This window comes from Malus sylvestris, chromosome 14 (genome assembly GCF_916048215.2).
Source record: "Malus sylvestris chromosome 14, drMalSylv7.2, whole genome shotgun sequence".
NCBI classification, from domain to species: Eukaryota; Viridiplantae; Streptophyta; class Magnoliopsida; order Rosales; family Rosaceae; genus Malus; species Malus sylvestris.
Genome location: NC_062273.1, coordinates 24,652,905 through 24,797,083, shown reverse-complemented (window position 1 = coordinate 24,797,083; position 144,179 = coordinate 24,652,905). Strand labels below are relative to the sequence as shown.

Sequence of the window (144,179 nt, the reverse complement as noted above, 5' to 3'; positions counted from 1 at the left end):
AACATGCACCATAGATGGTGGTAATTGAGACAAATTCGTGTTGATTATCGGATTGTCGGAATATCATTGTATCAATATCTAAAGTTAATCACGTAATATCATGTATTATAACTTTTCAAATAGCATGTTTGAGTAATTTAAAATACCGACTTGTTTCACCCAAGTTTTTCTCACCAAATTTTTTTTAGAGTTTATAGCAAAGCTGCCGAAGTTGGAGTCCCCGACGTGCATGTTTTTTATGGCAACTCTTACCCTAAGTGCTTGTTAGTATGGGGCACTACATGGGGGCTGCTTTTTGGGCTTCTGCGAAGTGCAGAAAAGACTAAAGTGCGCCATGGGCTGTCTGAGATCTGTAAAACTTTTGGCCGCCCAAGTTGTAAATTAACTTTTCATGGCCTTTCATTTTAGTCCCCATATCGGGATTGTCTGGATCTTACCACCCTCTGGGACCCACAAAAAATCTAACCCATCTGATTAAGGTCTGACGTTAGATGGATACACTAATCATTGATCTGCTGCTGCTGATCTACCTCCTTGGCTCCTTGCAATTTTAGAGAATCTCATTGCTGTGTGACAGACTTTAAATTTTAGGACATTATGTTTATAATCATTGTTTCTACTCTTTTGTCGGTTTTACGAGGAGAGATTTTACCGTATAATCGTTGAAGTATTTTCTGTTTTTATGTATCTCGTGACAGTGATAGATAATCATTCTATAGAGGGGATATTACAACAATTACGCTCAAGATTTTGCTTTTTGTAACTTTCATTATGTTTTTTTCACCCTTTTGACATGGAAAAAGGTGAATTTTAGAAAAAATTTGAAGACTTTCCAGTGATCCCACATCAAAATGCCAGCTTTGTAGTTTGTAGTAATTTTATTTTGTAACCAAGAGTTTACATGTTACTTTGTTTTTAACTTTTGGTGAATGCAGTGGTGACCCAACAATGTACGAAAATTACTGGCAGCAGATGGGTGGAAGAACCACGGTTGTGATCCCTGGGTGGCAGTCAATGAGCTATTTTTCAGATGTCAAAAACCCTTGCTGGTTTTTGGAGCCAGAGTTTGCCAAACAAATTGTGAGACTACACAATGTGGTTGGCAACGCCGCCACTGACGGCCGCCAAATCGTGGTCGGGACGGGTTCATCCCAGCTGTTTTTAGCTGCGCTCTATGCCCTAGCTCCAAAAGATGGATCCGAGCCAATAAGTGTGGTTTCTGCAGCCCCATACTACTCGGTGAGCTTGTTTGTTACTTTGTGTTTAACCGCGTTTTGCTTTGTTTAGTGCCTTAAACTTTTAGATTTTCGAATTTTTTAAGGTCACTAAGAACTTGTTCACTTGCTGGCAAATCAAGGCAAAGTCAAATGCATCAGTGATGAAACCACATTGTTTATTCTCCTAATTTTTTGTTTGTTTATATAATCACTTTTGTTTGTGGACATGCTTTTTTTTCAATGGCGTCCACTTTAATTAGAAAATTAATTACCGTAAGTCAGATATTTAGTGTGAAAGCGATGGCGTCATCTTGCTTAATCTCTCGGCTTCTCATGCATAATAAAGAGCATCTGTAAGAAGCCTGTAACTTAGTTACGAGCATTCACCCCTGGAAGTCGTGAGTTAGTTCACCTGAGTGACATTAATAATGGGGTGTGCTATCCACACACCCCATTTTATTCTTTGATCTTCTTCAATTCATCCGATCCGAAGGCCAAAAATTAAAAATGTGCGTAAGAAGTAAAATAGGGTGTGTGGATATCACACCCCTTAATAATGTGGTATTTAATTTGCCTGCCTTGCTTCTGAAGCTTTTGATTTTTGTGATCTTAAATATTTTTCTAATTTCAGTGTAAACATTTCAGATATATATTTTTTGGAATCTTAAGCTTTCATATAAATATATATATATATATATATATATATTTTAATTTACATCACATTTCACAGTCTGCTATCAACTCAAATCCGTAACATTTCAGCGTGTCTGGTTTTAGCAAAAGATCACGCTTCATTTTTTCCTTGGAAACTAGAAAGATATAGTTCATCGCGTGTTGGCGATAATTTGAAATTGCATTCTTTGCTGCTCGTTTGTAAATGTTTCTAAGATGTAAGGTGGCTGTTGATGGTTTCTTTGCAGTCTTACCCCTCTATGACAGACTGCTTGAAGTCTGGCTTGTACAAATGGGCCGGTGATGCCCGAAGCTTCAACAAAGAGGTGCCTTATATAGAGCTAGTGACCTCCCCAAACAACCCTGATGGATTCGTCAGGCATTCCATGGTCAATCGAACAGGGGGTATATTGGTTCATGACTTGGCTTACTACTGGCCACAATATACCCCGATTTCTTCTCCCTCGGACCATGATCTGACCCTGTTCACAGTCTCCAAAGCTACTGGCCATGCGGGAACACGCATTGGGTAAGCTCAATGCTGTAATCAGAGAGTCTTAGTTCTTGTGTCCTGGTTGTGTTGCTCTGCGAACACTAGTTTTCGCATTACGAAAAATGATCTCTACTTGAATTTCTCTTCCAGGTGGGCTCTTGTTAAAGATCTGGAAGTTGCAAAAAAGATGATCAAATTCATAGAGCTCAACACCATTGGCGTGTCCAGGGATTCGCAGCTCCGAGCTGCCAAGATTTTAGAGGTGATGACCAACACCTCTGAAAACCTTGGCAGCTTTGATTCCCACGAATCCTTCTTCAAGATTAGCTACCACCTCATGGCAGAGAGGTGGCAGCTACTTAGAGCGGCAGTGAACAGGGGCAGAGCGTTTAGTCTGCCCGATTTTACACCAGGGTTCTGCCACTTCCTCAACCAGGACTCCCAGCCTCAACCTGGTAAGTGAAAAATCATGAAACGATTAATTAGGAGTGTGTAAGACTAAACTTATCATAAATATAAGTTAAAAGATTAAGCTCATGAACCACAAATTTATACAAGTATTAAAATCATAATTTGATAAACACAATGACAAACTAACCCGTAAAAACAGTAGAAGAAGAAGCCAAAGCAGACTTCTAAACAGTGCACCTTCTCCTCTCTTGCAAAATCAAAAGTACTCAAACTAACAATAGGTCTTAGTTCAATATTGAACGTATGTTTTATGAGAGCAATTACCATTTTTTATAATAGATTAATCCTAATAATTCTCCTATTAGAACCACCATAGGATACTAACTATGAATCCAAACATATTATGAGTGCATCAGCATAATAAACTTTCAGTCTCACAAGGACTATGATAATCTGAATTAAATCCTACAAGAATTAGGATAGTTTTAAGCTTTCTAGCAAGACTTTTCTATGTCAATTGAAACATTACGACCGACCATAATATTCAGTTTCATACTCATATTCTAACATTCTCCTACTTGAGTATGAAAAATATTAATCACACAGTCTTTCATATTCATAGAAGTGATCACCAACTCTTTTGAATAACAAAAGCTTAACCTCACATACAACTTATCTATGCATTTTAAAGTATTGAACGCAAGAATATTTTCTGTTACATCACAGAATTAACTCGAAAGTCACAACATACTTAATTTGCACTTTATAATTATATGAACCAATATAGCAAAACCAAACCAATTTGCTCCCACTCATCTAGGCCATACTTAACACAACCAAGTTAAGTACAAGTTAATAGCAACTGTATTAACTAAAAATCATTCCAATACAATGAATGACTAATCAGAATTCATATGGAAACCAAATTTGTTTTATTTTGAATGCTAACTGACATAATAGGATCATTCTCAATACTTAAACAAATTAAGTAACACAAATAATTTAACCAATTGCTTCAATAAAACCATAAATTGGTTGACAAGGATCCAAATGAATTATAATGGCTGGCCTAAATACTATTAGCCTTATGCTTACATTCGAACATATAATTCTCCCACTTAAGCATAAGCAGAATGTACTGCACAACCAATAAAGAAACCAGAGATATGAACCAATTGGTTCCTGACTCCTCACCAATTGCATAATCTTAGTTTAGTCATATACACCTAAACCATTATGCAAACAGTCTATGTATCAAAACATAGTCACAATCCATTCGAAAAAACTTATCTCACATAAACCCAAATCACCAGTTTCAACAATGATCAAAATCAGAGCACAATATTTTTGCATTCAATTTGATTCGAACTAGTTCAATACCCATCGAGCAAGATCAACCAAAATTTGATAATGTCTGGATATAAAAGCACAAGTCATCTTGATTAAAACGAGATAATCAAGATCTCAACTTTTTAACTATAAGATTTACTTATAATGATTCTTTAACAAGATTGACATGTATCATAATTGATACTTCAAAATCTTAAACAATTCCACTCGATAGCAAACCCATAATTTGTCAAAATTTCAAAAGTAGTATTGTTGATGCACAAAACCGGAGGGGTCTTGGAACAACGTAAATCCGACCGTGAATCTGCAAGAAAATAAATAACACAAAATGTATCGTGGTTCACCCCAATGTTTGGGCTATGTCCACACTGATATTGTATTTCTCTGAGATGTTGAAGATGGAAAGAGAGAGAGCTTATGAGGGTGAGAGAGCTCTTCTCAATCTGAGAGGTTTGAAGGGATAAGGAGGCTTAAGAATTGGCCTCCCTCAATGAGGAGAGTGAGGAGTCCTTTTATAGAATAAGGGCTCCTCACTTATTACATATTTGCCCTTTCATTTGTTACATAATTACATTTGAGTCCCCCGAGTATTTATACGAGGTCTAAATATGGCGGCCCTAAGTATGGTACAAACAGTAGTCCCCCAAGTCCTCAATCAAGAGAGTCTTTTGGTCGGAGACTTGAAATTCAGTCCATGTGTGGGCCGAAGTAACTAGATATCGTCTAAAACTGATACTTGATATGAGGCGGTGCTCAAAGTGAAATGATGCTCAACTAGAAGTAGCACATGTTGGGAGGTTGCTCGGCTTGTGGCTTACGTTGCCTTGGTTGGCTTGGATTGTGGCGTTGAAGGTGAGGGAGTCATTTTTATAGAATAAGGGCTCGCTCCTCAATACATGAACGATGAGCTAGAGTTGATGCTCTCTAATGATGGTGAATGAATCATTTTTATAAAATAAGAAATCGCTCCTCAATACATAAGTGATAGGTTAGGAGTGATGCTCGCGGCGATGCGGTTGCTCAGCTGGCGGCGATGCTCTCTAATGAAGGTGAGGGAGTCTATTTTATAAAATAAGGGCTCGCTCCTCAATACATAAATAATGGGCTAAGTTCCCCAAGTATTTTTCACGAGGCCAATTGAGGCCCAATATATGGTACATAATGTAGTCCCCAAGTCTTCGATCAATGGAGTCTGTTGGCTCGAGATTTCAAATTGAATCCATGTATGGGCCGAAGTGGCGGTTGTTCGAATGCGCTATTTGTATACCCTGCACTGAAGCTTTATAGGTGAAGCTTTATAGGTGAAGCTTTGCAAGTGAAGCTTTTAAAGCTAGAGCTTTGTAAATGAAGTTTTCGAAGTTGATTGACATGAGTGATTCTCATGAATGTTGACATGAGTGATGCTCATGAATGTTTATGTATGATTGACATGAGTGATGCTTATGAATGTTTATGTATGATTGACATGAGTGATGCTCATGAATAATTTTAGAGTACTGGACGTACTTTTGATCACCTAGTCGGTGATAATAACGGCAGACTGCCAAATAATTTTGAAGTACTGGACGTACTTTTGATCACTTGATTGGTGATAATAGCGGCAGGTTGCCGAATAATTTTGGAGTACTGTGCGTACTTTTGATCACCTGGTTGATGATTTAGTGGCAGGGCGCTGAATAAATTTGAGGCCATAGGGCCCGACTCTTTTAGGCATATGGGCATTCGCCCTCCACATAACATTCCAGCCCATTATTTTGGGTTTGCCATTTTTTTAACTACCCTCTGATGGGGTTATACAGATGTCTCCGAAAGATAAGAAAAATAAATCATATCATTCAAAACAAAGGTTTCGACAGTTGCAGATCGTTGGTGCGTACTGCACCTACTGCGTACTGGGTTGTTACAGATCTTTTTTCATGTGCGTATTCCAGTGGCTTCTTCAGAAAAGTGGGAACATGCATGATGAAAATTTTCTTTTTAAAAAGTTGATGACATCTTCTGCTTGCCTTTACTGCACCCGTTTTTTTTCGGGAAGTTCATCCACAAACATGTGCAGCTTGGTCATGATTTCTCTTTATCCTTCTCCTTTTTCTTTTTCTTCCTTTTGCTTTTTTTTCTTTTCACTTTCTGCTTTGCTTTTACTGTCTTTTAGAAAATGGCAGACACTAATAACATAGTTAATAATAGAAAATCCTTGTAGATCTTCCCAAGAGCAAAAGCAGAGTCCTCCCAGCAAAGACAATAATGAAAGTGGCAACGAATTCAGCTAAAGTGGCTCTGATGGAGTTAGAGTGGGTGGCCTCGTCGGTAGTAGGCCCAGCTGCTAAGAAGAGGGCTGTTGTTGTGGTGACTGTTCATGCTTGAGGATGAGGTGAGGACTTCGTCTTGCTCTTCTACGCCGGTTTGCTTCTCCCTTCAGAAGCGCCGAAAACGAGGAGTAGCACCCCAAAACCAACACTAAACAACCCTTTATGCATCACTGCAACAGAGTTTGAAAGACCCTTAGGAGAACCATTATCAACTGGCAACAGAACTGGACTTGTAACCTTGTAATAGCTCCATTCAATTTGGCTCTCAGCTTTGTATGAAATGGGATTATCACTGCAATAGGCAAGCTTTGTAGTAGAAACATATAAAACTCCCATGACTGAACCAGCTGATGTGGACAAGTAACATGCAAATGAATTTTGAAGTTGCTCATTGTGAGTTGTCTCAAAGGTTGATCGAAAGATCTTCTCGTAACCACCTTCTGCTAGAACCTGTGTTCCTTGTGCAATTCTTCCCATGGCAGCATCAGCAAAACTGGGGCTTGTTTTTAAGTGCTGCCACATGTTTCCGGCGAGATCCTTCACCTTCTTCGTAGCTTCCCCCACCGACTTCCTCCACCTCCCAAACACATTCTGCACAGTCTCCACCGAATCTTTGAATTAGAGAGATTGTGAGAGCGTAGGGGAGGGAGCCACGTAGGTATTGGATCCCTTATGGGAAGAATGATCTGACGCGGCAGCGTGCGACTCGAACACCAATTCCGGCCTCCAATGAACCAATTTCTTCGACCCAGAACCCATGAGAGTGGAGATTGCCTCCGTCAGAGTCGGCTGAGCCTGAGCCTGCGAGCCCATCACGAAGCTCGCCTAGTTCGCATCACCATTTAGGGCTTCGGCTGCAGACTTTGGGTTTGGATCCTGGATGGTGGCCTTGGGCGAGTCCATCGTTCGGTTTAGAAGATTCCGGTGCTGACGCGAAATTGAATTGGCGCGTGGTGATCTGGTTTCTACGAAGCAAATTTTCTTGGATTTTCTTTTGCATTTCTAACTGGAAATCAACGTTGCAGAGGAGAAACCAGAGAGATTCATATCCTTCTTGTTGCTGATGAAGGAGGTGGATGACGGAGAAGCGGTGGAGCAAGCCATGGGTGTCAGAATGCAAGTTTATGCGGCGTAACTCTGATGTCTGTTTAAATCCTTGTCGTTCTGTTCCATCCAGAACCAGTAGGGAAGAAGACCCTTCAACCCTAGGGAAGACACATTTTTTGAACCAACAATTGTTTTCTCCTCATCCGACGAAAAGTCCAAGTCCACCGAGTCAAAGTAGTAGTCAAGCATTTTGTAATCCTTCAAAAATATTTCCTTTGGTGCAGCCACTTTGGATTCGTCAACTTGATCTGGCAAGCTTTCTGTGGCAACTGAACAGATTAGCCTCATGCTCCCTTGTTTGTCCCTCTTGTGTGATTTTGCAGATTCATTGTGGAGTGTGGTGAGGTTTTCATGGTGGTGAGATGAAAAATTGAGAAAGAACCGACATAACTTTTTGTGTCGTTTCCCACAGACGGCCAAATGTTGATACACAAAACCGAAGGGGTCTTGATACACAAAACTGAAGGGGTCTTGGAACAACGTAAATTCGACCGTGAATCTGCAAGAAAGTAAATAACACAAGGTGGTTCACCCCAATATTTGGGCTACGTCCACACTGATATTGTATTTCTCTGAGATGTTGAAGAGGGAGACAGAACTTCTGAGAGGGTGAGAGAGCTCTTCTCAATCTGAGAGGTTTGAAGGGATGAGGAGGCTTAAGAATTGGTCTCCCCCAATGAGGAGAGTGAGGAGTCCTTTTATAGAATAAGGACTCCTCACTTATTACATATTTGCCCCTTCATTTACTATATAATTACATTTGAGTCCTCCGAGTATTTATACGAGGTCTAAATACGGAGGCCCTAAGTATGGTACAAACAAGTATCTTATGAATTTTTAAAATCGCATCAGATGTGAATTAAAGGATACAGAGCAGCATAAGCAAATGAGAAACAAAAATTCCAGACCAAATCTTGCCAATCATTATCAAGTGAGAGAGAAGTAGGAACCCAGTACAAGAAAACCCCAAATTTCAATTCCAATGCTCAAATAATAAAAAAATGAGATCAATCTATTGTTTAGTTAGACTAATAGGGTGTGCAATTCTTTCTGGTTCCTCATTCGATACCTGATAGCTTCCATAGATATACAATCATATTTTGTTTTGTTTAAGGAACTTAAGATAATCATCCAACAAAATTTAGATTACTTATAGATTTAATACATAAAATCAAATCTCTTACACTTACAATATATCACGTGAGATGAGTTCCACTATCACAGCGAAATAGAATGCATTCATCATGCCGATACTAATGTGCATTCATATGTTTTATATGATCACACAAAACAAAATATGATTGTATATCTAATTCATGCTTGCCACATATTTGCATTCTTGTCGACAAGGCTTCACCAAACAATTTATATCATTTCATACAAGGTATAAATATAAGAGCCTTCACATGTTTTCAGTTATACATTGCACAGATTGGCATTAATGAACCCAAAGATTCTAAACTCCATCATTCACATATACGGCAACACCCCTAAAACCTATTATATGTAGTCTAACCAAAATTGGGATATGAATTATACTCATAATTTTAAAGTCATCATCATGGATACTTGTATAATCCAATTTTGCTTTTCCAGAATAATTCAAACCATTCAGACCCACATAAAAACCATAGGTATTTGGCAGCATCAATAAGTCAAATTATGAACGTTAATAAATCAAATTCTATTATCATAATTCAAAATTGAAAATCATGATGCAAGCTTCCAAGTTTCAAGCAAGTCAATGAGAAATCTTACATTTGCTTGAGACAACAAAATAGAAGCAAAACATTATTTTCCACCCAATCTAATTACACAGGCTCTAACTCAAAAGTAGAAGAGCATATGTGTTCACCAAATATCAGTCTAGTGAATCTTTATGCAAAAAAAAGATAATTTCATACATATCATATTAATCACAAGATTACCAGTTTCTTAAAATGATGAAAAACATAACTGCAAATACACAATTTGCATTCAATTTGATTTTCACTGGTGTTATCTATCGAAAGTCATTCAATGATGCCAAATAAAATTTTATAATTCTATATCTCAATTAAAATTGGCCGATCAAGATTTCAAAGAGACAATATTGACCGACTGAATTATTCGGCCCTTATAGCAACCCTATATGTATATCCCGGTATATAACCAATCTTAATACTGAATAACAAAAGGACCATGTGACAATTTACTCTTGACTTATATTTTTACAAACTTCTATATGAGTTTTACTTTTAATATAAAATTCCTACGAGTAAAAACATCGTCACTTTTATTTCTTTAAAACCCTAGAAATTTCTTTGCACTCCAAGGTCAATTATGGCTAACCCATCACGCCTATTATTGCTTTAATTTTAATACTATCAATTTGAATTCAAGAGCAAAGATCTTAGGCTCTGATACCACATGTAAGACTAAACTTATCATAAATATAAGTTAAGAGATTAAGTTCATGAACCACAAATTTATACAAGTATTAAAATCGCAATTTGATAAACATAATGACAAACTAACCCGTGAAAACAGTAGAAGAAGAAGCCAAAGCAGACTTCTAAACAGTACAGTTTTTAAGGGTTAGTTTGTCATTGTGTTTATCAAATTGTGATTTTAATATTTGTATAAATTTGTGGTTCATGAGCTTAATCTCTTAACTTATATTTATGATAAATTTAGTCTTCCAGTGTGACCATACATAACATTGTAAACATTTCTGAAGCGTTTAAAGTGAACTTTACTGTTTACCTCTTTTGCAGCTTTTGCATGGCTAAAATGTGAGGACGATCACGTGGAAGATTGCGAGAGCTTCCTAAGAGGCTACAAGATATTAACAAGAGGAGGAAGGCATTTTGGAGTTGGTCCAAAGTACGTCCGCATAAGCATGTTGGATCGGGACAACAACTTCAACTTATTTGTTAAGCGACTGTCCACGATCCAGTCATGACAGAGCCGAACGCTATGTTCTTCCTTATGATGTTCTATCTTTCGGCGCAAAGGTGGATGTGGACCTGTTGCAGAGGAAGGTGAGGGGAGTGTCGCATATTGATGTGGACCTGTTGCAGAGGAAGCAGAGGGGAGTGTCACATATTCGTTCATATGTTGAGTAGCAACGGAAAGTAATACAATCTGTATTCATCTATTTAAACGATATGATTTTTCAATGAAATTAACGAAGAGTCCAAATTCACCGGTCCTTCGAGAATGAAGTTTTCGGACAAAGTTTGCAGAAACAATCGACCAAGAAGTCCATGAATATATCTTCCAGCCATGGAGGAGGTTGTAGCTCCTTAGATGCCACCATCAAAGCTGCATTCCCACTTCTCCCATGCCACTCATTTCTACAATCCTAATTTCAACTCTCTTAAGTTTGCCACTTTCTTTTAGTTTTCCTCTCTCTTTTAGGAGGAGGTTGTAGCTCCTTAGATGCCCGCCCTCATTGTTTGTTCAAAAAATAAAAATAAAATAAAAGATCACATTCCAATAAAAAAGAGGAAAACCATATAGAAGAAAATTTGGGAGAAAAAAAGGTCAAAAAACTAATAACTTGGCTTAAAGCTTGGCAATAAATTCAAGGATGTGCTATCCACACATCCCAGATTATTTCTCACACATCCTTATTAATTTTTATCCGTTGATCTTCTTCAATTCATCTGATCTGACAGCCAAAAATTAGAAGGGTATGTGAGAAGTAAAATGAGATGTGTGGATATCACGTCCCTAAATTCATTAAGATATTAAAGTTGGGTGACCAAATTGATGATGGAATCAAATTTGTCCCCACTGCAGACAAAAAATTCACTGTTTCACGTGAACTTGGAAAACGCAAACATGAAATTGTAGAGACGTTATGAAAATAATTACAATAATTAAAAGCTGATTGAAACAGTTATCACACGTGTATTACTTGTCATCTCATTTCACGTGAACTATCATTTTGAATATTTTTTTAAGGAAAATCTCGGCTACACGAGATGAAATTTTTATTGAATAAAAAAAAAAATTAACGAAAAGTTCGCGGTACTGTTCATTTTAACGAAAAATTATATTTTTACACTAAAAAGTCAATCCTAGTACTATTCACTTTACCTTTTATTTTGTCCTTATAGTTAAAACTCAAAGTTTTCAATCCATTTTCATTAGTTTTCCTTAAAAAGAAAGCTACACCTAATCACGAAGTATAAACCTTACTCCTAATAAAGAGAATATGAAAAAATAAAATAAAAATTACAAGTAAAAAAATGAGGGACATAAACATGATCCTCTTAGAAGCATAAACCTTACTCTTCCTAATTATGAGAAGATGAAAACTTGATCTCTCTTGAAAACAAAAAGAAAAATACAAGAAAAAAAGGGGTTATAGTACCTAACCCGTCTAAAACAAGTAATCTTTACCTTAATAATAAATAAATTATTGAATTTATAGCTGGATTGGATTTAACTTGACTTGAATCTAGATATAATTCTTAAATTTGGAATGAATCTAAATTAAGGAAGGTTTGAATCCACTCAGAAACTCTTTCATGTCGACTCCATTTATGCTCACCATATCAATGTGGTTGAATTACAACTTCCTTTTGTTCTCTATATTTTAAAACACTTGTAGAAAGTGAGAACTGGGATCTGATGGATCTTATATAAACGGTTTTTTTTTTTTTTTTTTTTTATATATCAAAGTTGTGTAAAATGCTTTGGGGATAAATTCTCTAAATGAAATCAATTACTACACATGTGGAGACGAATATTTCAGCAATTTTAATTTCATGTTGCTTAAACAAATATCAAACCCAAATGAGATACCAAAAAAAAAATAAAAAATCAATAATCATTTTTTTGACGTCCTACGTCTCCCTCCTCTATGTCTGACATTATCCACCCGCTATAATCATTGTCTATCCCTAATCTGTCGCCTGAAGCATGCACTTAATGGATGAGTGATGCATGCCGCTTGTATCTTGGTTATTGGATATCATATTGCTTGGCCTTTCTCCAGTTATTCATATTCATCATCAACAATAACAGCAAGATGCTTCATACAATTCAAGCCCTGGCAGCTACTACAGATTGAAAATCACCTTCCCAGGCTTCACGATTGTCTAAAGCAAAACTCTTTTAGCATTTACCACAAGTCTGCTTATCCTCTTACCCCAATTTAGAAGAATTCAATTTAGAAAAGTAAATTCATGAGCACACATCACCAGCTTGGGCTGCTTCATGTGCCTGCTGCCCGTCTGGAGTTTCTTCCACGATCCACTTGTTAGCAGCTTCTAGTCATAAGAATCATGCACTTTCCTGTTGGAAGTTGCATGATCGAAAATCTGCATGCATTGACAGAGCCACCGCCGTTAACATAATCAGGCGATCGAAGAGCAAAGAATAATGTGCCTCAACGGTTTGCCACTTCAGTACTTCCACCAACTGAATCATGGTTCACGAATTCTGCCGGGGAATGAAAACTGCCATGGCAAACTTGGTAAAATTTCTCCCATGCCACTCATTTCTATAGTGAAAGTACGTTTCCATTACTTTTCTCAAATATCTCTCATTCTCAACTATTCTCACCTCTCTCCCTCTCCTTCTCCCTCAAAAACCTAGACACCTACTCTCCAAGTTGACGACCAAGATAAAATGAAAAGACTAGTTGTGAACAGTATACTTACCACATTCATAAAGAAAGTTGAGAGGTACTTATAGAAAACTGGACGATGAAACCTATATGGGGTCAAAACTCGTTTAGCTATAAGCTAATTAATTCTTTTTACATGTTTCACGTGAACATACTGAGAAGGCAAACGATGGTTACAAAGCGTAAAAGCTAATCGAGACAGTTTATGATATGTATTAATTTTCTTGTCAGTTCATGTGATGTTGGTTATAAAATTGATTTACTCACAAACAAACACATTCACCAGTTTCACGTGAAATGACAGAGGAGGTCATGCATGGGTATAACAGTTACAAAATTTAAATAGCATTCACTTGTTTCACGTGAACATACTGAGAAGTCTGGCAATAGTGTCAGAAAGTAAAAGCTAATCGACACAATTTTTTACACACGTATTAATTTTCTTGTCAGTTCATGTGATGTTGATAATAAAATTAGTTTGGTGACAAAAGAAGCATCAACAATTTCACGTGAAATGATAAAGGAAGTGACACATGCATATAACAGTTACAAATTTTAAATATTATTCACTCTCTTCACGTGAAGATAAATAGAAGGCAGGCAGTAGTTACATAAAGTAAAAGTTAAACGAAATAGTTTATGACACACTTATTACTTTTCTTGCTAGTTCACGTGATATTGATAATAAAGTTTGTTTGACGACAAAAGAAGCGTTAACAATTTCACGTGAACTAACAGAGGAGGTGACACACGCATCTAACAGTTAGAAAATTTAAATATCATTAACTTGTTTCACGTGTACATACATAGAAGGCATGCAATAGTTATATAAAGTAAAAGTTAACCGAAACAGTTTATGATATATGTATTAATTTTCTTATCAATTCACTTGATGTTGATGATAAAGTTAATTTAGCTACAAAATAAACGTAAGTAGCTTCACATAAAGTGACATAAGAGATTACACATGTATATAACAGTTACAAAATTCCAATATGATAATTAATTGAAATGAATTATGGCAATTGATAATAAAATTTATTTTTATGTCACTGTCACATCCCGCCCTGGGCCCCTACCACATCTCGGGCTCGACTCCACTGTAGCACAATATTGTCCGCTTTGAGCCCCGACCATGCCCTCACGGTTTTGTTTCTGGGAACTCACACAAGAACTTCCCAGTGGGTCACCCATCATGGGATTACTCTCACCCAAACTCGCTTAACTTCGGAGTTCCGATGGAACTCGAAGCCAGTGAGCTCCCAAAATGTCTCGTGCTATGTAGAGATGGGAATATACATATAAGACTTATAGTATCCACTCCCCTGAGCGATGTGGGATGTTACAATCCACTCCCCTTAGGGCCCCGACGTCCTCGTCGGCACACTTCCGGCCAGGGATTGGTTCTGATACCAAATTGTCACATCCCGCCCTAGGCCCCCACCACATCTCGGGCTCGACTCCACCGTAGCACAATATTGTCCTCTTTGGGCCCCGACCACGCCCTTACGGTTTTGTTTCTGGAAACTCACACGAGAACTTCCTAGTAGGTCACCCATCATGGGATTACTTTCGCGCAAACTCGCTTAACTTCGAAGTTCTGATAGAACCTGAAGCCAGTGAGTTCCTAAAAAGCCTTGTGCTAGGTAGAGATGAGAATATACATATAAGGCTTACAGTATCCACTCTCTTGGACAATGTGGGATGTTACATCACTTTTCACGTGATGGAATCCTCCAAGTAAAAGTTGTTGAAAAACACCTTTAGAACATGAAAATTATATTTTATACTAAGGCAAGTGATACATGCTCATCCTTAACTTGTTGACTTTCATTTGATTTCTTTTTAAATTTATTATTCTTTTATTGATGAATATTGACGTATAATGAAAATTTATAATCAAATTTATTTTACATGTGATGGAGTCTTATTGGGTGTTGGGTCCCATATATGTTTTAGGAGGCAACCTATAAATTTCAGGTAGAAGAGAGTCCACAAAGTGGGACGAATTTTAAGTTTCAGAGAGTACAATAGTAATTTTTGAATTATAAAACATAAAGTGAGATTAAAATGAAATTCTAAATATAGTAGCTAAAGATAAGCAATGTAAATTCAATAAAGATAAATCCAAATCCACAAATATTTTCTGTCAACTAAAAGAGTTGGGGTTTGTAGGCCCAAATCCTGGGCCGGTTGTACGCCCAAATCCTGGGCCGGTTGAACGCCCAAATCCTTCTCGTGGGTCAACAAACTGCACAATTAACTTGAATTTTAAATCCATTCCGATCTTGGATTAAATCTAAATTCAATTAAAAAAAAAAAAATACCCAAATCCAAAACCCTAGGGTTTTCAAATCCTCTTTTCTTCCACTCCGTCTCCAAAACCCCGAGAAGCCCTGAGCGCGGAGGACGGCAGAGGCCACCACCCGCCGCCACAATGTCGATGTCAAAGAGCTCCAAGATGCTGCAATTCATAAACTATCGGATGCGAGTGACGATCCAAGACGGGAGGCAGCTCGTCGGCAAGTTCATGGCCTTCGATCGCCACATGAACCTCGTCCTCGGCGACTGCGAGGAGTTCCGGAAGTTGCCGCCACTGAAAGGCAAGAAGACCAACGAGGAGCGCGACGACCGCCGGACACTAGGCCTCGTACTCCTCCGCGGCGAAGAGGTCGTGTCAATGACCGTCGAGGGCCCGCCTCCTCAGGAAGAGTCTCGAGCTAAGGCAGCCAGCGCCGCCGCTTTGGCTGGTCCAGGATTGGGCCGCTCCGCCGGACGAGGTATCCCCACTGCTCCTCTCGCCCAGGCCCAGCCCGGTCTCTCTGGCCCGGTTCGCGGCGTCGGTGGACCCGCCCCAGGTATGATGCAGCCCCAGATCTCGCGCCCGCCAGTTCCGAACCTCTCCGCGCCGCCTATGTCGTACCCGGCCGCTCCAGTGATTCGTCCACCCGGGCAGATGCCTGGATATCCCGGGCAACCTCCGATGGGTCGTGGTCCACCTCCTGGTGTTCCGCCCCCTCAGTTTGCTAGGCCTCCTGGTGGGGGTCCACCTCAGCAATTCCCTGGCCCGCCACAGATGCAGTTTGGGCAGAGGCCGATGGGACCTCCGCCCCCTGGGCAGATGATGAGGGGTCCACCGCCTCCACCTCGCCCCGGAATGCAAGCTCCCCCACCCCGTCCCGGAATGCCGCCTCCACCTGGCGGTGGAATGCATCTGTTTGGACCGCCTCGTCCTGGAATGCCACCTCCACCCAACCCTCAGAACCAGCAGCAAAATCAGCAGCAACAGTGACTGGTACTTCCTCACTTCATTTGTTTTGATTCAATTCTGAACCGTTGGATTTGGCATCTGTTTCTGAATGATGATATACATAATCTCCTGTTACGGTGTTGGATGTTTGGCATATGCGATGTGTGTCATTGCTAGTCTTTAAAGTTAATGGTTTCTATAGCAATTTCTTTTATTGAATGGAACCTTATGACATTGCGACGAGAGATACCTTTGAGAACTACCAAGAGTATTCTTGTTTTAGTTCTGCTGCCGAAATCTATGTTGTTTGTTGAAGGAGATTTCTTTCTCCTCTATAACACCAAATCTCAAGACCTGCAAGCCTATTCTTTGCGTTGTGAATGCCATAATGTATTGTTATGAAATAGTATGATGTTATATTCTGCTTCACATAATTCATCTGGAACTCGATCTTTCGTCCTATATCACTGTTCTAGTCTGAATACTCACCAGTCGACAACCTTTGATGTCCACTAATGGGAAAATTGCACTTATATGCCTAACATATATAAAGGATTTGTCATATTATAGTCTAGAAATGGAGCATTATCGCATGATATTGGTCCTATTGCTGTTGCGAAAAATTGTGTCATTGTCCAACATCAATGTGTAGTAGTCTTGGTATTTATTTTACTCTCCCTCTAGTTGTCACTATAAAGTTTAGTTGCTAATTTTACTCTCCATTTTTGTAGAACCAGTTAGTACATCCTGTTTTTAAGTCTTGGGCTTGTTCATCTTAACTTTTAAGTGTGTTGATGCACAAAACCGGATGGTCTTGGTACAACGTAAATCCGACCGTGAATCTGCAAGTAATGTAAATGACACAAGAGTTATCGTGGTTCACCCAAATGTTTGGGCTACGTCCACACTGATTATGTATTTATTTGAGGGAATAGAGAGGGAGAGGGTGAGAGCTTCTGAGAGTTTCTGAGGGTGAGAGAGGGGATCTCAGGCCTATGAATTGGCCTCCGAGAGTGAGAGTGAGGCCTCTCCAATTGTGAGGGTGAGGGGTCCTTTTATAGAATAAGGACTCCTCACCTATTACATATTTGCCCCTTCCTTTATCCCATAATTACATTTAAGTCCCCTGAGTATTTGTACGAGATCTAAATACGAGGCCCTAAATATGGTATAAACAGTAGTCCCCCAAGTCTTCAGTCAAGAGTGTCTTTTGGCTGGAGACTTGAAATTCAGTCCATGTGTGGGCCGAAGTAACTGATGCTCGATATGAGGCGGTGCCCAATCTGAAATGATGCTCAACTAGAAGTAGCACATGTTGTGAGGCCGCTTTGCTTGTAGCTTATGTTGCCTTGGTTGGCTTGGCTTGTGGCGTTTGAAGGTGAGGGAGTCCCTTTTATAGAATAAGGGTTCACTCCTCAGTACATGAATAATGGGCTAGAGTCCCCCAAGTATTTTTCATGAGTGCTCTCTAAAAGTGAAGGAGTCCCTTTTATAGAATAAGGGCTCGCTCCTCAATACATAAGTGATGGGCTAGAGTCCCCCAAGTATTTTTCATGAGGCCCAGTTGAGGCCCAATATATGGTACATAATGTAGTCCCCCAAGTCTTCGGTCAATATAGTTTGTTGGCTGGAGACTTCAAATTGAATCCATGTATGGGCCGAAGTGGCGGTTGTTCGGAGGTGGTATTTGTATACCCTGCACTGAAGCTTTGTAGGTGAAGCTTTGCAAGTGAAGCTTTGAAACTAGAGCTCTGTAAATGAAGCTTTTAAAGCTAGAGCTTTTGTAAATGAAGCTTTTGAAGCTAGAGCTCTGTAAATGAAGTCTTTGAAGTTAGAGCTCTTGTAAATGAAGCTTTTGAAGCTAGAGCTCTGTAAATGAAGCTTTTGAAGCTAGAGCTCTTGTGAATGAAGCCTTTGAAGCTGATTTGACATGAGTGATGCTCATGCATGTTTATGTTGATTGACATGAGTGATGCTCATGAATGTTTATGTATGATTGGATGAGTGATGCTCATGAATGTTTATGTATGATTGACATGAGTAATGCTCATGTATGACTTGAAGTACTGGGCGTACTTTTGATCACCTGGTTGGTGGTAATAGCGGCGCTGCCGAATAATTGTGGAGTACTGGGTGTACTTTTGATGACCTGGTTGGTGCTATTTTGGGCTTATGGGTCTTCGCCTTCCACAACATGTCAGCCCATTTGTTTTGGGCTTTTCCTTTTTTTTTTTTTTTTTTTTTTTTTTTTTTTTTTTTTTTTTTTTTTTTACCCTCTGATGGGTTTTATACATATTACCCTCTGATGGGGTTTATACAGATGTTTCCGAAAGATACGGAAAATAGGTTACATCATTCAAAAATAAGGAAAGTAAACCACATGACTCTGGTGGGGTGTTTATTCCTTGCTTTTGCAGTACGGGTCCTTGCGTTTGCTTGTGTTTTTCTACAGCATTCTCTCTGTTTCTGTCTTTGCGTTGCCAGAGATCTGGCTTCCACTTGGTGACGCTGTTCCTTTCCGCTTTGGAAAGTAGACAGCTCCTGTTTGTAAAAGCAAGAAGATACCGTTTGTAAAAGCATCTTTTCCTTTTGCTTTTTTCTTTCACTTTGTTTCCCACTACTTTTCTTTCTCCTCTTTCAGATGGCAGACAACGCCAAAGTGGAATAATAATGGTATTGTTGTAAGACAACTTATCTGTATCTCTATTTTCATCATTGGCAGCGGACGGTGATCTCATCTTTTGCTTTTCTTGGTATCTCCATCAGCATCTGCTGAAGGTTTGGAGGAGGAAGTCCGGCCTTGGGTAGGCCATTTCTTAAGCTCCGCCATCACCCACAGCACCATCCACGCCCACGTCGGGTACTCCTCCTTACACAGCTCCGCTAGGTGTCGCTCAATCGCCACCCCGAGCCGAACCGACAGCAGCTGCACCAACAGCCTCATCACCGTCGCCCACATCAGCAGCCACAGCAGCGAGTTCCTAGCTATCGCCCCCGCCTGAAGATCACCCTCCAAATTCCCCAGGTCCAGAAACACGATACTCATCAAGAACCCGGGTCCGGTTAACAGTCACAGATTCTTCCATGAAAACGTCGGCGTTTGGCAATTATCGTCTCCGGCCTCATTGATCCCCACCACGTGGACCTTATCGGCCTCGTCGTAGGCCGCCTCGGGAAGGTCTCGGTCCGAGTCGAGTAAGAGTGGCTTCGAGTGGTCGTGAGTCGAAACCATCGCGTTGTGCGGTGTATGAATTCCCTGCGGGCGTTTGTACGAGTGTCTCCGTGCGCTCGCGGGAAGGTCTCTGTGCTGCTCTGTTTATCTCTTCAACTCAGAAACGAAGCTCTCTGAAAAGTGCCAGTTTGACAAGAGCTGTTTGTTTTCTCCACCTCCAGTTTTCAGATAGGACCACTCATCGGCAAGTTCACGGCTTTGAAAGGGGAAGACGAAGGTGTTCCAGCCTCTCTTGATGGCGGCCGTCATGACCTGCCTGCTCTCCGTCCACACCCACACCTTTTTCGACTCGCCGTACGTCCCCGAAGACGACGTCGTGGAAGACCCGATAGCAGCGGCGGAGGAAAAGTTCTGGGAAAGCATTGAGTGTCTGTGCCATGAAATCAATCTGCAAATGTTCCATTTATCTGTGGTGGGGCAAAAATATTGCTGTTTTAGTCGACGTCCTGCACAGCCAGTGAGTCAACAGTGGATCGGCTTTTGAGGGATATTTCTGGGTTGAATTGAGAGATAGAGAGAGTAATTAAAAAAGAGAAAGTGATCTGTAGAGAGAGAAAGGGAGTTCGAAATTTGAGGATTTCTTTTTGTTTTGGTTTGTGTGCGACTGACTGAGAGAGGAAGTAGCTCCATGGGTTTTCTGGGAAACATTGGTTTGTTTGGGTTTTTGCAGATTCACGGTGGAGGTGAAAAAATGAAAGAGAACCGACACAACTTTTAGTATCGTTTCCCACAGACGGCGCCAAATGTTGATGCACAAAACCGGATGGTCTTGGTACAACGTAAATCCGACCGTGAATCTGCAAGTAATGTAAATGACACAAGAGTTATCGTGGTTCACCCCAATGTTTGGGCTACGTCCACACTGATTATGTATTTATTTGAGGGAATAGAGAGGGAGAGGGTGAGAGCTTCTGAGAGTTTCTGAGGGTGAGAGAGGGGATCTCAGGCCTATGAATTGGCCTCCGAGAGTGAGAGTGAGGCCTCTCCAATTGTGAGGGTGAGGGGTCCTTTTATAGAATAAGGACTCCTCACCTATTACATATTTGCCCCTTCCTTTATCCCATAATTACATTTAAGTCCCCTGAGTATTTGTACGAGATCTAAATACGAGGCCCTAAATATGGTATAAACAAAGTGATTGGAAGATAGAATAGCTGTTGGATGTCATGTTTAGCGAACGTTGCTGTACAATTGTCCCTCTAATTGCTGTAAGAATGTCCAGTCTTGGTAAAATGGGGGTGGGGGTGAAACACCCGAACAAACAAAAATAAATCATGATACAAATATCCTGATCCTTAGTAACCCCCAATATGTCATCGTTCAAGAGTCGAAACACACCACCCTCACAACTTCTTATCCTTTTTAACTCAAGATTCGGGCACTAAAATTGCAGTTGTAATAGTCATAACAAACTTCAGCATTTAGATTTTAGGTTTATATAAAATTCTTGTGAATCTCTATTTTTACATAGGAGTTGAAGTTAGGACGTACTGCTTTTTTTTTTTTTATTTGGTCAAACGATAAATTTTGTTAGATTAGACGTTTTGCATCTTTTTGCTTTACAATTTTTTTTTTCCAAACAATCTCTTTTAATTGGAGAAATCAGTTGTAAAGAAGCGCGATTTTATAACTTAAATTACCATTACAATCATGATTTTGTAAGATCATTTCATTATTTCTACTATCTATTTAAAGAATTGCTGCTGTTGCCACTTTCATTTGTGAAAATTACATTTTGTTTGTCGGATTGATCTTTCATTCTCTTCTTGCTTGGAAGGTGACTTGATCCCGTTGTTCGTTTTGTTTCGTGTTGCAGGTTTATTAGATGTGATTTTGAGGTTTTGGAATGCTGCTGCCTTGCATATTGTTTCAGTTTTTGTAATGGGTTTGAGCCTGTGCAGACCTTCCTCATCCTGTAGCTTTGGAGTGCTATGACATGTAGCTAAACTACCGACCCTAAAAAATATTTGTAGGTTTGCCAATTAATATTGAAATGCAACTCTCTCTCTCTCTGCAATTTTTCGATGTATCCATAACACGGCTTTGTGGGGTTACTATTCCGCTGAAAACACGTGGAATAGCATATCATGTAGCTTGTATTCCAAGTAAGCATAACCAAAAAACAGTTTCACATGAAAGTAAATAAGAGCTTTTGATTTATAATTCAAGCATGACAAAAATAAAATTACTGAGTCAAAAACACAAGTCTTCGCCACGACGTATAACCTTCTGTATGAAAGCAAGTTTCGGGTCCGAAACAAAATCTCCTGCTACCGATTGTAACAAAAATGATGGACAAAACACAAATTGATTGAAGAAACTAATAACATCGATGCTGTGTATTTTTTGGAAGAAAGATCACCGGATACGGGACTGTACTGGTAACAGCAGAAGTATCGAAAGAAAACTCTCCACGCAGTGTATTCTATTTACGCGATTGAACGCAGCAAGATATGTAAGTTGCGTTTACATTAGTCTCAGTTCGTACTCGCCAGCCATTGTTATGTACCTCACCCATGGAAGAGCTTGGTAGCCACTTTTCTCGATGATCTTTAGGTATCGGACCTAAAAGATTCAAACGGGGGATAGGCACATTTAGTTTGAACCAATCACACCATGGAACCCATTCGAGACAGTAATGAAACTCATATCGTACCTGAATTCCCGAGACAGTAAAGTACGGTATCTCAAACTTCACTCGAATAGGAGCTCTTCTTTCGGGAACCGCTTCTTCAGCAGTTATACTAGGGAGCATAAACTCAGCTCTCAACATGTATTCCTAAGCAATTTAATACAGAAACAAGGTCAAAATTATCTTTGCGAGTGTTTTTGCAATCAATAATATACTTAAGGGGAGGTGAAAGCATATGGAGGTTTAGACGAACTGTTACCTTATTACCGGGAAAAGACTTAACTTTCCAGACCAAAGCATCTCTTTCAGGAGCATATGCAGCAGATCCCATTGATGTCCGGACATTAGGATTTGTAGCATCTGCGGGCACAGGCAACTCAATTTCGACATTTGTAGCCGTGCTGCACAAAGCAACCGTAGCTTACAGTGAGAATTCGGATAATGGCACTCGAGAATGTTAGAGCAGCAATGCTTTTTACCTGCGCTCCTTATACTGGCTCCTTGCTTTTACCGTGAATTCAATACGACTCCTAGAATGATTTTCAACTTGTGCTTCCACCCAGATAAGAGGCTTCACCTGAAATCATTGAAGGACAAATGGTCGTTTCTGCTTCATATTTTGAGCAAATGTAAACGTACATGTAAATAGGGGTTGGATCTCCGCCAATTGATTAACTTATGCTCCCTTTAGTTACCAAAAAAATTAACAAGAATTTATAAGCATGGGGAAATAAGTATATCATTAGCGGTGAATAAAATATGAAATGTACCTGAGTACTGAGTCTGTACGTCATCAGATCAAATGCTCCATCAGGGGGTATGAAGGATATAGTCCGGTCATTCTCAAATCGAGCCAAACGCACACACCTAATATGGTGGGAAAAGGTAAAGTAAATAAAAAAGGTTGTAAGCATTGTAACGTGGTTTATAAATGAAGCGACAGATACATGAAACAGCAATACAAAGCAAGTTAGGCAACATACTGATGGAACTTAATATCATCCAGATCAATTGATTTTCCTTTCGTTGTTCGACCTTGCGCCTCTAGCAGCACTCTATCATTCAATCCAAGCTTACACTCGGGCATACCACTAAAAAAATGGAGAAAGTTTAACCAGTCAGTTTCCAACATGAAGTTAGCAAACATTACACTATCCCAGGGCAAAATCCAATAATCTTTACAAATTTTTAGGTTACTTTTAAACAATTACTCATTTTCCAGGCTCAAGTTAGCATCACTAGCCTTATAACTAGGTGCGATCTAGGTCAATCAAGTGACGAACTCAAGAAGGAACATGCTAATCATTATGCTGGAGCTGCAATCTCCAAATCCTAATCATTTGAGAAGGGTTGGTCCAAGCACATTTCATTTGGTGGGCTTTGTAGCAAATGCAGTTGCTGCTATAATTTGTCCATATAATTTATACTAAATTCAAGAAGAAAAGAAGTACCGCACCTCAAATATGTTCTCATCTTTAGGGCTCCTACGACATCTGATCGTATAATTTGTCCGTTGCTGTTGACAAGTATGTTCACGCTTTCCACCACATCCAAAAAGACCTGATAGAAAATGAATGGAGATTCATGACACTGCAGTTGAAATTTAATAAATCAACGGTAAATATGAACAGAGGATCAACCTACTTCGTTCTTCTTGAACTGTATCCCTTCACTGCGCCAAGACACTGCATTTGTAACGGCCATGGGAGGACGTTGTGTCACCTCCATCCTGTAAGCATCGGTCTTGATAAACTCACTAAGAATCTTCGCTTCAGTGAATTGCGGGAAACCAAAGTCCATAATCTCGTCGAGTAACTCATACTGTCAACAGACAAGGGTATTATTAGAAATTTCGCATACCACCATCAAAATTCTATGCATCATTCTACCTATAAACACCTTACAAGTCAATTACCACAACGACAAAGTTGTCTCTTAGCGATTCTTCTTCAAGCGCTTCAAAATAGTGCTTAAACACCTGAAAACATGAACAAACATATCGAAACACATGAAAACCTCCACAGGGGAAATAATCTACGACGAATGGCGGCGACATTACACCAAATACAGCTAAAAAAATCTAGCAAGAGAGAGTTTGAAGAGTGCTTACATCGATTACGCGGTGCAGAAACAGCAGCAAGCTAGCAGCATTGCAGTTCTGCCTCGATGCAATCATCAAGTAGATATTGTTGTGCTGTACAAACATGTAGCTGACTCCATTGTCGTACACCACTGGATCTTGCGACTGCGGATCGCCCTGAAAAAATACAAATTTTCCAGTAAAAGCAAACGATTCAGCTACTTTTTGCCAAAGTTTGAAACTTTTTATTCCGATTGAGAAATTGATGCCAACCCAATTGCAATTGCAGCTGAATATATGCGTGTGTGCATATATATATATATATATATATATGTGTGTGTGTGTGTGTATACACATATAAAAGATTACCTCTTTTTCGATGAACTTGGTGAAGAAGCGTTCAGCCTGAGCAGCAGAGACATCGCCACGGTAGTCGCGCCAAATCAAAACTCGTCCTTTGATGTCCAACAGAAAAAGCGCCGAGGCGGCGCCGGCCATCGGATTTAAGATCGAGAGATTTGGATCCGACCCAGTACTCACCACCCCCAAAAGATCATTCAAACCAACCTATCTTGTTCTCTGGTTCTGACTTCTATGGCATAACACCATACATATCAAGAGCAATGAAATTTTGGATATGAATTTTTGAAGCTTGAATTAATCAAGAGCGATGTAATTAATTAATATAAAAGTCGGGCAAATTTGAGCTGTTGGTGACGAAATTCAATGGATCCTGCCGCTAGTCATACTTTTCATATTTCAGTCTTCCGAATAGCCATACGAAGAAAAGCCCAATGAAACTGGTTTCTCCTCTGCCCAACTTAGCAAATTATGTGGGCTCTTATGGTGGGTTTATGCAAAAGTTTTGTGTTTACTTTTTTACATGGAAAAATAAATTACTAGATAGTGTCACGGAGATCACATTTACTTTCAAAACAACCAAACAAGAAAGCTTTTCTTGCTATGGAAGGTAAAGTCATATCCCAAACATGGAAATTACTAAAATTAAAAGCAATACTAGTGACTGAATTCGTAAAAAAATTTGTCTCCCTGTAAACGTAGTTCCATGAAATGGAGTCAAAAGCGATCCCCAACCACTTGATGTCTTCAACAATGTTTTTTCAATCGGAAAAGGGTTGAGCAGAAGCCTTTAATCAATGACTAGTTTAGAGTCACCTTCCCCACAAACGTTCCTGAAGCCCTTTACTTTAGCCAACCAACCTCAAAGCTAAAGCCTCAGCTACAGAGATGCTGTTCTCTCCCAGATTTCTAGCTCCAGCAACAATGGTCAAACCATCTTTATTTTTAACCATTTGAGTTATAAATTTATGGCGAAATTCTGTGTTCTTTTCATTTTTTATTTGAGATCCAGACACCATTTTTTTTTGTTTAATGGACTTGGTGTTATTTCTAATTTGAAGTTTTCATTTCTGGATGCTAATAAGAACACTGCTCGGCTCATTCTCTAGAACGAGTTGTTTTCTCTTCCAACAAATCACTGTTTTGGCACTTATGCAAAAATTATTCATAAAAAATAAAATTTTATGCATAAATGTCAAATTGTGATTGACATATAAGTAAGAGACAAGTATTACATTTTTGTTAAACTGGACGTGATATTAGTATTTCAGTTTTCCTTGGACCGCTGAAAAAAAGAACGATACTTTCAACATATCAATTGAAGATTTTGGCATGTTTGAACATGAACGACCTTTAGACACTTGTACACCTCCTTTGCTCAAATAGTCAATTTTTACTTGACCTTCAAGTATTATCTTCCACTCATGAGTAAGCCACTGAAGACCTGGCTCTTCCCTCCAAGCAATGCTTCCCATTCAATTGAGGACGTCAATATTTGGGAGAGTGTTTGCACAATGTCTTTCATCTCTGGTCTATTTACTGGATCTTCACTCGCACACCTTAACGCTATTTCCGCCATCTGACATATACAATAAACGTATCATAAACTTGGAGTCCGTTTGTTAACTATTATGTTATAAGTTTTTAGTTTTCTTTTTTCTGTTGCACAAACCTTGTAGACTTCTTCCATAGGGTAACTTCCTTTCATGTTACCATCTATTTGAGCTTCCAAAGCAGCTTCTGGATCTTTTTCTTTGAAAACTGCGTATATCTGCATAAAAAGCAGAAAAATGTTGCTAATTCCGAGTCACTTGGAACGAAGATTGGTTATTTGATTAAGAATTTAATTCGCTGACTTACAACGGAGATGAGTGACTTCATCCTTTTCGGTTCTCGGTTGTCACAAAAAATTGCACGCTGACCGGTTATTAGCTCTGCTACGACCACTCCGAATGCATAAACATCAGTTTTTGATGTCATTTGCAGCTCACGCACAGATCTTGCAGAGAAAAAAAGTAGTGGATTTAGGGTAGTTCATAAATTTAATTACCACTAATTGAAGTTTTATTTTCCTTGACAAGTACATAATTAAAATTACAACCCTAATGTCTGCATTACTTACTCTGGAGGAATGTAACCGGGTGTCCCAACCAAGCGTGTTGCTAAAATATCTTCTTCATTCGACCGTTCTACTAACCTTGCCAGGCCAAAATCTGCTACCTTTGCTCTGAGTCCCTGATCAAGTAAAATGTTGCTCGTTTTTATGTCACGGTGAACATAGCGCTTCTTCGTGTGATCATGAATGTACTCAATTCCTCTTGCAGTATCCAGTGCTATCTGTGCTCTTGCTGTCCATGAAAGCGGTTGGTTTCCTTTCAGCAATGGATCATGGAGATGATCATTGAGGGATCGATTCTGAAGAAACTCATATACCAAACACTGATGCTCACTTCCACTAGCATATCCCAGCAGTTCTACCTAAGAATAAAGATTCGGTTACTTTTCCATTTACAAAATTTTTTGAAATGGTTAATAGCGTTTCCGACTATGTTTGGTAGAAAAACTTAAAAGTGCTTCGGAGTTAGAACCACTTTTGGAGAAGCCCCTAGGAAGCACTTCTACTCACAATCATTTTTTTTTTCTTTCCAAAAGTGCATCCTACGGAAGTAGTCCCAAATGGGACCAAAATCTTTTACTTACTTTTTTCTTTTTCTTACCACATTGTTATGATGGATCTTGCATAAAACCTTGAGCTCAGCAAAGAACTCCTTTGTTCTGCTAGATCTCATCTTCTTAATTGCTACCTCCAGTTCTCCTAATACACCGAAATAAACACTGCCATATCCGCCCTCTCCAATCTTCCTGGTGTTGTCAAAGTTACTCGTAGCCTGCTCGATTTCCTCCATCGTATATATAACTGGCCCTTCATTCTCAAAAGTTTCTGTAGCAAGCACAAATATTGTGTCACATTCTGATGCTAATATATTAATCTACAAATTGATATGAGTGAACCCAATAAAATTGTTTTCTGATGGAGTTGAGATAATTGTCTTACCTTCCATTTGCCTTTTGAACAACTGTTGCTTCATTGAAAAGCTCTTTTTGGCATTTGGGTTCACATCTTCTTCTTGTTCTTGTTGTTCTTCTTCTTCTGTGTTCTTACCTTTTCTGTATCTTATGAGAAGAAATATGAAGAATGTGGCCGCCAAAAGAAACCCAGCAGCTGACACTATGCCTATAATTGCGGCCAAACTGAGTGTCTTCCCTGGTTCGACGGAGAAAATTGGTCAATTTATCGTACTTCATTTAAAGAAATGAGCATTTATGACAAGAAGTTGTAATTGACACTTCAAAATAGTCATCATGCACTTCCCCCTAACAGAAATATCGAAGAACAAAGAGTGCAGTATGACTATTTTGGTGTGTCAATAGCAATTTCGTTACGATTTTGAAGCAAAAAAAGAGGCACTACCTTGCTGCTGGACTTTAAGTCCATTGAGCTCCATTGGCACAAACAAAACCCACCCAACATCTATAAAATTAGGGGATTGAGTGAAGTTTTTGTTCAAATTCTGAATCTCACTCTCATATGCAGATAGAAGTTTTTCAATATCTGATAAAGTGTCATGATCTTGAACTGTGTATGTCACAACCTCCTGTGATTTTTTCTCTACACACCCACAAACAAGGTGAAAAGTAGTCATGTTTCCCACAGTAAATAGCTGCTCCTCTCCCCCAATTTTCACTGCTTGCCCACTGTAAAACTCACTTACCACATTTCCAACAGTGTCTCCTTCTTTAACTAGGTAATTTGTATCATAGAGGTAAATTTGGGTGCCCTTTATATCCTTGCAAGTGCAAGGAACAGAAACAAGATAGTCTTGTGGGTGTTGGTTGTCATGAACAATTGGGTGGATGTTGGATGGGTTTACTGAGTAAAAGGTGGCTATTTCCTCTTTTGTGTGGCCTTTTGAGATGTGGTATAGAGAGGAATTGCAGGTCTGGGTGTGGTGAGAAGTAGAGCAAGTAAGAGGGTACAAATGGAGTGAACTTAATCCTGTAGTGTTGTCTGAGAGAACATTTGTGTAGAACAAAGTGGTGAGGAGAATTGAGAAAAAACGGAACTTTTGGTTTGAAGGAGCCATTTTCATGCTGAAATAATGATCTTTGGCATTGGAAATGAGGTGAGTAAGAATAGCTTCTGGTTTTGGCTTTACATGCTTTGTCATTTTATACTATGTTTGAGGTCAATTTTAAATGAGATGTGAAGTCGATTCAGTCACCTAAAGTTTAAATTTTCCTTCTCGTCGTTTAAATAAAGGGGTTTTTCAACTTTCATTCTTGAAGAAGATTAAAATTTAATAAAAACCTGGTGTTAGATTGAATATTGATTTTAGTCCTTTAATGTGTGCTTAATTCAAATTCATATTATAAAATACAAATAGATATCTTATTTAATGTCATTACATTAAATTTTAATTTTATTATTATACACATTTTAATTCATTAATTTTATTTAACTTCCTCTAATTAGTGTACCTAAACATATATATCATAATATATTTTATCAAATTAGTGTACCGAAATGTCCATACCTAAATATATTGTAATAAATTAGTGGCACATAAGAAAATATGCAAAAACATAAGTGTACCGAAAAATCTCTATTAAAATATTTTCTTATATAAGATACTTACCATAATGAGAATTAAAATTTATAATATTTTCATAAAATTTAATATATGAACACCATAAAATTATAAATAAAAAGAGAGAAATTGATTACATATGCTGACATTAAATAGAATTTAGGGATTAAAATCAATTTTTAATTTTGTATAAGACATTTTTCTAAACTTCATCTTATTTAAGGATTAAAATTTAATTTTTTATTAAATAAATTAGTGTAAAACATCGCTTTTATAAAAGAAAAACAAAAAAGCAATTTTGAGTTTCTTTGCATTACTACCACGTAGCAGTGTAGCAGGTGGGAGGCCAACTTCGAAAGGCAATCCGACCACACCACAGACCAATTATATTTTTTGCGCGGATTTTTACCGAAAACAAAAATGACTTTGAATTGCTAAATTTTTAATTGTTTAGATAGTAATGAAAAACAAAAAAAAAAAAAAAATCAAACGTGGTGTGTCTCCTTTTCAAAATGACCTCACACCTTAAAAGTATTTTATAACAAGCACTTCCAACAGAAAAGTTCCAAAGATATTAGGTAATAAAAACCATTAATAATCTAAAGAACTGTAAACTTGAACAAGTGTTCAAATGATGATAGGCTGCAGTCTGAGGATTGGCAGCATCTTAATGTTTGTTTGATAAGTACTCAGAGCTAAATCTTACTCACGAAATATTATTAAGATATGTCATGAAGATAAAGAATGTCTTAAGGCATAGACTTGGGATTAATGAGGGATTAAAAAAGGAGGATTAAGTTCTGTGCTTTGTTTAATCGGTCTGAAAAAATAATAAAGCAGGCTGGGTTTACATGGAAGTTTGTAGGTGATCATGCTTCTGCTCTCTTATTATTTGTCCTCGTTCATTTTCTTCCTTGTTATATATATATATATATATATATATATAATTTTTTTCTCTAACAAATGATATTATCTACATTAAAAGAAGAACAAACGATATTATCTACATTAAAAGAATACCGATAAGCCTCACAATGACTAGCAATACTATAGTGCAAAAAGAATTAGCACCAATGTGATTCAAATACGTTTTTGACAAAAATCAAATCTAAGACTATTTAAGTAAAGAAAAATACCACTATACATTACTAAATGGCTCTTCCTTGTTTATATTAGGATAACTGTTTTTTTATTTATTTTTATTTTATTTTATATCGAGAATATTAGGATAAATGTTAAAATATTAAGTAATGCAAGAGAGCAAATGTTTAAACTAAATTATGTGATGACTGAATTATTTTGATTAGCGTGAGTAATGTTAACATCACCAAACATGACTTGGGATACAAGCCGAAAATTCGTTGCATCAAAATCCAAAACTAAAATTTAGCAAGTGACAAGGAAGAATTGGAAATTCATAATCCAACCAAAATAAAAGAACCAAGCGCTGAAAAAAAAAAAAAAAGCACAGCCATTTATTACATCATAAATCCATAGAACTACAACCATCGACTCCAAACGGTTAGTACATACCGGTACTGAGGTAACACAAGCACCAAAAAGATAAACACATACAAACACAAACACCAAAAGATAAACACATACAAAACAGAGAGAGACACTAGCCATTGAGGCCCATATACATAAATATATATGCATGATCAACTCTCCATCTTCATGTCCTGACTGTAACATAAACACCGTCGCGGCTCCGGCCGCCTTCTTTTCCCCTGCCAGTTCTTTGTTTATTTGATCCCTACAACCTTCCTGGGTCATTTCAACTTCCTCGGCCTTGCTGGATAGTCTCGCCCACATCCTTAGTCATCTGGCCCACCTGACCTCCAGTCTCCTGCATCTTATGGCCCACAAAGTCTCCCGTCTCTTCCACCTTCTGGCCCAAGTACCCCGCCGTCTCCTGCACCTTCTGGCTCAAATATCCTGTGGTCTCCTGCACCTTTTGGCCCATCGTCTGGGGCAGACGAGACCGGCTCAAATAATGGGCTAACCAAGAGAAAGACGATAGGGCCGTGACCCCGAAAGCCCCCGAAGTCAATATCCCCGTCACAGACAGAAATATGACCACAACAGCCGGGACCAAAACTGGGCTAAAGATAACAAAAAGTGGGGTGGTCACTGCCAGCCCAATGATGGTCCCGGCCAGTGTGAGCCCTGCAAGCAAGAGCAGAGTTCCCCCTACTGGAACCAGGGTGGCAATTGCCAAAAAATTTGAAGCCGAGGAGCCATTTTGAGGACGGAAGCTTTTCCCGACTTCGAAGGGGTAGCGTTGTTGTTGGTCATACTGGTAGTGAGTTTGGTAACCTTGGTGTTGTGGGTTGTCGAACTGGATGTGACTTTGGTAACCTTGGTGCTGTGGTTGCTGCTGGCGGTAGTTCTGATCAGCCATTGTTATGAGATATTGAGAGAGCTAGGGTTTGCTGGGTTTGGTTGATCAGTGGAGGATGTGAAATGAGAGACTGAGAGGAAGATGAGGAGGAGGGTTTGGATTTTAAAGGAAGAGAAAGACATCGGTGGGGGGGGGGGGGGGAGGGGCACGTGGAGGGAGTGGGGGACACTTGTTGAATGCATGGAGAGTGAGGGTTTGCATGGTGAGAGAGGAGCTGGAGTGTTTGGTGATACCTCATCAATCTTTCGTTGGTTTCTGCGTTTTAGAATTTTAATTTGTGAAGGATGGATAATGTGGTCTGGTGCAAATGGCAATGTGCGTTTTTGGCAAGAACACCCAAATCTAATAGGGTTTGATGAACCGATTGGTTTCTATTTTCAACAATGGTAAGCATAGTAATCAAGTTAAATTCAGTTAGTGCTCATACTTAATTAACTTTTAATGACATGCAAATGGTGTTATATTACAGAGAAAAACTTCGGTTAAGTTTCCTAATTAGATAGATTTTACATTTCATAAAAATCAGAGATTGAGTAAGACCAAAAAAGGTCGTACCCAGTGCACAAGGCTCCCGCTTTACGCAGGGTCTGGGAGAGGTGGTATGAATTACATAGTTTGTCTAACCAAATTTTATTCACATTATGATGCATTGATGCCTTGATAGGTTGTTGATGTCTTTAGGTTTGCTACATTAGGTATATTTACATTTTAATGCTTATTATTTAAAAAAATTAATAATTCAAGTCTTTTAGAAAAGGATCAGGATTCGGGGACACACGCTTTTGACATACATTTTGACACACGTTTGTATGGACCTACTCCGCAGTGTACTTCAACGATCCAACCGTTTATATTTTATGTCTTACTTCAAAGACCATGTCTACCAAAAATCACTTGAATCTAAAATCATATGATTGTCAGATTAAATTTAGTGTTTCTTCGTAGAACCATATTTGTATATTTTTTTTTCACTATAAATGAATGTCTAATGGTTTTGAATTTGTCTAATTTTTGCAAGGATGATCTATGAATGATATACTAAAACATAATAATTCGAATCGTTAAAATACATTACAAAGAAGACCTATAAAATACGTGTCAAATATATAAAAAGCGGGTGTCTTAAGGATCCTAACCCCCAAAGAATATGGAACGTATGAAGGCTCCAATTTGCTGGTGTGAAATTGGGGATTGGAATTGTACAGAGTGTGCATTTGGAACTTGCATGTTTTTGAGCTTGGTGTGAAATTGCAAAGAATATCGAAACATGGTCTGATAACCGATGATTTTTAATCTCTTATAAAAAGGAAAAAAAAAATCCGATAATTATCATCAAATTGGTTTTATTTAAAATCAACAAGCCTCATTTTCAAACGACAAAAAATACTATGGTAAGCCTAGTATAATATTCATATCTTAATATATTATGATGTATGAGTCATTAGATCTTGATGTCTAACCAGATCGAAAGCATTCCGTTTTAAAACCTAAAACACGAATTGGAATGGAAAAAAAAAAAAACAAAATTGTTCATTGCTAGCGTCGTCCTTCTCTCATCTCTTAGAATCCAATACCTACACTTCATATTCTTTTTCATTTCCGCATCTCATATTAGATTTCGATATGAGATGGATCTGTTTTATAAAAAAAATGTGAAAACACATAAAATTGGGTTCAGATAGATATGTGAAGTTTGGTAGCATTGGGTTCAAACCTAAAAACAATTTAGAAGCACACAAATTTGGGATTTTAATCTCTCCTTCAACTATTGAAATGTGAATTGATAGATCATCGCTATGTCTTAGTTACGCTCCTGTGTTATGAAGGCTACACAATGGAGAAAATACAATTTGGGTCGGATCCTACTTCAACACAAGTCAGTAGGTGGGCTACGTTTGGCAATATACTTATTATCCAAGTTTAAGCAGAATCCATAAACAGATACTGCTTGGCCCACAGTACATGCCTTGACCTTTGCATGGTTTTTATTTTTTTTATGTCAAAATACATTGTTCTCCTTTTGATGACAACAAAGTGCATCACATTATTCTCCTTAATATCGAAAATATATTCATGTACCACTCAAATTATTACCGTGTTTTCTTTTTATAATGGGAATAATAACTGCTACTAAAAAAGTTGAGGTTCTATTATAAAATTAATTAGTAAGATAGAAGTAGACCAACTTACTTGTAAATCCATGCATGGTTCTTCCTCCCATCAATGTGAGATTCATTCTCAACACGCCCCCTCACATGTGGCGAACTTTCAAGCCTAACACGTGAAAAACATAAATTGGTGATGTGGAGCACGTGTAGTCATTGGGCTTCACATATATGACAACTTGCTCTAATACCATGAAAAAAATTGAGGTTTCACTATAAAATCACTTGGCAATATAGGGTCCAACCAACTTCTATAAGCTCTTACATGATTTGGTCACTCACCAATGTAAGACTTTATCCTCACATTCTCACAACTACTAATTATTATTATGAATATGGACTACGTTGGATCTCCTATTAAACTTGTAAATCTCTACACAATTCAAATATTATTAGATTGATGCAATTTTTATTACAAAATGGTGTTTCTTTCCCCAGTCAAAATTTGATCCATAGCTATTCGAAAGGAACACTTAACGTACGACTAGAGTCTAGAGCTAGTATTCCTAATACCCCTTAATTAACAATAAAATTATAAAGGGGTCAGCACTACTTGATATGTGTTATATACTTTGGAATAACGAAATATATACTTATATTCTTGATTAAGATATGAAGATATATCAGCTGGGATTCTTGTGTAATATCTAGGCATAAGATTACAGTTTGACTTGATAAAATGATTGCTCAAGGGCAGAATATGTACCCAAAGAAAGTGTAATTTTTCTTGAACCCACAATCTTGTGTTTATTTGTTTATAATCGCTTTGAAGGCCACCACATGATCATGGCTGCCATCATTGGTTATCTGAAACAAGAAGCACTTTTCATCCTATAATATTCATATAAAATAAACACCAGCATTGCAGGGAATAATGTAAAGATCGATCGATGTGCTTGCAATTCAGTGGTTGTTATTGTTGGGAATTTTGAGTAGAATTTTGTTATATGTAAATTGGTGGTGTTTGAATGAAATTTTAACTTAAATGTGGGGTATTGTTGGAAATTTTGAGTAGAATTTCATTGTCCCACATTGCTCACCATCACAAAGTTTCCTCACTTTATAAGGCTTTGTCCCTTATAAAAAGTGATTGGAGGGATGGACTTTGGAGAATAGAATTGGACTCACCCTTGGGATTGCGCTTTGGGGTGTAATTAATTATTTAATTAATTTCGAATTTAATTAATTTTTTTTTTATGAAAAGACTCATCCTTTCAGATCAAGTCTGAGAGCGTATGAACATATTTGAGAAACAGATGAAGTAACACACCCTTTGCGTTGAACAGTCGCCTCCCAAAAACATGTCTGTTGCAAATAGACATATGCTCACTATAAATACATGCATTTGCATATCATTCAATACACAAAAAATCATCAATCCTTATATACCAAGCATACTGAGAGTACCACAAACAAATTCGCCAGAAGTCTAGTTTTCTGGTGCTAGAATTCTAACTTAGATTGTTGAATCCTGGTGAAGCAGACATCTGTATAACTACAAGCACTGAGTAGGGACAAAATTTCTGTTTCAAGGACATTGTGGTACGCAAGCCTCGATCTTCTATTTCTCTGCTTAAATAATATTTCATCTTGTTTATTCTCTGTAATATATTTATTCGCATTTATTATTAGTATATATGAGTTTATCGTAGATTGTTAACATATATCTAACAGTTAGCCACATACACACACCTTTTCTAGAACTCGTGCATGTGTCGTGAAGTTGTGATATATGTATCCTAATTCCTAAATACACTTCTATGATTGAGTAGTACTATGTATATGTGTCTCCATGATCAATTTTATTTATTTTAGCTAGAAAAGTTAGTAGATTAATTTTTTTTTAAATTCTTAAAAATCGTAGTTATATATTATCCATTAGATTCAGGCCATGATGCACTAGCGACTCTAAATATGTGTATGATTACCATTTTTTTTTTTATTATGGAGAGGGAAGATAGTTTGAAACTTTTTTAATAATTTAGAAGAGTGGGAAGTTTCAAACTCGAGATGCATGGGTAAAAACCAAGCATCCCATATATCAACTAGGAAATTGTGATATTATGTTAACTGCATTTGGGTCTCACGTCTCTTAGTTCTTATTTCTTTACTTTTCCTTTGGTTTTTTCTTTTTTGTTTTGTTTTTGGAATTTAAAAAGATTTCTATCCCTGATAGATATGCTAGCTGCGTTATTTCCAGAAGCAATATTGAATATGGTTCTGTCGACAAAAGCATTCCATATAATTGCTTAATTAGTGGAAAATTTAGAAAAAGTGAGATTCAAACCAGTTGATTGCTGCTGATATAAGTTTGAAAAATTAGGTAAGACCACAGAAATTAATTATATGTGTTGGATCAACTGCTTTAACTGAAAAAGTGAAAGAAAGGGTAAGCATGCAAATATATATATATTTTTTTTTCTTGTTTCTTGTGTTTTTTTTTTTAATAGGATGCAAATAAGGAAAATTAATTAAAAGAGTTTGAAAACTTTGATTTTTAACGATAAGGACAAAATAAAGGGTAAAATGAATAGTACTAGAATTGACTTTTTAGTGTAAAAATGTGATTTTTCGTTGAAGTAAACATTATTTTGAGTTTTTCGTTAAAGTTCTCAAGCAAATATGCATGTCGGCCTCTGGAAAACGCCGCTATATATCTTTACAATAATATTTGATTTTGAGCTTCTCCATCATGTTCATATGGCTAGGTACAGTGGCTACCTGGATAATTGAGCATGGAAAATAGGATTGGCTATGATTATTTGCATGGGCCACCCTTTCATGATCAAAAGTGAAGCTTGACTCACTTAATGGCATTTTTCTACCTTTATTTATTGCATTTTACTAATGGCATTTTTCTGATTAAAATGGAAAAAAGAAGTAAGCATTGAACATTTTGTGAATAGAGAAGTGCCAATGAAGATGATGAGTTGACAACGGAAATGAAATATAATTCACTGTTTTCGTGTATGGCAGTCATATATTCAATAATAAGGGTTAGGATGGGTAACACACAATTTTTGATATACATTTTGTTTTTTGTAATGTATTTCATTGACCTAATCGTCTATCTTTTAAGTATTCTCTTAAAAATTATGTGTACCAAAAATCGTTTAAATTTGAAATCATATTACCTTTAGATTGAATGATAGTCATTATAATGTTTCATTACAAAATTGTATTTATCCATTTTTTGGCAATACAAATGAATGTCTAATTGGTTTTTAATTTGTCTAATTTTTTATAAAAATAATATATAAATGCTAAACTGAAATATAGGCGGATCTTTAAAAAGAAATTGCGAAATAAGCAGTACAAAGTGTTGTAAAAAAAAAAGTGTTCACCAATCCCAACCCTATTAATAATTGTTGATCAAAGGCAAGCTCATTTTGTTTTATGACTCTAGAAATCGATATTGACATGGCAAATTTTGACGCTAACAGTGATTGTACGGGCCGGGAATATTATATTTTGAGTATTGGTATCCGTTTCTAGCCGATGATATCTTTTTGAGGGTAAGACAAGACAATTCCAACTCGTTGTATTACTACAATATGAGATGGATTTTTAGGTTTTAGTTACGTTTAATAGGTCAAAATTAGCTTTTAAATTTTTCCTTTAACTTTGGAATTCTTTGAAGGTCTTGGAATTTCTCATATTATTATGACTATTTAAACAACATTGTCGTATTTTAATGATCTTATCATCATTATTCATTAAAAGTTGAGAGTTTCTTTCAAACTTCTGATATTCCATAATCTTCTAAGAGAAATCGTTCACGATCTCCTTAATCTAATAATCATTCTTGATCCCTTTAATCAATAACTTATATATATCGCAAAACATTCAAGATTTGGTAATGTGTATGCCGTCCTTAAGGTGAAAAAGAAGTTACAACCTAAGTTAAAAGATGCATACGCTGAGCATATTTATAACACTGTACCAGTATTTTCTTCGGTAAAACTCATGAATCGAATGAATTAAGGTAGGAACATGCAGAATTTTTGGTGGGGGCAGAAAATAGGAGCTCCACGTCCTGTTGTCTTCCTTGTCCTTTATAGCTAATAGTAAAAAACCTCTCCTGCCATATTTCACCAGCACCTTGCTTCTTTTCCACGTCTTTGCAGAGAAGAAGATTGATGGGTTGATGGATTCTGAATTAATAATTATTGCACCCCAAAAACTCCAACCCAATAAAAAAAAGGCAAACAACGATTTCAGAAAGCCATACTTGTTCCCCACAGCGGAGGGGTCCTCTCAACCCACAGTTGACAGTAGCTAAATCGATCAAGTATCATACCTACGTTACAAATCTGTTATTTGGGAGATGATTTAAAATGGTAAGAAAGTGTTTTGATGACTACTTTACCAATTAACTCAGAAGCTGGTAACAGTTAGATATATATTTAGTTGATCTTTTGTTGATCTTTTGACTAAATTTGGTCAATAAACTAGTATACTAGTCAAGAAACACCTGAGTGTAAGAACTTCCTTGTCTATCACATAGAAAGATTAGTTGTCCAAGTCATTGCTTAATTAAAAGATAACAGGCACGCATATGAATTAGCTAGTAACACCACGTGACATACAATATACTTGATTTCTTCTTCTACTTCTACAACATAATGAAATTTCAGTGGACAAAGTCACTCACTCATCATGTGATATTGATAAAACCTTTACCCAAGTTTTTCTCTAATGTGCTACGTATTGTAACTTGATATTGGTACCAGGCTACCAGGTTACCAGCCAATTACTCATCTGTTGAAGTATAAATAATTATTGAATATGGGGTATGTGGAATTGAGATGAGAAGATTGGATTTGGTTGGCCCAAAATTTCCAAGGAAGAAAAAGGTGAGGCGACGACTATAGTTGGAGGACAATGGACGTGACTCTCACTGGAACCACTGCTGACCCACCTCCAGATGGTTCATTCATTCAGAGTCAGACTCTCTGTTTGTGTTTGTTCGTGTACATGTGTGTTTTGTATGAGAGAGAGAGATGACGCGTTTAACTTTTCTTGATTTTAATGAGTGTAAAATCTTGTGGGTTTGTTTGTTCTAGAGAGGGGGGAAAGAGAGAGAGGACTGAGAAAAGTGAAGAGAAACAGAAAAGATGGTGTGCGTGTTTTTTATGATGAAAGTTTGGTGCCGCTACAGAATACGAAAAACATATCAATGTATGCATGTGAGAGAAAGAGAGAGAGAATGGAATGAAAAGAATTTCACAGTAGTAGTCCAAGAATATAAGGAAATTCAAATCAAGGTCTCTCTCTTTTTCTCTCTCTCTCCATCAGATATCATACAATATTTGGTCGAATCTCAGAAAGTTTAATCGTAATATGATGATGCCTTATTTTGCACTAGTTGATCAATTGTTGCCATACCCTTAATTTACTGAGTAAAGGATAGAATACGCTGCTCGTTGACTTCGTCAGTTAATTCGTTTTAAACCCTAACCCCAATTGCTGCTTTGAAAAGAAAACCTGATTGCTTTGCAGGGTTTCAACAGCAGCTTTGAAGGGTTTATAAATATTTTTTGATTTTTGCTTCCTACTGGAAAATTAGACATTTGCTTAGTGTAATTAACCTAATCATTATATTAAGAGAGGGAGAGAGAGAGAGAGAGAGAGAGAGAGAGAGGTATGATAATGTTAGTACTGTGTTGAGACTTTTTTATATCAAAGGTTTTACTGTTATGTCTGGTAATCTTTGGGGGCAGATTAGTGAGGGAAAGAGTCAGTACCAGTTGGTACTTGGAAGACAACAACTACAGTGATTTATGTATCGGATCCAATGAGGGAGAGACTGTACGTGCTACTGTTTCAGATATCTCTGCAACTATACTTATACTATATACAAAATATATAATATATTGAATTAATATTTGGAGGACGAACAGATTCACACTGTCAATTACATGATAAACACTACAATTCAAACAAGTTGGAATATGCACGCACAAAAGGTTGAATTTCACACTGTTCCTCTTTCAAATATCCAAAAGGCTAATGCTTTTAAGAAGTTTTCAACTAGCTTCGCCACATGCACGCTACACACACACACACACACTCCATGAAATGAAACTTGTGATCAAAAGATAAATAGGACCATGATTAGCTTAGTTAGGTTAATTATATTTAATATTGAAAAACCAGCGGCATGAGTGAGAGCTACTCAAATTATTTAAACATGTAAAGTGGTCCTCATCACAACATGCAATTAAAGGAGCAGCTGAAACAATGGTCAGACTATATAGGGTGAAAAGAGGACTAACCCCATCTATATACTTATAACCCCATCTATGTACTTAGGCACACACACAAGATAATCCTCCTTAATCCGTATGATCATCAATGGTTTTATTAAAAGAATTATCAATACTAATTAATGTTTATACAAACTTATATTGTTGGTTATAATTAAGTACATATAAACACTTCATTTGTGACAGAGAATGTCAACCCTGCATGGCATGCGCATCTGCACATATATGTATAGTTGCACTACTATAATGACACAATTGCCATATTTAGATGATCCAATATTATTGATTTAAGCAAAGCCTTATTTAGGTAGAAGAATATATAATTCAGGTATACAGCTAGCAACGAACCCACCAAGTTATGCTTGGGAAACAATGAAACTACTAAAGCCATCTATTTGGCTATAAATATAGAAGATCACAGTAGCAGTACTACTACACGTGAGGCTAGGCATAGAGACCCTGCTGAGTTCTACTACAACAATTTATAAACATATATCTATAATATACCACACATGACTGACTCCACCAAACCCTAGCTAAATTGGATTTTATTTACCTCTGTCAATTATTTTGATGAGCTATAGCTAGGGTCTCAAACCTCAAAACCCCAAATCTGAAATCACATTCTGTCCTCTCCTCCTCCATCACCACTACCTCCTCCTCCTCCTCCTCCTCCATTCCATGGAAGATAAGGTACTGGGAAACTGACTCCAGGAGCATTACTAGTTGTGGTAGTACTAGTTTGTTGGTAATACTGATGGTGATGATGAGGTTGATCAACCACCAACCTTCTCTGAGGATCCATATTCGGCTGAATTACCGAATATGTCCCGGCCATTGATGCAGTAGTAGGAGGAGGCAACACAGTTGTTGTGAGTTCATTGCAGGCATAGTGAATAAGATCAGCATTAGCTGCATCGAGCTCCTTCTGGAGCCTCTGGACCTGTCTTTGGAGGAAAGAAATGGCACCAACACAGCCATAGACCGGGTCCCTGACACGTGCCTCGGCCTCATAGGCCAGGGAGTTCACGGCGTCCTCACGCTGGTGAGGCAGGAGCTCGTTAAGAAGTTTGGTGACATTGCTAGCCCCGAAGATCTTGTGGACGTTTGCAAATTTTTGGGGCTCCTCTGGTGGGAAATACGGTGCAAAAATGCAGCCCGGCATGCATTTCCTTCTCAAGAACTTGCAGGCAGCGCATGGAGAGTTATAGGAGGAGCTGGAGGATGCCATTTTAAAATATTTCACTGCACACCAAAGCTAATCTCTAAACAATTAACACCGTACACCCTTATTTCGTAGGATAATGAAAAAAAAACATGTATGCATTTTATTTTACTGAACATTTCTCCATTTTAATGCCCAAAAACTATTTATTTCATTCTTTCTTATTTTTGTGTGAACATTTTGTTTATAATAACTAGATTAGAAATCTAATTCAGTTGAAACGTTTACTATATAATTTTCCTTTATTTTTCTGTGTTTTAACTTCCCTTTTTGTGTATAATTGAACCGTTAAATGCATCAAGGACGATCAGAACAACAACAAAAATAGGTGTGTATATAATCTATGTGCTTACTAGAGTTTAATGAAACACTAATATGAAAGAAATAAAAAAATCCATCTCATCCAACCCACCACACCACCACCGTCTCCCTTTTCTCAGTTTACTCTCTCTCTCTCTCTCTCTCTCTCTATATATATATATATTCTATTAATTCATGCAACTCAGCTATCTCTTGAATCTGGAAATTCTCAATTAATTTCTCTTGGCTCTCATCATCTAGTCTTTTCCATTTTTTTAATAATAGAATTAAGGTAGTTTAGTTAATTCTTAGTTTCTTACATGTGATAGCTGCCTTGATCGCTCCACCTGCAGGGCCATCTGCATGTTTCCTTAATTTTGTTGTCTTTTCTAATTATTAGTTTTACCCCCTCTCTCCTCCCACCATCCACTCAGCCACTTAATTAGAAGCAGAACTGAAATGCGTGAGCAAATTATATAAGGTCATCAGCATATGATATCATAAATCATTAATTTCCAAATTAATCAGTTAAACTGGGATCTGACTAGTGCAAACTCACCCATCATAGGTATATGTTTACATATCTTAGAGTTAAGGTCCAAGAACATGGAAATTAAGATCTAATTTAAGCTAAACCCAAAATTAGGATCGATCTAGTTATATATCCTTTTAATTAGCCTTCAGGTTCTGCAGGCCCTCCAAAAGAAATAGAAACCACAGTATGGAATTATGTAGAATATATATAATTAACATGTAAAGGACCAGCTACACTTGTTTACCTTTCTGGATCTACATGTGTTTCTTCTGATGAAAGGAATAATAAAAAGGGAAGTTTATACCTTTTTTCTTTCCCTTGTGGAGCTCTTGCAAGTAATTAAGAGCTAGCTGTATGTGTTCTTTGCTCCTTCCAAGATATATATTTACTAGCTAGCTAGCCTTAGCCAATTGAAGGGGAAAGCATCAAAGATTTGTTACTGGAGGAGAGATATACCTGAAAGAGGAAGCCCTAATTGGAGAGAGAGAGAGAGAGAGAGAGAGAGAGAGAGAGAGAGAGAGAGAGAGAGAGAGAGAGAGCAGCTGAAAATGCAGTGACAAAAGGTAATGGGGGGAGAGGCTAGGAGTAAGAGGCAAAGAGTAGAGTATTTAGTGGATGTGAGAAGGAATGAAGGCAAAAAACAAAGTAATAAATGGGAGGTACACTAAAAAAGAATGACTATGACCTTGCATCTAATAATAATATCAAAGGATATGAGGATGTCTCCAATTCCTCTCTATCTCATTCCACCCCATCTTTTAATCTCATTCATTCAGACAACAGTCACTACACACACATACAAAATATACAGACACATACAGAGACAAGAAAGGAAATGTTTCAGTTATTACATTTGGAGAAATATAAAAATGATTATCATAACTAAGCAATGATCAGTTTCTTTTCTTATTAGAATAAGATATATTTCATTCATGAAAGAAGCAGACAAAAGATTTATTACAAATGAGGAACATGACTCTAATAGGAGGGTTGTTGCAAATAAACATTGAAACTATACCATAATAATCTTGCATGATTAGTACCTTAAGCCATGTATAATAATATTGATGATCACCCAAGATAATCTATGTATATATATATATATATATATATATATATATATATATATATATATATATATACTCATATACACTTGCTTTTTGGTTTGGTGATATTATATTGCTATTATGTAGTGTATACATGATACGCAAACATATATCCCTAATTGGCTAATACCCACTGCACAATTAATTAAATTTATTTCATATACTAATTAAAAGGAGAAGTGTATATATGGGTGTAATTTTGAAAAGAGGTCAAAGCATATAGTAAAAACTCTTCAGCATCAAGATTGATCTTTAAAAGAACCATATTCATTGGTGTATATAAATGTCTTGGAGATATATTTAGGGTTAGATAAGAGCAAAAAATAGTCCAATTAATGTAACTTTTCTTTGTTTGAGCATCCGATATATATCGAACATCACCAACAAACAGTACAATAGTGAATCCAACAAAATGGTTTTTGTAAGCAATAAGGCCACTCCCACTGCAATTGTAAATATTTGTTGAATATCACATCTCCCTCAGTCCTATCCAATGTCATAACACAGCTGCATCTATGATACTCACAAGTATAATAATTGTGCACATTCTTAACTAAGTTTATAACTCAAACACTCATTAAATGGCAGTTAACTGAATAATATTACTCATATAGCTTCAGCCCGAATTAGAAATATATAGAGCTCGTTTGATGCCAATTCTATTTTTAGTTTAGTTTTCATTTTTTGTGTTAGAAAGAAAAGGAAAGCATTTGGAAGAAATGAGAAATTAAAACTTGAAAGTGAAAGTTTGAAACAACTTTGAAATTGTTTAGTTTTAAGTTTGTGTGTTATGTCATACACATTTTTTCCGCCATCCTTACTTCGCCCTTATTCACTTCTTTCTCCGGAAAAAAATAATTATCTAATTGCTGCTAACCATATTTTTAATTAATTACTTCTTCTTCAAGTGAAATTGCAGTCATTATTCTATTATTAAAGGTATCAAAGCTAAAAAAAAGAAATTACAATCAGATTATATTGTCTACGGTACCTTAATTACACTTGTTCGTCATTTTCAACGAATTGTGGGGTCTCCTTCTCAATTTAACTGCCACTAGTACAGTAGTACTCCCTTCAAATTTAGGTAGCTCGAGATTAAACATTTCATCAATTTTTTCTGCGTATTTTTCAGAGATGCCAAAAACAAAAAGGAAAAAAAATATATACTTCCCAATTGTCAATGGACTAATGACGGCCCTTTAATATGGTATGGCACGAGTTCAGTTGCCTCATCCATTGAGATTCATGCATGTAATTGAGTACTGCACATGAATATATGTCTTGAAAATCTACAGCTCTAAGTGAAATAGGATGGTCCAAGGTTTGCAGACTGGTTGCTTTCTGCAGGAGATCGATCGATCCAGATTTGTGACAATGGACGTGACCGCATGATTGTGAAGAGTACAACCCAATTTGCTTTAACCCCTAAGGTAACATGCATGCATATACCTTAGCTAAATCTATATTTGGCGCTTGAAGGTTCACTCATACCTTTGACTAGGTTAAAATGGTAGTTAATTACTAGTGGTCTTCATATGTTGAAATTAAGAAGAAATCTGACTTTAGTCATGTACTCCATAGTGGCTAGAATGTGCACTTTTCAAACAGGATCAGACAATCAATATCTAAGATTAAGTGATCTTAGTAATTTACTTATTAGAGCTCGTTTAGTAATTAATTTATTTTTAGTTTTTTAATTTTTACTCTTTGAGATTGAGATATGATGAAAACATAGGTAGAAATGAGGGATATAAATAAGAATGATGGGCAGTGGCAGAGAGGCGGAGCCAGAATTTTATGAAAATGGGGTCATCTAATTTTAGCATAAAAAACATCATTGGATCATTTTGTCGAGCTTCTAGTGAGTACATACCGAGTTATGTCACATTATGCCGATTTTGCCAATACTTATTGAGTGAAGTCAGTGGTGGAGCTAGAATTTCATGACAATGTGGTCATATAATTATAGCAAAAAATAAATAAAAAAATAAAATCATTGGATCATTTCGTCGAGTTGCTGGTGAGTACATACCAAGTTATGCCGCACTATGTTGATTTTGCTGAGGCTTATCAAGTGAAGTTTTTTATCGAACACGAGAAATAGGAGAAGAAAGACAAAGGAAAGAAGAAGAAAATCTACAAATAACAATACATGGGGTTGCATAAAAGAAGCATCAGTTTGTAATTCAGTGTTTTTACTCATTCTTTCTTTTTGTCACAATTATGAATAGAGTTCATAAAAAATATATAGATAAATATACATTGAAGTTATGAAATTATTGGGGTCATGAGTAACCAATGGCCCATGTTGGCTCCGCCACCGATGATGGGAGACAGAGAGGAAGAAAGAAAAAATGATGAATGAAAACAAATCTTGAAAGTGAAAACAACTCAAAATAGTTTTTTATTTTTTGTTTTCATTTTGTACGTTTTTTCTTATACATTTCTTCTATATCACTCTCATCAAAATAAAAATGATATGATTATCAAATTACCCATTAACTATTCAGTCTCACATTTTCCTCTCCCCCACACTTCATTCTTCTTCTGCAGTAACTTGCATGTGTCCCTGTAAATAATATAGGTCAAACGGTGAGGGTTGCTATATAGAATTAGTTTAGTATGCAAATTAAGTACCATAAAAGGACTGTATGCCATAAAGAAAAAGAACATGTAGAGAGGCTTGTAGCCTCTCCAAGTTGGCGGGGCGCCTTGAGAGTGAAATGTTTTTCGGACTATCTTTGTTGTTAGTCCCCATCAATTTGACAATTTCCAATTTTTGTCTCTTGATCTTTCATAGGTTTATTTTTCTCAATATTCAATAACTAATTGTATTATCTGAAACTTTGTTTTTGTTAATTTGTTATTTTTATAAGGGTGAAAATCGGTTTTGAAAGCCCGCCGGGGTTTCTCGATATTCAAACATGCATGTGGCTCATGGGGCCAATGGGCTGATGGAGAGGGTGTAATACCTAACTTGAATATTTTTATCAGGGTAATGCTAGAAGACCAAAATTTTAAATTAAATTTTGTAAACCAAATGAGATTGGATTATTAATTGAATATTAATTAACGTGCTTATTTTCTATTTATGACACAACATTTAGTTTGTAAATTTGGTTTAAAATTTTGGTCTTCCTACCATTATCCTTTTTATTTTTTGGTTATTAGAATTAACAATTAAAAATGGAACCATAATGATTAGGGAGAGCTTACTGGCTAGTGCTTAATTCGTTCTATCCTTCGTTGATTTTTAAATTAGGTTTAAACATTATGCATATGCTTCTTTTATGATAGGAAAATACTGACTGCCCATAAACCCTTTTTGAAGTTTTGAAGATGAGGATGATGGCTCTGGTTTTGTGTTTGCCTTTTTTTTATCTGTATGTATTCGATTTCATTATCAATAAATATTGTACAATTGCTCAAAAAATAATAACAAAAAAGAAATATACGCTCAATTACATTTAAGTTTTACTCATGAATATGAAGAGTTTGAGTTGAAGGGTTTTTATTTTGTAAAGTCCTTGAAGGGCTAGGTAAACTTGAATCGTAAAGATGATAATAGATTCTAGATCCCTCCCGCCCAAAGCAAAGCCTATGGTGAGAGAAGGTTGGTTCACTCTTATTGAAATGATCGCAGATTTATATTCAAAAGGGATTTTATCGATCTATGACCATGAGTCTCTATAAATTATTGTGGAACATGGGAGGCCTGTTCATCAAAAACTATTTTTGAAAACAACAGCAGCAACAACAACGTAGGTTAAGGGTGGAGCCCCATGCCAAATAAGTGAAGATGAGAGCAGTCATAAATTGGCTATTTTGTCTGGGCCGGACTGCTTTTCTTCCCGAAATATATGAGAGCAACGGAAATCATGTACTTCAAATAAAAAAGACAATTTTTCTAGGGAGTCCGGAGCAATCAAGGAGGAGAAAAAAGCCAAAAGCAAAGTAAGAGATCATACTAGAAGAGTCCCTTTCTAGCCATGCTATTTTCAACCCAGCATGTGAGTCAACTCCAACAAAAATGATAGCATGAAGTGTCGTGTAGAACAAATATGACGCCCCAAACGTTGTGAGGATAGGTATTCACCTTGAAGGGCCCAACTAACCTAAATAGAAGGCAGTTTTTCCTCCCAACTGTTTTTTTTGGTCAGTTTTTCCTCCCAAATTGAAGGGCCCAACTAACCTAAAGATGGGAGAAGTTTTTAGTTGTGACATGAACACGTATGATACACCACGTGTTTTTATGTAAGTGGTGAGAAGTTTTATTTTTTATGTTATTAACTTTTTAACACACATATCCCACCATTTATATAGCGTCATGTGGTGTACCACTCCGTATGATGGTCACATTGAAAATTCTCTCTTAAGATAGGAGGTAGGTCGGTAGGAAGGCCATTTAACTATCAAGGTCCTTTGCGAATTAAGTCTATTATCCAGAAATGAGAATGAAAAATATCCATTTTTGTGTTTGAAAATGTTGCATGCCCAAGTTTTAGTTTACACCGTAATGGGAACATTTGTTTAGTTTTCTAAGAACACCCTTGTATGAATTAGATTGTACGGTTAAACTCTGTTTACTACCCTCATGTTTCGTGGTTTTCAACATTTAGTACATCAAGTTTTTTTTCATCCCAGAGTCATACCTAAAGTGTAAATTTTGGGACAGTCTCATACATCCGTTAGTCAAACTGTTAATTCTTCCGTTAACTGATGACGTGGTGCCCACGTAAACAATGACTGGGCACCACGTGTCATTAAAAAAATTAAAATAAAAACTATTAAAATAATTAATTAAATAAAATAAAATAAATAAAAAATTCCCAGATCCCCTTTGTCTTCCCCACCTCGACTCCCCTCCATTCTCCCTTTGTACCTCTGCACATCCATCTTTCCTACCCGACTCCCCTCCCCTTATCCCTTCTTTACTCTGCAACCCCTACCTCTGTAACCTCTCCCTTCATCATCCCTCGCACTGTCTCCCTGACGTTCCTAATTCGTCACCATGACCTCACCTCTAACAATCAAATCACCATCACCGACACTTATCCCGACCAGCCTTCGTCTTCCAATTAAGTCCCCCAGATCTCTGCCGTTATTTTTCCCTTCGACGTTGTCGCTCCGCCCCGTGCTCGGCCCAACTCTACCAAAATCGTAACCCGAATCCTCATCCGCAAAAAAACGCCGCACCAGACGGAGACCTTCAAGCAGCGACGATTCTAACGACGGAGACGAGGAAGACTGCGGGTTTTCGGCGGCGATGGTCTGTTTTTCAACAGAGGATGGAGAGGCAGTGGAGGCGGCGGCGAGGTTGGAATTTCGATGGGTTTGGAGGGAATAATTGGGATGAGTCCTCATCGTCTTCATCGTCTGATTCGGCGTTCGCATTCAATAGGGTGATTCAAATATTGGCGGATGGGTTGGGAGACGCCGACATGGAGAAGGTGCCCATGAGATTGACTTTGGTTTGCTGATTCAGTACCAGTTTGTTCTCAATGGGGGTAGGGGTTGCAGAGTAAAAAAGGGATAGGGGAGGGGAGTCGGGGTGGGGAAGACAAAGGGGATTTGGGGAATTTCTCTTTTTTTTTACTTTTATTTAATTAATTATTTTAATTTTTTTTAAAATTTTTTTAATGACACGTGATGCCTAGTCATTGTCCACATAGGTGCCACGTCATCAGTTAACGAAAGAGTTAATAGTTTGACTAACAGATGTCTGAGACTGTCACAAAATTTACACTTTAGGTATGACTCTGGGACGAAAAAAACTTGATGTACTAAATGTTGAAAACCACGAAACATGAGGGTAGTAAATAGAGTTTAATCCTAGATTGTATGTTAATTACCAAAAATTGTAAATTAGTCAACATGCAATGCATTAAGTGGTATCCTTTGGAGGGGGATACTAATTTCTCAAAGGGGAGCCAAGGGTATGAAATTCCTCCCTATGTGGGAAGTTCATACTCATGTAGCAGATTCTTGTGATAGTGTGTGTGCCTGTAGTAGCTAATTAGAGAATTATTATTATTATTTGTTTGTGCAAATTACCTTTAGATAAAATATTTGGTTACTAGAGATTGGACCTATATGGCAACCCCGGTAACTCATATGATTCAGTAATGAAAAATCGCTATCGTTTCTTGTAAAAAAAACAAAAAATGTAGCGTATTTTTAAGCATGTGTGACCAAACATGCATGGGTATTCAATTTGATTACTATTGATGCACAAAATCAGTGGACTTTGGTACAACAAAAAGTGTCAAGTTTGTGACCTTTGCTAGATTGCTCCGGTCATTAGCGTGGATAAGTATGTAAATGGATAGAGACAGGAAGCAAACACAAGATGTACGTGGTTCACCTATATTGGCTACGTCCACGGAGTAGAGGAGTTCTCATTAATTATGAAGGGTTTACACAAGTACATAGGTACAAGCTCTCCTTTAGTGAGTACTAGTGAATGATTTAGTACAAATGACATCAGGAAATATTTGGGAGAATGATCTCTTTTTATAGAAGAGAGTTTCTAGCTTTGTTTTGACATTGACACGTGTCGTGTTGTGATTGACTTCTGATGTTGACACGTGTCGCGCTGTGATTGGCTTCTGATGTCGACACGTGTCGCGCTATGATTGGCCTCCTGGTTGGAAGGAAACTCTTCTGGGTCCTTGACGGTATAACGTTGACAGGTGCTCAGTAGTTTCGGGATTGGTCAAGTATGGTACAAACAGTGCTCCCCTAAGTTCCTGAGTGAGAGAAGCTTCTCGATTAGGGACTTGCAAGATCCAAGCCGCTGAGTAATCATGAAACTTCTAAGTACCGAAGTGTGGTATCGTCTTCACTTGCCTTATCTATCTCATAAGTAGATGTGGCATCTTCTTTGGAAGTACTTTTCCTCCATCCAGGGGTGGTATCTTCTCCCCCTGCCGCTATTATCACCAACTAGGTGATCAACAGTACGTCCAATACTTCAAAATTATTTAGCAGCATGCCGTTATTATCACCAACCAGGTGATTAAAAGTACAACCCGTCCTAAAAAAAACAATCATACATGAGCATCATTTATGACAATCACCATCATAGATGAGCATCACTCATGTTAATCATACATAAATATTCATGAGCATCACTTATGTTAACATCCATGAGCATCACTCATGTCAATCAACATAAACATTCATGAGCATCACTCATGTCAATCAGCTTCGAAAGCTTCATTTACAGAGCTCTAGCTTCGAAAGCTTCATTTACCAAGCTCTAGCTTCGAAAGCTTAATTTACCAAGCTCTAGCTTTGAAAGCTTCATTTATAGAGCTCCAGCTTCGAAAGCTTCATTTACAGAGCTCCAGCTTCGAAAACTTCATTTACATAGCTCTAGCTTCGAAAGCTTCATTTATAGAGCTCCAGCTTCGAAAACTTCATTTACAGAGCTCTAGCTTCAAGAGCTCCAGCTTCGAAAGCTTCATTTACAGAGCTCCAGCTTCGAAAGCTTCATTTACAAGAGCTCCAGCTTCATTTACTAAGCTCTGACTTCAAAGCTTCATTTACAAAAGCTCTGACTTTAAAGTTTCATTTACAAAGCTCTGACTTTCAAAGCTTCACCTACAAAGCTTCAGTGCATGGTATGCAAAAACCGCCTTCGAACAACCACCACTTCGGCCCATACATAGATTGAATTTGAATTATCCAGCCAACAGACTCTATTGACTGAAGACTTGGGGGACTACACTATGTACCATATATTAGGTTTCCGCAACTGGGCCTTATGAAAAATACTTGGGGGACTTAGCCCATTATTTATGTACTGAGGAGCGAACCCTTATTCTATAAAAGGGACTCCCTCACTTTCATTAGAGAGCACCCATTATTCATGTATTGAGGAGCGAATCTTTATTTTATAAAAAGGACTCCCTCACTTTCATTAGAGAGAGATTCTTAGCCCATCACTTATGTATTGAGGAGCAAACCCTTATTTTATAAAAAGGACTCCCTCACCATCATTAGAAAGCATCGCCGCCTGCTGAGCAACCGCCTCGCCGCGAGCATTAACTCTAGCCCATCATTTATGTATTGAGGAGCGAGCCCTTATTCTATAAAAGGGACTCTCTCATCTTCAACGCCACAAGCCGAGCCAACCAAGGCAACATAAGCCACAAGCCGAGCAGCTTCGCAACATGTGCTACTTCTAGTTGAGCATCATTTCACAATGAGCATCGCCTTATATCGAGTATCAGTTCTAGACGACATCTAGTTACTTCGGCCCACACATGGACTGAATTTCAAGTCTCCAGCCAAAAGGCTCTCTTGACTGAAGACTTGGGGGACTACTGTTTGTACCATATTTAGGGCCTCCGTATTTAGACCTCGTATAAATACTCAGGGGACTCAAATGTAATTATGTAATAAATGAAGGAGAAAATATGTAATAAGTGAGGAACCCTTATTCTATAAAAGGACTCCTCACTCTCCTCATTAGGGGGGGGTCAAGGTTTAGGCCATAGGAAGAGAGAAAACATCTCAGAGAGGGCAAACACAGAAAATAGGCTAGAGAGCACACTGCCTCTAGCCTTCTTGTATATTCACCATTTAGAGTGAAACAATATCAACATTGTGTTCTTTACTTTCTTGCAGATTCACGGTCGGATTTACGTTGTTTCAAGAACTTCCAGTTTTGTGCATCAACAATTACTATTCTCATACTTCTAAACATTGAACGAACGGGCTCTTTGTTGTTCCACTCCATCCTTGTCCCAAATTAATTAATTTTGTTTTAACTTATATTGTATAGAAAATTTTATATTAAATCTAAGTTTACAAAGCTCAACCATCACAAATTTGCTTCCGTTACATCATGACATCTCTGAAAGTTTCATCAAAACAGTTTGGATCGATGTATATGCTCTGTAGTATCCGTCAACTTGTTTGCTCTCCTTGAAGCTTTCTAAGAAATTAGTAAGAAATTAGCACGCTTTGCATCTATCACCTATATATATTGCTATCTTTGTCCTCTGTATATGCAAATACAATTTGCAGAGCTCTATAGCTAGTTCAAATACCACTGAATGAGAAACTGAAAAAAAAAAAACTTAACTGCGAAGAAGTTGAGACCTGTATCTGCTTCTTCTTCCTCTCTTCCACTGCAAACATGTTACAGAGGCTTACCGGATTTCTTCAACACTGCATAATGTATTGCTCCATCCTCTCTGGCTACTATGGGATTCCGAAAGGCAAACTTATTCGATTACTTGTGGCCCGAGGACTGGTACAAGAAAAATTAGGGCGGTTTATGGAGGATGTGGCAGAAGAAAATTTATATGAATTGATCAGCCAGGGAATGCTTCAAATCAAGGAGAAACACTCTGGAACAGGAGGGACCAGATTTCAGGTTCCCTCTCCTGTTAGAGAACTCTGTGTTCACCAAGTGGAGGAAGGAAACTCTGTGTTCACAAGCATAAGTGAAGTTAAACACGTTTAACTTCAGCTCTAAACATCTTTGTCGAAAAAGGAAAATGCACCTTAACGACATAAAATCAAATGATGGAATTCCAAATGGACAGGAAGAACATTTCAATTTTGCTTGGTTCTTGATAAAGATTGGTAACCTTGGAACATAAATTTGACAAAAGGGTTCCGATATTTTTGTCGAAAAATGGGAGTTCTCCTTGCCTAGCGACTTTCGGGGTCTCCAGCAGATGATTGCTCAGTTGCAATCTTTAGAATATTCTCTTCAAAAATCTGAGGAACAACACAAGGCAAGGTATGAAGCTGTCCTCCCGACGGTCATATCTTTGAGGATAAAGGCAATTTGACGGAGGCATTATTAGAATAAAATTTAGGTTGCTATTAATATTTTTTTTTTTTTGAACAAACGATATTATCTACACTTAAAGGGAGGGGAATAGGCTTAGCCGCTATTATTGACACTTAAAACAAAACACTCATTTTACACATTTTATAAATGTATTTTTCTTTCTTTCTAAAGAAAGTTTGCTCAGGAAACTTGATACAGACCTTTTAGTTCCATGTAAAAATTGCAGAGGTGAATGGACTATATAATAGTAGCCTTGTACGACTGCAAAGCCAAATGGAATTGGCACTCAGTTACAGAGTAAGTACATATACTTTATTACTTTGCGATTAATATAATTGTCTACGTGACATTACTCAGGGGGAGTAGCAGTATGCTTCAACGGTGGCGGAGGTGGTGATTTGGGTAGGTAATTAACTGTCATGGTTGTAAAATTGGTATGGAAAAAAATATTCTGCCAGGATTACTTCCATTGATTTGATGAACTTGATTTATACAACTGAGGTCCTACAATCTTGCTATACAACAAAGGAAACTAACTAATGTATCAATTACATATAAATTTCAAATCAATTTCTTTTCTAAATCAATCCTTATAAGGTAAGATCTCATTGACTTTCCAACACTCCCCCTCAAGTTGGAGAGTGAATGTCAAGAACTCATAACTTGCGCAAAATTCCAGTAAAAGCAACTTCCCCCAAAGCCTTGGTAAACACATCAGCTGGCTGTTGGGCAGTACGAACATGACTAGTCACAATTGAACCTTCTTGAATCTTGTCCCTAATAAAATGGCAATCCATCTCGATGTGTCGTGTTCTCTCATGAAAAACCGGATTAGCAACGATGTGTAATGCTGCTTTGTTGTCACAGAAAAGTGTCACGGGTTTAGTATGAGGTAGTTGCAAATCATGTAAAAGGTATCGCAACCATGTGAGTTCACAACTAGTCTTTGCCATGGCTCGATATTCAACTTCGGCTGAAGAAAGTGAAACCGTCTTTTGTCTTTTGGACCGCCAAGATATTAATGAATTTCCCATAAAAATGCAGTATCCAGTAGTGGATCTCCAAGTGAGTCGACAACCTCCCCAATCAGAGTCACTATGCTCTCAATTTTAGATTAATTTCTGCTGAAAAGTACAAGCCTTGACCTGGAGTAGTCTTGACAGGTCGTGTACCCTGCAAGCCAGCATCTTTGAGTATATCCAGATCATATTTCCTTTATGAAATACATATACAACGATAGACTTCAATCCCCAGAAAGAATTTCAAATCCCCAAGGTCATTGATATGAATCCTAGTGTGAAGAAACTGTTTGAGGGAAAAGATAGGTTTTTCATCATTACCTGTGATTAATATGTCGTCAACATAAATCAGAAGGGCAGTAAAAGACTTTCCACATTTATGAGTGAAGAGAGAGTAGTCCGCTTTAGACTGAACATAACCAGCAGCGTGAACAGCTTCCGTGAACTTTGCAAACCATTGGCGAGAGGCTTGCTTGAGGCCATACAATGATTTGTTAAGGCGACACACTAAGTTCTCCCCTTGTCGCTGAAAACCAGGTGGAGGAGACATGTAAATCTTTTCATGAAGATCACCATGAAGGAATGCGTTATTCACATCGAGTTGATTAAGTGACCAATTACGTGCAGCAGCAAGAGCAAGCAAGCAACGAACAATAGTCATTTTTGCAGTAGGAGAAAATGTATCATGGTAATCAATGCCTTCGGTTTGGGTGAAACCTTTGGCAACAAGACGAGCCTTATACCTTTCAATAGAGCCATCAGAGTGATGCTTGACTTTGTAGACCCATTTGCAGCCAATGAGTTGCTTCCCGGGAGGGAGAGTGGTAAAGGTCCATGTATTAGTGGATTCCAAGGCATCAATTTCAGATTGCATGGGTTGCTGCCATCGGGGATCAGATTTAGCCTCTGCAAAACAACGGGGTTCCATAACGCGACTGATTTGGCTAATAAAGGCCAAATGTTTGGGTGAATATCGATGGTATAAAAGGAAATGACAAAGCGGATAACGTGTACTTGGTGTGAGACTTGAAAACGAAGACAACGATTGTTTGGGTCCCTGCAATGCGGCCTGGTTGTAGACAAAATCCTTGAGGTAGGTAGAAGGACCTCGAAGACGTTCTGACTGGCGAATAGGTTGTGGTGGTTGACTAGTCAGATTTGGTGATGGAGTTGAAGTTGAGGCTGCATGTTGTGGTGGTGATGTGGGAGAAGGCAAAGTTGGTGTAAGGGCAGGTTGACAAGTCAAATATGGAAGTGGAGAGAAATGTGAGGCTGGGGGTACTGCAGGGACAACAGGTAAGTCGTGAGGTGGTGTGAATGAGGGTTCAGGTTCTTGGGGGTTTTGTGGAGTAATTGTTGATGAGTCATGAAGTTCTTGTGGTTGATTAGTCAAATCAAGGATTGGTTCGGGAGTGGGAATGACAGATTGGGAGATGGGCAAAGGTTCGGTGCTGCTGTGATCTTGACCTTGAAAAGGGTAAACATTTTCGTGAAACACAACGTCACAACTTGTAAAGATTTTTTTGGTAGACAAATCATAAAGTTCGTAGGCCCTTTGCCCATGTGGGTAACCGAGAAAAACACACTTCTTGGCCCTAGGGTCAAATTTGGTAGTAGGTCCAACAGTAATGGCAAAGGCAAGACACCCAAAAACCTTCATGTGGCTATAAGAGGGGAATTTATTATACAACTTTTCAAAGGGGTTTTCTTTGAAAGAAGCGAAGTAGGTCAACGGTTAATCAAGTAAACCGTTGTGTAGATACAATCCCCCCAAAAGTGAAGAGGAAGACGTGCTTGAAATCGCAAGGCTCTGACGACTTCAAGGATATGGCGGTGTTTGCGCTCGACTACTCCATTTTGTTGGAAAGTATATGATAAGCTCATATTTATATATATTTTACATCAAATTCACTTGTCTTTTCTTAGTTAGTTCCTTATATTTTTGAGCTATTTACTTTGTTTTTGTGTTTTGTAGGTTTTGTCAAGCAAATAAAAGAAAAATAGCACAAGTGCGATTTTAAGTAACAAATTCGTCAAAACTGCCTGTGCAGATCAGCTGACTTTGGAAGCAAGTTGCAAACAGCTCAGAATGAATTAGAGAATGAGCCTTATATTCTTGGAAATCTACGGATGTCTATTTTCTGGAGCATTTCGCGGATTGTTAATATCATTTTTCTAGAAGAAGTTATGGCTGTTTTAACACTGAAAGGTTTCCAAGACGCTGAGCAGTTTGTAACTGCATTGAAGGCAATAAATCCAATAAAACTAGCAGCCAAAATTGATGCAGCCAAGAATAGGTCAGCTGACACTTATTCAAATATAGAAGGGAATGGATTTAAAGATGAGGATTAAGGGGGAGTAATTGGCATAAAGGTTGCCCAAAGAGTTACAATTGTTTTACCATTTCCTCTCACTTATTGTCATCACTAAATGGCTGTTAGTGGGGTGAGTTATGGAGCAGAAATGGGGCAGCAAGAATTGGTTTAAAACCAGCATTGGGGAAGGAAGAAAATGAGAGGAGGCCTTGGTCGATTTCTTTCGGTTCTATCTTCTCAAACTCATGTCTATCTTTTGTTTTAACTTAAGGATTGTGTGTAACTAAATTTTTAGTAGTTAGGGGCTGTTTTGAAGCCCCGAATATGATTGCAATTTTGTTATGACATTTCGTTGAATTACTTTTATGAATGGATGAAAATTGGTTCACTACTTGTCTCATTGATGAATTCTTTATTTGTTTTCTATGGATGCATACGTAGTAAGCATATCTAGGATTCTAATGATATGAATATGTGTGTGCCTGCCCTTGTCAAATGAGGACCTACATATATTCTAGAGTAGTACTTGTTAGTTGCGATTAACATGTGAATCAATTTCTAGGATAAGTAAGACAACGCCAGTACTTTGATGCCTTGTGATGACTCAAACTCTTTTCGTTCTTAATGATTTCTACTTGTTAAATCTATGAACACGCCATTCTAGATTGCATGCTAGGGACTAAGTTAAGTTGAAAACGCCATCCTCTTAACATATTACGTAAGAAAGAGTAATAGGTTGAGTTCTAACATTGAGCCAACTTGAGCATCTTCATCCGGAAATAAAAGGAATTTGAAAGAAACATAACATGTTTGCATGATTATTTGGTGGTGGATAGCAATACCCCTAACTCGTTTTTCTTAATTTGTGAGCTACTTAATATCTGTTTCTGTCCTGTTTTTGTTCGATTTAATTTAAATAGCAAATCAACTCCAAAAATCCCAAAAATTTGTAGAAGTGTATCTCTTTGTGTCTAGTGTTTGCTTATAAAATTTCGTAGACTTTAGATTAGTGTAAGTCAGTCTAATAATTATTTTTCGGTGGCTGGTCAGTAGGGACAGCAACCAGTTTTTGTGATATTTTAAGTAGTTAGATAAAACAATCTTTTGCGGGAAAGACCCTTATTTTCATATGCTACAATTGACAAATCTTAGCTTTAATAAGGAAAATCAATAGGATATTTGTGTGCTACTTTGTGGTGTGCTTTTAATCCTATCAGTATAGACACAGGTATGTTGGTAAATGGTCCCTTGTTCTAGGAAAAAATCTTTCAACGAAACAAACTCTCCCCCCATTCTCCACTCGGATGTTTTGGATATTAGTATGAAATTGGGTATGGACCATAGAAAAAAAAGATTTGAGTAGGCCTTGTGTTTCATGTTTATGGTGCATTAGGGAAACCCAAGTGAAACGGGAATAATCATCCACTATAGTAAAAAAAATATCGTGCCCTAGACATGGTAGGAATTTTGTGAGGACCCCAAATGTCACAATGAATAAGTGAAAATGATCTTGATGTTGAGATTGAACTAGTGGGAAAAGGAAGGCGAGTCTGTTTAGCCAAATGGCAAGCATCACACACACCATTGAATTGTGAAGGACAATCTAACGATGACTGAGCTAAAAACTGCAAACGAGAAGAAGAGATGTGTCATAAATGACGGTGCCACAAATTAGCAGCAGAAATAGGTAGGTGACAGGTTGGGCGAGGGATGGAAGGTGCTTTGTTAGATGCCAATGCCACGAGATAGTAAAGTCCATTACGTTCTTTACCCAAATCAATCGTCGTCCTCGTAGCGAAGTCCTGCAAAATACACCAATGAGGAAAAAAAGTCATTGAACATTGTAATCCTTCTGTAAGCTGACTCACAGACATAAGATTAACTTGAAAGGTAGGCACGCATAAGACATCTCGTAAATAGAGGTGAGAGTTAAGAGATAGAGTCCCCGTTGAAATGATGGGTGCACTCTCTCCACTGGGAAGAAGCACTGGTGGCATAGAAGGCTTCATAACTTTCCTGTTTAGTAAGTTAGGGGTTGAGACGATGTGGTCTGTTGCCCCACTATCAATAATCCAACAAAGATTAGGCACTAACTTTGACAGACATGTAGGATGACTAGTCATCTTATTATGAGTTGATGAAGAAAAACTGGATGAGAAGCATTAGTCTTGCTTTTATCTTTGATGTCTTGATTGGTGCCCATTGTGAAGAGGACAACTCAAAGAAACTAGCAATAATCTAAGCGAGGAGATCAATGGCGGAAGCAAAGAGCTAGGAATTAACCTGCTCTGATACCATGTAAAATTGGTATGGAAAAAAATATTCTGTCAGGATTACTTCCATTGATTTGATGAACTTGATTTATACAACTGAGGTCCTACAATCTTGCTATACAACAAAGGAAACTAAGTAATGTATCAATTACATATAAATTACAAATCAAGTTCTTTTCTAAATCAATCCTTATAAGGTAATATCTCATTGACTTTCCAACAATGGTTGTGGTCGAGAGGTTTTTCAGTGTACCCGAAACATGGACACACAAGTCATATGTCATTACACAAGTGGAAGGACACTTGAAATTTTTTTTCCCTCCAATAACATATGGCATATCGCCCTCATGTCATTGCTAAGTCATTTTAAAACTACTCCGTCGCTGCTGCCATGTCTGCTCTCTAAAAAAATTTCACGACCATATTAATTCATCAAACATAGGTGTGCAATTTCATAACCATTCCCAAACTTCAACACATTGAACCGAACGGGCCCTCACTGTTTCCAATCAAACCAAATGTAATTTATGGATGTGAGTCATCAATTCTAGTTTGAAATGGTCTAATGTGAAGAAAATGGTGTTCACATTATATTTCTACATGAACCAAGCACAAAGTAACAAGAGTAGTTAATAATACTATAAAAAAAACAAGAGTAATTAATAAAAAATAAATAAATAGCAAGAGTATTTTTGGCAGTACATACTATCATTATCCTCTCCATCCTTGTCCCAAATTCATTATAATCATGTTTAATTTTATTATTCATAAACTTTATATTTAAATCTAATTTTACAAAGCTCAACCATCACAAATTTGCATCTGTTACTATCACAAAGTCACATCAAGTAACATGGCTGAAAGTTTCTTCAAACTAGTTAGTTTGGAACGCTGTCTATGCTTTGTGGTATCCGTCATGCTGCATATGCCTTGTTGCATCCGTATATGCTTTGTCCCTCACCTTGTTTGCTCTCCTCGAAGCTTTCTGAGAAATTAGTAAGAAATTAGGATGCTTTGCATCTGTCACCTATATATTGCTATCTTTCTCTTATGAATATGCAAACACAGTTTGTAGAACTCAATGGCTAGTTCAAACACCACTGAAGGAGAGACGGAGGAAAATAGAAACTCTGAAGAGAGCGAAGAAGTTGCGATATCTTGTTCTTCTTCATCTCTTCCACTGGAAACATGCTATGGAACCTTACCGGATTATCTTCAGCACTGCTTAATGTATTGCTCCATCCTCCCTGACTACCATGGGATTCCGAAAGGAAAACTTATTCGGTTACTTGTGGCCCAGGGACTGGTACAAGAAAAAGCAGGGCGGATTATGGAGGATGTGGCAGAAGAAAATTTATATGAATTGATCAGTCTAGGAATGATTCAACTCAAGGAGCATCACTCTGACTCAAGAGGGACAAGATTTCAGGTCTCCTCCCCTGTACGAGAATTCTGTGTTCGTCAAATGGAGGAAGGCAAATTTAAAGTCTTTCGGGTTTTCATTTGTTCAGACATCACACAACTCATATCCCACATGAACAATCATCAAGTTTCTTCTTTGTTCCTTCTTGGGCAAAATCTTTCTCAACATGAAGGTAACTGGTTACAGTTTAATGGTGCAAACTCTTTAAGAGTGCTGGATCTGGAGCGTACCAAAATCAAAACGTTACCAGATGAAGTGGGAGACATGATAAATCTCCTGTATCTTGGCTTGAACCACACTGATATAGAAGAGCTTCCAGAGGGGCTAGGTAAATTAAAAGCTCTACAAACTTTTGATATCAGATGGTGTAGGCATTTAACCGCCTTGCCAAATGATGTACTCTGTCTTGTTAGGCTGAGGCACCTCAAAATGTTCAAGAGCATGTACCAAGATGTTCATGGGATGAAGCTACCTGCCGGAATAGGAAGCTTGAATGACCTTCTGACCCTTACAGGTATACATGCTGGTGGTGGAATTGCAGAAGAATTAGGTAATCTAATACGGCTCAGAAAACTTGGAGTGATGGATGTTGCTGAAGAGAATATCAGTGAGCTACTTGCCTCTATAACGAAGATGTCAGACCTCCTTTCCTTGTCTCTAGAAGGAAAAGACACCTTCAGCGGGGGAAATCCTATGACCTTCTGCGGGGGAAATCTTATCCTCCCGGATTCATTCTCTCCCCCACCATTTCTCCAAAAGCTTCGCTTGGAAGGCGTTGGAGGAAAGCTACCTACTTGGTTCGGTTCCTTGGAAAGGCTTACAAATCTAAGATTAGGAAACTCTCATATATCTGAGGACTCATTATTGGTACTTCAACTGCTACCCAACTTGGAAAATCTTAGCCTTTGGAATGCTTATGATGCTAAGAAAATAGGGAAAGAATTCTGTTGCATTGGTGGATTTCCAAAGCTCCAGGTTCTAACCATTGCTTCGCGTGTTCTTGAGAAGTGGATAGAAATTGAAGAGGGAGCACTACTGAGCTTGAAATATCTCCACTTGCGCAATTGTTTGCGTCTGCAGATGCTTCCTGAAGGTCTGCAGTTTCTCACCAACCTTGAGCTGTTGGATTTGTTGCCTTTGCCGGATGATCTTGCAGAACGGCTGAAACCTGATGGCGGAGAGGAAAACTACAAAATTAGGCACATTCCAGAGGTAACAATTATGACTAACTCGATGGTGAAAGAATATGCTCAAGCCAAGAGAGAGGGGAGCCAATGTGAGTGAAAGAAATAAAGTTACAAGGATTCGAATAAACTGTGTTTCTGCATACATTTCGCTGTTTATCAAGCTATGAAAGGAGTTTATGTTTTCTATTATATGCAACGACTACTTGATGACTGCCTTGAAGGCTTGAACCCTTTCTAAGTTTTGTGATTGTTAAACCCTTCTCCACTTCTTCCTAATTGCACAGAGAGTAACAACAGAAATACAACAACTTTTTCATTAACTAACTTTTCATCCTCTACAAATCTGTTATTTATTCTACTACCAAGCAACTAACTACTAACAACCTTATACACATGTCACCATCCTGATATGCCACTTGGCAATCATCTAACAATACCCCCCCAACCCCCCCCCCCCCCCCCTAAAACTAATCTTGCAAAGATTTACAATTGAACAAGATTCCAGTAAAATCAACAAGGGAAACCAGTAAAATCAGTAACCATCACAATCAACACAACTCATCAAAGATTCACAATTTCTGGAAATTTAAGCTCCAATTCATGGTAAGGTTCCCATGTAGCATCATCGTTGGAGTGGTTCTGCCATTGGACTAGGACTTCTGTAGCTGCTGCATTGCCCTTCTTGATCAGTCTTCTATCCAAGATTGCAACTGGTGCATCTTGCAAAATTCCTGCATCTGTAACGACTGGCAAGGGCACTGTGGTGTGAGTTTGTGGTCCCAAATGCTTTTTCAAGCAAGAAACATGGAACACAGGATGCAGTTTAGTGTTTGGTGGAAGTTGCAGCTTATAAGCCAAAACTCCAAGCTTAGAGATGATTTGAAAATGACCGTAGAACCTGAGTTGTAGTTTATGGAAGGAATGTGAAGCCAAGGATTTGAGTTGGTTTGGAATCAACCTCAAATAAACCCAATCACCTACTACAAATTCCCTATCGGTTCTATTAGGGGTGGGTTCGGTTCAAATCGGTTCGGTTTTTTGTCAAAACTGAAACGAAACCGAAATTTCGGTTCAGTTCGGTTCATTTTTTTTCGGTTCGGTTTTTTCGGGTTCGGTTTCGGTTTTTTTTTTCTTTCAAAAAATGAAAAACATTGAAATTTTAAATTTTAACATCTCCAACACAGTCATAACATAAGCATTCTAACTAGAATCAAAGACAATGAAAATAAACATTTAAAGTTGAACTAAAATCATCAATCAAGTCTTCCAAAGTTCAAACTAACAACCCCACAAAACAAAAATCGTACAAATGACTTAGAAAAGTTAAATTGTATGATGTCGTTCAAAGATCAGGGATGTTTGCTTGTAACTACATGTTGACAACTTGATTAGTAAAAGTAATGCGTGGGTGGATTCATTTAGTGTGTGTTGGATTCTTTTCCATCACAAATTACGCAAGTAATCTACCCGAAATAAATGTTTATGGATTATGTTACATGTTATATGAGAGTAGATTTGGAAAATAAAGCTGGGGCAGAAGTAGACAGTGCTATGGAGATGGATGTAGGTACTTCAGGAGGAGGTTTGGTTCCGGAACCTTATATGGGGGACAAATAATAGGTTAGGGTTTAGAGTTTTTATAGGCATTTTTTTAATATTTTGAGCTTAAAGTTTGGCAACACATTGAGTTTATCTCATTTTAACTTACAAATTGGGTTTAGAAAATAATACCCAAAACAAATAATTAAATAAAAAAAATTAATTTAATTAATTCAGTTCAGATTGGTTCGGTTCGGTTTCTAGATCACTAAAACTGAAACCGAACCAAAAGAATTCGGTTCGGTTTGGTTTTTTCGATTTCGGTTCGGTTTTTTTCGGTTTTCAGTTTTTTGAACCCACCCATAAGTTCTATGCTTGGCAGCTTAGACCTTCATCCGACATTGAGCAGCTTCTAGATTAGATTTCAACAAGGATAAAATTCTATTTCTTTCTCTCAGAGCTTGATCCAAAGAGTCCACCTTAGTAGTACCACTCTCATATGTAGTAATGGCAGGTGGGGCTTGACCACATAATATCTCATAAGGGGTCATCTTAGTGGAAGCATGAAAGTTTGTATTGTAGCTATACTCAGCCCAAGGAAGCCACAATGCCCATTTCTTAGGTTGCAAGCTACAAAAACACCTGAGGTAGGTCTCGAGACATCGATTAAGGACTTCAGTTTGGTCATCTGTTTAAGGATGATAGCCTGAACTGAAACATAATGCAGAGCCTTGAAGCTGGAAAAATTCCTTCTAGAATGTGCTCAGGAAAACTGGATCCCTGTCACTCATTATTGACCGTGGCATACCATGCAGTTTAAAGATGCGATCAATGAAGTATTGAACCACAATTGCTGCAGAGTATGGATGTGATAATGCCATGAAATGAGCATATTTCGAAAACCTATCAACAACTACCCAGATTACTGACTTTGCCTTACAAGGAGGCAATCCAACAATAAAGTCCATAGAGATATTTGCCCATGCCTTAGATGGAATTGGTAAGGGTTGTTATAAACCTAGAGGCGACAATGTCTCATATTTGTTCCTTTGGCAAACTTAGCAAGTTGCAACTCTCTCCTTGATATCCTTCTTCATTCCCTCCCAATAAAATGACCTAGTGATCCTTTTATATGTCTTTAAAAACCCGTCATGGCCTACAATTGGGCTTGAGTGATGCTCATTGAAGATTCTTTCCCTCCAAGAGCTAGTGGGACTTAGCACAATTCTGCCTTTATACTTTAAAAAACCATTATCAAACTGAAATTTATAATTTGCAATAGGAATTGCATCCTTGTCCATTGAACAAACCAATTGCCTTTTAGTAATCACCTAAGGATCCACCTTACTATGCTTATGAAGATCATCCATCCATTTAGAGTATGGATATGAAATTGCATTCAATTGAACATCTTCCAACAATTGTAAAGATGAAGAATTAATGTTGAGAGGAGACCTAGATAGAGCATCAGCAGTTTGGTTGTTTTTTCCCTGTTTGAACTAGATTTCATAATCAAATCCCAATAGCTTAGTTACCCACTTCCGCTGAAACGGTGTATGTGCTATTCCTTGAAGGAAGTACTTTAAATAGTGATGGTCTGTTTGTATGATAAAATGATTCCCTACCAAATATGATTGCCATTTGTGAATAACATGGATAATGGCAAGCATTTCTCTGTCATAGGCAGACAATGATTGATTTTTTGGGCACAAAGCCTTGCTAGTAAAAGTAATTGGTCTCCTTTCTTGTTAAAGCACTGCACCAATACCCGTACCAGATGCATCACTTTCAATAATGAAAGGCTTGGTGAAATTTGGTAATGCAAGCACTTGAGGAGTGAGCATGGCTTGTTTCAAAGTGTGAAAGGCATTAGTAGCATCTTGGGTCCAAGAAAAGTTGTCTTTCTTGGTTAATGCAGTCAAAGGCCCAATGATCTTACAAAAATCAGGAATAAGCTTTATGTAGTAAACTGTTAACCCAAGGAACCCTCTCAAAGCTTTAACAGATGTTGGAATAGGCCACTTAGCAATGGCTTCAACCTGATAATCGTTTTAGAGAGAACTCAGTTATACTTTGATAGTTTCGAGAAAGTTTTTCAAGTCAACGAGGACCTGAAGGTTGCAACAGCCGCTCAAGAAGCCATCATAACAGAGCTCGAGGCAATGAAGGCAAGAAAAAGAAAATAGCCAACCTTGATTGTCAGATTGCTAAATTTCAATCCTAAAGGTCTGTCATTGCCTCTGAGCTCGAGAAGGACTTTAAGGCAAACAAACCTCGGCTGGCAGAGTATGCGGCTGGCGTAAAACAGATACAAACCTTGAAGGCTGACAAGAGGACTCGGCATGCCGAGATCACTATGGGCGAAATAAAATGGCTAGAGCTAAAAGCCACACTTAAAGTTTTCCTTCATTCGACCCTATAGATTATATTCCTGGTGCCGACTTGTGGTCCAGTTGACTTAGTATACATATTTTTTGCCGACTTAATGAAATATTTCTTATTCTTGCATCTCCCAAGTAATTGGATAATATTTTTTAAGAACTTCCCATTGATTGGCAACTCATGTATTAAACATGTTTGATCCTTAAGATGGTCATTACCGAGCACTTTATGATCGATAAATGGTCATTCCCAATTCGGCAATCATTTTCCAAATCTGGGATCATTGATCCTTACTGGCAGCACCGTTTGCCAGACTAAATCACATTTGCCTAACATCTTTTGCTTTACGTGTTGACTATAAGCTCGTTCGACAATATTTTTCTGTGCTACTAACATGTTATAGGCATTAAGTCGAGCCTCATTTAACCTTAAATGCCACATACCAGGTATTTCCTTCTCCATTTTTTCTAGAATACCAATCAAAACTTTGTTGCTTGCTTCGGCCTGCCCATTCGCCTATGGACAATAAGGTATGGACTGTTCAAGCTGAATTCTTAAACCTACCATAAAGTATTTAAACCTATCGGCTATGAAAATTGTCCCATTGTCCGTGATGATCGTTTCTGGGATGCTGAATCTTGTTACAATGTGTTCTTCTACGAAATTGTAAACTTCTTTGGACGTTAATTAGTCATATGATTTCGCTTCAACCCATTTGGTGAAGTAATCAGTTGCTACTAGTATCCACGTATGTTTTGTTAATCCAGACGATGGTGTGAGTTTGCAATTTACATTCATGGCCCACCCTCTGAAAGGTCATGGTTTGGTGATTGAGTGAAGCAATTCGGCCAGGACTCTTTGGATAGGTTCATGGATTTGACATTGTAAGCAACTCCGTGCATACTCTATACAATCTACCATCTCTCTCTAAAACTCTGCTTATGCTTCTACATTTCTTTATTAACATGGTATTAGAGCCCACGGTTGCGGGCCCGTGCAAGCCAACAGGCTTGTGTGCAAGCCAATGAGCTTGTCACCACTGGGAAGGAAACAACTAATACCGAGGCCTTTTGTAGTAAAACCTCACACCTGAAGGATTGGGTAGGTGGTAAAAGTTGGGGACAGTATTGGTATTGTTAAAGTGGGGTGGGCCCGGCAATCCAAAAATTCCAACATGGTGAAATGGATACCTTGAGTAGGTTATGTGATGGTGTAAGTATTGTTGATCTTAAGCTAGCATACCATATGCTAATTACCGACAAAGGTGGAAGCCCTAAGTTTTTATTCAGAAGCATTTATCTTGGATGTACTTTAAGAATGATTTCTTCCTTCTTAATTGCTAGGTTGTTGAGCTGGCTTTTACAGTTTGAGTTGGAATTTCTTGTTGCTATAATTAGATTACTTGTGCAATTGGTTGGAAGAATTCAATCGGTCTTTCATGATGTATAAAAATATGTTCTTCATGAACTGCACTAAGTCTAAAGATGTTGATGACAAAGGTATTAGTTTTACTTGTCACTCGTTGAAGATAATGTGCTATGTTCCTTGCAACAATCTCATATTTTGATACTCCAATCATGATATTAAGGGAGACAATCTTCTATCATGGTCATCTGTCAAGAAGTGTCTTGTTCAATTGGTCTTTTCAAATGAGCAATTTGCAGCATCACTGGTTCAAACTCACTGTTCCAACCTCATGCTTAGATCCTCCAATCATGAGTTTGAAGGGGAATGTTAAGTGTATAAGTGAATGGTTGAGATTAGGACATGTGTCACTTAATACTACAATAGTATATTAGATTGTTATACCTGTCAGTATTCCTTTAGTTAGTGTAGTTAAGGATTGTATTGTACTACTGTGAGTATAAAGCTTCACATGAATCATTGTAAACTTGATCATTAAGAAATAGAAAATTCCTATCTCTCTTTCTCTCTCTGTCTTCTTCTACTCTCTCTTTAAAACTCTGCTTCTGCTTCTACATTTCTTCATATTAACAATAATGTCTCTCCACAACAGGAACGGCGTGACTTGGATTCAATTTGTCACCTCTAGTTTTCTGTTCAAAATCTTCTTGATGCTAATCGAAGGTGGGGATGTAGAAAGAAGGAGAGAAGGAATACCTTAGTTGAGAAGGAGTTCCCGATGTGTAGAAGCATATGGTGAGATAGTTTGAGCAGTTGTTTTTGCTTTAGAGTGAAGTTCACGAACCCGACTAAATAATACCAAGGTATTGGACGGGATAAGCAAGCAGGCGTAAGGGGTATAAAAAATGGTGGGGCTGGATTAATAATCCAGTGCTTATTTAGTCCAAAATTCACCAAACACCTGTTTCGTATTATATAGTATTATCCGATGTCTTATACGGTGTGCCAAACGAGGCCTTAGACATCTATGGAAAGCATCCCAGCAACACTTGCAAATAGTTCCTCCTTTGGTTGCTCCCCCTTCCCTTAAATTTAAAGATTTCATTTGTACATTGGCGATATGTAAGCCGAAGTAAGATATCCTATTGCACAATCATCTTGAAGTCAAGAGTAAAGTCGATCAGAGCCCTCAAGCCAAACAATACACACTTGTAACTTTGATGAGAAATGTTAACGAGGCCTTAGACATCTATGGAAAGCATCCCAGCAACACTTGCAAATAGTTCCTCCTTTGGTTGCTCCCCCTTCCCTTAAATTTAAAGATTTCATTTGTACACTGGCGATATGTAAGCCGAAGTAAGATATCCTATAGCACAATCAGCTTGAAGTCAAGAGTAAAGTCAATCAGACCCCTCAAGCCAAACAATAGACACTTGTAACTTTGATGAGAAATGTTAATTCACATTGCAGTTACTAAATGTTTTTAAAGCTGTCTGAAACTCCGAAACTTATCTTCCATAATTTCCTTATATGCATTATAACTACAAGTGTTAGAGATTGCCGCTTTAATTAATTTTAGCTGAACTAAAATCACTGCTTGATTGCTTCAAATGGAGTCGTGGTTGTTCTCAGGTGGGAGGGGAAGAAGATGATGAACTGTTCATTTCCCTTCTTCTAATTTTTGTTTTTTGTTTTCATTTTTTATTTTTTAAGTTTTTAATTATACAAAAATAAAAAGTGTTTTTTTCATTATTTAAATATTTTAATCTACATAACAATATTTAATTAGATCTGTGGGACCAAATATGTGTCATAATATAATTTTTATAAAATTGTAATGAAATGACCATATTGATTTGCGACACTCATTTTTAAAGACTATATTAATTAATTTTCAATTTCAAATATAATTTTGATGAAATTAGTCAATTTCAAAGGATATTTGTGATAAAAACCCTTTCATAAAAGAATCTCCCTTATCATGCCCCACAATTTAGTGCAATCACCAATGGTCGGCTCTATTTCCAAGAAAGAGAATGCTAGCAAAAATAATTGTAGATACAATGGATGTGATAAATTTTTAAATCTAACATGGTTCGCCACTAACATCACATATATAATCTTCAATTTAATTATTTATTATTACGTGTGATATTTTATTACAAAAACCGCAGTGTACATTAGGTGTGAACCTCCCACATTGATCATTTTATAGCCTTTGAGGTTCGGGGGATGAAGAATTTTACATGCTTGAATAATTGGTTTAGACTATTCAAGGGTAGTGTTATTCACTTACTTTTCTTTATCTCTCACACACCTTTGTTATTTTTGTCTAGTTATTTTTGTTTATGTTTGGTTGCAAAAGGTAGAAACTAGTTATTTTTGTTTATGTTTGGTTGCGAAAGGTAGAAACTTTCTCAGCTGAGAAATAGTTATGTTTCTTTTTCTCTAATCTGGATTTTGGTATGAGCTTGGGTTCTTCGAATTCAAGGTTTTTATTGAGGTACTTCCAGTTTTAGCTCAGATCACAGTGATGTGAATCAATTGGGTTCCATTAAAGTTGGAAGGTTTTGTGTAATTTGGGCTAAATTTGGAAGTTTTCAATCTGCATCGCACTTGCATCATGTGCTACTGATCTGTGAAAAAATAGCAAAATATTTGTTTATGTTTTGGGTGATCTTTTAGGGATTTCATTTCATGAAGCTTTTGGGTTTTATGGGTGATCCGTGGTGTGTTTTGCATGTTTCTGGTGGCTCTAATGGTGAATTCCATATATTTTGTGGTAAATTTGTTTACTTCAAAGACTTTAACTTTATGTGTTGTGCAGGAAAGTTCCCATTATAGACGGTTGCGATCCGACCGGTCACATCATATCCACAACCATTGGAGGCAAAAATGAAGAACCGAAAAATAACCAAAACCCAACAAAAAAAAACCAAACCGAAAAAAAATGGACTGAACCGAATCGAAATTTCAATTCAATTTCGGTTTTGACAAAAAACTGAACCGATTTAAACCCAACCCAGCCCTACCTCGATATGCGTTTTCATACCTAAAAGTTATCCTAAAAGAGAGTCTCTTGTGAATTTATTTCATATTGTTTATATGTTAGATTGCGTATTTGCAATATCAATTATAGATCACTTTAGAATATCCACCACCCAAATCAAATCACTTAAACAAATCGAGAAACAATAGTACTATTTAATAATAAAATGACATATTGATTGTAAAGTATTAGAACATACTAAAAAATAGGGAACAAACATATAATGAGTGTTCATCCAAATATTTAACAAGTCTCTTACATTTTATTAACAAAAATAAAATGCAAAAAGAAAGTTATTGATTTTCTATCTAAGTGAAAGTCGCGACCTAGGTGCATCTAGACGGGTTTAAGCAGGTTAGGCCGACCCTTAAGAAGGTTTAGGCGGGCTAGGTCGACACTATGCGGGTCTAGACGCACTTTCTTAATTTTCAAACGCATAAGGACTAATAGGGGCAGTGGTTAGCCGATTAGCACCTAAGCGGTGGTCAGCCACCTAGCGCCTAGGCAACGTTGGAGATTTTTAGATCAATGCAAAATTTACTTGAATTCTCTAAAAATCAATGAAAAATCTATCAAAATTCATAAATTTATAAATATATTTAAATTCTTTAAAATCCCAATTAAATACGGTCATCGAAGTCTATATAGTACTTGTGCATTTAGCCACCTATATAAATTCGAATAACAGTATCAAGAGGTTGACTTCAACGTACTGGGGTTTGCTGAAGAATTACCTGGAATCCTGTTTCTGTTTGGACTTTCAAATAGTTGAGTTCAAAGTCTTCCACTATTGGAACACGGATTCTCTCTCTTAGCCCAATATACATTCCATTCATTTTCTACCGTATACCTCTCAATTTGGTTTTTATCACCCGTGCGCCGGCCGGTGTTCGAAGCCACTTGTCACAAGCATGATCTAAAATATCCATAATATCCCGATATTTCTATCGAAATTTTCGTATTTTTGGACTATCGATATTTCCGATATCATCGATATTTTATACTTTGGTCACAAGACATCTTAATTTGGACGAAGTAGCAGCCATCACTTGCATTAGGTGCCTCGTTTTAAATTTCTTTTAGACTAAGGGTCAATTTGGAATTGTTGTGTTTAAAAAAAAATTGTTTTTTGCTGTACTTTAAGAATAATTAACTTTAAAGTAAAGTAAATGAGCATTTGGTTAATTGTATTTTAAAAGAGTGTTTCTGACTTTCACAATATTAAAGATTCGGCATGTTCCTTTAATTATATAAGGATTGTTGCTACTCTCACAATTCATCCCTAATTCCAATGCTAAACCATATTAACTAGTAAGAGCATTTAATTGTAGAGAGTAGAGGACAATCCTGAGATCAATCTCAACAATGTCTTCGAATTCAAGAGGTAAGTTAACTTTTTTTTTTTTTTTTTTAAATTTATATTCTTAGTTTATTCATTTGTGATCCTAATGTATTGTTAATATGTCTTACAGGTACATCTGATTTGTCTTAGCCTTTATTTCCAACAAAACAATGCTAGCTTAATAAAAACGTATACTCGTAGTTTACAACGGATATGAGTATAGATGGTTGCATATTTTGCCACAGTAAACCATGATGTCCTGGTCTTCCCTCCCCTGTTGCTCAGAAAATTCGATACGAGTTACGTACGTGTGTGAAAATTGCACAGATTAATTTACTATATACTGAAAATATTCTTGAACACAGTTACTTTTGAGTAGTTAGTAGCTTGAAGAAAGAACTCAAAGCCAAATGGACCTGCAAATGCAGAAACAAGCTAGTTGAAACATGTACTATAACTTCCCTAGAAGTCATCAACATCCATGGACTATATATAAATCAACATAGGTACAGCCATCCATCGTCATATAATTGGTAGTGGAGGTGCATAATCACCTTTTGATTTTGGTAAACTATATAAAAGCAAACAATAACTAAACTTCTACGCGTATCTGAATTTCTCATCAATATCTTATATAACTTTCTCATTTGATTGAGATATGGTCCATGTAACATTACTCATAATCTGGAGAATTAGGATCATCATATGGAAGTTCAATGACGCAATAAAAAACCAAGGATGGGCAACGAAATTACTCACGTCCCTATTCGTGAATTTGCTTAACACGATTAAGCCTAGCACTTGACTTAAGGAGGAGAAAACTCACTCTCTTTTTGGCATTTGGAGCCCTTTAAATAGGGACATAAGCTATATATAGAGGCGGCGCTGATGGGGAGCGAAAGGTGCAATCGCACAGGGCCCCCAATTCGAAGGGCCTCCAAAAATTTTTGGTATCTTATATTTATATGTAATAATGTTATATATTAAAAAAAATGCTTTTATTAGCACTTTAAAATCTTATAGTGCACTTTTATAAGTGTAAATTCTTTTTCTTTCTAACTATAAAAATTTGAAATGCACAATGAGATATTAGGAGTGTTAATAACAACACCTTAAAAAATGATTTTCTTTTCAATTTTATTAATTATATAATAATGCTATATATTCAAGTGAACTCACTGATTGTAAGTTTACAAGTGTCATTCAATAAGTAAAAAGAGTTATAAACATAATCTTCACTAAATAATAAAAAAACAGTTCAATCTTAAGCAACCAAATAAAAAGGTCGTACCCAGTGCACAAGGCTCCCGCTTTAGGCAGGGTCTGGGACATTCACCTCTCCCAGACCTTGCGTAAAGCGGGAGCCTTGTGCACTGGGTACGACCTTTTTATTTGGTTGCTTAAGATTGAACTGTTTTTTATTATTTAGTGAAGATTATGTTTATAACTCTTTTTACTTATTGAATGACACTTGTAAACTTACAATCAGTGAGTTCTAAAGGTTGTTTTGATTTAAGTTATTATTTTCTAGTACCAATATATTGTCATACTTAAAAAAATATATATCTTAAAAAGGGACCCTTTTATAAATTTCGCACAGGGCCTCCGAAATCTCAGAGACGGCCCTGGCTATATAGATTGAATATATCTAATTATAAAGAGAAGAAATATTATAGTTACTAGGCAACCCCATTAATAAGAGAAGATGCCAAAAGTTTTAAGAGATGAGAAGTCACGAAAGCTTCAAATATATATTTATTCCCAATTCATTGCATCATTCTCCTCTTCTTAAAAAAAAAATAAAAAAAAAATAAATAAATCCTCATTGTGAGGTTTTTTTTTTCTTTTTCTTTTTTTCTTTCCATTTTTCACAATCTTTTGAATGACCTTTCAAATTTCTCCACAACAGCCAAAATAGCAAAAGGAAATTCAGAGTTGTCAAGTTGTTCCATCCCATAAAATATTCATTTGAACTCCATTTACACGTTATTAACAACTCACAACTATTCAAAGGTTGATTTCAACCTTAAGTAAGTTGAAATTAATCCACGGATTTTCTATGTTTCTACTTCTACCCCCTCAATTAAGTTAAGTGCTTTTTAGAAAGGTTGAAATTGTTCAAAAAGTGAAGATTAGTAGGGAAATTTACAGCAAATGACTTGGAACTTTTATGGGATTTTTTATTCTTACTTCCAATAAAATGTGCTTTAAAGCCCGCTACAAATTGTTTGAAACTGAAGATTGACCAAATCATTGCAATGTCATTTTAAAACTACTATCAAATCGTTGCAATGTCATTTTAAAACTACTACATCGCAGTTGCAATGTCAGCTCTCTGAAAAATTTCACGACCGTACGTAATTCATCTTCTCCACTCTATTGGGCCCAAATTAATGTGCACCTAAGTCCAACAAAAAAATTGTTTACTGAAAATGACTAAAATGAAATAAAATTTGTAAGTTAAGCCCAGCCTAGTGTGCACGATTTTAAATTTATAAATTGCGGTTAGCATTCGCGTTTGTAAGTCGCGCGTGATTAAAAAAAGCCTTTAACACGCGTGACGAAAAACTAATTAATTAATTAAAGCTAAGAGTTCACCATTTATATATTCTTATAATACAAAGTTGACGTAACAAAGGGGTATGAACTATCAACTATGAAGCTGTCCACTACCACATCTTTTAGAATCCTAAACTAGATAGGAGACTGAACAACTTTTAAACTAATTAGGATGGTATTTTGATTAGTTTGAAAATAACCTAGATCCCCTCTTATCTGGAGTTATTTCCTAAAACAAGTAGGATTACAATTGAATTCTTCCGTCCCCGATATATATTTGTTAGCCCATCCACACAACTATAAGACCCTAGTTTACACTTCTTCTGAATAGAGATACAATTGCTCATTTAACAGCTGCTTGTCGAGTACAGCCATGGCAGTCAAAGGGATTGAAGTCCATCACGAAAAGTATCGCTTGGACTTTTACATTACACCGCTTGACTACAACAACGTAGGTGGCTACGAGCCTTCCTCACCGTCGGTTCAGTATGTAGTGAAGTTTGACTACCATGTCAACCACGCATACTTCGACGTTCATTCCTCGGCCGATATTGGAACCCGTCGTCGAACCCTAATCGACCAGTATCATGAACAAGAGGAGAAACCAGTCAAATTTGACCAAACGGAATTAAAGAGCTCTGACGAGGAGCTTCTTTCGGATGCGGTTTCGTCATTTGGAATCGAAAGATCAGGTGAGCATGGTGAGTTGCACAATGATATAATGGATATGATTATGAAGCGGGGTTGCGAAACTGAGCAACATAAGATTTGGATCAAGGATGTAGAGGTATCGGGGTTATACGTTTATGTAGGAAAATCCCATGACATGTATCGGTGTGGGGAGTGTACGCTGAAGAAGCGTTTGGAGGAAGCAATAGAGGTGGTTAAAGAGAGAATAAGAAAGAGAGATGTAATTAGGGCGTGTGATGATGTGAAGGAGGAGGAGGGTATCAATCCGACGAACAAAGAAAAAGATGGAGGAGATCCGACCAAAAAAGAAAAGGAAGGTAGAGCGAGAAAAAGAAGAAGAAGAAATAAATACTACAAACCTGCTCGCAAGAGAAATATTAGGGTAAAGTGATGATGTGAAGGAGAGCTTGCGCACATGTGTTTCAATGTCAATTGTTTAGTGTGCCTATCGATTGAAATCTCTGCTTAATACAATTTTTTTTTTCTTTTTTGTCATAAACTACAAGAAGAAGTGTGTCTACGACATATCTAAACAACAGAGAAAGTAAGAGACTGATAAACATGCCGATTGAGTCTTGTATTTTCATGCCCTTTTGCTTTTCAATTATATATATTGGTCATCTTGCTTGAATATTATGGCTTAATTTTGTGTTCTTAATTTCTTGGTTGGTTGGTTGGTTTGTTCCATTAATTCTGATAATATACAGTTTTTCTTTTAGCTCTTCGTTTAACTTGATATTATTTATTCAAAACGTTCAAAAACTGTGAAGTACATAATATGAAAACACTCGATATGGATATCCAATTTTGCAGGTTTGAATAATTGAGAGATAACATGAAAACATTGAATAAGGATATTCAATTTTGTTTAACATAAGAAACCCAATTTTTTTCAGCTCCCGTGGGAAAACGAAAAAACTGACTAAATTAACAAATAAAACCCAGCTCTAAGTAGCTTGTACAAAGACTCCCAAGTCCAATATAATGTAAAACTAGGCCAATAACTTACAACACAACACTAAATTCTAACGGCCCATTCCTGGTCTTGGATTTCTATCAGGTGAAGATGGCTTCGACCCAGTCACTGGCCTAAGGCTGCGGCGAACGGGTATTACTTGTTGATCAATATCACTGTGACATTCAAAGCAACCGTCGTCAACCATATGAGCAAATCACAAGCAAGAAATTAATTACCAAATAAAATCAAGGCATTAATTTGGTGAAGGATATTTAAATTTAATTTAACTAAAGTCAATTAAAGTTTCCAATACTTAGAGATCTCAAAAACAAGGAAGATAATTATTAATTACCGTGAGGAAGAAGTCCACAAGTTGCTAGGCGATCCCCCATAAGAAGCAACACTAATGTTGCAATGACCACCAGGTTTGCTGAAGAACCATTCATCATTGGAAGCAGAAACAATAACTTCGAAAATCCTGTCACTGCAACGTTAATAACGATGATATTTATAGACTTTAACTTGCAGGGGTTCGGAAGAGAATTACATGCTGTTAACTTTCAAAAGGTTGACCTCTAAGTCTTCCATTCTTTTCGTCCCATATTTAGCTTTCATTTATTCTAATACCATATTCTTTCATACGTTCATTGAAGGTAGTGTACATTTTAATTCTTTAAAAATTTAATGTCACTCAGACTAAAGCTTAATTACATAAAAGAATCTCACTTATCATGCTCCTCAATTTAGTGCAATCACCAATATGTGTTGTGACAACTAACTTGTCACAGACTCACAAGTCCCCTAAGAGCCGTTTGGTAGGATGGCTGGCAAGGACAGGTTGTAAACATTTAAAATGGGTTCTTACCACACCTCTTAACTTTTGGTCACTAGACTAAATAAATCAAATAAAGATAACAGACATAACTAAATAAGTGTGTGAAAGGCTATAAAAGGAGTGTGTGTTTATTATTTTTCTTAATTACCATGAGGAAGTAATATACATGTTGTTCAAAAATCTTGCACAAGAAGTAATAGTACTAGTGCTACAATTACCACCGCCAACTTAGCCGGAAAACCACTCACTTCCGGTAGCTAGCAGAAAAAATAACTTTGAATATCCTATCACCAGTGCACCGGTGTGAGAAGTCACTTGTCACAAGTCTACTAAAATATGAGAGACATCTCTGGACGAATAAATCATCACTTGCATTAGGTGCCTCATTGTATTTTATTTTATTTTCCTCCACTAAAATTTTCACGTCTTACGTACCAGCTTATATAAAATAAAAATAAAAACCATTTTGGAAATGAATCAGATTGTTTTGCCATATTTCAATTTAATTAATGTATTCCGAATGTTAAAAAATGAGAGAAAAATTTGAGATTAATCCACAATCAAGAATCTGAAAAAATGATAATCCCTATAAAGGCCGTATATGTAATTCTATTTATCAAGGCAGTTGGCAGAAGGTTCCTGTGCTCGGCCAAGCTTTGCAGCTGAAAGGTGCCTTCCAACAATGCAAATGGTCTTGGATTTCTAGATCTGCTAATTTGTGGCTGACAGACTTGCATCTGTAAAGATTTTAGAGATGAGCAACTATACTTAGATCGACAAACTCCCATCTTCGATTGTTCATATTCTGAATAAGCATGATCTACCTTGCCCACATTAAGTCAAGTCTAGATAAAGAGAGTTAAGGGGACATAACGTTGTTGCTTGTGTCGTTCCCTGGCCTTGTTTCTCTTTTCTTTTTTGGTTAGTTTTTTTTGTTAGTCCTTGATGTGGACTTTCCTTTTTACCAAAAATAAATAAATAAATAAAGGTCGTATACCATAGTTGACCAGCCAACAAAAGTTGAAGTAAAGTGATTGATTAGTTTATTCTTTGTCGATACCATATTTTCAAAAGAAAATTAATGAAAAATGTTTGAAAACTTTGAATTTTAACGATAAGAACAAAATAAAGGGTAAAGTGAATAGTACTAAGATTGACTTTTAGTGTAAAAATATGATTTGTCGTTAAAATGAATAGTACCAGAAATTTTTCGTTAAAACCCTATTTTCAATGGAAATTAAGTATTCTCACAACTGGTAGCCGTGGTAGCACTATTTCCAAGAAAGAGAATGCTAGCAAAAATACTCGTAGATACAATGTATACCAAGTTAAATTAAATATGGTAAATACCAAAAATATATATGACAATATTTGGTAATGTTTTGTATATCATTAATCTTTAAAGTGGAATATATAGGAGTTACAATTGATATTACATATACACTTTGTCAATGTGAGACAACAAACTACTATTTACATTTTAACTAATATATAACTCGCAACATGTATGTGATAAATTTTTAAGTTTGGCACTGATATTGTTTTCAATTTAATTATCTATTGTACGTGTGAGATTTTATCACAAATGATCTCAGTGTACATTAGGTGTGACCTCTCACGTTGATCATTTTATAGACTCTGCATGGTTCAGGAATGAAGAAGAATTTTACATGACTGAATAATTAATTTAGATTTTTCAAGATTAGTGGCTGGTTTGGTATTGTTGTGCTTTGATAAAAAAACTGCTTCTGCTATGCTGTGAGAATAAGCTCATTTTTGCTGCTTCACGTTTCAACTTTTTTCACCCAAAACTGTGAAAATAAGCTATTTTAAAGTGTTTACCAAATACATTTTTGAGCTCTTCTTTTTTTGATACCCACTTTTTATAAAAGCACCTCAGTACTAAACATGTACTTAGTCACACACTCTTTTTTACCTCTCACACACCGTCGTTAATTTTGTCTATTGATCTTCTTCATATCATTGGATCCAACAACCAAAACTTGAGAGGGTATGTAAGAGGCTCTTGTTCAAAAAGTTGACGGTTTTTTATGCGGGGCTAAAAAGGTTAACGAATTGCCGCTTAATACAACGATCTAGTAGTATTCCTCTTCACTTGTAAATGAGCGGTCTTATGTTTGATTCTCGCCAAGGCGAATTTGAACTACATTATTTCTAGTCCATTATGAGTCTAAACTCATCTTCCTCCCCCTTAGCGTAAATAAGATCGTTTGTTTAAAAATAAAAATAAAAAAAACGCATTTGAACTTATATATAAAAAAAACACATATAAAAAAAATTCCTACTTTTTAGTCCCATAACTTTCATTCTCTGTACCCCCTCAATAAGCTTTTCCACACTTAAGAGCTATCCTAAAAGAGAGACTTAGGTGAATTTATTCCATATTGTATATCTTGGATTGAGTTTTTACAACATCAAATATTGTTCGCTTTGGAATATCCACCATCCAAATCAAATCACTGAAACACATCAAGAAGCAATGCCTAACCAAAGATTGTTCACTTTGATACGATTACACTTTAGATTAAAAACCTTCAAATTCAAATCACTTAACCTATTGACTTATTAATGGAAGAAGAGTATCTCAAATTCAAATCACTTAACCTACTGACTTATTATTGGAAGAAGAGCATCATATGATTTCTCAACTAAACATCAACGGACAGGTCTGGCGGTGCCGGAACAAACTGGCTGTGTAATCCACTTCTTGTGGGTGAAGGTGGCTTTGGCAGGTTGATTGGTCTCAGGCTGCGTCGGATGGGCAATATTATAGCAGTAGTCTTGCTAAACATCTCATTTTGACATCCAAAGCAACCTTCTTTTGTGACCTTTCTCGTGCCATCTTTATTGTCAACATGCGATATCAAACTCTAATGATGATCACCACCTTCAACCACACAACAAAATCACACCAAGCAAGCAAGAAACTAATTGTTACCAGATGATCCAGTCGAGAAAATAGCGAAGCATAAAAAGAAATAACCATGAGGAAGAGGAAGATATTATTATTTACCATGAGGAACTAATGCACAAGTTGCTCGGAGATCCGCCAAAAGAAGAAGCATTAGTGCTGCAATTACCACCAACTTTCCTGGGAAACCATTCTTCATCACTGGAAGCAGGGAGAAGCATAGATTTTAATAGACTTTGGATGGTTGGTTGGGATGAAGAGGAATTCCATGCTTTAATATTTTCAATAGTTGACGAATTTGTCTTTCACACTTGCAAGTATATCCTAAAAGAGAACTGATCATGTGGAACCTTATTAGTCTTGGATTTGACTATTTACAAGTAGGAATTTTTTTTTTATCTGTCATATGAACTTATACACTTTTTTAGTTTGTCATATGACCTAAACATTAAGTGATTTGTCATATCAACTTGCGAAATTATTATTTGTCATCTCACCCTAACTCTATTAAGTTTCCAACCAAAATAATTCATGTGCAAGGTACATGAGTTGTGTTCAATGTTATTTCAAACGTTTCAACATCCTACTCTCCTTGTAATAAATTGCCTTTGAGGAAAATAATTCTAGGATCTGAGGGTTTGCCATTCAAAAAAGGGAACGACCTGGAGTCACTTCTCTCGTGTTTCGAAGTGAAGATGACTAAAAATATATAGTCATTACAAAGTCTCCAATCTATGGTGAGGTTAGATGATATTTTAATGTTGAAATGTTAGAAATAACCTTGAACACAAGTCATGTGCAAAACATGTGACTTATTTTAAATGGAAAACTTGACGGAGTTCTGGTGAGATGACAAATTAATGATTTTAGAAAATTGATATGACAAATTGAAATTGAAAAAAAATGTATAAGTTCATATGACATTTTAAAAATGTTCCCTTACAATATTAAATTTTAATTTTTTAGGGGCGCAATTAATCATGATATTAAATGACTCTCTGAAATTGTAAGAGTATCCAATCTTGATTTTAACAGAGTATATGAAAATCTCACAGAAATCTGAATGTATTCAATTAGAACTTAAAAGAATTTATAAAAGTATATGTGTATTCAATTAGGAATTAGGCTCTGTTTGGAAACAAATGCATAAAATGAGAAAATTCTCTCTCAATGACTCCGTCACTCTACATCTCAAAAAACATATACCTAATATAACAGGTGGCAGCTCTTCCCCTTCTCCTCCTAGCTTTTCATCTCTTCCCCATCTCACCCAGCATTCCATCCCCTTTGTCTTTCTTGGATTGCACTGATTTTTTTAGTACATTCTCTCATCTTCTGGTTCCTCATCCACCATTTTGTAATCAGCCGTGTCCAGATCAAGGTCGTACCTATCTTAAGGTCTCTTCTTTGTTTTGGGTCTTGATTTGAGCTTAGGGGTGGATTTGTGGTTGTTGGTGGGCAAGGCCACCATTGTCAGCTTGATTTCATGGTGGTAATCCTGTCATCGAGCCAATTTTGTTGCTACACGACTTGTGCTTTCAGATCTGGTAGTTTTGCCACCCTGTTCAACCAGATATGGCAGCAATGTTAGTGTTCTTGGTTTATCTAAATTATGCGATATGGAGATAGAGAGAGGATTGAAGGATGCAAAAGGAATGAATGTTCTTATTCTATCTAGCTGAAATTGCAGAGAAGAATATATTTCTCTTAATGGAAAAATGAGCACAACACACGTGCATTTCATGAATGTTAGCCTCAGCTGGATCCACACACATCACATTTGATCTTAGCCACACATCTAGCTAATTTCTAGGATCACTACACATGGCTATTTTAGCCTTACATATTGGAACCTCACACTTGTCATTCTAAAAGACTAAGTGCATACACAATTAACATTCAAGGCTTCTTATTTACTAATCAGCTTCTTACTTATAATTCTACACTCCCCTTTAAGTTTTGAGCTGATTTCACTCCAAGTTTATCCCTGAGATAGTAGAATCGATCCTTAGCTAATGACTTTGTGAAGATATCAGCCAGTTGCTCATATGTAGGGCAGTAAACCAGATCAATGATTCCTTCTTGTAAAGCATTCTTGATGAAGTGATATCTTCGATCGATATGCTTAGTCTTCTGGTGAAACACATGGTTCTTTGTGATGGCAATTGCAGCAGTATTGTCACATTGAAGTGGAGTAGCCTCAGCTTGAAATTCACAAAAATCTTCCAACACAAACCTGAGCTAAATTGATTGTGCAATTGCCTCTGATGCACTAATATACTCTGCTTCAGCAGTAGAGAGTGCTACACAGTTCTGTTTGATTGAAGCACAAGAAAAAATCCCACTGCCAAAAGAGAAAACATACCCTGTGGTGCTTTTACTATCATCAATTGAACCACCCCAGTCACTATAACAGTAACCAATTAAGATTGCATTTCTTCCTTTCACATACTCCAAACCATAATCAAGAGTTCTTTTGATGTACCTGAGAACTCTTTTTGCAGTTCCATAGTGTTTATTAGTGGGGCAGTGCATGAATCTAGCAAGTAGACTAGATGCATACATCACATCAGGCCTTGTGGCTGTGAAATACAATAGACTTCCGACTATCTTCCTGTATTGTTCTTCATTTGCTGGACCACTACCATCATCTTTACTCAGTTTTTCAGTTGTAACCAGAGGTATAGAGACAGGTTTACAGTCACTTAAGCCAAATTTACTCAACAAAGATGTAGCATACTTTCTTTGATAAACAAAGATGCTTATGTGTGTTTGGATGACTCCCATTCCCAGAAAATGATGCACGAGCCCCAAATCTGTCATTTCATACTTTGTCATCATGTCTCTCTTGAATTCCTCCAACATTGGTTAACTATTCCCTGTGTACACAATATCATCTACATATAGAGACACAATCAGAATTTTTGCTTCTCCTCTGGTTTTGGTATATGAAGTGGCCTCACTTTGACTCTTCTCAAATCCACATTGAGCAAAATAAGAGTCAATTTCACTATACCAAGCCCTTAGTGTCTGTTTTAAGCCATACAAAGCTTTATGAAGCTTGTACACTTTGTCTTCACTCCCCTTGACCACAAAACCATCTGGTTGTTCTACATAAACCTCATATTCGAGTACTCTATTCAAAAAAGCAGATTTTACATCTAATTGGTACATTCTCCAACTCTTCTGTGCTACCAATGCAACTAGTGTTCGAATTATATTGAGTCTAGCCACAGGTGCAAAGGTATCATTATAATCAACACCTGGTTTCTGAGCATAGCCCTTGGCTACCAGCCTTGCTTTATTCTTCTGCACTAATCCATCAAGATTAAGCTTGGTCTTGAACACCCACTTAACCCTAATTATAGGTTTATCAGTTGGTCTGTCCACTAGCTCCCATGTTGCATTCTTTTCAATCATTGACAATTCATCTTTCATAGCCTTCATTCATGATTCATCCTTGGTTGCCTCATCAAACTTTTCAGGTTCCATAATGTAAAGATTGCATTGAGCTAGAACATCATCCAAGTTCCTCCACCTCAATAGAGTATGATCAAATGCTTGAGATTTTCTCATGCTGCTACTTACATCACTTGTTGATTCATGAGAAGATAACAAACTTGGTGACTGAGCATAGTCATGACTTCCAAGAGTCATCTCTGGTAGTGATTGAGCATAATCATGACTTCCAAGAGTCGTCTCTGGTGATGTAGCTTTAGGTAGCTCAGATAACTCATCATGATTGATCACAGTTGCATAATTCTCAAAGACATTCTTCCAATCCCAAGTTGCATATTCATCAAACACAACATCCCTTGAGAGTATAATCTTCTTAGTGACAGGATCATACACTTTGTACCTTTTTTCACAGGTTACATAACCTACAAATATGCCCCTCATACTCTTTGCATCTAGCTTATGTCTCAATTCACTTGATATGTGCACATAACACAAGCAACCAAGATTTTAAGATGTGCAATCCCTGGTTTTCTTCCACTGAATGCTGCAAATTGAGTTATATCTCCGAGAGCTCTTGTAGGACACCTATTCAGTATGTAAACAACTGTGTGTACATATTCTGCCCACAAATAGTAAGGTAATCCTTTATCATGAAGCATGGCTTTTGCCATTTCAACTACAGTTCTGTTCTTTCTCTCTACCACTCCATTATGTTGTGGAGTATAGGCCATAGAGAGTTGTCTTTGAATACCTTCATCTTCACACAACTTGTTAAACTCATAGGATGTGAATTCACCCATTCTGTCACTTCTCAGGCATTTTACTCTAAAACCACTATGTAGCTTTACTATGGATTTGATTTTTCTAAAACAATTCAATGCATATGACTTGTATCTTAGAAAGTAAACCCACATCATTCTTGTGCAGTCATCTACAAGAAGCATAAAATACTTGTTACCAACAATGGACTCATTTTGCATAGGCCCACATAAGTCCACATGAACTAACTCTAGGGGATTGCTTGCTCTCCATGCCTGATTCTTTGGAAGCCACTCTCTATGCTGTTTTCCAAGCTGACACCCTTCACAGACTTCATCAATTTCTTCTAAGTATGGAAGTCCATACACCATTTCCTTCTCTTTGAGTTGTTTTAAACTCCTTAGATGCAAATGGCTTAGCCTTTTGTGCCAAGTCCAAGTAAAGTGAGACATACTTGCTTTCAGAGCTATATGATTATTAGGTAATAGTACTAAAGGATAACATCTATTCCTTTTCATTTATACTTTAATTACTAGGCATTCCAGTGAAAGACCATAAAAAATGCTACACATTTTACCTCCAAACAACAAGTAATACCCATGCTCATCCATCTGTCCCACACTTAGTAAGTTCTTATTCAACCCAGGTAGATACATTACTTCTTTGATGTACTTTCTGCCTTTGCTAGTATCAATTACTAGAGTGCCCATTCTAGCTACATTCATAAGCTCACCAGTTGGCATTTGTACTTTGCCTATCAGATTTATCTTTATATCAACCAATAGCTTCTCATTTCCAGTCATGTGGTTGCTGCAACCACTGTCAATATATCATTCACCATTGACAACTGATCCAGAGATAGTGTTATTGGCATAGAATAAGTTCTCTGTCACCTCTACTTGATTAGCACAGTTTGCCTTTTGCACTAGTTTGCCTGCAGTGCATTCTCTAGCGCAATGTCCAAATTTTTCATAGTTGTAGCATTTAGGCTTCCCCTTATATCTACACTCACCAAAGTGAAATTTAGAGCATACTCTACACTGTGGTTTTGTAATTGCCTGACCCATTAACTGTGATGAATATGCATTTTGTGCAGGACTAGCATGAAATTTCTGTTGAAACTTGGGTCTTGAATCCTATTTCTTACCCTTAGAATTCCAATCCTTCTGGAACTGAGATGGACCAAATTGAGCTCCACTTCTATTTTTCCCTTTTGGACTCATTGAGAGGGATGTAAATACGTTCCCAGTAGTATCAACAATGTGTAAATCAATCCGTTGTTCTTGGCTCTTTAAGATTGCAATTACCTCATGCAATTTTACAGTCTCCAAACATTTTGTATTTTATATAACCAAACAGATCGGATCATACAGTTTACTTAAACTAATCAGAACCTTTTGCACAAGTCTCTCATTAGATAGAGATTCACCAAATGTTTTCATCTAATTCATCAATTCATTCCTTGTAAGATAACTAAATAGAGATTCATCATCTCACATCCTAGCATATTCAAATTCTTATCTAAGATTTTGAAGTTTTACCGATCTAACCTGATTACCACCATGGTATTCTCTATACAACATATCACATGCCATCTTAGCTGAATCAGCGTTGGCAATCCGAGGGAAGATCTGGTTAGAGACTGCATTTTGTATGATTCCTAGAGCCTTCGCATCCTTCATGAACACATAGGTCATTTCTTCATCTTCATCTTCCGTTGACCATTGAGCTTTCTTTTTCTTCTTCTTCAAATCAGGGGTTGTAATCCCCTTTTCTACCAGATTCCATAACCCAAGATATTTGAATATCGTTACCATCTTAATCCTCCAAAACTTTTAGTTCTCACCGGAGAAAATTGGAGTTCTCACCTCCGAGCTTCCAGATCCAGACATCTTGGTTTGAATGTTGATTTCTCTTCTCAGATGATAATGAGACTCCGACGACCTTCACTGAGCTTCGAGTGAACTTCGATTTAGCTCAGTGACTTCACAGGTTTACTCCCAGGCTCAGATGATCGAACTTGGCTTTGAGGCCATGTTAGTGTTCTTGGTTTATCTGAGTTATGCGATATGGAGATAGAGAGAAGATTGAAGGATGGAAAAAGAATGAATGTTTTTCTTCTCTCTAGCCGAAATTGCAGAGAGGAATATATTTCTCTTAATGGAAAAATGAGCACAACACACATGCATTTCATGACTGTTATCCTTAGCTGGATCCACACACATCACATTTGATCTCGGCCACACATCTAGCTAATTTCTAGGATCACTACACATGGTTATTTTAACCTTACATATTGGAACCTCACACTTGTCATTCTAAAAGACTAAGTGCATACACAATTAGCATTCAAGGCTTCTTATTCCCTAATTCTACAAGCAATGCCATTACTTACAATTCTACAAGCAATGCCACCTGGTGCGACAATATTTGGCGGCTCAACTATCCTGTATGTTGATGCAAGATTTACTTGACACACAAATTAAACCCTCTTTTTGACAATTGTAGCAAAGTATGTAAGTAGGGATCGTTCTAAACCGGGGATTAGGAGGGCTTGCTAAAACCTCTAAACTGACTCAAAAACAAAAAGAAACAAAGTTAAAAATGTAAACAAAAGATTTTAAAACAAGAAAGTAAAAGGGGGATTTGAGTTTGGTGAAGTTGAAAGTAAAAACGAATAAACTAAAAACTTAAATAGATTTTAAACAAATTTGGGTTGAATGGATAATGGAAGGCTAGCTAAGGGGTTCTTCTCCACACATGTCTTGCTTGCATACAAAATGATTTCCAATTGCTCTTCGATAAGTTATGAATACTCAACGCCCCAAATTAACCGTGAATTGCACTAATTAACTCTCAGTTTTTCAACAAGTTATTAGATTGGATGATTGCATACGACAACCCAAAACATTCCCTACAAGTTCCCTACATGAATTGCATAATAGAGATACAAGCAAGAATCATTAAGTTCTATGAAAAACATAAGCATTGACGAGGCACTCGTTACTATGATTTGCATGAAACTTATGCCAAGAATTTACTTAACGTGATTGTGACTAGCAACCTTCACTACTTGTGAATATAAGTTCATAACGATTAGGTGAAACTCCCTTATATTCTAGCGTCAAATTCATGCATGAAAATTAAGCGTGCACTCTCAACCAACATACACAAATTAGTTTTTATACGAACGGATAAGTAAATTGAATTCACAATTCAAGAAACGCAATTGGAAGTAATCAAATCATATAGCAAGCATAAACATGGTTTTGAATCCCCCCCTAGCCAAGGGGGGTTTAGTTCCTCATTATTACAAAACAAAGATAAACAAATTTAACCATTGAAAAACAAAGGGAAGAAAGCACCTAAACGTTCCAACGATCCATGTTGGATAGCAAGCGCGTCCAAGGACTTTTCTCCTTCTCCTTGCCGTCACAACAAGGTTGGAATGATGTTGAAGGGTTGGCTATTTGGAGGAATGGATGGGAAGGGGTTTAGATATGTAGGAGAGGCAAGGAAAGGCTTGGAGAATGGTTAATTTCTGGATGATTTGAATGAGGTTGCTGCCATGGTATTTATAGGAAGAGGATGGACATGTTTAATGCAAAAATCTGGTGGAATGAAGTAGGTAAGGTATGGCAAGGTGGAGAATTGTTGGTGAGGGTAGGTTTTGAGTCATCCACTCACATGTCATGGTGAGTTAAGCATTGCATCATCCACTTAAATGTCATGGTGAGTTAAGCATTACATCATCCACTCAAATGTCATAGTGAGATAGGCATTGCATCATCACTAAAAAATCTGGTGGAAGTAAAACAAAGGGAAGGCCACGGCATTGATGAATTTTATGGGGTATGCATGGTTTTGAGTGAAGTTTTGGCCAATCGTTCTAGAAATTTATCCCTTCTTGCAACTTGTATTTGTTTCACCAGATTTTTAGCATGTTCCTAGCCTCTTTTGTCTTCAAATTCGTCCATCCATCTTGCTCATATCATATGTAATCCATTCCAAGCTCAAAACTGCTCCAAAATGCACCAAAATGCACTTTCTTGCTACCTTAGCCCTTTGGACCTACAAACACACGAAAATGGCTTAAAGTACTAAAATAACTAAGAACTAATAACGTAAATGCAAGAAAACTAGTTAACTAAGTCGCATAAATATGCGTCTATCAAATTCCCCCACACTTAGCTATTGCTAGTCCTCGAGCAAAATAAAACAAATAAAACATATAAAAAACAAAACGAAACCAAACAAACAAAAACAACCTAAACCTTCCAACGTTTGCCTTAGGGATTTCCAATGCACATGACATGTTAAAGATTATCATTCCCACAGAATTGAGTCAATTTAACACTTAAGCACATACTTAATCATAGTCACTACTTACTAATTCACAATTAACCAATTAAAACAATGTTTTGAATGTAGTAACATGCCTTAGAGAATTCCCTCAATCCTTACAAGATATGCACTCTATTTTCACTCAGATTTTCTAACTACACACCCTATACTAGTTATATGTGAGAGAATTGATGTAGATATAAAAACGAATGCTCACATATATGTATAACAAAGAACACAATTTCTAGAGTTAATAAGCATGTTGAGATATGATCTCATGAATGGAATGCTACTACTTAGATGCGAGAACCAGTGACCATATGCTCATACCAAGTTCAATCTCCACAAATTGAAACACATAACACTCAAGATAGAAGTCAAGGGTTGTAACGGGGCTTGGGGTATTGGCTAACAAAGAAAGGATAAGGAAAACAAACGTTCTTAAAGTGATAGTAAGCAAAGTAATGAAATTGAGACTTAGAATTTACTTAGATTGCAGAAATTAGCTTTAAAACACAAGGGGAAGATTTAAACAACTCTTTAGGGTCGAATTCATTGTTTTGGACCCCTTCTTCATCAAACAACACTTTAGAACTCTTTTTCACTTCTTTTCAACTCTTTTCGCATTCTTTTCACATTTTTCTTTTCTTTTTTTTCTTTCTTTTTACCCGTGCCTATGGCACATAATTCCTTATGAAAAACACTTCCCCCACACTTGTTTTCTGCCACAAAGGAATTCAATTTGAATCATGCTTTACTACGCTTTAAGAACAAGGTTAATGGATGGTCCTAATCTAAGCTAGGTGAGGGTAATGTGGGTTACAAAGAAAAGGCTCACAAAGCTCAACGGGATTAAAACGTACAAAACATAATGACATAGGGGATTCACGGCTTTTTGGTTATGGTGGTGGTCACTACACAACTTTATCTTGAATATGTGTTATGCAAATCAATGACATGCTTTGAATGAAATGGGTATGAGTTCTAGCATTTGGAACTTGTTTGTACCATACTTGACCAATCCCGAAACTACCGAGCACCGGCCAACGCTATACTGTCAAGGACCCAGAAGAGTTCCCCTCCGACCAGGAGGCCAATCACTACTCAACACATGTCAAGATTAGAAGCCAATCAGAGCGCAGCACGTGTCGACATCAAGAACCAATCATAACATGACACATGTCAATGTGACAAAGCTACAAGTTTTTCTATAAATAGGGGTCATTCCCCCACAATATTGGCTAATGCCATTTTGTGTTAAATCATTCACAAGAACTCACTAAATTGAGAGCTTGATCCTTTGTACTTGTGTAAGCCCTTCACTACTAATAAGAACTCCTCTACTCCGTGGACGTAGCCAATCTGGGTGAACCACGTACATCCTGTGTTTGCTTCTATGTCTCTATTCATTTACGTACTTATCCTCACTAGTGACTGAAGCAACCAAGCAACCAAGCGAAGGTCACAAAACCTGACACTTTCTGTTGTACCAAAGTCTTCGCTGATTTTGTGCATCAACATTTGGCGCCGTCTGTGGGAAACGACACTTATTCCTACTCTCTTCAGCTGTGTCAAGCTGGTTTCTATCATTCGTACACTTTCTTTTGATCAGGCATCCCTCTCCAGCATGGGAAGCGAAGGAAGCCACAGCACACAGAATGACACCCCCCTTGCACATAGTGCGAAACAACGAAAGAAGGAAGGAAAACGAGTTCTTCTTCAAGCTAAAGTCGATGAGTTGGAAGCTCAGAACAACAAGATAGCAATGAGGAATGAGGTCCTCCAGGAGCAATATGAGAAGCTCTTCGAGACACTCCACGAAGCTAGGCAAGCTCAGACACGCGAGCTTGTTGCCCCCGTGGAAGTCAACCATCAACTGGGTGCCCTCCAACATGGAGGGTCACATGCATTCGACATAGATATCCCTGATAGGGAACAGATTACCCCTCGACTTGATAATCAACATGAGGCTTCTCTTAACCCAGTTGCTTCGACCCGAACCATGAGAAGTGGAGGGAGACACCTCTTTGCTGAAGGGGCAGAAGGATCGAAAGCCGTCTTTCGCGATTGTCGGGATTTCCTGAAGCAACGTCGAGAGAATTCCATCCATATAAGCTCAAAGATTAATGACCCAAGGATTTCTGAGAGACTCGGTCCCCTGCCACGGCCCAAGCCGGCCACCAATTTGGGGAAGGGGCAACAAGTCCCAGAGAGACATGAGGGTACAGGGGACTCAGAGGTGTTCCGACAGACATACCCTGGAAGCCAGTACAGCGAGTCCAGGGAAAAATCACATGCCCTTGATCAAACCTTCCTAATTCCAAGAGGAGATGGAGATTTACGAAAGAAAGCTCCAGTGACACATAACTCCGCTCAGGACCCCCTTGTCCTACAACTTCTTGAGGAAGTAAACAAGTTGAAGGCTGAACGTCAGGCTGAAATACCTGACTGGAACCAACCCAGGCCTGGCCCTCTTACAAGGAGGATCCTCAACACCCCCTTCAAGCAAAGACAAAGCAAAAGCTTGGCTTGCAACTTTATACTGGAAAAGAGGACCCGATTGAGCACCTTAACCTCTTTGAATCCACCATGGCATACCGGATGCACACCGACGAAGAGCGATGTCTTTTCTTCCCCTCCACCCTCTCTAGTGGAGCTCTAAATTGGTATTGTCGTCTTACACCTGAGACGGTAGACTCATTTGAGGAATTGAGGAAACTATTTGTTTCCCAACACATTTTCCAAACCGATCGCTTGCACTCTGCAGATGACTTGTACACTATCCACCAGAAGCCAGACGAGTCATTACGTATGTATGTTGGCCGCTTCAGCCATGAATACTCCCGGTGTGCCGAGGCAGACGACAAGACTGCCCTCAAAGCCTTCACGGCAGGCCTACGTGATTGTTTCTTTAAATACATGATCAATGCCAATACTTGGAAGACTTACTCTGAGGTGATGGCGCAGGCTTATAACCATGCCTCCGCCGAGGCAAAGACATATCAGGAGAAACCCCCTACAACCATCATTTATCAACAAGTGGGAGGTGGAAGCCAGACTCACCTAAATGAGAAGACCTCGACTTTCCAAACAGCAGTGGCACCTCCCCATGCCTTGCATAATGCTTCACCGAATCAACAGACATATCAATTTCAAGGCAAGAGGAAGGATTTCCATCCTCACCACTCTCCTTTCAGTAAAAAGAGTAAGGGACACTATCCCGATAACCAAGGGTATCGCCACAATAGCGCTCGCCCCCAGGCAGTCAATGCAGTGGGTCAAACCCGCGTCAAGGGTATCGCCACAATAGCGAGGTTTTAGCCTGCCATACTTAAGGTGTCTTACGCCTGCCGAGGCGGAAATCGTCCTTCGGGAAATACATGAGGGAGTCTGTGGAGATCATGCTGGATCTCGGTCCCTAGCACACAAGACTTTTCCCCAAGGATATTACTGGCCAGCACTCCACCAGGATGCCATCAAAGTATCCCGCTCATGTGACAAATGTCAACGATATGCAACTATTCCTCATTCCCCTCCAGAGCCTCTTACTCCTATGATCAGCCCTTGGCCCTTCGCCCAGTGGGGACTTGATTTGATCGGCCCAATGCCGGCAGGGAAGGGCAAAGTCTGTTACGCAGTCGTTGCAGTGGACTACTTCACAAAGTGGGCCGAAGTAGAACCCTTGGCAACCATTACTGAGGCAAAGATAGAAGACTTCGTGTGGAAGAACATCCTTTGTAGATTCGGCATTCCCAATGCGATAGTCACTGACAATGGGCGACAGTTTGACAACAAGAAGTTCAGGTTGTTCTGCTCTAAGTTCAACATCAACTTATGCTTTGCCTCTCCAGCTCATCCCCAGTCTAATGGACAAGTTGAGGCCATCAACAAAATAATCAAGCGCACTTTGAAAACCAGCTTGGACAAAGCTAAAGGCTGTTGGCCAGAATTTGTACCCCAAGTTCTTTGGTCATATCGCACTTCATATCGGACTTCAACAGGAGAAACTCCATTCTCACTTGCCTTTGGCACAGAGGCGGTTGTCCCTGTTGAGCTCGAGCAAGCAACATTCCGAGTCCAGAACTACATTCAAAGTGAAAATGACAAACAACTCACCCTCAACTTGGATTTAGTCGAGGAACACAGAAACCAAGCTCACTTGAGGAATGTCGCCTACAAGCAGCGCATCTCCAACTATTATGACTCTAGGGTCAAGCCTCGTTCTTTCAAAATAGGAGACTGGGTCTTAAAGAAAAGATTACTCTGCGACAGAGTCCCGAGTGAAGGCACACTTAGTCCAAACTGGGATGGACCGTATGAAGTCATTGGCATCAGTCGCCCTGGCTCTTACACACTTAGAAGCTCTGATGGCAAGACCCTTGGCCATCCATGGAACGCTGATCACTTGAAGTACTACTACAAATAGACTCACGATGTACAAGTGTTGAGCTATAGCCGTTCGGCATCCTATGTAATGAAGGCCATTTGGCAATGAATTCAATAAAGAGGTAATTTAGCCAACTCAGCCCTCACTCTTTTACATTCATAGCAAGCGATGCCAGAACCCTTCTCAATCAGAAAGCAATCCGTCTTCCACAGTCACTACAAAACAAGCAAATGAAGACCGTGTCAAGCGCCAAAAAAAAAAAAAAAAAAAAAAAAACTGCTTCATCCAAAAAGCTTCACCCGAAAAGCTTCACCTCCAAAGCTTCACCCACAAAGCTTCACCTAAAAAGCTTCACCCAAAAAGCTTCACCCGAAAAGCTTCACCTCCAAAGCTTCACCCACAAAGCTTCACCTAAAAAAGCTTCACCCACAAAGCTTCACCTAAAAAGCTTCACCCAACAAGCTTCACCCGAAAAGCTTCACCTCCAAAGCTTCACCCACAAAGCTTCACCTAAAAAGCTTCACCCACAAAGCTTTACCCAAAAAAAAAAACTTCACCCGAAAAGCTTCACTTAAAAAAGCTTCACCTACAAAGCTTCACCTAAAAAATCTTCACCTAGAAAGCTCCCTCTACATACTTTCACCATCAAAGCTTCACCATCAAAGCTTCACCTAGAAAGCTTCATCTACAAAGCTTCACCATCAAAGCTTCACCTAGAAAGCTTCATCTACAAAGCTTCATCTACAAAGCTTCACCATCAAAGCTTCACCTCGAAAGCTTCATCTACAAAGCTTCACCTACAAAGCTTCAACACAAAACCTTGCTCCAAATAAACAAATTTTGTTCACAAAACCCAAGATGCCCTTGAACTTGTACAAAAACACTTGGGTAAACATAAACATTTTTTGTTTTACACCCACAAGGGCCCAAAATTTTCCTTCTTATTTATTCACTTATATATGTTCCCAAACATATTATAATAGATCCAACAACAAGCCAAAGTCCCAAGTTTCATAATGGACAAAAGTACAAGCAATTCATCAATAATGAAGGTGCTACAAAAATTGGAATCTGCCCCAAAATAGAAATCCAACCCAAGAGACTTTTTCTCTCTCTCCCTCTTCCGCCTCCTTTCATCTATCAAATTTCTGCAACCTCTGCTCTTCTCCAATGGAGCTGAATTTTGGATACCCTCTAGTTCTTGAGCAGATGAACAACTTTCAAGAAGGAATCGTTTCTGTTTGAGCGACGGAAATTAAAGTGTTGAAGCTCCAAACATGATAGTCGGCTTCTTGCAGATTTCGAAGCTGTTGTGATGTTTCGAAGATCTGGAAATATTTAACCGTTAGTTCATCCTGAATTTTTGATATGTTATGAAATAGTTGATGAGGAACAACTTCAATGAAGAAAGCATGCCGATCTGAACAATAGAAAATGGAGTTTCGAAGCTCACAACAAATCTGACGGGTTGACAGAAAAATAATAACCAGTCATTCATCATACCTGGATTTCTGGAGTTATACTGCTCCGAGGGATCTCAAATTTGGATATGTTGTAGTTCACAAGCTGAGGAACAACTTCAATGAAGAAAGCATGCTGATCTGAGCAAGAGAAAATAGAGTTTCAAAGCTCACAACAAATCTGACGGGTTGACAGACAAATGATAAACAGTCACTCATCATACCTGGATTTCTGGAGTTATACTGCTCCGAGGGACCTCAAATTTGGATATGTTGTAGTTCACAAGTTAAGGAACAACTTCGATGAAGAACGTATGTTGATCTGAATAAGAGAAAATGGAGTTTCGAAGCTCACAACAAGTCTGACGGATTAACAGAACATTGATGAACAGTTACTCATCATACTTGAATTTCTGAAGTTGTACTACTCCGATGGATCTCAAATTTGGATATGTTGTAGTTCACAAGATAAGGAAAAACTTTCATGAAGACGACTTTGCAATCTGAGCTATAGAGAAAGGTGTTATCTTGCATCCACTCAGGCTGATTAGTGGAAACGAAAAGCAATTCCACCAAAGAAAAGATGAAAAAGAGAGAAAAGCTACTAATTGCACTTGATCTTGTCTAGTCAATAGCATGCAGCATCAAACACACAAAAGTTGGAAATATTTTTAGATAAAGCATATACGAATGTGTGACATCGAAACAAGAATTCGTTACTTTGACAAATTAGTAACACGCGAGACACCTCATTCGGCAACTCTCTTCGCCTGAAGACTTGGGGGACTCCCACCATATGCTACTGCACCTTGATACTCGGCAGTCTCACAACCACTCAGTGACTTGGATTTTTCAAGTCTCCAACCGAGAAGTTTTCCTCACTCGGGAAATTAAGGGAACACTACCTCAAACTACATGCTTCACTCACAAAGCTTCAACAATACAGGTTTCAACAAAAGCAAAAATTCAAAGAACTTTATGAAGAAGGCTTTGGTGTATTTAACACAATATGTTGAAATGAAGCAAAGCTTATTTATTAATATTTTCGATAAGCCACAAATATGTACATATACATGAGTCAAAATAAACAAACAAAAGGGAGCCTTCACAAAGGTTGCTTAGGGGAAGTCTCAGCAGTCGGTAGAGCCCCAGAAAGAGAAAGCACCAGAGGGTGGTTATCCGGAGCCTCAGTACTTGACAAAACCCCAGAAGGAGGAGGCATTGGAGGTTCATCATTTGAAGCTTCATTACCAGGTACAACCCTAGAGGACGAAGGCAATAAATGCCTTTGGAACAAACCCACAAACCGCTGATGATCAAGTAAAACCTTACCATCAGATTCCTTCATCTGGTCAAGCTTCCTCTTCATGTTTGTAGCATAGTCATGGGCGAGCCGGTGCAACTGCTTATTCTCATGCTTGAGCCCTCTAATCTCCTGTTTGAGACTCATCACTTCAGCAGCCAATGATTCAACTTGGCGGGTTCTAGCAAATAGGCGTTGGGCCATATTAGATACAGAACCTGCACACTGAACACTAAGAGCCAGAGAGTTCTTAACAGCCAACTCATCAGACCGTTTGGAAAGTAGTCTATTATCTTTGGGAGTGAGAAGGTTCCTGGCCACCACTGCAGCGGTCATATCATTCTTCATCACAGAATCCCCAACGGTAAGAGGACCAGTAGGGGATATGAAGGATGGGCGCCATATGTTGTCTGGAGAAGGCGTGGCTGTCTCTTCTCCAAGGTTCAAGTCAAAACGATGGTCGGAGGGTCCAGACATTTTCAAATGTGTTGAAGAAGGAAGAGGTCAGACAAATCAAGATCTTAGAAGTGCAAGAAATGAGCTTCTACTGGTAGAGATTCAAGTGTGCTGTGGAACTTAATGTCAGCCTCTATAAAAATCTGCACTCGACGGAGCTTCAGAAATCGAAGAGGCGTTTGCTTTCTCAAAAGCTGGGCTGCTCAGAGACCATGAGGGCCGATCTCAGAAATCGAAGAGGCGTTTGCTTTCTCAAAAGCTGGGCTGCTCAGAGACCACGAGGGCCGATCTCAGAAATCGAAGAAGCACCTGCTTTTTCAGCCTCGTCAGCACCTGTCACATGCACACTCAGCTTTGCGGAAATTACGGGCAATCTGTCGAAGATTTCTGGTGAAGTAGAAAGCACGTGAATCTTACTGTTCAATCACCGCTCTCCATATGCACCATCAACTCCTCGGGTACCACATATAACTTTGTCAAAGATCTCTGACAAAGTTTAGGCACGAGAATTTGGAAGTTCCAGCTACCCTACTATTACCCATAAGGGTAAAGGAACAGCACCACTGCTTGACAACTGGAAAGTCCCTATGTGTGTCGACCTCCGTGTTTTGCGGCAAGACAGGTTGGCCAGAACGTCCAACCTTTACTCACATTCGAGAAAAGACTCCCAACATAATTACTTTCTCAAAAACCGGAGTAGCACCGCTTTCCGAATCTCGAGAGTCAGATCCTCGACGGGATTGCTTGTTCGAAAACCGAAGAGGCACAACTCTCAGAACTTCGAGAGCCAGATTTCCTTAGATAAAGCTTGTCTGTAATCTTCACACGTAACATCAGCTTTCCAGATACCACATACCACTTTTTCAAAGTGCTCTGACAAAATTAAAACACGTGAAGCTAGCAGCTCCCACTACATTGTTGTGACCAAGAAGGGTAAAGGAGTAGCATTACTACTTGTTATTGGGAAATCCCTATATACATTGACCTCCCTCCTCAACGGACAGGCAAACCTGCAAAAATGCTCAACCTTTTCTCGCATTCGAAAAGGCACCCTCAACATAACCTCTCGAAATACTCAGCTTTATTTCCCCCCGATAATACCTCAGCAAATAAGCCACACCAAGAACAAGAGTATCTCATATCATCAGGGTCGAAAGCAAGAGTATCCCATATCATGCTTTCTCCCTATCTTTGTCTTTGTCCTTGTCCACACCTGCAGGACAAGGAGAAAGAGAGCAGTCAGTCGGAACCTGAAATCAAACCTCCAATTTGGAACTGACTGCCTGGAGCCTTTGCCTGGTTGCTTACTTAGCATTGCTCTCGAGTACTCATCCTCAACTGCTGTCAAGGTCACGAATTCCACCGGCAAATACCTCATGACAGTTGATCAGATATTGGCTCTTTACACTGAAGCTGCCAAGCGTGGATGAGTCACTATGAAGGAATGTTCTGAAGGACCATTTAAATGCAAAGGTTGCACACCACTTCTGCCATGCAAAAGATTGAAGCAGAAGGTTCAACGGTGATCTGAAACAGATCACTACAGCACGACACCTTTCCATACCACATTCATTATTCCGTCAACAGCAAAAGTATCCCATATCATCAAGGTCGAACGTACTCTAGATTTGATGGACTTGTTTTGACCCTCAAATTTTTGAGTCGGCCTTATACTCTGAAGGGCACCAAAAAACCCTCCAGTACAGTTCAAGAATAAGCCTGTGGAAAGTTACTTCTTCAAAAGCAAAAGTATCTCATATCATCTCTTATCCATTTGCTTCTCCTTATCCTGGCAGTTGAATGAGAGACAAGGAGAAGGAGAACAATCAACCGGAAGCCGAAGTCAAACCTCTGATCCTGGGTTGCTTACTTGGAAGTTTGACTGCTTACCTTGTCTGTCACCTCTTTCGGCAGATCTCCTAGCTCGGCGACTTGGGGGACTCCTACTATAGGGTTTGTATCGCACTTGACCAAGCCCGAAACTACAAGTAAGCTTCAAAGTGAAATTGATACATTACCTTGTGCATCTTCATCAGCTAAATACACCATTCCCGGATGGAGGAAAGGTACTTCCAGAGAAGGGCAGATGAAGATCAGACCACACTTCGGTACTTAGAAGTTTCGTGATTACTCAAGGGATTGGATCTTGCAAGTCCCCAACCGAGGAGTTTCCCTCACTCGGGAACTTAGGGGAGCACTGTTTGTACCATACTTGACCAATCCCGAAACTACCGAGCACCGGCCAACGCTATACTGTCAAGGACCCAGAAGAGTTCCCCTCCGACCAGGAGGCCAATCACTACTCAACACGTGTCAAGATTAGAAGCCAATCAGAGCGCAGCACGTGTCGACATCAAGAACCAATCATAACATGACACATGTCAATGTGACAAAGCTACAAGTTTTTCTATAAATAGGGGTCATTCCCCCACAATATTGGCTAATGCCATTTTGTGTTAAATCATTCACAAGAACTCACTAAATTGAGAGCTTGATCCTTTGTACTTGTGTAAGCCCTTCACTACTAATAAGAACTCCTCTACTCCGTGGACGTAGCCAATCTGGGTGAACCACGTACATCCTGTGTTTGCTTCTCTGTCTCTATTCATTTACGTACTTATCCTCACTAGTGACTGAAGCAACCAAGCAACCAAGCGAAGGTCACAAAACCTGACACTTTCTGTTGTACCAAAGTCTTCGCTGATTTTGTGCATCAACAGAACTAAATGATGAAACGCCTTCTAAGTAGTAACCAAGCAAAGAATAATGAGATCATGCAACGACTTAGAAAACAATAAATCACAGATTATTAACTCTCCAAATAAACGTTTAGGCTCAAGTCTCACAAGGTTGTAGCGTTAGTTTGAGTTCTTTCCTTCAAGCATGTTACAAAAACTGATTTTTCCTTTAAGATTGCATGTAAATTCATAAGTTATAACCACAACCAAGCATAAACAAAGAGTAAATCAAACTTTCATCCATGTTAATCACTCTCTTTAACAGCCATGAAATTACAAACCAAATCCTCATCATTGTGTTGGAAGGTACCCTAAGACACAAACAAACACACAAAAACAACTCTTTTTGGGTTTTGCAAAGCAATTTTTCAAATTTTTATGTGATTTTCGGAGTTATAAGTCAGCACACACTAAAACTCACCAAAACAGCCTAAAAACACCTAAAAACAGCAAGAAACAACATTGGGAAGTATGAGTGAGAAAACCCTACGAATTTGCATCAAAACACTTTGGTTACCCCCCCACACTTAAACCAAACATTGTCCTCAATGTTTCAAAGCATAACTAACACAAAAACACATAAACAAACAAACAAACACTAACAAACTAAATATGGCAGAAACTAATTAAACAACAAAGAGAAGGGTTTAGGAACGCAAATCTGGAATTGGAGTGCTCTCTAGGCCTTCCTTTGTCGAATGCATGGGTTGCCTCCCACGAAGCGCTTTCTTTAACGTCTTCCAGCCGGACGGTACCTCCGTTTAAGCTTGACTAGGTGCCACGGCATGGAGGGGTACATCCTCCATGACATGCTCCTTGAAATACTCATGCATTGGGTCTATGTATGGCAGTGGATAATGATGGTCCCAGATTGTGGCATTGAGCTTCCCAAGGTCAAAGTAAAAACTCCCATAATCATGGATTCGATTTGGTACCTGCACCACAGAAGGCAATAACCTATTAGTGGAAATGGGAATTGGAATTAGAGGAGGAGGCTTACCAACGCATGTAGATGAAGACTCAAAAGGGGTAGCAAAGGTGGTGCTCTCGGCCAGATTTGGTATTTTGGGTGTAATGACATGTTTTGTATGCTCCACTCCAATACCCTCTTCGATGATGCATCTAAGGACATCCTTCTTGATTGGTGCGCATGAATGTTCCTTCCCCACATGTTTAATCACATCTATTGCAAAACAAGAACGAACATCATGAGGATTCTTAACATATTCAGGAACTTTGAATTTAATCAATTCATCACCAAACTCCATTGTTAACTCTCCCTTAGCCACATCAATCTTGGTTTGGGCTGTCTTCATGAAGGGCCGCCCTAATAGTATCGGCAATGGGGTAGAATAGGGTGAATCCTCCATGTCAAGCATGTAAAAGTCCGCTGGAAAAATCAAATTGCCCACCTGCACCAACACATCTTCCAAAACACCCTTTGGATATGCATTAGAATGATCGGCTAATTGAATAATCACACCATCGTTTTTAAGCTCACCTAAGTTCATAGATGTATAAATAGAGTATGGCATAACATTAATCGAAGCCCCTAAGTCTAACATGCATTGTTCAAACTTAGTCTTGCCAATAACGCACGGAATTGTAAAACTACCCGGATCTTTGCATTTAGGGGGTAATTTCCTTTGTAACATGGCAGAAACATTCTCACTTACTTGGACCACCTCTTTGTTTGAAATCCTTCTCCTTGATGTACAAAGTTCTTTTAAAAACTGAGCATACCTCGGGACTTGCTTAATTGCATCAAGGAGCGGAATATTGACTTGAACTTTCTGAAAGGTCTCTAGAATGTCCTTCTCGGCTTCTTCCTTCTTTGATTGCCTAAACCTGCCAGGAAAGGGCACATTTAGTGGAATGGAACTAGAAAAAGTCGAATTTGGACTTACCTTGGTGGTTTGGGACGGCTTAGGAGGGCTAGATGGTGGTGGCAAGGATTGTTCATCCTTGGCCGTGAGTTTTGGTCCCTGTGCTTCCTCTTGTAGCAACTTTTCATCCTCATCGTGACTTGATTTGGATGATTTTGGTTTGGCTCCAACCTGTGTACCACTTCTCAACATGATTGCATTGACGGTTTCAAAGCCTCCTTTTGGATTTGCAATGGTTGAGCTAGGCAACTTGCCTTGCTCTCGAAACTGCCCCATGAACTCGGCAATTTGCCCTACTTGTTTCTCCAACTCGTCCACCTTTTTGTCCCTATTTTGCATTCCCTGCGCCATAGAAGTTAGTAAATTAAAATTTTGATCATTATCAATAGACGATCCTGATTTTTGGGCAGGTTGTGCTTGGGGTTGAGTTGGTGCAAATGGCTTTTGATAGAAACCCGGGGGTTGTTGCCTAAATCCGCTTTGTTGTTGGCCTTGTTGGGGTTCTCGCCATTTGAAATTTGGATGATCACGCCAACCGGGATTGTAAGTATTGGAAAATGGGTCATTCCTTGGTTGGTATTGGTTGTCAAATCCCACGGCATTGAGGGTCTCCCACCCTCCATTTTCTATCAACTGTGGGCACTTGTCCGTAAGGTGGCCTTGCATGGAACACACACCATAAGCTGCCACGTTTTGCACTTTTGGACCTTCCACTACCTGAGAAAGCAAAGTAGTAAGGTTAGCCATTTGATTTTGAAGTTCGGTTATGGCACTTACCTCATTGACTTGATGTGGTCGTGGGTTACTCCTTTGTCCAACGCCTTCGTATTGTTGAGCATTCAACGCACGGTTGGAAATTAAAGTCTTTGCTGCCGTGGGGGTCTTGTCCACCAAGGCTCCTCCCGCCGAGGCATCTAGCATTTGACGTTCGATAGGTAGTAGCCCCTCGTAGAAGTATTGCAAAAGAAGTTCCTCCTTCATCTGATGCTGTGGACAAGAAGCAACAAGAGATTTAAAACGTTCATAATAAGTAGGAAAAGATTCACCTTCCTCTTGTTGAATTCCACTTATCCTTTTCCGTAGGAGGATGACTCGAGAAGTTGGGAAAAACTTCTCCAAGAAGGCCCGTTTCATGCTTTCCCATGATGTGACGGTTCCGGGCGCTAATTCGTACAACCAATCCTTCGCCTTTTCCAAGAGAGAAAAAGGGAAGGCTTTCATCTTCAAAATACTCCCATCGACATTGACGGGGGTCATGCTCGAACACACCACCTCGAATTCTTTCAAGTGTTTGTTAGGATCTTCCATGGACAACCCATGGTACTTCGGAATGTGGTGTAACAAGCTTGACTTCAATTCAAATTCTTCTGTCTTTCCTCGGGCTGCTGCGGGGTATTGGATGCATAGAGGTGCGGCATTGTCCAATCCCGAAGCTGAAAGTTCTTTGATTGTTCGATTGTCCACCTCCATGTCTTTTTCTGCCTCCTCCTTTTCTTCAAATTCGGATTCAGAACTAGAACTAGGTGGATTAGGTTCTGGTACTTTCCTTTTCCTTCTCAAAGTTCGTTCAAAATTGTCGTCAAACTCCGATATATGTGCACGAACTAGTTGAGAACTACGAGTCATAAACTAGTACCTGAAATAAACAAAATAAAATTAAAACTAAAATTAAAACACACAAAAAAAGAAATAAAAAGAAACAATGGGGATTTAGCAAAGTTGCTAATCCCCGGCAACGGCGCCAAAATTTGATGTGAAAATTTACTTGACACACAAATTAAACCCTCTTTTTGACAATTGTAGCAAAGTATGTAAGTAGGGATCGTTCTAAACCGGGGATTAGGAGGGCTTGCTAAAACCTCTAAACTGACTCAAAAACAAAAAGAAACAAAGTTAAAAATGTAAACAAAAGATTTTAAAACAAGAAAGTAAAAGGGGGATTTGAGTTTGGTGAAGTTGAAAGTAAAAACGAATAAACTAAAAACTTAAATAGATTTTAAACAAATTTGGGTTGAATGGATAATGGAAGGCTAGCTAAGGGGTTCTTCTCCACACATGTCTTGCTTGCATACAAAATGATTTCCAATTGCTCTTCGATAAGTTATGAATACTCAACGCCCCAAATTAACCGTGAATTGCACTAATTAACTCTCAGTTTTTCAACAAGTTATTAGATTGGATGATTGCATACGACAACCCAAAACATTCCCTACAAGTTCCCTACATGAATTGCATAATAGAGATACAAGCAAGAATCATTAAGTTCTATGAAAAACATAAGCATTGACGAGGCACTCGTTACTATGATTTGCATGAAACTTATGCCAAGAATTTACTTAACGTGATTGTGACTAGCAACCTTCACTACTTGTGAATATAAGTTCATAACGATTAGGTGAAACTCCCTTATATTCTAGCGTCAAATTCATGCATGAAAATTAAGCGTGCACTCTCAACCAACATACACAAATTTAGTTTTTATACGAACGGATAAGTAAATTGAATTCACAATTCAAGAAACGCAATTGGAAGTAATCAAATCATATAGCAAGCATAAACATGGTTTTGAATCCCCCCCTAGCCAAGGGGGGTTTAGTTCCTCATTATTACAAAACAAAGATAAACAAATTTAACCATTGAAAAACAAAGGGAAGAAAGCACCTAAACGTTCCAACGATCCATGTTGGATAGCAAGCGCGTCCAAGGACTTTTCTCCTTCTCCTTGCCGTCACAACAAGGTTGGAATGATGTTGAAGGGTTGGTTATTTGGAGGAATGGATGGGAAGGGGTTTAGATATGTAGGAGAGGCAAGGAAAGGCTTGGAGAATGGTTAATTTCTGGATGATTTGAATGAGGTTGCTGCCATGGTATTTATAGGAAGAGGATGGACATGTTTAATGCAAAAATCTGGTGGAATGAAGTAGGTAAGGTATGACAAGGTGGAGAATTGTTGGTGAGGGTAGGTTTTGAGTCATCCACTCACATGTCATGGTGAGTTAAGCATTGCATCATCCACTCAAATGTCATGGTGAGTTAAGCATTACATCATCCACTCAAATGTCATAGTGAGATAGGCATTGCATCATCACTAAAAAATCTGGTGGAAGTAAAACAAAGGGAAGGCCACGGCATTGATGAATTTTATGGGGTATGCATGGTTTTGAGTGAAGTTTTGGCCAATCGTTCTAGAAATTTATCCCTTCTTGCAACTTGTATTTGTTTCACCAGATTTTTAGCATGTTCCTAGCCTCTTTTGTCTTCAAATTCGTCCATCCATCTTGCTCATATCATATGTAATCCATTCCAAGCTCAAAACTGCTCCAAAATGCACCAAAATGCACTTTCTTGCTACCTTAGCCCTTTGGACCTACAAACACACGAAAATGGCTTAAAGTACTAAAATAACTAAGAACTAATAACGTAAATGCAAGAAAACTAGTTAACTAAGTCGCATAAATATGCGTCTATCATATGTTTGGTCACTGCAAATCTCTCCAAAAGTGATGACGATGCTGTTTTACATTCATTATAAAATGGAGCTGATGGTGGATTCGTTGTTTCTCGATTTAGATTGGTTTGTTTAGTTTGGTGTAGTTATTTATGTCGCTTAGCAAGTGAAGTGGTCTCGGTTTTTGGTGATAACTTTTGTGTTTCTCAGTATTAGTTTATCTTGTTTGCCATTATTGTGGTAGGTTTATACCGGTGGTTCCCAGTTGTTCTTATTCATGTGGTGGCCAGGTAGAGATTTTACTCTCTTTGTATCTTTTTACAAATTATTTCCACATCATTTTATTGATCACTTGATTAAAAAAAAACTTTAAAAGTGAATGATTTTGAGAGATTTGAGAAATTTCGTAGTGTATTTTTTGTATTCACAAGTCTCCCATCTCCCACATATTGGAGTGTTTTTTAGCTCACCCCCACTAAAGTGATGTGATCTCAACCCCCACCCCCTAATTGATTGTTATTAAAAGGTAATGTTAGGGAAACCAAATTTCTAAATCAAATTTTGTAAACTATATAATGTGGATGTTGATGATTGAATTATTACTTAAGTGTTGATTAACATTCTTATTTTCTATTCATGACACATCATTTGGTTAGCAAATTTGATTTAAGAATTTGATCTCGCTAGCATTATCTATTATTAAATTAGTTTGGTTTAATTACACTCATTGAAGGAAAGGGATCCTCGTCGGATCTCTTCCACATGAGGCTCATGATCCACAAATTCAGACCCTTGAAATTTGATCTAACAACTACAGACAAGGGTCCCCATTAAAAGTAATAATAACTTTAGCAGTTGGATTAAATTTTAAGAACCTGAATTTATGGGTCATGAGGCTCAGGTGGAAGGGATCCGGAGAGGATCCCTTTCCCTCATCGAAGTCTATGGAGTCCTTGTGCAATGCATTTAGCCACCTATATAAATGCGAATAACGGTATCAAAAACTTGACTTCAAAGTAGTGGGGTTTGCAGAAGAAGAATTACCTGCAATTCTGTTTATGTTTGGACTTTGAAAAGGTTGACTTTAGTCTTCCACCTTTGGATCATGGATTCTTTTCCCCCAATTAGGGATGGACAAAATACCCGCGATTATAGGTAACTGCAGTTACCCGTCCATTTAAACTTCACGGTTACGGTTATGGGTAATCGTTTAGATAAATAAACGGTTATGGATATAACCGTTTACTCGTGAAATTTAAATGGGTAGTTATGGATATTAACCGCAGTTATAAACGGGTAACCGTTTACTCATTTATTTTATATATGTAAAATTAACATTTAGGTTTATTATAATATAATGTAGCTAATTATATATATATTATGTTAATACTTTACATTATGGGTTAAATAACCCATGAATACTGTCTGCTAAACAGTTTTCGTAACCCAAGAATACTTAGCAAATATTATATTACTTTCATTGGTAACAGTTAAAAATATCGTTCGTAAACTATTATTTCAATTATTGGAATGATATAAGGACTTAAAAATTTAAAATACGGAAATGGATGATGAATATACCTATAACGGTGTTTAATTGTCAAAACAAAATTATGATAATTATTTTTTAATTTTCAAGTTGTTAAAAAACATGTAAACGGGTGAAAAAGGGGTAATAGTAAAAAAATTGATAAACGGGTTAAAAATGGTAAATGGGTAAACGGATATTAAACGGTTACGGTTAAATGGGCATGCGGTTATGAGTATGGTTAACCGTTTATAAACGGCTATGGGTATGTGTATAACCGTTTAGACAATTACCCAATGGGTAAACGGTTATGCAGGTATTAACATAAACAATTATGGGTAAATAACCATGATTAACCGCCCGCCATAACCGTTGCCCATCGCCCCTAATATTTATCCATTCATTCTCTATCATACCCCTCAGTTCGGTTCAATCACCAGAGCGCAGGCCGGTGTTCGAAGTCACGTACCAGCTTAAAAAAAAACACTAATTTGGAAATAACATTGTGTTGCTAAGTTTCAATTTAAATGCATATGGAAAATAGAATGTGTTGGTACATTTCAGTTTAAATGTATCCGGAAAGTGGGAAAAATGTGAGAAAACTCTTGAGATTAAACAACAGTGAAGAATCTAAAAAGTAATAATCCCTTATTTAGAGAAAGAAAAATCCTACTAACATGAGAGAACTATTTTAGGACTTCTCTCGTCTTCACTTGTTTGGCATGTCGCTCATTCTATAGAGATTCTTCATTTTTTGCATTCAAATTTCTTGAGCATGCTGGCTTATAGGTTTGTCTCTCCTTCTTGATGTGCAATTTTCTTTTTTGACTTAATCTTTTGGATTTTCCTTTTTTGTTTAGCAGCTTGTCTTGTAGGCTTTTTTTACCTTTTAGTTTTTATATTAGAGGGGTTTGGTCCTATGTGTCACATCTCGGCTCAGGCCCCACCACATCCCGGGCTCGACTTTGCCGTAGCATGATATTTTCCGCTGTAGGCTCTGACAACACCCTCATTGTTTTGTTTATGGGAACTCACATAAGAACTTCCCAATGGGTCACCCATCCTAGGATTGCTCTCGCGCGAACTTGCTTAACTTTGGAGTTCCGCTAGAACCCGAAGTCAGTGAGCTCCCAAAAGGCCTCGCACTAGGTAGAGATGAGAATATACATATAAGGTTTAGAGGATCCACTTCCCTGGGGGATGTGGAATGTTACAATCCACCCCCCTTAGGGGCCCGACATCCTCGTTGGCACACTTTCGGCTAAGGATTGGCTCTGATACCAAATTGTCACATCCCGGCCCAGGCCCCCACCACATCTCTGGCTCGACTCTGTTGTAGCATGATTTTGTCTACTTTTGGCTTTGGGCTCTGACCACACCCTCATGATTTTGTTCCTGGGAACTTACACGAGAACTTCCCAGTGGGTCACATATCCTGGGATTGCTCTCACGCGAACTCGCTTAACTTCGGAGTTCCGCTGGAACCCGAAGCCAGTGAACTCCCAAAAGGCCTCGTGCTAGGTAGAGATGGGAATATACATATAAGGCTTAGAGGATCCACTCCCCTGGGCGATGTGAGATGTTACAATCCACCCCCTTAAGGACCCGACGTCCTCTTCGGCACACTTCCGGCCAGAGATTGGCTTTGATACCAAATTGTCACATCCCGGCCCGGGCCCCCACCACATCCCGGGCTCGACTCCACCATAGTACGATATTGTCCGGTTTAGGCCCCGACCACGCCCTCACGGTTTTGTTTCTAGGAACTCACACGAGAACTTCCCAGTGGGTCACCCATCCTGGAAATGCTCTCGCATGCTACTTGCTTAACTTCGGAGTTTCGATGGAACCCGAAACCAGTGAGCTCCCAAAAGGCCTCGTGCTAGGTAGAGATGGGAATATACTTTTAAGGCTTAGAGGATCCACTCCTCTGGACGATGTGGGATGTTACACTGTGTCTACCTCTTTTTTTTCTTGTATTTTCTTTTACAAAGAGAGATAAGGTGTATGTCCCCCCCCCCCCCTCTTTTTTTTCAAGAGGGATAAGGTGTTTGTCCCCCTCCTCCCCCTCTTTTTCTTGTATTTTTTTTTCAAAGAGAGATAAGGTGTATGTCTCCCCCCCTCCCCCCTCAAAAAAACCCCTCTTTTCTTGTATTTTTTATTTTTCTTGCTTTATAAGGGGTACGGTTTATGTTCTCCAACTAGGTGTAACTTATTTTTTCCATATCAAGTATTTTTGGTTTTTCTTGCTTTATAAGGGATAAGGTTTATGACCCCCTGACTAGGTGTAACTTCTTCTTTTTTCATATCAATAAATTTATCTCATACCGTCGAAATTCTCAAAAAAAAAAAAAAAAAAAGAGAGGGAGAAGGCACACAAAGTATATAGCACTCTTGTAGAATCAATCAGAATATAACAAGTTGTTAAGGTTTTTGTTTTTTTTTTTTTTTTTTTTTGATAGAGCTCTATATCTGTTTTTGTACAAATACACACACGCGATCCGGCCTTTTGAGTTCCTTGTGTAGAGATTGCAGAGATAAGTGGATTGTATACCCAAAAATTAGTCGAACACATTGACACGCTTTGAAGTTTAAATCGAATACATTGACACGCTTTGAAGTTTAAGTCGAAAGTGGCTTGCGAATGGTCTGAGAGCCAAACGGACTTGCAAATGAGGCAACAAGTAGAAACACTAACTACCCTTGCGTAACGGCGTATGTTCGAACTCCGTCGTTGACTAATCTAACATCTCATCTAACAAAATCTATCGTTTGACAAAAAAATAAGAAAATAAAACTTCCATAGGTTCTAATAGGTGCTAGTCGGGCTGCGAACATGAGGTAGCGCCTAGGCAGTTTTATTAATTTTAACTAAGTTTATTATATAACATATAGATAAATGTCTACTTATACTTAAAAAATACATAATTGTATTAAAATACATAAATTGCAAAATGAAATAACATATAATTTATAATGTACTAGAACAATTAAAAAAATAAAAATGCAAAATATAAATATAAATTATTTGTTCCTAAGCGGATGTCTAGGCAGATCTAGACACTCTTTTTTATTTTTTTTAATGCCTATAGATTACGTGGCAGTGCCTTACTGCCTAACGCTTAGAACACTGATTATAAACATATATAGCAATCATCATATAAGAAGTGGGGGAGGAGCAGAGCGTTCCTGTCTGTGACTTTGGTGCGTTTTTAATGGGTGAAGGCGGCGACAACGTAAGGATTAATCTTAGGCTGCGCCGGACGGGCACAACTTTGTTGCTAACAATCTCACTTTGATATCCACACTTTACTTCTTTTCTTCCAATTATCTTCGTCAAGCCATCTCCACAGCCAACGTGCGATAAAGTATTCTTCTCGTTGCCTTCAGGCACAAGAAAATCGCAGCAAGAAAGAAAATTGTCAGTTGCATGAAAGTTATCCTTTAAAACTTACAATACAGCTGAAAAAGACCAAAAAGAAAAACATCAGTACCATGAGGAAGTGATGAAGAGGTTGCAGGAAAAACACAGAGAAGAAGATACAATGCTGCAACAACTAAAACCAACTTTTCTAGAAAACTGCTCATCTTTGTAAATTTCAGGAACAAGAACTTGTTGAAGTCTTCAATATGAAATTATTTGCGAATCCAGTGATCCTACTTAAGGAGATTGAAAATCCTGAAAGCAAGCAGACTTTTTGCGAAATGACATTGAAACATACTATAATTATTATTATTATTATTATTATTTGCCTAATTTAATGATCAATTTGGTACAAATTGTATTGTTTAAGGTTTATGTTTAGAGAATATGGAGTTGACATCTACTTTCACACACTTTTACCTATTCCCGTTGCTCAATATCAGTCACCATATAGTGACACAATTTGACTTTGGATTTTTTACTTAAATTTAAAATACAACTGGCACAACTGAAACGACAAAAACCACCACATTTGTGTGACAATTCTGATAACTTTAGCATTTGTCGAAGAAGTTGCAAGTGGTTATATATATTCTTCTTGGAAAGCTTTATATCAATCAACATAGATAGAGCCATTTGACCGGGTGTGACTTTATTTTTCGTTTCAATAAAATTACTCTCATACTACAGAAGTTTTCTAAAGGAAAAAAAAACATAGATAGAGCCATCGATCATCACATAATAAGTAGTAGAGGTATATAATCACCCTTTGATTATGGTAAGCTATATAAAAGCAAACAATAATTAAACTTTCGCGTTTATATAAATTTCTCATCTAATATCACATAACAACACTGTTCTGAAACTCTCCGCCTAGGCGCTAGAGGGTTGGTCACCGTCCCGATTAATGTCTAGGTGTTTGAAGATTAAGAAAGGGTGCCTAGACTTGTTAAGGCGCCCACCTAGACCGCCAGGCACCCGCCTAGCTTGCCCAAACCCACCTAGGCACCCGCCCAGGTCGCAACTCACTTAAACAGAAAATAAATAATTTTCATTTTGCATTTTGTTTTTTTCAATAAATTTTAAAAGACTTGTTGCATATTTAAATGGACACACATTATTTCTTTTTTTCCCCAGGTTTCCTTATGTTCCAATACTTCATAATATATATGTCAATCTATTTTGCAGATTATGATGAAATTATATATATTTTAAGTATAATTAAGCAGACACTTATCTACACGAAATATAATAGATTTACTTAAATCCGTCTAGTCCGCCTAGGCACTTGCCTAGGCCCCGCCTAACCATCTAGGCACTAGGCCCCAGCCTACCGCTCGACTAGCGTCTAGCGTCTTTTAAAATCTTGCATAAAGGGTATAACTTTCTCATTTGATTGAGATACGGTCCACGTAACATTACTCATGATCAAGAGAGCTAGGATCATTGTATAAAGGCTTGGTGACGCAGTAAAAATCCAAAGAGTCTCGGGAAGACAAGAGATAGATGATTTGGGAATCACTCAACCAGGAGTAATGAATTTATTCACATCATTAATCGTGGATTCGCACAATACGACCGAGCCTAAAACTTGATTTAAGTAGGAGAAAGCTCACTCTCTTCTTGGATTAATTATAATTACTAAATTGGCTATCTTGCACTTACACTTGGAGCTCTTTTAAATAGGGACATTAGCTACATTGATTTAATTATAAAGAGAAGAAATATAATAGTTACTAGGCGACTCCATTAATAGGACAAGATGACAATGGCTTTGAGAGATGAAAAGTCAAGAAAGCCTCAAATATATTTATTCTCCATGCATTGTGTCATTCTCATCATCTTGAAAAAAACTCGTTCTCGAGTCTTTTGTTTTTTAATTTTCTACGATATTTCGGATGACCTTTCAAATTTCTCAACAACGGTCACAATATAAAAAGCAAATTCGGAGTTGGCAAGCTGTTCCATCCCACAAAATATTCATTTGAACTCCACTTCCACGTATGTTATTAGCAAGTATACCTCAGCTCCTTGTTAATAGACATTGACTTCAAATCAAGCACATAGGATTTCCAAATTATTGTTTGTTGTGATTAGGGTTGGAGGGATATTGAGGAAGCACAATCAAATTCACCGATTCTTTTCTTCAAAAACTTCCTCTCTAGATCGTGAGTAATGAAATCTTCCTAAACACAATCACTTTACACATGCAATGTGTTTATACCATACTTAGGGCCTCCATATTTAGATCTCGTATAAATACTTGGGGGACTCAAATGTAATTATGTAATAAATGAAGGGGGAAATATGTAATAAGTGAGGAGCCCTTAGTCTATAAAAGGGACTCCTCACCCTCACAATCCTCAAGGCCACACATCCCCTAAACAGGGCTCTCACCCTCACAATCCCCTCACTTTCATTAGAGAGCTCTCTCAAACTCTCTCTTTCTCTGGGGGACTCCCTTCACCCTTGTAATCCATACATACAGTTAGAGAGAAATACAATCAACATCAGTGTGGACGTAGCCCAAACATTGGGGTGAACCACGATACGTCTTGTGTTCTTTACTTTCTTGCATATTCACGGTCGGATTTACGTTGTTCCAAGACCCCTCCGGTTTTGTGCATCAACACAATGTTTTTACCTTTCATGAAGTTGTACGTAAAATGCTTCCACCAATGTACTCATCTTAGGTGGATAACCCTAATCCACAAAGCCTTTATCTCCTAGCAGCAGTGTAACAACTCGTCCTGAATAATTTTACGATTTTTAGAACGGAAGGGCATTTTGGTATTTTTACCTTGTCAGCTAGATATTTTTTTGAAATGGGTTACTTTTTCGGTCTTCATGTGTGTGCCCATAGGGCCCACTTGCTTTTGGTGTTGTCCACCTCCGGTCCACCCTCATCTCTTCTCTCCCCATAGGTCTTCTTTTCTTTTCTCTCTCTATTCCAATTTTGTCTCTCTCCTTCTCGGACCTCTCTCTCCTAATCGCTGCATCATTTCCGTCCCCTGTGCACCACTCACCATCTTCACCTTTTGGCCCTGCGAGCTCCATGAACCTTGGAGCAAGGGAAGAACACTCAAACTTCCCTGTATCACATGCACTGTGGCACTGCCACTGTACACTCCCCTCCTCTAGCGATTTCTCGATGTTCCCGGCGAGGGTAAGCTTTGAGAAATCCTTAAACCTTCTTTGATCATGTTTTGGAATACGTTTAGAATATTTTTGAGAGTTTATATGGTTGTTTGAACACATAAACACGTCGGGGAAGGCTTTCCCAGATTTCGGCGAGAACGCCCTGATTTTCAAACCATTTGACGGCCAACTCAGGCCACCACTCGTCTTGAAATTGGTATAGTTCTTTTCCTCGTTCTTTGGGCTTCATTTTGATATATTGCATGACTGATTTTAGTTGAGTTTTGGGGTTGAATGGAGCTAGAAGAGCTCCAGCCTTCTTCTTCCTCGAAATGGCCAACCTGGCCTGAAAACAGGTCAAAATCCAACCTATCAGGTTAGACTGGCCCAACTTGTTGGGCCATGAAACTTGACTCAATTGGCCAGCCCAACTTAAATACCCCTGGTCCACCTTTATAACCCAGCCCAGTTACAAGTCTAAACCCAATTGAATAAACCAGCTCAACCCAGATCGTATCCAATGGAATATTCTGTGGAATATTCCGTTAAGGAATATTCTCGCGTTGACTTTTACGAAATTTGCTCGGGACCCCTCTTAGGGTAATTTGATATCCTGAATCCGTTTCCAACTTCCATTTTCCCAGATTCAATCATTTTAGTATAGTTTTATTAATTGGTACATTTATGTGCTTATGTGCAATTGTTTATGGCATTTCCATTCTCTCTAGTTGCACAGCTCTTCGACGGCGAAGTATCTGTGAGTAGACCCCTTCTAAAATGCATTATTTTACTATTAGAGATGCATACATGAAAAAGATGATTTATTGGTTACATTTTATGAAACGTTTATTAGTAAATTGGATTTACACTTTATGTTATATTATATGATTGATGACTATATACCTACTTATGAACGTGGTTTTGTGATATGATGGTTTAGTTACTGAGCTCTGATTTGAGAGAGAGAGAGAGAGATATATATATATATATATATATATATATATATATATATATATATATTAGAAATATTATGTTAATGTTTTTATGTGCTTATTTAGTGGCTATTCGAATGATACTGCCTACGGGCGAATGATACTTATAGATGGCTTCAGCCGTGTGTAAGTTGGTGGCTACAGCCAGGAGATACTTATATATGGCTTCGATCGGGTGTGGGTTGGTAGCTTTGGCCGATTATGATAACATTATTAAGCACACTATATGATATATGTTTTACGAAAGGTTTTATGGCATGCTAGGGTTTTCGGAAAAACCTATTACTTATTATGCTATACAAGTTTTCTAAACATGGGGGTTAGTATTAACTGTTTTATTACTACTTATATATCAACTTGGTCCACTCATGTTTTGTTTTACCCTCCCTCAGGACTTAGAATCGAGGTGGACAATCTTGGCGTCAAGGCACTCCCGCATCGGCATTTTCAAGTCCTTTCGGTGTAGGACCCATCCTTTTGTTTGTTCAATTTTACATTATTCCTTTTTAGTTTCTCAGTTTAGTTGTATACTCTGAATAGGTTCCATAAATGCATATTCATTATAATTAAATTTACAAGTTTTATTTATGTCAGTTAATTGTTCTTAGTTCTCAAGGTCGGGCGTGCCAATTTGGTATCAGAATGTGGTTTGTTCAGAGCATACTTAGGATCATATCGTACTCTAGTAGTGTGTCGGTCATGATGTCATTTGGATGTCATGACTTCCAGATTTATTGTCATTCGGCACGGTTGTGCAACCTTCATTTTGGGTGAATAGTCACATCATATTCAAGAATAAGAAATTTTGTGTCGGGATTATGCCTCATCAATGACAAAATGGATTGTTGGACGACTTTCAACATCGGACCAATACTCCGCAACATGCGTTCCTTAGGAATTATAGGCAGAGTCAGTTTTACAAGACCAACTGCAGATCCAAAGTGGCGATGTCATTCTGCAACATGCGTTCCTCAGGAATTGCTAGCAGAGTCAGATCTGCATATGAGTGTTGGAAATGGAAAGTTTTTAATGGTATAAGTTGGTTAAGACCAACTAGAGACCCGAAATGGTGATGTTACTCTGTAACATGTGTTCCTTAAGAATTACGGGCAGAGTCGTATCTACATAAAAGTGTGGTGAAACGGAAAAATCTAAGTGGTTTGAGTTTGGAATATCTGAATTGGTGATGTTATTCTGCGACATGTGTTCCTTAGGAATGGCAGTCAGAGTCACATCTATATGGAAATTGCTCGAAACATTCGAAGTTCGTGTTGGAGAGAGCAAGTAAGCGCTAGATGTTGCAAAGTGTAGTAAATGTTATTTTGGTGTGATCGAATCAATGTCTTCTGACTCGCTTCCGCTGGATCCTTAGAACAATTCTGGCGATTGCTCTATCGATATCATTCTTGCTTACTCCAACCACGAGGTCAGGTTCACTAAACATTGACAGTCAGCTATACGTCAATTTCTTCGAACGTTATTGTTGTTTAGAGTAGATACTCTTCTTGAGAGATTATTTGGTAGCAGAAGATATTCTTATCAATTTCCTAAAGGGTTTACGACCATTGGAAATTGAAAACCCTCACATGGTGTTGTGAAATACAAAATGCCTTTGACCTCGTCAAATCTTATCAACAGTTCTTAACTATTCTTTGAGTTTAGACCTATTTCCTTTTTTGCTAAGAAACTAGTCAACTCTAGTGCGATGTTGACGGTGAACAAAGTTTTTGAAAACGGGGTATTGTCTTATCTGATCGTAGTTCTTACACTTTTTGAATTTTGTGGTGGTGTATTATTAAATGTTGGCTGCACATTGAGGCAACATGATCGAGTAACGCATGTACCTCTTGACTATTGGAACCGCATGATGTGAACCATCATATCTTTCACCTAGAGCTAATAAAAACCTTTATTGCTGTAAAAATCTAGTGATGTTTTCTCTACGGCGAGAAATGTTGCATCCTTTTGACCAAAGATGTTGTAGTGTGTTTCACACAAAAATGGTTAAGTTTGAAATGGAAGCCATCGGGCTTATCTCAATTTGTTTCTATTCCTGTTCAGAGATGGGAAGAAATTTCCATGGTTGTCATTCTTGGGTTGTCGGGGACCCACTGGGGATGCGAATGGAAATGGGTGAATGTCACCATAGATTTTCGGTACAAACCATCTTGTACACATGGAGACTATGATGACGTTTCGAATTTGTTGACCAACTCGTTCGTCGTAGTACCTACCAGTCCGCGAGGACTATACTTTTGACCACTTGGCAGAATTCTTCATTCTAGATTTCTTTAGATTGACGTCTCAATTTACATCAGTTTCGACCGTAATCTCTCTTTCACCTCGGGGTACTGGAAGACATTTTAGTCAACTTTGGGTTTGTACTTACCCTACGACACTTCGTATCATTTCACTTAGTATTTTTTCGATAGCAGAAAGACTATTCAGGAGAACCATTCAGACCCGAAAGTTTTAGTTGAAACCATTAGTCATTCAACCATCCTTTAACATCATATCGAGAGAATTATTACCACTGGTGTTTGAATATCTTTGAGGTTATTGTTGCAACAAGTTGTTGTGAATATTAGAATGGGAAAAAGTTTGAGTTCTCGTCTATTAGAGTTTTTTAGACTATCACCCGAGTCAAGTCCGCACTCAACCATCTCGACTTACCACCACCGAATCAACTTAGGTATTTACACGTATTCTTGCATCAAAGCTACGCATTCACTTCGGTTATCTTGTTTCCTAGATTTGTTGGATTTGTTTTGACCCTTAAATTCGAGAGTGTTCACTTAGCCTTCTCGGCATAGCTGTTCGTTAAATCTGAGAGAAATTTTCAATGAATCGGCTTATGTAGGTGTTGTGAATCACATTGTTCTGGTTTTTAGTGTATCGTCACTTTTGTACCTCATCGTGATATGCATTTCATTTCTAAGTTTTGTGAAGTTTTCGTAAAGGTCTTGAGTACTAAGTTGTTTGTCCTGTATCACATTTTTATTCGTAGATTGTTGGACGGTCTGAATGAACTATCTAGATCTTGAATGACGTGTTGCATTCTTTTGATTTGTGGTTTCTGAATGATTAGAATTTGCATCGATCTTTTTAGAGTAGTTACGACGATAGTTTTTATTTTCAATTTGTGTATGGAACTACTTGATACTTTGTATAATAGATTCTATTGGCAGCATTGGTTTGTATGATAGATTATATTGGCAGCATTGGTTGGACAGTGGAGTTCTACAAATTGGTTTTTGGATGTTTGATTTTATGATTTGAGAAATTGTGTGCTTGTGTTGTTGTGGACTTGAGGTTGGACAAATTGGTATGTTTGCACCCTTAGGAAATCATTACTTGCTTATTGAGACAACAATGTGTTGTCGATATCGTGGGCGGCCGAATGTAATATCAATAGCATATGCGTTGGGTTCATTAAGCAAGTGGACAGGTAGACTCGTCTACGATAGTTGGTACTATTTGGTTATTGTTGGGGCTTAGCCCAAAGACACATATGTTCTTGAAATACATGACGTTACGAATGCTTGGGCAAGACCCATTTTCATTTTCGGTTTTAATTTCCAGTACAAGTATTTTAACTTACCTTATTATAGTTTTAGATTTGTATTTTTTACATTACTAAAGGTGGGTTGAGTCTTTTCTACTTTTAGTGTTATTTCTAGTACGAGTGTTTCGACCTTTATGTTAGTCCATATCTATTTTTACGTTATCATATTATTCGTATATATTCTTGACCTTATGTTATTATACAATTTCAACTTTATATCTTTATAAAGTATGTTTTTACTATTATGCTGATGGGGGAAGAAAGTTGGAGCTTGGAGGCATGATAGAGGATTTTGCAACCCGTTTGCAACGATGTGGCATATTCTCTCTGATGCTACCACTCTGACTTGATTTCTTCTTATTACATATATTTTTTCCTATCTTCGAGTATTTGTGTATAGTACGTATTTCAAATTTTGGGATGAAATTTTCTTAACGGGGGTAAATTGTAACAACTCGTCCTAAATAATTTTACGGATTTTAGAACGGAATGGCATTTTGGTATTCTCACCTTGTGGGCTAGATATTTTTTTGAAATGGGTTACTTTTTGGGTCTTCATGTGTGTGCCCGTGGGGCACACTTGCTTTTGGTGTTGTCCCCCTCCGGCCCATTCTTATCTCTTCTCTTTTCTCTCCTCGTAAGGTCCTCTCTTCCTCTCTCTCTGTTCCATTTTCGTCTGTCTCCCTCTCAGACCTTTCTCTCCCCATCGCTGCATCTTCTCCTTCCCCTGTGCACCACTCTCCACCTTCACCATTTGGCCCTGCGAGCTCCACGAACCTTGGAGCAAGGGAAGATCACTTAAACATCCCCGTATCACGTGCACCGTGGCGTTTCCATTGTACACTTCCCTCTTCCAGCGATTTCTTGATGTTTTAGGTGAGGGTAAGCTTTGAGAAATCCTTAAACCTTCTTGGATCATGTTTTGGAATACGTTTAGAGTATTTTAAAGAGTTTATATGGTTGTTTTGAACACAAAAATACGTCGGGAAAGGCTTTCCCAAATTCCGACGAGAATACCGTGATTTTCAGACTGTTTGCCGGCCATCACTCGTCTTGATATTGGTATAGTTCTCTTCCTCATTCTTTGGGCTTCATTTTGATATATTGCATGACTGATTTTAGTTGAGTTTTGGGGTTGAACGGAGCTGGAAGAGCTCCAGCCTTCTTCTCCTCGAAACGGCCAACCCGGCTAGAAAACGGGTCAAAACCCAACCCACCAGCTTAAATCAGCCCAACTTGTTGGGCCATGAAACTTAGCCCAATTGGCCAGCCCAACTCAAATAACCCAGGCCCACCTTTATAACCCAGCCGAGTTACAAGTCTAAACCCAATTGAATAAATCGGCCCAAAACCCTTGACCCAACCCGCCTGAGCCAGCCCAACCCAGATCAGATCCAATGGAATATTCTCACGTTGACTTTTTGTTGACTTTTATAAAAAAATTCCCGGGACCCTTCTTAGGGTAATTTGATGTCATGAATCTGTTTCCAACGTTCGTTTTCTCAAATTCAATCGTTTTAGTATAGTTTTATTAATTGGTACTTTTATGTGCTTAGTTGTAATTGTTTATGGCGTTTCCGTTCTCTCAAGTTACACGGCTCTTCGACGACGAAAAATCTGTGAGTGGACCCCTTCTAAAATGCATTATTTTACTATTAGAGATGCATACATGAAAAGCATGATTTGTTGGTTACGTTTTATGAAACGTTTATGAGTAAATTGGATTTACACTTTATGTTATATTATCATGCTTTATCGACTTTACGTTCTTTGTGGTATATATGATTGATGACTATATACCTACTTATGAATGTGGTTTTACGATATGACATTTTAGTTACTGAGCTCCGATTTGAGATAGATAGATAGATATATATATATATATATATATATATATATATATATATATATATATTAGAAATATCATGTTAATATCTTTATGTGCTTATTTAGTGGTTATTCGAATGATTCTGCCTACAAGCGAATGATACTTATATGGCTTCGGCAGGGTGTAGGTTGGTGGCTTCGGCCAAGAGATACTTATTTATGGCTTCGGCCGTGTGTGGGTTGGTGGCTTCGGTCGATTATGATAACATTATTAAGCACACTATATGAAATATGTTTTACGAAAGGTTTTATGGCATGCTAGGGTTTTCGGAAAAACCTATTACTTATTATGATATATAAATTTTCTAAACCTGGGGGTTAGTACGTTAAAGATTAACTGTTTTAGTACTACTTATATATCAACTTGGTCCACTCATGTTTTGTTTTGTGCCCCCTCAGGACTTAGAATCGAGGTGTACAATCCCGGCGTTAAGGCACTCCTGCATGGCATCTTCGAGTCCTCTTGATGTAGGACCCATCCTTTTGTTCATTCAATTTTATATTATTTCTTTTCAATGTCTCAGTTTAGATGTATGCTCTGAATACATTCTATAAGTGCATATTCATTATAATTAAATTTACAAGTTTTATTTATGTCAGTTAATTGTTCTTAGTTCTCATGCATCCTAATATGGCTTCGTCACCTTTGGGTGTCGGCCAGCACGTGCCTACCCTGGTGTTTGGAGAATATCAAGGTTGGGTGTGTCAAGCAGATAAACCTCTTGATGAGCCACATCAACAGTATACTCATCATCCTCAACATACTTGTCATAAACTGGCGGAGAATTTAAATCAACCAAGCTAATCTCTTCAACCATTTTATATTCAAACAAATAGAAAATATCATCCACGATCTTCTAACCTAACGGAAAACCTGCTTTGATGCTACTTGATGTAGTAAGAACCCAATGAGTCTCAGGGAGAGGAGTGATAATGTCACATCCCGGCCCGGGCCCCCACCACATCCCGGGCTTGACTCCGCCGTAACACGATATTGTCCGTTTTGGCCCCGACCACGCCTTCAAGGTTTTTGTTTCTGGGAACGCACACGAGAACTTCTTAGTGGATCACCTATCATGGGATTGCTCTCGCGCGAACTCTCGACGTTCCTGGTGAGGGTAAGCTTTGAGAAATCCTTAAATCTTCTTGGATCATGTTTTGGAATACGTTTAGAGTATTTTAAAGAGTTTATATGGTTGTTTTGAACACAAAAACACGTCGGGAAAGGCTTTCCCAAATTCTGACGAGAATACCGTGATTTTCAGACTGTTTGCCGGCCAACTGCTGCCATCACTCGTCTTGATATTGGTATAGTTCTCCTCCTCGTTTTTTGGCCTTCATTTTGATATATTGCATGACTGATTTTAGTTGAGTTTTGGGGTTGAACGGAGTTGGAAAAGCTCCAGCCTTCTTCTTCCTTGAAATGGCCAACCCGGCCTGAAAACGGGTCAAAACCCGACCCACCAGCTTAAATCGGCCCAACTTGTTGGGCCATGAAACTCAGCCCAATTGGCCAACCCAACTCAAATACCTCAGGCCCACCTTTATAACCCAGCCGAGTTACAAGTCTAAACCTAATTGAATAAATCGGCCCAAAACCCTTGACCCAACCCGCCTAAGCCGGCCCAACCCAGATCGAATCCAATGGAATATTCTCGCATTGACTTTTTGTTGACTTTTATAAAATTTGCCCGAGACCCTTCTTAGGGTAATTTGATGTCATGAATCCGTTTCCGACGTCCGTTTTCTCAAATTCAATCGTTTTAGTATAGTTTTATTAATTGGTACTTTTATGTGCTTAGGTGTAATTATTTATGGCGTTTCCATTCTCTCTAGTTACACGGTTCTTCGATGACGAAATATTTGTGAGTGGACCCCTTCTAAAATGCATTATTTTACTATTAGAAATGCATACATGAAAAGCATGATTTGTTGGTTACATTTTATGAAATGTTTATGAGTAAATTGGATTTACACTTTATGTTATATTATTATGCTTTATCAACTTTACATTCTTTATGGTATATATGATTGATGACTATATACCTACTTATGAACGTGGTTTTACGATATGACGTTTTAGTTACTGAGCTCCAATTTGAGATACACACACACATATATATATATATATATTAGAAACATTATGTTAATATTTTTATGTGCTTATTTAGTGGTTATTCGAATGATTCTGCCTACAAGCGAATAATACTTATATGGTTTCGGCCGGGTGTAGGTTGGTAGCTTTGGCCGAGATATACTTATTTATGGCTTTGGCCATGTGTGGGTTGGTGGCTTCGGTCGATTATGATAACATTATTAAGCACACTATATGAATATGTTTTACGAAAGGTTTTATGGCATGCTAGGGTTTTCGGAAAAACCTATTACTTATTATGATATACAAATTTTCTAAACCTAGGGGTTAGTACGTTAAAGATTAACTATTTTAGTACTACTTATATATCAACTTGGTCCATTCATTTTTTGTTTTGTGCCCCCTCAGGACTTAGAATCGAGGTGTACAATCCCGGCGTCAAGGCACTCCCGCATGGCATCTTCGAGTCCTCTCGATGTAGGACCCATCCTTTTGTTCATTCAATTTTATATTATTTCTTTTCAATGTCTCAATTTAGTTGTATGCTCTGAATACATTCTATAAATGCATATTCATTATAATTAAATTTACAAGTTTTATTTATGTCGGTTAATTGTTCTTAGTTCTCATGCATCCTAATATGGCTTCATCACCTTCGGGTGTCGGCCAGCACGTGCCTACCCTGGTGTTTGGAGAATATCAAGGTCGGGCGTGTCAAGCAGATAAACCTCTTGATGAGCCACATCAACAATATACTCATCATCCTCAACATACTTGTCATAAACTAGCGGAGAATTTAAATCAACCAAGCTAATCTCTTCAACCATTTTATATTCAAACAAATAGAAAATATCATCCATGATCTTCTAACCTAACAGAAAACCTGCTTTGATGCTACTTAATGTAGTAAGAACCCAAGGAGTCTCAGGGAGAGGAGTGATAATGTCACATCCCGGCCCGGCCCCCACCACATCCCGGGCTTGACTTTGCCGTAACACGATATTGTCCGTTTTGGGCCCCAACCACGCCCTCACTGGTTTTGTTTCTGGGAACTCACACGAGAACTTCCCAGTGGATCACACATCATGGGATTGCTCTCGCGCGAATTCGCTTAACTTCGGAGTTTCGATGGAATTCGAAGCCAGTGAGTTCCCAAAAGGCCTCGTGCTAAATAGAGATGAGAATATGTATATAAAGCTTATAGGATCAACTCCCATGGGCGATGTGGGATGTTACATATAGATGACTTGGGAATCACTCAATCAGGGCCAATGGAATCATTCATGTCGCTAATCGTTGATTCGCTCAACACAACCAAGCCTAACACTTGATTAAGAAGGAGAAAACTCGCTCTCTTCTTGGATAAATCATAATTCACTAAATTGACTGTCTTGCACTTACATTTGGAGCCATTTAAATAGGGACATTAGCTACATTGATAGAATAAATTTAATTACAAAGAGAAGAAATATTATAGTTACTATGCAACCCTATTAAAATCAAGAGATGAGAAATCAGTAAAGCCTTAAATATAAGGGTGCTTGACTAGATTTCTGGTGGGCGAAGGTGGATTCGGCGGGGTGACTGGTCTTAGGCTGCGCCCGATGGGGACTATTGTATTACAATGGCTAAGAATCTCACTTTTGAGTCTACATTCAACATGCGGCACAAAGTTTTTGGCATGATCACCACCTTCAGCTGCACAAGAAAATCATAGCAATCGAGAAACTAATTCGTACCAGATGATTGAGTCAAGAAAGTGAAAAACCTCAAATGAAATGTAGTGTAACTATCTAACACGTTACATACATACGTATCTCAAGGGAAGATATTATATAGTTAAGTACCATGAGGAAGTAATGCACAAGTTGTTTGGAAATGGACCAAAAGAAGCAACATTACTAATGCTGCAATTGGCACCGACTTTGCTGGGAAACAATTCTTCATCATCGGGAGCAGGAACAGTTACATTTGAAAAATCCCTCAACATATTGAGATGAAGTGAAGGAGAAGTAAGATTTATAGACTACTTCAGCCTAATTTTTTCAAAAATTAGACTTCTACCTTGGACTTTTTTAGTCCCCCATAGGTTTCACTTTCTACCCCTTGGTAAGTGCTTTCACGTTGAAATTTGCAAATTAAAACTACCTCTAAAAGATAATTAGTGGAAGTTTCTTTTCATCTTCTCTCGGATAAAATATTTAGACTATTAAATGAGAGTTTTGATCCTCAGAAACACGAATGTATATACATTATTCATCATCTTCATCCTTGTCTTGTGGATCAGTGGATGGTTCGTTAGTTTTTTTTATTCTGCCTTTTATTTTGGTGATTTCAATACTCTTTTTAATTTTGTGCATTCTCTGTTAATCTAGAGCATTAATCTTACTTTAATTTTTCAATTTAAAGGCTACAAAACAAGAGGGTTGTGTAAAAGTCATTTCTGTTTTTATCGTTTGATACCAGTGATATTGGGGAAGGGCAACTCGAACTCAGGGCCTCACATGCATGGGAGAATGCTATGAACCAACTAAGCTACATGCTCCTTACCTGATTGTGCTTTTCGTATATGCCATGTGACAACTGGGGAAAACTACTTGAAGTTCAATACTTCAGGGAAAGAAAAACGCTACTGACATGAGAAGGCACGCAAAGTGTTTAGCACTCCTATAGAATCAATTAGAACATAAAAAGTGGTTAATTAAGGGGGTTTTCTCCTATTAGAACTCTATATGTGTTTTTGTACAAATACACACACACGATCGGGTCTTTTGAGTTCCTTGTGTAGAAATTGCAGAGATAAGTGGATTGTATACCAAAATATTCGTCAAACACATGGACATGCTTTGAAGTTTAAGTCGAGCGTAAGTGGATTCCAGAATGGTTTAAAAGCCAAATGGACTTGCAAACGAGGCAACAAGTTCAACCACTAACTACCCATCATAAATTCCATAGGTATATATATATATATAGCCTTCATCAAGACCTTTTCTGTGACTTTTGTGCGTTTTTAATGGATGAGGGTGGCGACGACTTGAGGATTAATCTTAGGCTGCGCCGAACGGGCACAATTTTGTTGCTTACAATCTCACTTTGACATCTAAATTTCCCTTCTTTTCTTCCAATTATCTTCATCAAGTCAACTCCACATTCGACACCGGGTAAAGTATTCTTCTCATTGCCTTGAGCCACAAGAAATCGTAGCAAGAAAGAAAATTGGTAGTTGTAAGAAAGTTATCCTTGAAAACTTATATTAAAGCCAAAAAACACCAAGAAGAAAAATAACATTACCATGAGGAAGTGATGAAGAAGTTGCATGAAAAACACCGAGAAGAAGATACAATGCTGCAACAACTAAAACCAACTTTGCTAGAAAACTGCTCATCTTTGTAAATTGCAGGAACAAAAGCTTGTGGAAGTCTTCGGTATGAAATTATTTCTGGCGAATCTAGTGATCCTAATTAAGGAGATTGACCCTGAAAGCAAGCAGACTTATTGGGAAATGTCAATGAAATATTTTATAATTAATGATTTTTTGCCTACTTTAATGAGAATTTGGTACAAATTGCATTGTTTAAGATCTGGCACAACTGAAACCACAAAACCAGCCCATTTGTGTGATAATTCTGATAACTTTAGCTTCAGACGAAGCTACTGCAAGTGGTTATATATATTCTTCTTGGAAGCTTTATTGTCTAGATCCAGTTCATATGCTGCTCTCTTGTATTTTAAGAGAAAGACTTTGTGCAAGACGAGTAATTTCATTTTTAAAGACTGACCGGAAATTTTTTTTTTTTTTATTTAACTCTCATAATTTGATCTCATTTGTCGATATCATTGATTATTTAGGGTATGGGATGATGCATTTAGATGTTCGTTTTTAGGTTTTGAGTATCAATTTTTAGGACATCCAAACCTAAAATCAAAGGTATTAACTAATTCGAGACTAAAAACCTAAAGTCCAAGCTTGAAATGTTCTACATCAGTACCGAAATCAATTAATCATGTCAACAAATGAGATCAAAGTTCAAGCAAGGTTCTAAAAGACATTATTAGGTGCTAATCAAGCGGCGGAGATATATCCACGAAGCTCGGGATTTGATGCATTCATATTCCATTAAAAATAAATCCTCAGTATTTCCAAGCATTACAAGCTGCCAAACAAAAAACACAACGACAAGCTCAAACCTACATAAATTTTGAAATTAAAAAATATTGAATTCAAATTTATAAACTCAAACCTACATGAATTTTGAAATTAAAAAAATATTGAATTCAAATTGAGTTTGGGTTGGAACCTCACCTTGTTTTGATATGGCCCATTCATTGTACTGGCCCAGAGCCCAAGAGAAGTATCCGCCCAAGCCCAACGACTTCGCACCGGACCTTCACGTTCACGGACCGGACACCATCATACCCGATCCAAGAGCTACCCGAATAAGAATAGTAAGACGCTGATTCGGTATCAAACACAACTGTTGCATTGGTTCTCTTGTTAAAATGAACGATTTGGTGATAAACCAAAACACCATCCCAAGAGCCCACACCCAAAGCCGGTGCCCCGATCCCGTTCACTTTCGAGTCCTTGAGCGTCAAAGTCCGCCCGTACAAAGGCAGACCCACGACCAGCTTTTTGGGTGGGACACCGGCTTCAATCCACGACCCGATTCCGTAACGAGTACTAATATTACTGTTGGAATCATCCAACGCAGTATTCATCCCGATGAAATTTTCCCATGACCCATGATAATCATAGCACATTGGGTTGGCCCAATCTAAATATTTACTTATTGCCCCGGCCGGATACGATCTCGAACCGCCGTAAAAAGTAAATTTCGATGCATAATATACCGCGGAGGTTAAAAGTAAACGGGGCTTCCCGGTAACTCTAGGCTCATTATTTAGAGCCTTTCTCCATTCCTTGTATAACAAGGCAAGATTTGACATTTCCGCAGCATCCTTAGGAAATACCCAGACCAAGTCAACGCCGTGGAACCCGTATTTTCGAGCCACCTGAATTGTGGAGTTGATGAAAACTTCTCTGGTCGCCTGCGTGGAAGCCATGAGTGCAAACACGGTTGCATTGTTAATTGTCACCGCCTCTTATGTACAGGAGTGTGGTGACGGGCGGGATTTTGGTCCGGAACACTTTGATGAATTCGGGATTTTGGTTCGGGGCGCTTTGATGAAACCTATCATTCATAAAGCTAAAGAGGCATACTCCACATTGATATTTCTTCTAATTTCTTCGTTGAAAAAGTATCTCTCAAAGCACTTTTTCCTTTCAGTTGTAAGCTCAACATCTCGGTGTGGAGCAACACAACTTGGGTCTTCTTGGAGCCTTTCTCAACTATAATACCTAAAATAAAAGAAATAGCACTTTGAAAATATAATCATAAAGCTAAAGAAAAATTTAAAAGAATTTACAAGGAAATTAGCAAAATCATTACCTTGGATTTAATGAATGTCCCAAACAGTGAAGTGGCGTGTTACTTTTAGTCCATCGCTCCAATAAAATGTGATACACTGCATAAAGAAAACTGTTATTTTCATGTAATGCCTTGCACTTATTCCTGTAGATAGCAGCTTTCACCTTTTTAATCATAGCATCCCACCACTCATACACCAAATGAAGACAAGATTTATTTGTGTCAACCATTTTAGAATATAATATATTGGAGTTGTAAAGAAAATAATATAATCAATATTCTCCCAAAAATACTCTTTCAATATCCTTTGCTTCACCATCATTGTTTTAACCAAATCATTTTCTATGTACAAAGCCCAATATGGACTAATCACCATTTGTTGTAAACCTTCCTTTACTTCTTTAAACTTCTAAGCATCACACAAGTGTGGAAGCAAATCTGAAAATTTTAAAAATTAGGAGAGCACATAATTGAACAAGAAAAATAGAAAGATAGGCAATCTCATAATTGAACAAGAAAAATTAGGACAGCTTATATAATTGAACAAGAAAATTAGGACTTTAGTTTGCAATGTTCATTAAACATAGGCAATCTCATGTTATGGTTCATAATAAATAAAAAATTATGGACTAAGCATCTCTAGGAATAGTTGAAATCCACTTGCATTCATCATACCAAACATTTTGTTTCGGCAAGCATATACTCTTCAAAGCAAGATTAAGAGTGTGAACAACACAGGATATCCAAAAGAGCTTAAGATTGTGGGCTTGAATAAGGCTTGAATAAGTAACCCAGCAGCTTTACAACATTTTCATAACCAATTTCTTTAATAGCAAGTTGGCAATACAATGCTTGTCTTATTCACCTTCGCAATTAATTGCCCTCAAGAACATAGCCCACTTTCACAAGTTGTCATAATATTAATAAGTGGTCTCCTTTGTGCATCTGTCCACCCATCAACACACGGACTTATACTTTTAGTGCTCCATGTGAGCTTGATTAGTTGGAGGCACCACTCAATGTGACTCTTCTTTTGATGTAAAAGAATAGTTTTGCGTGCATTGTAACCTAATGGAACATACTCTGGAAGTGTAGAAGCACGCAAATATAAGTTACGATAGTGCGGATTTCTTGCAAAGTTAAATGATAAGCCACCTATGTAAAACATCTTTGCAACTTCAGCATCACATTGATCTCGAGCCTCATTGTTAAAAGCTTTACTGAGAGGCCCACTTGTTCCCTTTCTCTTCTTTAGATCAAGATTAACTTCAGGTAGATCATAACCAAAAGAACTAGTATTGGGCAAAGAAACACACCTAAGAGCAGAACTCTTCATTAGTAACCTTGTTGCAAGACGCGATCTCATTTCCAGATGTTTTTAATAAATGAAACTTGACCCTAGAGTAGGATATATAAAAATATTATAAGGAGATAAAAAACGCATCATGAAAGCATATATAAGAATATTATAATCTAAATTATTCCAGTCTACTATACAATAATATTATTATAATATACAAAAGCAGAAAAGCAAAAGAGGGCTTTTCGTTCAAAGATGGGTTTTGGCCTCAGAAAAGCAAAATGGGAATCAGATTATGCATCGAATGGAGAATCATTGAATCAGTAAAGCAAAGGAATCAGATCAAGAAAACATCGAAATTATTAACAAAATGAAAACGAAAGCTTAAGGAAAGCATGGAATTCGAAACCCAACTCTCACCAGCAGTTGCAAAAGATAGGACGCAGTAGTTGCAGACGGAGATGACAGATCAGTTGCAGATGACAGTTAATGGTGAAAGCCTCTCCCAAGGAGTGATTTTTGAGATTCGAGTGAGGAAAAATAGGTAGATCCGAATTTTATACAAAAATTTGTTTTGATTTTTTTTTTGTTAAAGAATCGTTTCAATTTAGCAACCTTCAATCAATCACGATTTTGTGCGGATTAGGGTAATTATATTTTACTTATTTTTTCTGATTATCCTCTTATTTTAGTTTGAGGATACTCATATCTCAACATTAGGATACCCGTATCCCCATTGGTCAACAATATATCCACATACCCCGCTACGTATCAGGCACTTTTCCTCCACGTATCCATATCCCCATGTGTCAGATAAGGAATACGTTGGTTTTTCCCCATATCCATGTATCGTAGCTTCTCATAAAGGGATGAGACTTATGTATATATATAACGCTCACAGGCAAAAGTCCACTCCACCCCTTGTGAGAAAGCTGCCACACTCCACTTCTTGTGAGAGGATTGCCATATACTAAAACGTCTTTGTAATAGGTGAAACTTAAAAATAAATAGAAAAGTTGACTTTGCTTTCAATCCAATTCAGATAATTCTTCGAAGGGTCATGTTCCATGTTCTTAATTATGTGGTAGCCACTAGTATTTCTCATCATTTAAAGCACACACTCGTGATCTCATGCACCCATAAAATAGTTGACGTCGTCGTAAGACCACATCCATATGAAATTGATCAAGTCAAGTTGCATATATTGTATAAGTATACATCCATAGGGCCATTGTAGATACATTTAGGGTTCAATGGATTAGGGGTGGGTTCAGTATTATTTGGTTCGGTTTTTGGAAAAATCGAAAATTGAACTGAAGTTACTGATCAATTTGGTTTAGTTTGGTTTTCTGTTAGTTTTCTTCAATGCAGTTTTTGGTCGGTTCTGTTTTTTTTTCAGTTCGGTTCAAATTTTTTTTTCAAAGAAAAATTCTCAAGATCAATATAAAAACAAGCATTCCAACTTGAATCAAAGACATCAAAATCAAAGTTCAAACATTCAAAGTTCAACCACAATCAAGTCTTTCAAAGGGTTTAAATTGAGCTTTGATCGGAAGCAGAAACATTAAACTTAGAAAATCTTCAACATATTGAGATGAAGTGAAGGAGAAAGTTTTTAAAAATTAGTACTTCAGTATAGCGGTATTCCTCTGCACTTATAAGTGAGAGATCTTAGGTTCGATTCTCGTTAAAGACGAATTTGAACCACATTATTGTTAGTCCATTGTGAGGCTCAACCCATCCTCTCCCCTTTAGTGTAGATAATATCATTTGTGTTCCGAAAAAAAATGATATACTTCTGCCTAAATTTAAAAAAAAAAAAAAAAGACTAATAACCTTGGACTTTTTTAGTCCCCCATAGCTTACAATTTCTACCCCTTCGTAAGTGCTTTCACATTGAAATTTGCAACTTAAAACTACCTCTAAAAGATAATTAGTGGAAGTTTCATTTCATCTTCCCTCGGATAAAATATTTAGACTATTAAATGAGAGTTTTGGTCATCAGAAACACGAATGAATATACATTACTCATCATCTCTTCATCCTTATCTTGTGGATGGTTGGTAGGTTTGTCTTATTCGGTTTTTTGTTTTTTGTTGATTTCAATACTCTTTTTAACTTTGTGCATTCTCTATTAATCTTGACAGTTAATTTTACTTTAATTGTTTAATTTAACAGCTACAACAAAAAAAGTGTGTAAAAGTCATTTCCTTTTTTTGTGTTTAATACAAGTGATAACGAGAAAATGCAACTTGCGCTCAGGACCTCAGATACATGAAAGAATGCTATCAACCACTAAGCTACACACACACACAATCCGGTCTTTTGAGTTCCTTGTATAGAAATTCCAGAGATAAGTGGATTGTATGCTTGAAAATTAGTCAAACATGCACATTGACATGCTTGGAAGTATAAATCGAGTAAGTGGCTTGCAGAATGGTCTAAAAGCCGAATGGACTTGCAAATGAGGCAAAAAGTTGAAACACTAACTACCTAAGAATGATAAAACTTCCACAGGTACAAACTATAAACAAAGTTCTATTCGGCACTAATCGTGCAACGGGTAGAGTCTAGCGCCTAAGCGTATAGGTGAGACCTAATTTTAACAAAATTTATTAAAACATATGAATAAATGTCTACTAAATTTAAAAAAAAATGCATAATTGTCTTGTAATATATAAATTGCAAAATAGAATGACATGTAAATTTTAAATACCAGAACACATCGAAAATATGGAGAGAAGCATATAGTGAGTGTTAATCCAACTAGCTATCATATAAGTCTCTTACAATTTATTAGAAAATAAAATGCAAAATGAAAGATAAAATTTATATCTAAGTGACAGTCGTGATCTAAGCAGATCTAGACGGGTGCCTAAAGTAGGTTTAGACGTTATTTTTTATTTTTTAAATGCTTATATACTACGGTGACCGTGCCCAACCGCCTAACCGGTGCTTTTAAGAAAACTGACTATAAACATATATAGCCATTATCATATAAGAAGTGGAGGAGGTGCAGTGCCTGCCTGTGACTTTGTTGGGTTTTTAATGGGTGAAGGCGGCGACGACTTAAGGATTAATCTTAGGCTGCGTCGGACGGGCACAGTTTTCTTGCTAACAATCTCACTTTGGCTACCAAACTTCCCTTCTTTTCTTCCAATCATCGTCGTCGAGCCATCTCCACAGTCAACCTGCGATAAAGTATTCTTCTCGTTGACTTCAGCCACAAGAAAATCGCAGCAAGAAAGAAAATTGTCAGTTGCAAGAAATTATCCTTGAAAACTTATATTAAAGCTGAAAAACGCCAACAAGAAAAACATCATTACCATGAGGAAGTGATGAAGAAGTTGCAGGAAAAACACCGAGAAGAAGATACAATGCTGCAACGAGTAAAACCAACTTTGCTAGAAAACTGCTCATCTTTGTAAATTGCAGGAACAAGAACTTGATGAAGCCTTCAGTATGACCTTATTTGTAGCGAATTTAGTGATCCTATTTAAGGAGATTGAAGACCCTGAAAGCAAGCAGACTTATTGCGAAATGACACTGAAATATATTATAATTAATGTTTTTTAGCTTAATTTATTGAGAATTTGGTGCAAATTGCATTGTTTAAGGTTTATGTTTAAGATTATGGAGTTGACATCTACTTTCACAAACGTTTACTACTCCCGTTGCTTTCTAGGAAGGCAATATCAGTCACCATATAGTGACACAATTTGACTTTGGATTTTTGACTTAAATTTAAATACAACTGGCACAACTGAAAGGACGAAAACCAGCCCATTTGTGTGACAATTCTGATAACCTTAGCTTTTGACGAAGAAGCTGCAGGTGGTTAATTATATATATTGTTCTCGAAAGCTTTATTGTCTAGAACCAATTCATATGCAGCTCTCTTGTATTTTAAGAGAAATACTTTGTGCAAGATGTGTAAATTCTTTTTCAAAGACCGACACGTCTGGAAAATTAGCCTCTTTTGTATTTAATTTTTTCCAACTTTGATCCCGTTTGTTGATATGATTGATTATTTTAGTATATAGAATAGTGCTTTTAGAGATTCATTTTTAGGTTTTGAGTATCAATTTTTAGGACATCAAACCTAAAGTCAGTGGCGGAGCCACTAAGGGACCCTAACCCATCCTACCTTTTGTTTTCTTGCTACTATTATAATGCTTCAACTGCATATTAGTTTAATACTCTTAAAATTCGAGTGTGTTCTCAATCCAAACTTTTTTCCGTTCCAAGCCAGCCTCATTTCTCTCCATTCCTCTTATTGCAGTGCAATCTTCACTTCCCTTCCTTATTCTATCAACTTTTCTTTAATTTGCTTTAACTTATATTTTAAAATTTTTCTTGCTTACTCTTTACCTCATATTTGCAATGTTAGGTTGCTCTATTGAAGGTAGGGTCTTCTAATTTTTATGCAAATTACTTTAATTTCCTCATGTTCTGAGTTCAAATTACCTATGTATGTGAGAGGCCCTCCCCCACATAAAATCATGACTCCGTCACTACCTAAAGTCAAAGGTATTAACTAGTATGAGACTAAAAACCTAAACCCCAAGCTTGAAATGATCTACACCGGTACAGAGATCAAATAATCATGTCAATAAATTGAAATCAAAGTTCAAGAGTACAAGTGAAGTTTTTCAACTAATATGTTAAGTACCATGAGCAAGTAATGCACAAGTTGTTCGGAAATGGGCCAAAAGAAACAACAAAACTAATGCAACAATTACCACCAACTTTGCCGGGAAACAAATCTTCACCGGAAGCAGAAACAATTAACTTAGAAAATCCACAACATATTGAGATGAAGTGAACGAGAAGTAAGATTTATAGACTACTTATTCCTATTCAAAAATTAGACATCAACCTTGGACTTTTTTAGTCCCCCATAGCTCACAATTTCTACCCCTTGGTAAGTGCTTTCACATTGAAATTTGCAACTTAAAACTAGCTATCTTTAAAAGAGAATTAATGGAAGTTTCTTTACATCTTCTCTCTGATAAAATATTTAGACTATTAAATGAGAGTTTTGATCATCAGAAACGCGAATGAATATACATTACTCATCATCTTTATCCTTATATTGTGGATGGTTTTTAAGGAAAACACCGAGAAGAAGATACAATGCTGCAACAACTAAAACCAACTTTGCTAGAAAACCGCTCATCTTTGTAAATTGCAGGAACAAGAACTTGCTGAAGCCTGCAGTATGAAATTATTCGTAGCGAATCTGGTGACCTCAAGGAGATTGAAAACCCTGAAAGCAAGCAGACTTATTGCGAAATGACATTGAAATGTATTATAATTAATGTTTTTCTGCCTAATTTAATGAAAATTTGGTACAAATTGCATTGTTTAAGGTTTATGTTTAGAGATTATGGAGTTGACATCTACTTTTCACACACGTTTACTACTCCCGTTGCTTTCTAGGAAGGCAATATCAGTCACCATATAGTGACACAATTTGACTTTGGATTTTTTACTTAAATTTAAAATACAACTTGCACAACTGAACCGACAAAAACTATACCATTTGTGTGACAATTCTGATAACTTTAGCTTTTGATGAAGAAGCTGCAAGTAGTGTTTTATATATATATTCTTGGAAGCTTCATTGTCTAGATTCAATTCATATGCTGCTCTTGTATTTTAGAGAAATACTTCATGCAAGATATGTGATTTCTGTTTTATAGAAGGAAATGTCGGAAAAACTTATTTTGTATTTAATTTTCTCCAACTTTGATCTAATTTGTTGATAACTCGATATGATTGATTATTTTAGGGTATAGAATGGTGGTTTTAGAGGTTCATTTTTAAGTTTTGGATTATCAATTTTTAGGACATCAAACCTAATATCAAAGGTATTAACTAATTTGTGATTAAAAACCTAAAGTCGGCTCAAAATGATCTACACTGGTAACGATATCAATTAATCATGTCAATAAATGAGATCTAAGTTCATGAGTACAAGTGAGTTTCTCAACTTATTACGTGTCTTGTACCAAAAAAAAAAAAAAAAAAAAAAAACCCTCACATATCTATAAAATTTTCTTTTAGGCTTGTTTTTAGTTACACCCCATGGAACTTGATTTAATCTCACTTTGCTCCTTGTAACGCAAAGTCACCACTTTACTCTTCAAAACTCAAAGTTTGCTTTATTTTACCCATAAAACTTAAAAGTTGTTTTTATAAAACTCAAAATTCGTTCCACATTGCTTAGATATGTTAATTTCTTATGTAAATTTGATTTGGGTGCGCAACGCTAATAAATTTCTTTTTGATTTTTTCATCCCTTCAATTTTCATTAAACTTAATATTCTCTTATTGTTGAATGTTAATGCATAATGGAGATTTATAATTAAATTTATTGTATATGTGGCATAGTCTGGTTAGGTGTTGGGTCCCACATATATTTTAGGAGGCAACCTATAAGTTTTAGAGAGAAAATAGAGTCTACAAATCAAAGTGGAACGAATTTTTAGTGTCAGGAAGTAAAGTAGTGAGAGTGACTTTTGAATTACAGATGACAAAATAAGATCAAAATGGAGTTCCGGAGGCCGTAAATAAAAGTAGAGAACTTTAACAAAAAGCTCCTGGTACTGAATATAATGGAAAGTCAAGACATATAAGGCGACGACATAAAACCATTAGACAGCTACTCAAGAATGGAACTATCTCCATTGACTATATTAAATCAAAGGAGAATATTGCCGATCCTTTGACAAAAGGCCTATCCAAGGATCAAGTGGCATTTACATCGAGGGGAATGGGTTTAAAGCCAACTCAATGAGTTATAACTTGACGGAAACCTAACCTAGCTAATTGGAGATCCAATGGTCTAGGTTCAATAGGCAAACTAGTTGAGGAAAACTCAAGGTAAGAAACACACAATCCTTACTTATTCCTATGATGGCAAACAGTGTGTTACCTGTAAGACGTAAAGGGTGAATCATTATTCTTAATAATACTAACATCTTATAGTTGAGATGAATAGAACAGGCTATTCTTAGTTAGCATTACCTATATGAGATTGATGTGGGGTCGCATCTTTGAGATTTGATATGGCTACAATTCTCTAAATGTCTCATGAAATCAGGATATGTTTAGGACCAAAATGAACACAACCGTATGAATTGACGTGTGTCAAGCTGTGATATGTGTGATACTTCTTGTTTCGATTTACTACTTACAATGATCAGTTGAAGATATTAAATTCACTACTTCATTAGGTAAATCCGATAAGTACTCACTAGAGAAGGTTCAAGTCCAAAAGACACATATCCCGATGCATATCATATCTTAGTTCTTTGGAACGATGTTACTAATTTAGTTAGTATCTTATTTTCTATTCAAATGTGGGGTATTGCTAGCGTTTGAATAGAAAATGTGGGGTATTGTTGGAACTTGTGAGTGTGGGACTCAGTCCCACATCGCCCAAACAAATTGTTAAACACCTCTTTATAAGTGGTTTAACTCACTTATGGTTTAAAATGAATTGGGCCCAAGCTATGGACATTGGGCCTTACAAATGGAGGTTTGGGTGTATATATTAAATGTCAAAGATGGGCCTTGGGCCTTGGGGCTCTTGGACTCGGATTGACGAAAACACAAGTTTAATTTTTTTGTTTTTAATTTTTGGATTCAGTTTTTCCGAAAGGATAAAACTAAGTGAACAGTTACGTCCGTTTTTAATTTTTGGCAGTCCGCTCAGAAACGAAATACATCAATTCAATCGCTCCTTTTATTCCTTACAGAGAACAACACTACCAATTTGTCAAGAATCCAAGTTCGTGTGCAAGAACTTGGATTAGATAGTTGTATCCTGCAAGATAGACGTCCTTTGAACTACTGCACCGGTGTAGGGACGTATTTCTGTCTTAGGAGATTGCTCTGCAAGTCTCTATCTTCCGAAAACAAGTCAGTGTTTTTTTGTTTTTTGTGATTTGTTATTCAAATTCATTAAATTGTTCATATTGTAAGATATATCGTATATTTGTGAAATTTCTATTCAAGATAAACTGTATAATTGTTATATATTATACACTTGACATTTGATTGTTCTAACAGTTCAGATTTTAGGATTTTTTTTTTCTTTTTTGAAACGGAAAGGTTCAGATATTTAGATCAGAGCAACTGGATAAATAATAATAATAATAATAATAAATCAGAGCAACAACAGATTTTCTGTAGAATTGAAAAAGAACCCCAAGGCCAAGTGTACTTGCAAATGAGGCAGCACAGTTGAAACACTATCACTTCTCTTGGGAATGGCCTACATCCATATAACAGGTAAAAGAAGAGAGCAATCATTTAGCAATAGGAGGAGGTGTAGAATGACCCATCGATGATCGTTGACCTTTAGCCGGTGCAGGCGGCGAGGAAACCATTGTTCTTTAGACTGCAGCCAGGATTTCTTCCAATTATCTTCCTCAAGCCATCTCTGCACCCAGCATGTAACAAACTCTCCTTTCTACCTTCAGCCACAAGAATTTACACAATCAAGGAATGTTGTTAGGTTAATACCGAGAAAGTGTGATCCTCGAAAATATGATAAGCTACAGTGATCGAGTAAAAATCCAACTATATCTATACAACGCATGTAATGCAATATGCAATATCAGTAAATGGTAAATCGTAAAACTGAATGATGTCGTGCTTTGAGTTTTTATATTTACCGTGAGGAAGTAATGTAGAAGTTGCAGGGAGAACACACACAAGAAGATGTACTGCTACTAGGGCTAAAACCAACTTTGCAAGAAAACTGCCCATCATGGAAGAACAAGAACTTGCAGAAGCTAGACTTCAGTGTGAATACATACTAGTGAGAAGCCTAAAAGCCAGATTCATAGAGTCTCTGTTTAATTTCTTGAGTTATATTATCTAATATAATATATAATGTATAAACCAAATTGGCACAAAGAGAAAACCCAAGTTGACAATGTGGTAGGAGGTGGGCAGAAATGTTGGTCTAAAGGCTTTATGATGAATAAAGCAGCCGATTTTGAAAATTTTGCTTTTGTCACCTTTTTCAATAAGGAGTCTGGTTGTCTCTCTATCTTGAAACTTTACAAGGGAAAAGTAAGACGTGTGAAAATAATTAGATATTACAGGTTTGAATTATGTCAGTTGATTAAGATAATGTGTATCATTGTTTTATTAAAAAAAAAGTATTCGCGAAGGTGGATAAATCCAAAATTCATCGTCAAAATTGGGTATAAAACCATTGAAGAATACAAGTTATATATTTTGAGATGTATTCTTCCACTTGAATTACCTGGCTAATAATCAAATAATAATGAGGACACAGGCCAACAATACATCTCAAACCTACTACTGCAACCACTAAAATAAACTTCTCATTGCAATAAATTTATATTGTAATAATCCGATATACATCAATGTTGATTCAATTAGGAAAAAAGATGAAAAACAAGGATTAGCACCAATAAACTTCCTAATGTAAGCACAGGGCAGCATGATCTTCTTCCCAGCTTCGAGATTTGGAGGAATATCACCCGAGCCGTACGTGTAAGAGCAACGGAGCTATCTTCCATCGACTCCCAAGGTTCAACACGAAGAGCTTGTTGGTGACAAACAACGTCAAAGCCAAATATTGGACTTGCAATGAGGCAACAAGTTGAAACAATAAATTTCAAAGGAATGATCAACAAACATAGACAAATTTATAAGCGTAGATAGCCATCATCATGCAATAAGTGGAGGAGGTGCATAGCCACCCTGTGATTTATGTGGATTTTTAAGGGGTGACGGTGGAGAGGATGTAACGATTTTTCTCAGGCTACGCCGGATGGGCACAGTTTTCTTGCTAACAATCTTGCTTAGACATCCAAAGCTACCTTCTTTTCTCCAAATTATCTTTCTCCAGCCACCTCTGCAGTCAACACTCGATAAATTACTCTTCTCAGCGCCTTCACCCACATGAAATCACAGCAAGAAATGTTAACAGCTAGAAAGTTCGATCCCTGAAAACTTTGATATATTCAAGCCAACATAGTAAGTAAATATGTAAATACGGATCTGATCACAGAAGGAAGATAACATTACCATGAAGAAGTACTACTGATGAAGAAGTTGCAGGAAAAACACCAAGAAGAAGATATACCGTTACAACAGCTAAAACCAACTTCGCCAGAAAACTGCTCATCTTGGAAAGCAAGAGCAAGAACTTGTAGAAGCAAGGCTTATAGAACTGAGCTAAGTAGTCTTTAAAATATAATTATATATATGTGTGTGTGTGTGTGTGTGTGTGTTTGTCTTAAATAAAGTGGGCGGTAGCTAGAAAAAGGTTGTGAATTAATGGTTTTGTTTGAAAAATTAATTATGGAGTTTGACCTCTACATCACCAAGAAATCTTGGGTGGCGTTGTCCGACATGTCATCTTTCCGATCGCTCTCACACGAAAGACGAATCTTCACCTACTTCATACGTTCACTCACCTTGCTTTAGGGAAGGCATTGTCACAATTTGACTTTTCAGTTCCAAGGTCTATAGAAAATGTAGAGCCCTTTTTCTCATAAAATTTTGAAAAACATTATACAATTTGTGATTCAAATAGATTGTATAAAGACCCCAAAGACAAAATGGACTTGCAAATGAGGCCACAATTAGTTGAAACCTATCTATTCCCTTGGCAACAATTGAGCATCCTGATCTAACAAACCTCAGTGTTTTCTGTCCCGTCTTCGACATGAACAACACATGTTGTTTCGCTTAAGATAGAATGAATTTTTCATTTCAAGAAATACATGTTAATTGACTTCACCAAAAATCACATTTATTCTACGAGTTGTATCATTTCAACTTTTCACATCAAATGGGAATTGTTATTAGCACTCCAAAAATCTCATTTTACATTTCAAACTTCCTATATTAGGAAAGAAAAATACACTTGTGAGGAGTGTAAAATGAAATTTTTGGAGTGCCAATAACATTTCCCCATTAAATATGTATAAAGCCAAAGATCAAATTTTTACTCTCTCTCTTCTTTAAACATTAATGGACAATCCATATGCTCTAATTGGTTGATTGAGATATTGAAGGAAACTAAAAATTAACTGTGAGTTAGATATCTTTCTACGTCTCACCCTTATTAAGAAAAAGTCACATCACTTAACATCGGTAGAATAGTACCCCTAATTTCATGTATGCTCGATAGAGCCAAAACTTTTCCCTATTTAGCCATATACGCCAAATAACTCGCATCTATGATATGGATGGTTGTGGGGATCAGCCCACCAAAAATGGCTAGCGAGATGAGATACAGTGTACGCCATTCATATTGACCAGCCCCGAACAAGACCAAGATTTGGGTGGTAAATGACCGAGGAATGTCGTTGGGGTGATTAAGATGAGTCAATACATGGTTAACACTCATATAATCATTTTTATACCTCCCTGTTTAATTATTCTAATAGAAAACTTCATTTTAATCCCTAAAAAAGATAAGTTTTAGATTATAACCATATGTAAGATTAAAATCCAATTTTAGTCCCTAGCACATTTAATCATATCATTTATTAGTTGTATTTTGATGTTTTATTTTATCTTTTTATTTTTATTTTAATGTATTAATTACATTTACATTTAATTTTTATTTCATTCACCATAATATATTTTAATGTCTACATTTAGGCAACTAAATTTTTTATAATATATATTCCGATAACAATTTTGTATGTTCTTCATTTAGGTACATTAATACATTTGAATATTTTGGTATATCTATCGGTACAAACATGTAGTTACATTGATTCAATATAATGCATTTCGATCAATATAATGCATTTCGTTACGTACACTTTGATACACACATTTGAGTATTGACTTTTAGGTACATTAATTCAATTATTATTTCGGTAAATACATATAGGTACATACATTTTGGTATTGATATTTAGGTACATACATTTTCGGTATTGACATTTAGGTTCGTACATTTTGGTACATACATTTCGGTATTGACATTTAGGTACACTTGTATTGACATTTTTTTATTTAGGTACATACATTTTCGGTATTGACATTTAGGTTTGTACATTTTGGTACATACATTTCGGTATTGACTTTTAGGTACATTAATTCAATATAATACATTTCAGTACATACATTTAGGTTCATTATAATATATTTCGGTACAATCATGTAGGTACAAATATTTTGGTACAAAAAGTCAATTTTATATATTTTGGCACAATCATTTTTGTACACTTATGTATCTATATATTTTTGTATCACAAATTTTTTTTTAATATTTTCTCATTTATGTTCATTTCTAATTAAAACAAATTAAATATGTGCATATTAATAAAATTAAAATTTAATATGGAGAGATTAAATAAAAATACACATTAAATAAGAAAAATTGAATGTAAATTTTGATAAAAGTACACTCAAAGGATTAAATTGAATATTTAATCTAGTATCAGGTTTTTTTTTAAATTTTAATCTTTTTGCAAGGACTAATGTTCAAAAACCCCCTTATTCTAATCTCTTGTACTATTAAAGTACGTTAAACGCATGTAAATATTTTCTCTGGTTATGCAATAAATTCAATATATTATGGATTGCGATGTGTGATCAAATATGTGTTGGAACACTGTTGATACGAGATCCTTTGGGATACTTGTGAAAAATGCAAAGATAAATGATTTTTTTGTTTTTTTTGAACAAACAATATTATTTATACTAAGGAGATGGTGGGGATAGTAAGCTTAGCCTCATAATGGGTTAGCAATAATGTGATTCAAATTCACCTTTGGCGATAATCGAACATAGACCTCTCACTTACAAATGAAAAAAAAAAATACTACTTGACCATAGTATGGCATGAATTTTATATCAGTCGGCATGTCACCCGTCATAGCAAGGGAGCTATCTTCCTATCGATTCCCAAGACTCAACACGAAAAGCTTGTCTCCAAAAACCCGTTGCATTTCCTTCAGAGTTTCTTCCGTAACCAATTTCCCATGTCTCAGTGAATCTTCAGCCTCCACACAGCTACCTCCTCGAGTGCTGGCTTTGAAGGCATCTCCGACATGAATTATAAGCCTATCTGTGTATTGCCTCTCAAGCTTTGAGAGTCCAAAGTACTCTCTGCCCACACCAATCACAGATGGGTCAAGCTCCCACCCATGAACCACAACTTCTGGGTACAGATCAAGAATCGACCTTGCTGCGGATCCCGCCCTGAACCCAAGAATGCCGATGGGTCCGGGAGGGATAATCGGCGGCAAGGTGAAGACGTCGAAGTAAGTGCTTGTGAGGGACTTGAAAATGAAAGAGATGCTGTGGATGTTTCCAGGGTTGTCAAGGAGGAGTCTTGAGCTGGTAAAGGGGTCGACAGCCCTTTTCGAGACCTCGAGGACCCGAATGTAGTTGTGCATGGACTTGAATTTGGCGAGGATTTTGACATCCTCGCGCGGGGGTGCCATCGTCCTGGGTCTTGGTTTCCGGGTGGGGTGGTGGGCGGGTTGGGATTTGGGCGTCCATGAGTGGAAGAGGAGTGGTTTTGGAGGTGTTTTGGGGGATAAATGGAGGTTTGGAGATGTAGGATGGGGAATTTTTGAATTGGATAGGGACTTAACGGTCGAATTTGGTGGGGATTTTGCAGAAGTGAAATTGCGTTTTGCTCTCTGTAATCTGTTTTGCACTTAGCAGGGTGAAAAGCATAAAAAATGAAAGGGCGCGTAAGATACTATCATAAATGGGACTCCATTTTAATTGGAGCATTTTTAACTTATTAATCGCTTAAAATGGAAAGACTTCACTACATCCGCTACCAGTCTACCATGACGTCCCAAATTAATAACGTAAATTTCTTATAAAAAGTTAAAACATATAACTTTGCACTTTTTATTTGAGATGCCCACAGTTACACAAGTCTAGGTAAGTACGTCTCCTTAAAAGATAATTGGTAATAAGAATTTACATAGTACGGGGTAACCCATCGTGAAACTCACACATCATTGTATCATTGACACAGGATATTACGGGTTAAATTTTTCAAATTTTCAAATAAATGACATGATTTGTACTACTACGGAGCTTTAAACTGTTAGATTTTGATCAATTATACTTGAAATTTTCTGAGTTCCCACATTAGAATAAGTAAAACAAGAGTAAACCTTTTCAACTATCTAATCAGAAGGTTTTCTATTTCATATATTCGCCTGCTGCTGTCAAAGTATTGCGACTCTAAACAAAAGGGGGCAAAATATAACAAGGGCATCACTAGCTACTCTAATACCTCACTAGTTAATAGGATTCCCTTCTACAAATTATGAGTGGCTTTAACCAAGCTCACCCTGCTTAACACAACATCGCGTGTCGAGGTGATACAGGGACACAACGACTAGAAGCTATAAAACTCCATCTGCGTCAGCACGAAGGATGACGATGATGATGCTTTTTATCTTCTTCCATCTCATCTTCGTCATCCCTACATTAACAACCAAATCTCTGAACATTGGAAGAGGGGCAACAGTCAAAACGCTCTTTATCAAGAGAAAAATCCTATATACTGTTTTGATGCAAATCTTGTTAACGTGATAACCATGTGGTCAGATTATTTTTCTAATGCACCAGTATCAAATCAACCTCCAAAAAGGGCAGTGTTAACTTGAAAGCGAAAAGAACCTCACCCACCATATAATAAAAATAAAAAAACTTACCACACATCCATAACAGCGTGCTGACGAGCAGCGGTGGGGAATTTAATCCAATGCTTGTCGTCTTCAGGATCAGAGTCATAAATAACGCCGTTCCAAATGCGAGGCTTTGGTCTTTCGTCCAATTTCTCTTCCACCTGCATCCATTCAAACTAAGGTTATAAGAAACAAGGTGAATACATAAAATCCTGGAAAAGTATCTAATTTAATTTTTCACTGATACGAACCTCTTCTGGAACTTTTGTAGTTGGTGGTGTTGTCTGGAAAGGAACACTGGGTGTATGAGGTATTCGAGTAAGTTGCTCGAGCAGTGCATTCCTGAGAGAAGAAAAAAATAACAATTAATAAAACTTAAATGATGAGAAAGGGACAACAGAGTTCACCGCTAGTTAAATATACAGTCCAGAATTCTCAATAAATGCTATTAGTTGAAGTTTCAGTTGCACCAGGCAAAAAAAGTTGAAAGAAAAATAGCATAACTGTTGAATTACTAAAGGATCAAGGTACAAAGTGTTATATCATATGATGTGCAACACCAATTACAAACAATTATCGGCATCTGAACTTAAAATCCAATATCTAATGGGTCAAAGTAATTACATGACGTCCTGAAAATTTCTGGAAAGGGAAGCTAAGCTTGGAGCTCAGAACGCCAAAATATTTTCAAATAGAAACAAATCAAGGATGAGCTATTTCTTTTTTACAAGATCTCAGTTCTATAATTCAAGCATGGTGTGGCAAAGTATGATAGAGTTGAGATTGCTGGTGTCAGCAATCACGAATTAAACATTATAGCGTAAAACTAAAATGCAGTACAATAAAATCCACTAGCACCGACTGTCATCAGTAATGAAGCAACATCCAGACCTTATTTTCTCCATATCTTTGGGCGTGTTTAGATTTTCCATGTTGGATGGGGCAATGTGAAGAGTGTAATCTGGTCCAAAATACTCATAGTATTCATTGTAAGGCAAATTATTATCAGGCTCCACCCCGACCGCCACTGCTGTCTGGTACAAAGTAATAGATGCAATCATAAGGATATTACATCGTATTATACTTGTTGCAAATCAATTAAGAAACAGGAAACACAAATATAAGATTGCCAAAATAGAGAGAAAGGCGTTAGAGATAAACCTCATAACACCAGCAACGGGCCACATTACGAATTGTATAACCTCCACCACCCAACACCATCAGAGGAACATTGAAAGACCTAAGAAAACGAAGACAATCTGCATGGCCTCTGACAGACAAGTTGAAGCACCCCAACCTATCACCAGACAAGGAATCCGCTCCACACTGAAGAACAACTGCGTCTGGCTGATACATCTCCATGACTTTCCGGAGGATGGGCCGAAACAAACTACGAAAACTCTCGTCATCCATTCCATCATTTAGCGGGACATTCAGGGCGTAGTTTTTCCCAGTCCCCGCCCCAACGTCTTTAATGTGCCCGGTGCCAGGAAAGAAATCCCCGAACTTATGGAAAGACACAGTCATGACCCTATCAGTAGTGTAAAATGCCTCCTCAACTCCATCTCCATGGTGCACATCAATGTCTACATAAAGCACACGCTGCACAGTGACGACAATGACCGGATTACATAAGTAATTCAATAAACAATCAAAAGCAATGACGACATAGACGACAGCAAAAATGAACAGAACAATCATCCCACACTTAGACCATACATATAATCCGAATAAAAGACGAATACTTTCAGTCTTTCACAAGTAGATTTCATTCCGTTCGAAATATTATCAAATTCAATTTTACTGAGCTCCAAACAACTTACTACCGATTAATTGCAAGCAAGCATAAAATTCATATAGTACAGTAACCGAAAATCACCCAATGCAAGTAAAATATGCAGTAAAAATCATCATGAACCCTAAATTTGTAGCTAAATCTAAGCGAGTTTCGAACAAAAATCATTGCTTCAATTCAAAAAGTAATAATTTAATTACAAAAAAAATAAAGAAGTTGTATTGGTCTTACCCTGTGAACCTTGAGGAGCTCAAGAATGCCGAGCACAATATCATTGACATAGCAGAATCCAGAAGCCTCGGCCTTCTTGGCGTGATGGAGCCCACCGGCCCAGTTGACAGCGATGTCGGCGTCCTGGCGATTGAGCTTAACGGCGGCGCCGATTGAGCCGCCGGCGGAGGCCTGGCAGAAACCCAAGAGGCCGTCAAATACGGGGCAGTCCTCGCCGACGTTGAAGCGCTTGAGGTGACGGGAGTGGACGGAATCGGCGAGGGTCTCGGGGGTGACGGAGGCGAGGAAGTCGACGTAGTCGTCGGCGTGGAAGCGGCGGATGTCGATGGGGCCGGCGGGAAAGGGGCGGTTGATCTCCATCCGACGGTGGAGGCCGTAATGGACGACTAGGCTGTGGGCCATGCGGATACGGTGGGGCTTCATCGGGTGGCCTTGGCCGTAGTAGTAATCGCCGACGGTGGGCTCGTAGAAGTAGCTCACTCGCCGTTTCTTCGCGTCTGGGCCTGACGGCAGTGACGCTCCGCCTTCTGAGTCCATCTCTCTCTCTCTCTCTCTATCGACTGGAATGGTTTGTTTGGGGGGGGGGGGGGGGAGCTGGAAATTGTTAGTAAGCAACGTACGACGAGTCGTCTTGTACACAAAAGTAAGCGATGAAGAAGAAGAAGAAGCGGGTCGTGGGTAGCTAAGAGAGCCCAATGAGGCCTGCTTAAGAAAAATGAAACCCAACCAAATATGGTGGACACCTTGTAAAGAGGTGCTTGCTCTTTTAAGATTGAAGAGAAGTTCCTCCTTAATTTGCCTTTTGTTCG

General features: G+C 37.7%; 11 protein-coding genes, 2 long non-coding RNA genes and 1 pseudogene across 20 annotated transcripts in view; 4 read left to right on the top strand and 10 right to left on the bottom strand.

Moving 5' to 3' along the window:
* The window catches only part of LOC126598571 (tryptophan aminotransferase-related protein 2-like), a 12,961-nt gene extending 2,183 nt beyond the window's left edge, over positions 1–10,778 (top strand). The window contains exons 2-5 of the mRNA XM_050264938.1: positions 936–1,239; positions 2,138–2,418; positions 2,533–2,837; positions 10,316–10,778. Coding sequence (XP_050120895.1) covers positions 936–1,239; positions 2,138–2,418; positions 2,533–2,837; positions 10,316–10,503 — 1,078 coding nt within the window. The 3' untranslated portion in view covers positions 10,504–10,778. The remainder of the gene's footprint in view (positions 1–935; positions 1,240–2,137; positions 2,419–2,532; positions 2,838–10,315) is intronic.
* A 4,719-nt stretch (positions 10,779–15,497) lies between these two features.
* LOC126598573 (uncharacterized) lies at positions 15,498–21,681 on the top strand. The gene is made up of 2 exons (XM_050264940.1): positions 15,498–16,477; positions 21,481–21,681. Exon 1 carries the CDS (start codon positions 15,620–15,622, stop codon positions 16,472–16,474), a length of 855 nt encoding a protein of 284 aa, XP_050120897.1. The 5' UTR covers positions 15,498–15,619; the 3' UTR covers positions 16,475–16,477; positions 21,481–21,681.
* Positions 21,682–21,797: 116 nt separating this feature from the next.
* LOC126598572 (AP-1 complex subunit mu-2) lies at positions 21,798–25,098 on the bottom strand. The gene is made up of 11 exons (XM_050264939.1): positions 24,746–25,098; positions 24,407–24,553; positions 24,212–24,274; positions 23,941–24,117; positions 23,753–23,856; positions 23,280–23,387; positions 23,067–23,163; positions 22,776–22,873; positions 22,556–22,697; positions 22,321–22,443; positions 21,798–22,229 (listed from the first exon to the last, which is right to left on the bottom strand). The coding sequence occupies exons 1-11, from the start codon at positions 24,872–24,874 to the stop codon at positions 22,131–22,133; spliced, it is 1,287 nt and encodes a 428-aa protein (XP_050120896.1). The 5' UTR covers positions 24,875–25,098; the 3' UTR covers positions 21,798–22,130.
* Positions 25,099–25,863: 765 nt separating this feature from the next.
* LOC126599141 (lysM domain receptor-like kinase 3) lies at positions 25,864–28,965 on the bottom strand. Its single transcript, XM_050265480.1, has 7 exons — positions 28,209–28,965; positions 27,792–28,001; positions 27,454–27,677; positions 26,859–27,214; positions 26,597–26,735; positions 26,409–26,507; positions 25,864–26,315 (listed from the first exon to the last, which is right to left on the bottom strand). Exons 1-7 carry the CDS (start codon positions 28,963–28,965, stop codon positions 26,148–26,150), a joined length of 1,953 nt encoding a protein of 650 aa, XP_050121437.1. The 3' UTR covers positions 25,864–26,147.
* A 1,875-nt stretch (positions 28,966–30,840) lies between these two features.
* Positions 30,841–31,844, bottom strand: LOC126598575 (oleosin H2-like). Its single transcript, XM_050264942.1, has one exon. It carries the CDS (start codon positions 31,787–31,789, stop codon positions 31,163–31,165), a length of 627 nt encoding a protein of 208 aa, XP_050120899.1. The 5' UTR covers positions 31,790–31,844; the 3' UTR covers positions 30,841–31,162.
* An 8,626-nt stretch (positions 31,845–40,470) lies between these two features.
* Positions 40,471–42,946, bottom strand: LOC126598576 (protein LATERAL ORGAN BOUNDARIES-like). Of its 3 annotated transcripts, none has more exons than XM_050264945.1 (2): positions 42,588–42,946; positions 40,471–41,468 (listed from the first exon to the last, which is right to left on the bottom strand). In XM_050264945.1, exon 2 carries the CDS (start codon positions 41,452–41,454, stop codon positions 40,843–40,845), a length of 612 nt encoding a protein of 203 aa, XP_050120902.1. In that variant the 5' UTR covers positions 41,455–41,468; positions 42,588–42,946; the 3' UTR covers positions 40,471–40,842. The 3 variants fall into 3 exon arrangements, with proteins under 3 accessions (XP_050120902.1, XP_050120901.1, XP_050120903.1); XM_050264944.1 differs by having other exon boundaries at positions 40,471–41,481; positions 42,588–42,944; XM_050264946.1 differs by lacking the exon at positions 42,588–42,946 and adding an exon at positions 42,069–42,539.
* A 5,270-nt stretch (positions 42,947–48,216) lies between these two features.
* On the top strand, positions 48,217–49,463 carry LOC126599140 (uncharacterized; annotated as a pseudogene).
* A 4,342-nt stretch (positions 49,464–53,805) lies between these two features.
* On the bottom strand, positions 53,806–127,481 carry LOC126598574 (class V chitinase CHIT5a-like). Of its 5 annotated transcripts, none has more exons than XR_007614887.1 (6): positions 127,090–127,481; positions 126,045–126,767; positions 125,391–125,466; positions 124,244–125,299; positions 123,232–123,416; positions 53,806–53,815 (listed from the first exon to the last, which is right to left on the bottom strand). XR_007614887.1 is itself a non-coding variant. In XM_050264941.1 (5 exons), the coding sequence occupies exon 4, from the start codon at positions 125,002–125,004 to the stop codon at positions 124,264–124,266; it is 741 nt and encodes a 246-aa protein (XP_050120898.1). In that variant the 5' UTR covers positions 125,005–125,299; positions 125,391–125,466; positions 126,045–126,767; positions 127,090–127,481; the 3' UTR covers positions 123,914–124,094; positions 124,244–124,263. The 5 variants fall into 5 exon arrangements, 1 of the variants encoding a protein (XP_050120898.1); XR_007614886.1 differs by lacking the exon at positions 53,806–53,815 and adding an exon at positions 59,013–59,022; XR_007614885.1 differs by lacking the exon at positions 53,806–53,815 and adding an exon at positions 122,810–123,122 and having other exon boundaries at positions 123,232–123,431.
* Positions 59,405–61,609, top strand: LOC126598569 (disease resistance protein RPM1-like). The gene has a single exon (XM_050264934.1). It carries the CDS (start codon positions 59,892–59,894, stop codon positions 61,515–61,517), a length of 1,626 nt encoding a protein of 541 aa, XP_050120891.1. The 5' UTR covers positions 59,405–59,891; the 3' UTR covers positions 61,518–61,609.
* Positions 99,017–100,227, bottom strand: LOC126598578 (uncharacterized). Its single transcript, XM_050264948.1, has 2 exons — positions 99,721–100,227; positions 99,017–99,160 (listed from the first exon to the last, which is right to left on the bottom strand). Exons 1-2 carry the CDS (start codon positions 100,212–100,214, stop codon positions 99,151–99,153), a joined length of 504 nt encoding a protein of 167 aa, XP_050120905.1. The 5' UTR covers positions 100,215–100,227; the 3' UTR covers positions 99,017–99,150.
* Positions 127,482–134,815: 7,334 nt separating the features above from the next.
* On the bottom strand, positions 134,816–135,606 carry LOC126598580 (uncharacterized). Its single transcript, XR_007614889.1, has 2 exons — positions 135,357–135,606; positions 134,816–135,155 (listed from the first exon to the last, which is right to left on the bottom strand). It is a non-coding gene; the product is annotated as an uncharacterized LOC126598580 (long non-coding RNA).
* A 409-nt stretch (positions 135,607–136,015) lies between these two features.
* Positions 136,016–137,770, bottom strand: LOC126598579 (uncharacterized). Its single transcript, XR_007614888.1, has 2 exons — positions 136,747–137,770; positions 136,016–136,610 (listed from the first exon to the last, which is right to left on the bottom strand). It is a non-coding gene; the product is annotated as an uncharacterized LOC126598579 (long non-coding RNA).
* Positions 137,771–139,424: 1,654 nt separating this feature from the next.
* On the bottom strand, positions 139,425–140,603 carry LOC126598577 (uncharacterized). The gene has a single exon (XM_050264947.1). The coding sequence runs from the start codon at positions 140,130–140,132 to the stop codon at positions 139,581–139,583; it is 552 nt and encodes a 183-aa protein (XP_050120904.1). The 5' UTR covers positions 140,133–140,603; the 3' UTR covers positions 139,425–139,580.
* Positions 140,604–140,826: 223 nt separating this feature from the next.
* LOC126598570 (histone deacetylase 6-like) lies at positions 140,827–143,972 on the bottom strand. Of its 2 annotated transcripts, none has more exons than XM_050264936.1 (6): positions 143,371–143,972; positions 142,506–142,946; positions 142,236–142,378; positions 141,596–141,686; positions 141,372–141,505; positions 140,827–141,159 (listed from the first exon to the last, which is right to left on the bottom strand). In XM_050264936.1, coding segments are annotated over exons 1-6 (1,347 nt in total). In that variant the 5' UTR covers positions 143,908–143,972; the 3' UTR covers positions 140,827–141,158. The 2 variants fall into 2 exon arrangements, with proteins under 2 accessions (XP_050120893.1, XP_050120892.1); XM_050264935.1 differs by having other exon boundaries at positions 140,827–141,139.
* Positions 143,973–144,179: the final 207 nt, after the last annotated feature.

Excerpts from the sequence above, each read along its gene's own strand:
- LOC126598573 (XM_050264940.1), top strand. The coding sequence starts at position 15,620 with ATGTCGATGTCAAAGAGCTCCAAGATGCTGCAATTCATAAACTATCGG.
- LOC126599141 (XM_050265480.1), bottom strand. The coding sequence starts at position 28,965 with ATGACAAAGCATGTAAAGCCAAAACCAGAAGCTATTCTTACTCACCTC. Across the intron at positions 28,002-28,208 it reads ACTTAAAGTCCAGCAGCAAG|GGAAGACACTCAGTTTGGCC; the intron begins GTAGTGCCTCTT and ends CCGTCGAACCAG. Across the intron at positions 26,508-26,596 it reads TGAAGTCACTCATCTCCGTT|ATATACGCAGTTTTCAAAGA; the intron begins GTAAGTCAGCGA and ends CTTTTTATGCAG.
- LOC126598576 (XM_050264945.1), bottom strand. The coding sequence starts at position 41,454 with ATGGCATCCTCCAGCTCCTCCTATAACTCTCCATGCGCTGCCTGCAAG.
- LOC126598575 (XM_050264942.1), bottom strand. The coding sequence starts at position 31,789 with ATGGCTGATCAGAACTACCGCCAGCAGCAACCACAGCACCAAGGTTAC.
- LOC126598578 (XM_050264948.1), bottom strand. The coding sequence starts at position 100,214 with ATGGCGCAGGGAATGCAAAATAGGGACAAAAAGGTGGACGAGTTGGAG.
- LOC126598569 (XM_050264934.1), top strand. The coding sequence starts at position 59,892 with ATGGCTAGTTCAAACACCACTGAAGGAGAGACGGAGGAAAATAGAAAC.
- LOC126598577 (XM_050264947.1), bottom strand. The coding sequence starts at position 140,132 with ATGGCACCCCCGCGCGAGGATGTCAAAATCCTCGCCAAATTCAAGTCC.
- LOC126598572 (XM_050264939.1), bottom strand. The coding sequence starts at position 24,874 with ATGGCCGGCGCCGCCTCGGCGCTTTTTCTGTTGGACATCAAAGGACGA. Across the intron at positions 23,857-23,940 it reads TACAGTTCAAGAAGAACGAA|GTCTTTTTGGATGTGGTGGA; the intron begins GTAGGTTGATCC and ends ATTTTCTATCAG. Across the intron at positions 22,698-22,775 it reads AGCCAGTATAAGGAGCGCAG|CACGGCTACAAATGTCGAAA; the intron begins GTAAAAAGCATT and ends TGCTTTGTGCAG.
- LOC126598574 (XM_050264941.1), bottom strand. The coding sequence starts at position 125,004 with ATGGCTTCCACGCAGGCGACCAGAGAAGTTTTCATCAACTCCACAATT.
- LOC126598570 (XM_050264935.1), bottom strand. The coding sequence starts at position 143,907 with ATGGACTCAGAAGGCGGAGCGTCACTGCCGTCAGGCCCAGACGCGAAG. Across the intron at positions 141,506-141,595 it reads CTACAAAAGTTCCAGAAGAG|GTGGAAGAGAAATTGGACGA; the intron begins GTTCGTATCAGT and ends GAATGGATGCAG. Across the intron at positions 141,140-141,371 it reads CACGCTGTTATGGATGTGTG|GGATGACGAAGATGAGATGG; the intron begins GTAAGTTTTTTT and ends TTGTTAATGTAG.